Source organism: Gymnogyps californianus, chromosome 1, assembly GCF_018139145.2.
Source record: "Gymnogyps californianus isolate 813 chromosome 1, ASM1813914v2, whole genome shotgun sequence".
NCBI classification, from domain to species: Eukaryota; Metazoa; Chordata; class Aves; order Accipitriformes; family Cathartidae; genus Gymnogyps; species Gymnogyps californianus.
Genome location: NC_059471.1, coordinates 87,406,687 through 87,550,865, shown reverse-complemented (window position 1 = coordinate 87,550,865; position 144,179 = coordinate 87,406,687). Strand labels below are relative to the sequence as shown.

General features: G+C 41.3%; 1 protein-coding gene across 1 annotated transcript; it reads right to left on the bottom strand.

The window, feature by feature from the left end:
- Positions 1 to 23,114: 23,114 nt before the first annotated feature.
- PHEX (phosphate regulating endopeptidase X-linked) lies at positions 23,115 to 136,083 on the bottom strand. The gene is made up of 22 exons (XM_050909927.1): positions 135,972 to 136,083; positions 128,955 to 129,023; positions 125,666 to 125,827; positions 109,105 to 109,191; positions 107,796 to 108,022; positions 104,483 to 104,551; positions 99,947 to 100,063; positions 94,019 to 94,102; positions 93,563 to 93,708; positions 86,331 to 86,424; positions 81,916 to 82,044; positions 78,297 to 78,398; positions 59,853 to 59,930; positions 58,114 to 58,217; positions 48,922 to 48,980; positions 37,318 to 37,372; positions 34,055 to 34,122; positions 32,072 to 32,202; positions 28,974 to 29,039; positions 28,758 to 28,862; positions 26,878 to 26,954; positions 23,115 to 23,254 (listed from the first exon to the last, which is right to left on the bottom strand). Exons 1-22 carry the CDS (start codon positions 136,081 to 136,083, stop codon positions 23,152 to 23,154), a joined length of 2,244 nt encoding a protein of 747 aa, XP_050765884.1. The 3' UTR covers positions 23,115 to 23,151.
- Positions 136,084 to 144,179: the final 8,096 nt, after the last annotated feature.

The following is a 144,179-nucleotide window of genomic DNA, read 5'->3' as shown; positions in this document are numbered from 1 at the left end:
AAAAGCACAAGATTAAAAGCATCAGTAATCTCCCTGACATACAACAGAAATATAATAACCCAGAGCACACTGTTCAAAATCCACCTGAGTCCAGGTGACTACAGTCAGAAGTGCACACTGTGTAAAGAGGTTGTTGTATGTTGCATTTGTTCCTTAGTGTTTTCCCTTTGCTGAGGAATTTTCTCTCATTGATGTGGACAGAGCTCTCACTGCATGCTCAATTTAATCAAGTAAAATCCCTATGATAACAGACTGTAGCAGGATAAATCTTCCTTTGTGCCAGCTGCTTTGTTTACATAGCCCTGTGCTAACATTTCTAGCACTTATGTATTTTATTGGAATGTTTAATTAGAAATGTAACATTGGGTTCAGGAATTACAAATAAAGTAATGGTGCATTAATTATAATTTTTTTTGCCTAAGTTGCATCTGGGCTTCTTAATGATAACCTGACTAAATTGAGAGGGAGACAAGAAAATGTGAATCACCGGAGTCTTATGAGCAGCTGTTAAGGACAGGATTGATGGCTGGGCACTAAGAACAAAGCAGTGGAAGAGCAGACCTGATGCTCCAGATGGTCTGTGTTCCTATCAACCACCATAAAGGGGAAAGCAACCGCATCTCTGCAGCTCCCTGGGAACTGACCCAGAAATACACACACTCGGACCCCATTTTGTGTTGCAGACAGAGTTTTTCCGCCTGGAAAATGGATCTCCCTGAGATTTCCTACTCTCTAAAGCCCATCCATACAAACTCCACTAACAACTGTTGCTCTTCTGAGGACTGAGGGCCAAACCATGGCTGACACCAAAGTTACTGTCAAGACTCTGCTGCTTTTCCTTGGTGCCAGATTTTCCTCCTGTGCTTCTGCTTTTGCCCTCAATGTGCTCATAAGCTGCAGGAGCTGTATCTAGTGTTGATGCCTCACAGCTGACTGACAGCGGGTGGGCACAGTAATGGTCTCTTCTCTTCCCATTTTTACCCAACCTTTACTTTCTCACATTAGCTAGCTACTTTATTTGTGAAATAAAATTAATGGCCCAGGTGCAATCTATTCCAAGTCTTACCCAGACAGCTGGTTTTGGCAGCACTTAATCTGAGCATCAGGGGTCCTGCTAACCAGTTTTCAGCTTCTAGTCCTCACCAGGAGGAGCTGAGCCACTGTTATCTTGTTATACTTATACATTGCTTCCATATTCACTGGCAGCTAGAGACCCCAGTCAGGTAAAAAGGCAGTTCTTCATTTCAGAGAGAAAACAGCTATGGATTCAGCAAAAAAGCACAATTGATAGATGAGACAAATGTGGAGAGGACAAAGACAAGGCAAGGTGACAGCAGAACTCATAATTTCTTCCATTTTCCAAGCAGCTCCGAGAGCTGGCTGTGACCTCTTTGTAGCACTCATCACACTGCAACCAGTGATGTCAGGGGCACCACTTGTATTTAAAATATTATTTAGATGAGAAAGTGTGTCATATTCTTGTCCTAACTTTCCCAGCCAATCTACCTTTTGCAGCAGACATCTATGCTTTCATGAAATTGCTTTTCTTTTTCCTCTCTTACTAGTCATAATTGTACATAAATCTTTATCATAGAAGTTTGCTACTCTAGTGAGACCACTTTCTGCAATTTAAAGAGCTGAGAAGCACATTACATTGTTAGTCAAAAGGGCAGGAGAAAAAAGGTTTGCGATTTCTAACTTAATTGGAGCTATTCTGTGTTTGTGTTGTGCGATAACGTTAAAAGTAAAGTGTGGGCGGACATTGGTTTTATAGTGCATGAGCCTCTTCAGACCCTCTTCCCAACAACACTGCAATAATTCACTTACTTACTGTATGAGCTACCATGCAGAGAATGACGTTATGTTCCAACCCTGTGGAAGAAAACCAAAACATAGTTAATAAGGAAATATGTTTTCTTCTGTGTGTGTCAAGGCTTGAAGGCCAATTGATTTTTCAGAGAAGTCAAAAGTAATATGTATCTCTTCAGCATTTTCAAATCCAGGTCCACTGATACTTCTTCTTTGTAACTGTGGCAAACAGGCTGCTGTCAGGGTTTCCAGGACATTTTTCTCCTGTTGCAAGTCAGGTTGCTTCATTATTTCTAATGGGAAAAAAATGATTTCTGGGGGGCCGGGCAACTGGAGAAAGATCAGATGGTAGCATTTCTCTAAGTAAGTACAACATAAAAAACAGCCTAAGTGTTCACATTTACAGAAGGCTGGATTTTTAGATTAACATGCACATTTGGAGAGGAACACAGTGATCTTGTAGTAGGAGGGTAGTGCAGCTTCTTACAAGGTAACGCAGATGAAGTAGAGACAAAAACTTCATACCAAAGCTCCTCCTCTTCAGATCTAATTTGGATTCCCCATGGTACCTGAGTCTTTCCTTTTTGTAATACACTCTAATGCTTAGGCCAAAGCCATGGTGTCTGGGTCTCTGCTAGGATAAAGCTAATGCAGATTTTCAAGCTAGAATTCCCTGCATGGGCAGTTTGCCATCTGCCTTTGCAGACTGCTGCCATTTTAGATCAGACTGTCAGAAGGGAGTGTGTGTGAATTTTAATTGTAGCTAAACCAGAAAATCACCTACTTGCTCTTTCAGTTGTCGTGTGCATTGGATGAGTGCACTCTGGATTTCAGTGCCTTCTGAAGGAGTGAGAATTCAAGGTTATACTTTGGATTATCCGTTTGTTCTTTAAATCTTTTCCTCTTTTCTAGCTAGGTGGCATGCCAGGGCCCATAAACCTCTTAATATTCTAGCTTTACCCCACAGCTTTTACAAACAAGGTCATACAGAACAGAGGAAAAACATATAATTAATAATTATCAAGACCTACTGCTGTGTGGGCTGCAAGTCCCTGCTCAAAAATTAGAACCAAATTATTTCAGGCTTTAAAAAAGGTAGTTAAAATATCCAGCATACTTAAATTAACTCCTCTGAGAGAGTACCCCAGCTCCATTAGCTCCCTGACTGTATTTTGCTCTGTGCTAATACATACCACGCCTCAAATCACAGCAGCCCAGCTCCTTCCCATTGCGCTTGCCTCACTCCCCACACTCCCTGAAACGTCTTTCCAGTTCCCCATGCCTTGTCTCCTTCCCCTCTCTGTGTTAATGCCAGCTGATCTGGAACAAACACATAGATTATTAGGCAAAGCAAGTCAAAAAAGGGAAAAGGTTTCAGGCAAATAACTGCAAAAATAAGTAGCGCAATCCTAGTTCCTTTAGGAGTTCTCCAGGTTCGTTTCAGTCACTGTTAGAATGAGAGGGAACTACAAAGTAATGTAAACCCTTATCTAGGGTGTTTCTGAATGACTTGATTTAAACAGTATATGGTGGCATTCATTATCAGAACCTGAAAGCTAGCCAGTGAATTGTTAAGGATGTATAGATTTTAAGACTAGGAGGCACCAGTAGGATACCTAATCTGACCTTGTGCAAAATCCTGGATATTGAATTTGTCCCATGTTCCTCTGGAAAATCCAGTAGTTTATTATTCTGTAAGGAATTATTTTCTAGGCAAAAGTGTTTATATAGCAATTTAAGACTCATTAATTTACCAGTCATTTCCAGAAAAAAATTTATTTTGGGTTTGGAAACTTGAAAAATTGAGTATACATTCCCATAAGGGACATTTGGAAGGGGTGGACCAACACACTCCCAGAGAAGCACTCCCTGAGAAGGTCTGTCCTCTTCATGGAAAGGAGCCGCCATGTCTCAGATTTTGTATATTCCCTCATCAAACATCATGCTTGTCCTTTGCCCAGAGACAAGGTCTGTGGTTAGTCAAATAGTACTTCAAAGGCATCTACTTTCTCCTAGTAAAACAATAAATTAGTGACTCTTAAATTGTGATATAAACACTTCCACCTAGAAAATAATTACTTATGTTCTTCTGACAAATAATAAAAGGGAATTAGATTAAGAGCATTTATTCCATAAATAAAAAGTAAGATTGTATCCAAACATCTGTCACCAAACTAAATGTTTCTGCAACCCAAATCCATTTGTTAATTGTGTCCTCTCTGCCTGGAATGCAGCTGTTTAAGTAATTTCTGAAGCAGCATCTCTGTCATTGACAGACATCTGTGCAGGATCAGTGATGTGCGGAAAATATTCTATTTATAGAGTGGCAATCATCCCTTTCTCTTCTTCCCTTCTCCCACCCACAGCTCTTTGCAGTGGTATCAAGGGAGTCCCAATCCTGGTATTAATTTCTTTTCAGCTGAAATGCACCCATAAACTTTAGTCAAGAACAAGTGAGTAAAGGAAAGTGAAGATAATTTTTTTATGCTGAGAAATATTTTTATATGCCAACCACGGAGATTTCCTAATGTTAGAAAATGGCAGGATTTGCTGAAATAGAAAGAACACAAAAATAGCATTTAACAAATAGTATAACATCTATTATTTATCATAGCAGTCTGTAGGTAAAGGCCCAAAGTAAAATATGTGACTTTGAAGATGAAACAAAAAGAGGTGGCAATTATTACAACAACTTTTTGTATTTTCTTTGTGAAAATATTTCATTGAAATATAGCCTTTACCTAAAACAATCTTGCTGAAAAAAATGCTTTAGTTCTTTCCAAATGCTCAGGCTTTTAAAAGAAAAAAAACCCAAACCTGTATAATGTTTCATAGATGAAAAGCATTTTGTGAAGGGACCAGTTCTACTTAATTACCTGTGGCTTTCTATGGAGCTAGGATGCTCCCATTCCACTGCAAGCACACTGCATCATAATCTTATCACACAGCAGTTCTCGTGTTCCAGCTCCAGAATAGCTGGATTTGATTGACTGCTCCTTAGGAAAAGGAATAGGAAAGCTCTTGAGAAACTTTGTAATGAAACATATACTAATTATAGTATTATTTAAGAGTAAAACATTTCAAAGTGTACTTTATTTTACAGTTTGAGGGAGTATTCAAATATTAAAGATCATATATTATTCACTTATGAAGAAAATGAGTTATTACTCTAAAATGGAACATACACAGCAGGGCAGACAACTATGTCATGACATACTTCTTTATTACCTGCTCTCACCCGCAGAAGAATGAGTTGTGAATTTGGAGGTATTTTTGCCAGTAATTGTTCTGTTTCCAAGAAACCTGTGCTGAACAGCAGGTTTTACATAGGGAATGTTTAAGTAAAAAGAACTCCTATGAAATGTCTTTAACACTAAACAAATGACTGCACAGGTCCAATGTGAAGGGAAGTCAAATGGGTTTCTGCTTACCATTGTCGTCAGAATAGTATTTTTGCTTAACTTTCTGCATTGCCTGAAATAAGAAAATCCCATACTCTGGCTTTCACCTCTCTGGTCAGAATAGCAAAGGATCTTTGGATGACTTTGTGGAAATCAGGGTAACTTGGTATAGCACAGGGGTTCTTGTGGCTTTCCTGGGCCTCAGCAAAGGACATTGCACAAAATTAGCCAATAGTTTCACGATTCAACAGTTTAATTTATATCTATCTGTGTTACTATGTGCAAATTTTTCATACGCACAGTCTATGCTAACAGCCACAGCTTCCATTAGAAATATTTCTAAATAATATGAGAAATTTGCAATGATCAAGAGATATAATTGCTATTTGTAAACACCTATTCTACAAAACATCTTAGTTCAGTTCATATCAAGGTTAGTGTTAGCAGTATGCGTAATATAGCCTGCCAATTGAAATGAGTATCCTCTACGATTAGCTGAAGACCTTTCTGCAGCATGGGTGGGGTGATCTGTTGGGTTTTCCTTGCCTAAGAATGATATCACAGCATTTAAAAATACTCTCCATGGAAGCAGCTTGCCATTCAAGCTACACTAAAAGACAATACCACAACCAACTATTCTGTAGCCTCCCTTCTTGTTATTCATGTCAAATGTTTTTGCGTCTCATGCAAACAGTCAAGCTTGGTTCTGCTACTGCTTCTGATCAACAAAACCTTTGAACTAGGCTTGCATTGCTAATTCTACCAAGATGCTACATAAACCCACAAAAGAGAGTGATTCATTTTTGCAATCCTGATAAGCCATCCAGCAGACTGATCTGTTTTCCCCCAAGCTAAAATGTACAAGAGCCCAATGTGACTTCTTGGATGTAATATAGGCTAAGTACCAAACCGTTTAGGCACAGCTTTGCAAAGTCTAAAGAGAAACCCTGACGAGTGCACTGTTCACAACTACTAGTGCTCATGGGAGAGACAAATGGAGAGTCTGACCAGCCACCTACTAATTTAAAAGCCCACATGGCAGAGCACATCACAGAGACAATCCTGAGTCCCGAAGTAGCACTGCCCCAGCAGAAAGAATGCCAGGAAAACATCTAGCAGAGAACAGCTTGAGTCTAAACTCTTTGTTAATTTGCCTCCCTACCTCCATTTTTTCCTTTTACTGAAGGCTTTTACAACCACTGTGTTTGTCAATGCCAGACAGATAAAATGCAAGGCAGTCACAACAGAGATTAGTGGAAAACTGGCCAAGGGTTGCTCCCTAGATTCAGTCAAGTCCTTGCATCTTGGAGCATGACAGCTTAAATTTTTAAAAGCAGTTATGTAAAACTGAGACTGCATTCGTGTCCCCTGCAGCAGCAGGAGACTCTGCCCTCTGCCCTGGCCAGGAAGGTTCATCTTTCTGGCAGGGAGCAGAGAGAACATCATTTAAATGAGCTCCTTGGCTGCCCGTGAAGATCTGCTCCACAGCAGGCTGGGAAGGTGCCACACCACTTCTGAAGACAAGCCCACCTGCTCATGATGAACGACAGAAAGTCCAGTTTAATGCATTGTCCATGTGTGTGGCTCCCTCTGGGCTTCATGTCTTTCCTCCTAAATGATGAGGCCACAGGTATATTTGAAAGCCAGAGGGTAGAGAAATGAATTTGCTGTCTCCTTTTTTTTAAGTTTATGTCAATTTTACTTTATTTTGCCAACAACCCCAAGAAGGATTTTACTAGCTGACCTTTCTTAGATGTGTTGTTACATGTCTGGAAATAAATTACTAGAGTTATCTGTTGTCTTTTTTTTTTTTTCCTGTAGCACTTTGAAATGTGGGGGCTGGAGAGAGATAAGTGATATAGGTTTGCTGGACTGGCACAAATGTAACAGGGTCACAATTTATGACTCAGCTAATTCATGGTAGATTGTATGCTCTTGAGATGCTCGATGATTTATAGCTGATGTAAACTGTCATACTTACTGTGCCATTAGCAAAGCCATTATCTCTGTCGTGAGAACTTAGGATCAATATATGTCTGCAGAGACAGAAACAGTATTGTGAGCTTGCCGATACAAATGGGTTTGTGGAGAAGCATTCTAGGATGCCATTTACACAGCCCTTTGAAAATTTTGAGAATAGCAGTTTTATTAATGAAAATCCCAAAGTCAGATAGGTAGCTATGTCCTTTGCAATTATTAGCTATGTAATAACAGCCAGAGTGCATTAGCACCCTCCCTCAAAAAAGAATTTTGCAAGTTGCAGCAAATCTGTTTACTTAAAAAACTAGCCTGTAACATGATGCTAGCAGCCATTTTCTAGATAGTAACTAAGAATATGTTGAGATATTATTTGTGATCATGAAAATTAGTTCCCAGAATTAATTAATTTTATTCTGCAATTAAAGAAAATGCATTTTGTGGAGAAATGCAGTACTAATTAGAGCCTCCTACCAAAGAAGAGGATCAGCACCATACATTCAGGTCACTGAGCACAGACAGGGTGTCATACTGGATAGCCAAACATCTGAGCTAAAGCTATGGTAAGCAAGCCACTGACTACAGTCAGCTCACAATAAATAGCCACACAAACTATTTATTCAAAGTCAGTTTAAAAATCATTGCACTTCAGCTGACAACTCTAAACATTAACTTCACTAAATAAACCATCTTTTAGGGTTGTTCACCTTGCTATTTTTTCAGGGAAGACTATTCATACAAGAGCACAGCTGAAAGCACCACCTGCCCTTTCTCGAAGGTATTGGTTAGGTCTAGAGTTGAAGTTCTTTCAAAGCTCTGGAGCATTTGATATGGCATTTTAGTCCAGCTCACTCTGGAAACTGTTATCAACCATGAAATGCTGATCTCTCTAACGAAGGGTGCTCAGATTGCTCACTCATATTTTTATGTGCATAGCATTCACAAGCATGTAACTATTCAGGATTCTCCATAAGGCTCTTAATAGCATCACAGTCACTGTGTTTGGCCCCTGCATCAGTTCCTTCCCCTACCTCTTGCAAGACTGGCTCACCTCGTCAAACAAATCCCAAAGTGCTCTTGCGTCTACCCTTGCAACTAAAAAGTTGTCAGCATCCCCATACCTAAATTGACTAACCAAAACAGTTGCTCTGATGGTGGTCTCTAATCCACCATCTTCTAGCTTCACACAGTGTTCCTGTTATAGGACTAACACTGTCAGAGACTCACAGAGTAATTCAGGTTGGAAGAGACCTCTGGCAGTCTCCAGTCCACTTCCCACACAAAGCAGGACCAGCTAGAGCAGGCTGCCTAGTTTGCCTCCAGTCGAGGTTTGAGTATTTCCTAGGATGAAGAGTCCACAACCTCCCTGGGCACTTGTGCCAATGTTTGACCTCCCTCACAGTGAAGAATTTTTTTCCTACTATTTATTTATAATTTTTAGATAGCTATTTCTGTCTGTTGCCTCTTATCAGTGCACCCCTCTGAGCAGAGTTTGGCTCTGTCTTCTCTACACCCTCCCATCAGATAATTGTGGACAGCAATAAGATTTCCCCTTCACCTTGTCTTCTCCAGGCTGAAAAAACCCAGTTCCCACAGTCTTTCCTTTATGTCATGTGCTCCAGCCCCATGACCATCTCGGTGATCGGAGTTTCCAATCACCTTTTCAACATTCAAGCACCTGGACAGGACCTCCAAGAGGACTTGCTCCATAAACTTTGTCATGCCCTTCCAAAGCTGCTATAGAGCAGCCACATGGTGATGTTGGCCCACCCCGTTGGTGCTCCCAGAGACATCCTGGTCCATCTGGCTTGTATATGTCCAACTTACTTGAGTGCTCCCTTACTCTGTCTTCCTCTCCTCTGGGTATTGCTGCACTCCCCCAGACTCTGCAACCTGGTTAAAGGGCCTGAGACATCTGAAGGCAGTCTTCAGTAGCAAAAAAGGCAAAAAGGCACCAACTGCCTCGGCCTTTTCCATGTCCTTTAGTCCCTCGATCTCTAGCTGTACTTAGCAGCAGGCTCACAGTTTCTTTAGTTTTCCTTTTGCAATTCTGTTATAGAAGCCCTGCTTGTTGTCCTTCACATCTCTTGCTAATTTAAACTCCAGCTGCTCTTCCGGTATCTCTATGTTTTCTTATAGTACAGTAAATTAGTTAAATTCATCCCATTGGTAGGAAGAAAAACTCTAAGGAAGAACTCACTGGAGCCATTTACACAAGGGAACTAGCCAAATGCATCTAAATCTTTCAAGACTGGGAAGCAGCACCCAGATGGGAAGGGATAATTTCCAGATGTCAACACTTCATGGAAGATTTCAAATCCTCAAAGAAAACAGCTCATAGAAAATTCATCTTATAAGAGACATCAGAGAGAGAGAAAATGCATTGTTCTGTTTTGTTACCGTGCATCTCAAATCCTTTCCCAAACTCTGACTCTTGCTCTATAGTTTTTATCTCACAATGCACATTAATTACCAATTGTATTTTAACATTCTGCCAGCACATTATATCTATTTTCACTTGGAAAACTTTTGTTTTTTCACCATGGGGCATTAAGATAAGCACTTTATTAATTAAGCTGCCCGGAATTGGATTCAGATGATTGGGAGTGCTACCACTTCTGTCAAGTGTGAAACATCATTGTTTGGAAAGATGAAAGACAGCTCTGGAAAAAAAATAATTAAAAAATCCATGGTTGAGCACACACTCAGGGGACAAAGCACTGTGTCCTTCAAATCCTTGCTCCCTAAGGCCTTCCTAGGAGAATCTTGGTGCAAACAAAATTTTGGAAAACAATAAGGGTTATATTCCCACTTGACTTCACAATGAAAGATGACAGTGTTTCCAACATGTAAATATAAAAACCCTAGGAGAACACAAAATGTGTTCTTGATCTTTCCTTTAAAGAGTCTAGTTTGCTGCCAGGCATTAATCTCCATATTTCATGTGAACTACGCTGTAGCTCATAGAGGGTTCAACACATTCACTATCTCTGCTACCAGAAATTTGTGACATTTTCTCATGAAATACATCAGGTGTGAAAATGGCAGGAAAAGAAAACAGTGACTATCAAAGGAGGTGCTGTCTGGAGTCCTGTCTTTTTTTCAAGTGACTTTCCAATCTGCAGTTGTCACTGTAAAGCTAAGAGAAGAATTGATATCAGCTATCTTGCCAAAATTATCTCCTCTTGCCTTTGATGGCAAATGTCTTATCCCTTTTTCTTTTTAGCTTTTTGCAGTGATGCAAAAGCGAAGAGTTCCAGTTTCGCTTCATTTTCCACTAAAACAAAGCACACACCTAGTCACACATTTACATCTGCTACTTGCTGTATTAACACCCAGAGCAAGCCTGGCTCCTCCTTTAGCCCCTGCCTTCAGGCACACTGCTCTTTCCGTGGTAGAGACCTGAGGCAGCAGGCCTCCAGTTGTATTCCAATGTAAAACGGCAAAATAGTACATTGCTTTGAAGTTGTCCATTTATACATCATCTCTTGCACTGTTGTCTGTTGCCCTTGTGAAATACTCTTCTGGGATGATATGACTGTTATCATCTTGATTTCCTACATGGTGCATGTTTTTTTAGCTCTTGCAGCCTCTTCCCACATCAGCTTGAGAATCACCTTTCTGTTTCTCATTTCATGTGGTATTTTGGCTGATGCCCTCCTGGTTAACGACTGTCTAACCACTTCAGTCAAGGCCTGGGAGCTTTGCCTGGCAAATGAAAAGGCTTTCACCAGGGGTTCATTTTAGATCTTTCTGTATTCTTGCTGGATATTTTGACCCAAATCCCACCCAGGACCTGCTTTCTTAACCCTCTCTCCTTTTGTCCAGCTTGCAAGCACAGTTCTTAAACCCTTGCTTTTAAACATTCATGAGCTCTATCATAGATTCAAATCTCTGTTGTACCACACTTAAAATTCTACGACTTGTGTGTCATCTTGACATGGAGAGCAGGACTCTTCCAGTTCCTGTACTAAATAATCATGGCAAGTTAATTCCTGCCATAAATATCTGAACATTATTTTAAAAATCACATATATCAAAACCGACTATTTTCAGGACTAAATGTTCCTTCTTGTCCTGGTTTCAGCTGGGATAGAGTTAATTTTCTTCTTAGTAGCTGGTATAGTGCTGTGCTTTGGACTTACTGTGAGAATAATGTTGATGATAACACACCGATGTTTTAGTTGCTGCTAAGTGGCGCTTATCCTAAGTTAAAGATTTTTCAGTTTCCCATGCTGTGCCAGCAAGCAGGTGTACAAGAAGCTGGGAGGGAGCACAGCCGGGGCAGCTGACCTGAACTAGCCAAAGGGGTATTCCATACCATGGAACGTCATACTCGGTGTATAAACAGGGGGGAGTTGGCCAGGAGGGGCGTATTGCTGCTCTGGCATCAGTCAGTGGGTGGTGAGCTATTGCATTGTACATCACTTGTCTTTTCTTGGGTTTTATTTCTCCCTCTTTTTTGTTACATTCCCTTTCATTACTATTATTATTATGTTTTATCATTATTATTGTTATTATTATATTTTATTTTACTTTAGTTATTAGACCATTCTTATCTCAACCCACGAGTCTTACTTCTTTTTTCCCGATTCTCCTCCCCATCCCACTGGGAGGGGGAGGAGTGAGCGAGCGGCTGCGTGGTGCTTAGTTGCTGGCTGGGGATAAACCACGACACTTCTAAATAGTAGTATTTGTTGGTGATATCCACCCTCTGCACAAGCAGAACCATGCTTGGTTCTTGGGCACTCTTCAGGTGCCCTCTGAACTCCTGGGAAATTTGACTTTGATGAGGAGACATTCAGTGTTTCCGTTCTTTCATTTGGGGTCTATCCCGCCGTACTCTCAACACCAAGGATATTTCACTCAATCACCCCGAGAGAAGGACCTGGACAGAGACCTGTCACCTTCAATTCCACCCGATCTGCCTTTGTATCCTGAGCTGTTGCCTGATACAACACCGGTCCAACAAACTGATCTGGAAATGCCTTAAAATGAAAGTTTGCCACAGCAGGCATCAACCCCAGATCAGCCATGTCGTAAGCCCCTGTCTTCCTGTGTGAAATCACCTCTCTTCAGCTAAAACATCCCTCGTGCACTCCCCCTGTCCTGCCAGCTGGTTAGCAGATAGTTAGGAGCTTTGGTCCTCCTGCATCTGCTGCCAGTGGCCCGGCTGTGGTACGGGGGTTGGCAGAAGATGAGCCGTAGGCCTGCGGTCTCCATGCTGATGTAGGTCTGCCCCTGCCCAAGTTAAGCCTTCCTCTTTGGGACTCCCCATGCTTTTGGCAACGTAAACTCTTGAATAACATTGCAAATACCAGTCTACTAAAAGCTGGGCTCTGAAAAGTTCTGACACTGGCGGAGGGCTAAAAAAAAGCACCTGGTTTTCTAAAAATACCTGGCTCCAAGTCATTTTGGCGGAAACGTTATTCTCCGTAGGAAAAAGAAAATCTGATTTTTCACAGGCACAGAATTTCATAAACAGAATGATTCCCCAAAGGATAAGAAAAGGCACAACAGGAATTATTCTTTCGTTCATTGATTTTAAGGCCATAAGGGACCATTATGAATATCAAGTCTGAGCATCTGAATAAGGCAGGCCACAGAATTTTCCACATTAATTCCACCATTAAGACCGTACTTTGTAGCTGAACAAAGGAACAGGTTTTAGACTGGCATCCAATCAGATCCATTAGCAAATGCCACTTCTCGCTCCAATTCTCCCTAGCAATTTTTTTTTTTTAATAGATACACTTAAAGTAATTTGAAATCTTTTAAAATGAATGTTCAACTTCCCATCAGAGCGGGACCATTTACACCGCCTAGAAGAGACCATTTGCTGTGAAGAGCACAAGCGCTCAGACTTGGGAAGCAGGTGAGAGAGAGATGAGTCCTGCTGAGGAAAAAAAACCCCTCACTTCCAGCTGAACACAGGGTAACCTAGGAGAGCAGGAAATAAATTAAGGAACCATTATTCTTGGCAGAAAAGACGATGCTAAACTTTGAACTAGAGTTCTCCATCTAAACACAGAGCAGAGCAAAAATGGTGTGTACAGGGACAGCTCTGGACTCCACACAGGAGGCACCAGCTTCTCTGTGTTTATGGTCAATACTCCTACACCTATAAAAGCAGGCAGAGAGCAAGGCTGCACCTGGGCAGCCCGAGGCAGCACATGAAGCCCCACATCTCTCAAGGTTTCTGTCATCCTTTGCTCACAGGGGTGTGCCTGAAGGCTGTTTACTCCTCTGGTGCACCATGGGGATGTCACCCTGTGTTTGCACCGTCGTGACAGGTCCTGCTTGCGAGCTGGCAGTGCTGGCGGGGTAATGCACGACGCAGGGCTGGAGGACAGGAGAGGAGCCAAGCCTCAGACCTCCAGGTGGGATATGCAGAAGGTGGCTGCTGAGGCAGGGACAACGCTGCTGGTGCTTTGCTTTCGGGCCCTGATATGCACGCCGTCAGGGAGAGGGTGTAGGTAGGAGCAGGAAGTTGGACAAAGCCATCTAAAAGCTTTTAGGAGTGACCCCACACACACGCACACACTTCTCTTTTTTAAGGAATGGCGTAGGGTCACCCCCACGTTTCACCAGCCACCAGTTGCTCCCGGTGACGTGGAGAGGTGGCCTTTCACAGCAGTGCAGCTCCACGCTCCTTCCCTTTGCTGGGCCTGTATAGCCCAACGCAAAAGATGGCACTGGAGAGTTGCTTTTGCAGCGGTGACGGCAAGTACGCAAGGAGCAAGACAAGAACATCAGACCCTGAAATTTAGGGGAAGACTGCAGCAGAGCTGCTAATCCCACTTGAAAGGATGGGCTCATGTCCAATTACAGGTTTTTTCCAATCCACTGGGAAAGCCATTACACTGATGGCAATCGGACTGGTGCAACCATGGCAATCTTGAAAGCATTTCGGATATCTTTGATTAAATGATAGAGTGGGCAAAGACTGAAATTGCTTCTCTAGCAAAAACCCAGCATGGATAGTTTTTTAATTAAAAAGAGCTAATGTGGCACTTCTATTTGTAAAATCACATGAAAGGGAGAAAATAAAGCTGAGGGATACGAGAGAGGGAAAACACCCCTTTGTTTTCTCTTCTGGCTGATTATCACCACACTGTTTTAAAAATCCCTTTGCCTCCCTGTGTAATCAGGCTGATTAAAATCCTCTAAAGAAATAAAACAGCTGCACAGACCTCCAAAATCACACTCTTCTCTACTGTGTGTGCATTGTATTCTTTTCAACAGCTTTGTTTTCAAATTATTCTTTTCCCTTCGTTGCCTCTGAAAGCCTATTACTGGATTTATTAAAACAAAGCCGAACAAGCATGCTGAATACAGACACAGTGATTGCCTCAACACATGTTGTTCTTGCAAGGAGTACTGTGCTAGCAGGTCTGAACTGCTGGCTGTTGCTGAACTGACTGCAGAACAAAGGAAAACACAGCTGAAATAATGAAAATGTTCACTAAAGGAAGGCTCCATATTTTGCCCTTCTATCATCACATGCTGAAGAGCTAAAATAATAATTATTAAGCTGGAGTCAGACCATGACATTTTACTTCAACCCAGGCCAGGAGGAGAAATGTTCCTATACTGTCTCTAAAATGACCTGACACCTTTCCACTGTCTCAGGCTGGGACCAGGTAGTGCTGCTACATGCCGCTGCTGCAAGCTTTGCCTTCCAGTGGATTAGCCCGGCTGGGGTGGCTTGGGAAGGGGCCACGCTGCTTCCTTCCCGCTCCTGCTTGTCCTTGTTTTTCAAGCTGCAGGAGGGAGAGGAGATGAGGAGAAGCTGGTGGGCAGGCCGGAGGCAGAGCACACTGCATGTGCATGCTGCAGACTGCATGTACGCACACTGCGCATGTGCACTGCGCATATGCACGCTGCACACATGCACGTTACCTATAGGCATGCTGCACACCCCCTCCCTGTTGGCAGGGCCCGGCTCCAGCGGGGCAGCTGCCACTGCTGCAGGCGAGCTGATGGTGACAACAGGCCAGCAGGGGCCTGGCACCTGGCGGTGAAATGGCGGGGAGGGAGGAGAAACACGTGAACCCTGGCCGCTGGTTCGGTGGCACACCTGTGCTTGCACCAGTCCTCGCACCAGTGCTCATGTGAACCAAGGTGTGCCCAACTGCTAAGACAGATCTCTCTGGGCCAAGCCCCTTCCTCCTCCCCATTTCATTTGTTTTTTCACAGGCAGGCTTCCCTAAGGAAGCAGGAGGTTTAACGAAATGAGGTTAAACTCGACTCTGTGAGGAGGTGCATTGCGCCCGCTGCTGAAGCGGGAACTGGTGCTGGAGCTGCTGGTGACTCCTGTCCGGGCAGCACGGGGAGTGCCCTATTTCTTACAGAGCCCTCCTTCTGTGCCGCTCTCCCCTATGGTGGGGGGTCTTGTTCCTCGCTCAGCCCATCCAGCCTTTTGTGTCGTCTCATAATGAAGGAAAAGACACACCGGCAGGCAGAGGCGGTTCTGCAGATGCCCGTGGCTGTAACACTGCTGGAGCATGCACAAGCAAGACACAGGTGCTTTTATTACTGGCCTCAGTCAGTATGATAGCTCGAGTTTTCCCACCTCTTGGATTTTCACAAGAAATTTACTTTAGTTTCTTGGTCGGGACAATAGCTGTCTTTGTTTTGCTAGGCGGTACCTTTTAAATGTCTTGGATGTAGTGCAAGGTGCACCGGGCAAGCACTCACTGCCTTCTTGCCAAGTGGCTTTTCCGGCCTGTGGTGGACCACCGGCCTCCTCCCTGGCCACCCTGCACCCGGGTGGCACTGTCCCTGCCACAGGCACCGCCGGGTTTCCTTGTCACTCCAGTAACACAAAATTTTCTGTCTCATCATGGAGACAAAAACGCCTCAGTGGCATAAATAAGCCTACACTTAGTTCGACAGGACATACTGTGTTTACTTTAATGGTTAATAGAGCCTTATCTGGGAAAGTCAAGTTGAAAAAACTACTTTGCAATTCTGAAACAGTGATGAAGTAACTCTTAAAGTGTTTAAAAAGATGAAAATGCAATACCTGCTAGATAAGAGTAAACAGTCAGTCCTATGCAAATGGCTGAGGACAGGGCAGCTTTTGAAAATCCCAAAGGCTAGAAATTGTTTTCTGTCTAGAAGAAAACGTGTGTCCCAGTCTATGTGCAGTTATCCAGATGGAGTAAAATGCTGGCCCCACGGATGTTAATCACCCAATGAAGTCAGTGAGGTCAGAGTTTTACCCTGAGACTCTATTTTTTTTTAAATAATTCATATTTCTGACATTTTTATATACACTTACATAGCACAGACTTACAGACTTCCTGTGCTGTGCCCATATATATATTATCTTTTATAGCAGTACTTGTACTAATGCTTTGTAAAATCTTTTAATGATTTACAACACTAAATAAAAGAGTTTCTAATTTCTCTTTATTGTCCTATTTAGAGGTCACTCGGTATGTTGCTCTCCTCTCTCCAGTGCAAACCACTGAAGCCCTGTTCTAGCAGAATGACATGAAAGCATATACGTTAAGTGTCTGATTAAGAGCAGCCCTATTCCACAAAACAGGCGAGTGTTTTTAAGATGCAGTGGCACTGCATTGTTTTGCAGCATGGACCTATGAAGGCACCATTTTTTTTCCTTTAAAATGCCATGATACGGCGATTGGTTGATTCATATGACCGTTATGTGTGCTTGGGGGAAAAGAACAAAAAAGATGCATAAAACTAGAAGTCAGTGACAGAATTGCAGACTCGGCCTCCTTGGGGGCTCTGGACACCCTAGAAAAGGCAGATGGCCCCTCCAGCCCCCTGGCCCATGGGGTGAGCTCAGAGCAGGCACAGTGCTGGGACCCCCACAAAGGACTGAGCTGTAACACCCACACACTCCCCAGCGAGTTACAAAGGCAGATGGGTCTCCTGCGCTCAGGTTTTTCTCCCAGCAGAAATGGTCTGGCAAGTTTGTGAACCATTCCCCTGGCCCAGTTTGGCAACTGTGTCTTCTACAAGACCATTTTTAAAAATTGCATATCATGGCATATATTCATATATTCATGTTTCCCTAATTGTTGTATTTGAGAAGATAATTTTTTTTCCCCTGGTTTTACCCAAATACTTTCCTAGTGTTGAAGTAGGAGGATGTGACATCATATTCTTTCAGATTCCTGTACTGAAATCTCTGCTACTCAAATTTCAGAAGGGGAGTATGTATCATCCATATAAAACAACCAACACTGTCATTGCTCACAGCAGCGCTGGTACGTTGAATAAACTTTGTGGTAGAAAAAGTTTTAAAATCCCTTTTGAAGCCTTTCCCCAAGCTTTGTTAAACAGGTAACTTTTTCACCAGTTCGAACAGTAGATATGGATGTGATAAAATTTTTAGAGACATTTTTAAAAATCTGCATCTAAGTTCACACCTGCAGTTGATATATGCATCTGTGTTTGTGTCTAACCTCGTACGTAAAGCTGTTTCAGCTGTGGTGCTTAGGGATGATTAAAATTATATCATTATATCTCTGTCTTTGATCACAAATTAGTGTAACATTATCTTGATTTTCAGTAACTTCCAACTTTGATGTTATATTTAATAAAACATAGTGCTGTGTTGGAGAATCCCTCAGGAATCTTTAATTTCTTTTCTTTTTTTAATATATATTACATTTTAAATGGGATTAAATTGTCTGATTAGTGAAGCAGGCTCTTGCTGTAGCAGATAAAGCCTGAATTCCTCAGGGCGATCTATAGCCATTGTTAAAGCATCTTTCCAAGACGCAGGCAAGCTCAGCAAACCCCACGAGAGTTAAGCAAAACATTTTCCTCATGCTGAGGCTGGTTTCATGGTCCAACCCCAACCTTTGCTTTGTTCATTCATCTTCCTCCATGCAAACCTTTGCTTTTGCCTGTAGAAATGCCGGTAGACTGCGCTGTAAAGTAGGTGACAGAACTGATGCAGGCTTTCAAAGACAAAATCTCCCTGCCACCCCAAACCCAAGACCTGTGTGGAGAGTTGCCTGCACAAAGCTATGGGCTTTGAGATGCTGTGTCACCACAGAGCATCATTCAAAAGATGCGGCAAGGCCAGCTTCAGCCATCGTCCACACCAGGTACAATTGCTCCTCGCTGCTCACGGGCTTCGTGCTGCCTTGAGGTGGGCCAGCACCGCCGCTTATGGGCACCCAAGCAGTGTCAGGAAACTGGTCAGAGCCGAAGAAATAGGGCACGTAGCCCAGAAGAGCCAAGTTTGTAACGTATAAGGCCTTGGCACGGTCCCTGTGCCCGAACAGCCCTTGAACAAATGCTTGGTCAGGCTCGTGAAGTACCCGGTGAGGAACAGCAGCAAGCTAAGCTACCTGCAGTCACACCACAGCCTGGGAAAGCAGTGAAACTACTCCTTTGTGCTGGCTGGGAAGAGACGTCGCTGAGCTGCAGTTTGAACTCGGGCACGGCGCTAGGTTTATCCTATTAAAAACACTTCTGGAAAATGCTTAAAAGCAATTGAAAAGCAGGTAAGGCAACAAAAGGGTGGCCCAAGACAGGAACGGACTGGGGCAAGAGGAGAAGAGTGAGGCTGACAGGGAGGTGGATCTTCTCCCACTCCTTCTTATGCTCCGGCGGCTTCTGGTTGGGACAGCTCTGCCACCTGCCCTTCTGCAATTTCTGCAGCATCCAGCCCTCATCCACAGTAGCTCATCCTATGTTCATTTTAATTGCCTCTAGCAGATTAGTGGGGGCAAGTGGAGCTTAATGAACTCTGGCTGAAGATGGCTAGACAACTCTCTGAGAGAGGAGGTCCTTCTTAGCCTGTCAAGCAGTAACAGTAGCCTTGAGAACCTGGGGCCGTGTCATTATGCTCTTTATTACGTTTTATAAAGACTATATATTACAGAAGTAACATTGTAGAGTTGGACAGTGACAGGCCAAGCAGCTTTTGCCATACTGCAAGCACAGGAAATTTCTTCATCACTTTGGCTTTTGTTGGCTAACACAATTGTCTTTAAAACAGTCAATCAATGTATTATGCAAGAAGAAAAATTAAAAAGTACAATAGACTGACTAGCAAAATAAAAATCCAGATTAAAAAGACATAAACACAAAAGACCTTTTAACTCACTATAGTTCTGCCTCTGGAGTTGTCAGGCTTTTAATATTTCTCTGGAGACAGATATATATATATATATATATATATATAAAACATTGCTGTGAGTTATGCTTCTAAGCCTGTAATTTGTTGAATAATACTCAATGAAAAGTTATACGTAAAACCACCTGATCATTTTATAAATAATTCAAACATTTAGTGTCATGGTAGCGTTCCTAGCTAAAGAATGCTGAAGTCCCCCTGCACAGGGCATGAGGCAGAGCTTTATAATGCAACTGGGTTTTTTGGTCCTTCAGCATCCAGACCCAGCTTGGACATCATTTACGTACCTAAGCAGTTCACACAGGTGAAAAGCACAGCCGCCTTTTCAGAGAGCTACTCGTGTGTAAAGCTAACTCTTTCACAATGCAATCAGCAGAAATACTCACAGTGTATAAGGTGGTGTTTTAGTATTTTCAGGGTTGGGCCAGAAAAAGAAGGAATAGAACAGAACAGAAAAGAACAGAAAAGAATAGAGCAGAAAAGAACAGAAAAGAAGAGAATAGAAGGTTTACATATTTTCAGGACCCAAAGAAGGGGACGTGGGACAGGAATAGAAGTTGTTTCTTTATGTCTACACAGTAGAAAAATGTCTCTTCAAATTTACACAGGTAAAAATGTTTCGTTCACAGGTGATCCTTCCTATCCTGATCACTGGAAAAGAAGAAGATTACCGAGCCAACAGGAAGAAACATTTCACAGTATTACTGGCAATTAAAAAAAATAACAATGTGAAAGCTCTGGGCGAAGAATATATATGATGAAGGATCTGTTTGCATAGATGTAATAAATGAGCCTGATTGATAGCAACACAGCAAGACATTGCTAGCATAGACCCAGGAGGCACAATGTGAAAACAAAGCAGGGCCAGGGAGTCTGATAAAACAGAGGCAACGGGAAGAGACCTCACAAACCACCACTATGTTTTGGCTATCTTTGGTGACGAAGTTTTAAGAATGCTTTTAATTACTTTCTGCTTTGCTTTCCAACTGGTACCTAAATAGCTGACTCCAAAGTGAACCATAAATTGCATCTTCAGCTGTTTGATTTGAGGTGAAAAGCAGGCAGGTGAGGCAGGCCAGGATCCTTGCATGGGCATATGCAAGACCTAAGTCCAACGCACTGAAAACCTGAGTCAACAGCAAGGATCCCCAAACTGGGATACTACCGATGAATGTGCCAGTCAGCAGCAAGGACTTCTGGCTTTCCTGGCAGCGTGTAGGCCCCCTCTCAACTGCTAAAATCAGGGTACAAAGTCTGGTCATGACCTCTCTTTCTCCCTCCTAGAGCATTGCCCCCAAACCCTCCAGCCCCCCGCTATCCCCCCAGCCCAGGACCTGGTCCCCTGCCTGCTGCAGTAGATGCCCTAGCAAAGATGAAATAGTTTTGCAGTGGTTCCTGTGCTGTTGGGAATACGCATACCACAGTTCAAAAATCCTTGGTATTAAACATGAAAGGAGCCGCAAGAGTGACATTTAAGGCAGCAAACATCAGGCATTTTAGAAGAAATCGCTATCCAATACAGAGAAACAACCCCATAAACCACAAAATGACTGAATCTGTCCCACTGGAACATAGCCATGAGAGAGGAGCCCTTACAAATACATCTCTGATCTGAGAGATAAAATTAGAAAACTTAAAGCTGACTGTTGTGAAACCAGCTTTGCATAGTCCAGTAATTTAGAAAGTTTAGATAAGTGTTTGAGTTGATGTCCTGACTTTTCTGAGGACAATGACTGTATTGGTACTACCTTTAATGGGGCCAGGATGTCACCCCTGAACCCTGCTGTTGATCCAAAGCAGCCAACATCAAGTCATGTCAGTGCTCATATGAGCACAGGAATGAATTCAGTACAGTACTCAATTTGCTAAGGAACTTTCCCCTTAGTAGGCAAACAGTATCACTTTGCTCAAGACCCATACCTGCTTGTTTGAGGAAAGTCTCTATGAAAATACTACCATCACAGTTTATGTGAAAAATATCTCCAGGAGAAAAATTTAGTAGTGGCAATTCAAATGACAAACTGTAATCCATAGAACTCAGGAATAGAGCTGGCTTGAAGGAAGCAAAAGTGCTTTTCCTCCTAAGAAAACTGTGACTTTTTCAGGGAAAAATTGAAAATAGAAAGTCCTGGTCCCAAAACATAATATTTTGTTTCTAAGAAGTGGCAACCGTGCCTTGAGTTCAGGAGTGTCTGTGTCCTTCTCTCTGGAAGGCAGCTTGAGGGCCTGTCTCCATAAATTATGTTTCCATGATGTCCCCCTTCTTTATAAAGAAACATAGGAAACTAATCCCATTTGCTAAAACTTAGCTTCAGTTGAACCTTCCTCCACCTTGACTGTTGGACAATATTTGACTAATCCTTGTAAAAAAAATTATCTTACTAACATTTCTATACTGATAAAATAAAATTTAAGCAAATAGAAGAATTTATATATTTTTTGTATATATATAAAAAAGTATATACACAGAGACATATATAGATTTGCACTAATTAAATCAGTCTAAAGAAACTATCTCTCCATTTGAAACAATTCCACCATGTAAAAATTAATTAATGCACAAGGTATAAATAAATACCAGTTAAATATGTATCTTTCTGTTGGGGAAGAAAGGGCTGTTTTGTTTTTTCCCCCCTTAGTAACAGTTATGCGTTAAAGTTTTTCTGCTGCAATAAAATATGGTTTTTTATGACTATTGTTAGAAATCAAATGAAAAACTCAACTGACCGGCATGTATACTGTATTTAAAAGTCCTCTACTCCTGAATTGCTCTTTTTATCCAGACAAGTCAAATGCTGCTGGCACTCTGTTTTTCAGTCACATATTCTTCGTTCCTTAAAATCACAAGTCACCCTGCCCTGTCCAGAACATGAGGACAAACATGCACACTACTTACATTCCTCTGTAAGACCCAGACACTAAGAAATCCCTAAATTAAAACTGGTATAGTATTTCAGGCTTAAAAATAAATGTAGGTGAAGCTACGTTCAGGACGAGGTAAAAATCACCCCTTGGGAAAGAAACTGCCCACACTGTAAACAGGGATAAGTGCTGTAATACTTCTGAGTATCATGGTGATGGGAATTCCCTCTGCAAGTCTCTGATTTTCACCGTACATTGATTTTTATCATAAGCTGTTCTAAAATTAGAAGAGGCCACGATCTGACAAGTATCCTTTCTGTTTAGTCCTAGCAGATGGAAACCATGAGGTGCTTTCTCAGCTTGAAATTGTTCCAAAACCTGAGGCACTAATCTGACATATTAAACCGAATTTATATAAAGTCTTGTGTCTTTACATCATGCAACATCATTTATGGCATGCTGGGCAGTGACAGTTTAAGTTATGAAAAAGCTGTATCACACAGCAGATCAGAGCTGGCTTTATAGCAGGTCTCATGAATTTCTTCATCCAGAAAGAATAAATTTTATGTGGGAACATTCTGCATAGCACCCCTACAGAGCAATAGATTAAAACTGGATTTTAGCATTTACCTCTTGCTCAACTATAAATCAGGAATTAGAATTGATAATGGCAGTTATCCATCAACAGCAATGCAACTGCAGATGAGCAGGAGTAGTTTTATGGATAAAAAGAGTTCTTTTTTTTTATTATCATTAAAGAAAACCTATCCTCTTCTATTTCGAATGTTTCTAGGCTCTGAATAGAGAGTGATTAGATCCATGCAGGTCATCAGCATGGATAAGGAACATGCATTTGAAGTAACACCTCTCCAGATTGCAGAACGTTATTCTGAAACTCTAGCAGTGGGCTTGAGCTCAGGTGCAGCAGTCCACATTGCAGACCCCTCTTGACAGAAGACCTGGAATAGACGTCTACCACAGCCGGCAGGATTCTGCTCCTCGGTTCATTGTCGTATTTGTTGGGCAATTGAAAGCTTTACGGAACTCTTCAAAGTTGCTCATGGCACCGATAACTCTGCAAAGAGAAAAGAAAAATGATCAACATGCAGGTTGTCTTCTGTTAAACACTACAGGCCTGTAAGTGTTTCAGCGTGTTCACTTCAGATTGAATTTTCAGGCTTTCCATGTCATTTTTCCACAAATAAAACCAAAAAGTTCAGGAGAAGCACTCCCATTTAAAGTTAATGTGAAGACAATCTTGTTTCATTTGGTGCTTTGAGAAGCATCTTTGCTAGAAACTCAACAAAAATAATTGCTTTTTGTGTATACTATATCATTTAGAACAATTTTCTAACCCGACCCTTGGCAGCAAAGGTGGGAGATCAGTGGTAGCTTTGCACTGTGGAATCCTTCTTCCAGCACCTGCCAAACCACTGCAGTCCAGCAGGCAGGAGCATGTAAGCACAAAATGTGGCTGTGCTGGAAGTGGTTTGATTTGGCTCGTGCCAGCCAGATTCTTGTAACAAGACCCTCTGCCCACCCATGTACACAGACACACATGCTGGCTCCCTGGGACTCTGCAGCCTGAACCTGGGCAGGCAGGCAGAGCGTCTCTTGTCGGCCAGCTCAGCCTTAAACCTGTGAGCATCTCAACTCCTCTGATATTTTGGAAATACACTTTCTGAGGCTTCTGCCCTGACCAGCTCCCAGGCTCTCTTGCTTCCACCACAGATCGTGTGATACTGAAAGAGCAGCACATCCCTGCCTCACGCAAGCTAGACAATGCGTCTGCATCCCAGGCTGGCACCTTCAGGCATAGGGGAAGAACTCGCTCTTTGTATGCAGTCATCCTTGGCTCCTGCTTTCATGTCTGTATTATTTCATGCTGTCAGAAATTATTATTTTACCATTGCTAGATTGGGATTGTGTTGCTTGTTGATTTTTCCTATGCTTTTAAGCATCTTGGAATTTACTAACCTGAAATTTGCAATGGTATTAAAGTAAACAGCATCCTGAGTTAAAAGCAGAAAAGTATCTACTGAGATATTAATTGTATGCCCTTCCACCCTCTTTGTTATGCAGTGGGAAGGCATTTTTCTCCATTGAAGACAATCGGCTTCTCAGCGTAGCTCAGCATGGTAGAAAACATTCTTATTACATTGATTAGACTTTCTGTGGGTAAGAAAATTCGCAGTCAGCTGGCACAAAAATGTCTAAAGGTCATTTTTGTAGGGAGAATTACAAAATGAGGTTAGCCTTCAAATAAGATATACAACTTTACTGTAAAAACATTGCAAATACATATTCAGGGACTGGAACAGTATGAGCTGGTCACGCAGAACAGCTGCTGAAGTTGGTGTGAGTTCTGCCTGTCATGCCAGGGATTTCACTCTGAAACTGGCATTCAAAAATAGTGAAGACACACGTTAATACTGAAAATCTGCCAATGAAAAATAAATAAAACCAGAATCTAGCCAGTGAAAGATCTTTATGTGTCCATACACATGACTTTTCTACCCATGGTTTGATATTGCCACACGTTAACTGTGGAATCAGAGTGGGCTGTCTGGATTTCATCCCATTGAACTACAGTAGAGACACCTTCCCCTGAACGGGTCACCCTGGGCTCCCTTGGCAGTCAACAGAAAGATGTACTTGAAGAGTCTAAGTAATCTAAATTTATTACTTACAGAAGGATGAGAGATATATATATAGATATATACACTTTCAAAATGCCTGTTCTTTTTTGACTGTGAAGAGAACCTGGGGTGACTAGCTCAGATGCACACACCTATGCTCACGATATGTGTTGCTCATTTCTATCATCTTTTATAGCTACTTTTTTATAATTACTTTAAAAAGGGTTGTTTGGGCTTTTTGGATAGCAAGAGCTGTCAACATTGAAACTAGCTGTACTGCTGTTATAATGGTCTTGGAACATAAGTGAAACAAAGTTTGGGGAAATAGATAATATAATTTGTTAGCCCAGCTGATATGATTTGCAAGAAGAGACAAGCACCACGGTTTCTCTTCAGGTCTGAAACAGAAGCCTCTGCTGAGTATCTCACCTAAAAACTAAGAAAAAGTTTTGTCTGTATTTTCTAGACCCCAAATTCATCTAATCTTCTCTGGAATTTTCTTTCTTAGCCCAATTCTTTCATGAGTTTTCCTCATGAATGCTTTATGCCCAGGCTTCCCTGTATATTTTGTGATTTGCACCATCTCATGGGAATGTAGCTATGTAATGATTCAGAATATATAAATATACGTATATGTAAATAAATCTGAGGACTTAAAAGGCAAGAGATGGTTATTTTACCAAAATCTTAACAAGGGTAGGAATTATAAAAAAATATCGCTTTATAGGCTGAAGATCATCCTGATACTCCTGTCCTCATTGTCATGATGTATTTTCAATTGTTAAAAGGCATGCAGATTTGCATGTTGCACTAGTTTTACCCTAGCTAGCTGGCGTAACAGGTATTGCAAAGGTACAGTAGTGCAGGTTTCAATGCAGAGTATAGAAGTCTACCAAGACCAAGCATCTGCAATGCTAGCTTATATTAAATTTGTGTCATCATGTTTTCAGTTCCATTATTTCTTAGCCCATTCTGGTTATAAGTAGCCCAAGGTGTGTTATGCATGCCGTGTTTATATCTTCAGCTTTGGCATGGCTGTGTCCAGGGAATATGTCAGCGTACCTGTGAAGCAACCTCACAGCTCCCCTGTGGAGGCGGTATTGCTATTTTTACTTGACCAAGAGAGAACGGAGGCAATGGGGGCTCATATCACCTAAATTTAGCCATGGAGAAGGTGGGATCCCAGCTCCCTCTTTAGTCAACAGAAAGCGGTAGGTATCTCCAGAAGGCAACTAATCCAGTGCATTGGAGACACCTCCGTTATGAATCAGCTTGTGGAGTGAACATCCTTCCCCCAAATACAGAGGTAATATAGCACTTGACTGAGGACAAACACAACTCTTAGTTAAGTAAATGCAACTGACGTGAATCCCAACAGAAACAACTTGCTCTTTGTCACACAAACTCTGTGCAGAAGCAGAGAAATAAACTCTGGCTTCCTAATTCTTATGTAGTATTTAAACCTTCCCCTTTTCCGGCCTCTCCTTCTTGGGGTTCATGGGTATCTGTGGTTAGGGGAGCCTGTGGGAGGCATTTGGGCAAAGACACAGACACTCTGTTATGCTCCTTCAAGCAAAGTGTCTCTTGAAGGCCAGCTGAAGAGTTTAATCTTGAACTGAACTCACAGGGCATGTTTTGCTTTGCATTATCAATATAATTCAAGGTACTCACTTTGAAGCTTTTAATCAACTCAGGCAGATTAAATCAAGGACCCTCCTAATATTCACTGTTTTCTAAACTAGAATTGCATAGGAAAAAAAAAGGTGATAGATGAGACATTTTAGATACTCAGGCCATGATTACAGGACATCACAGGGACCAGAGTGTGTTCTGGTTCAACTGCTTTTGAAGGTAGATGGAAGACCCTCATTTTTACAGAAGAGCATTTGTAATAGCGAAAGATAAGCTAATAAAAACAGTTCAATTTCAATCTAAGCCAAGAGCACAGTCCAATTTTGTGTTTGCTGTTAAACCCCTCTTAACATGCTAAATTTCTGCACTTGTGTGCTGCAGTGATTGATTCTGTATGTATACTGAGTAAATACATTATTTGCACTACCTGAACTGAGGAGGGCTGTGAGCTCCAATATATATTTGCTCTCTCGCAGATTCTGGTCTAAAGGAGTTGCATCTTACCTAATAAAAGATAAAAAGCAGAAATAGGCGTGTTATCTGGGATGACTTTGTAAGTAAAGCAGAACGTAATGTTACTGTTCTTAAGATGCCTATTACTTACAGAATGCACAAAATGGAAAGACACCACAAACTCCTATTTTGTTTCACCTTTGCTAACTTGCAGTTTTCTGTTGGTATATTCTCTTTTTTTTCAAATCCCTTAATGGATCCCGTCTCCACCCACTGTTATTCTCCACCCACTCATTCCCATTATCTAATCATAGCCACTTTACTAGTTCTGTTTTTGAAGTTCACTGTAATGGTAGCTTGCTTTTCAGCTTGTGCTGCACCATCTCACGCCTTAATAATTACCAAGCACACTTCTTGGTCTCAAAGCTATGTAATGTGTATAAAAGGTACACGTAATGATGCTTATCATCTCTAGAATTGCAGCTATATTACCTGACATATTTGTTCCATGTTGGAATGTCAGTTTCTTTTGAAATTACACATTTTTCAAGTTTCCATCAGTGGTCCCCAATTCACTATTCCTGATATGATACTTGACCCAATTGTAACTGAGCACAAAACAGGGTAGAGTGAATATGTGCACAACTGAATAATCCCTCTTATGCTGTATCCATTGCATGAAAAATCTCATTTAAGCAGCCCCTACCTTACCTAAGCCCCTGTGTTGAATGTTTCCTATCGACAAAATCCTTTAAGCCAGACTGCCCATAGGATATGTGGACTTCAGTGCAATTTTGTCTGGCTGAAGACAGCCCTGGGAGTTTGAATGAGTCTGTTGAGTGTCTTGAGCTCTATGGAAATAGGCTGAGCTCAAGGGTACCTGGCATACGCTGCTCTCGCTGTGCATGTGCCTCCCCTCAGAGGGTCCACTGGACATATGATTCCTGCAGCGGTCCTGTAACAACCTCAGATCTTCCCTATGGCTTCAAAGTTTTCTTGGAGAAAAACTGACACAGTGTGAAACTCAACTCAGCACAAACGACCCAAGTGGATTTTTTTCATTGGTCATCATCATCAAACCGAAATGGCCATAGACCCATACACTGCTACACTGACTCTCGGCAGAGAAATGATTTTCAGCCAGGGTTGGTTGCGCTGGTAGCATTGGGTCCTGTTTCTTCAGTTTTAGATGATTCATTCCTTCAACTGGTGGGCAAAGTTTTATAGCCCAACTTTTACTTCTCATATAGGGAGTTTGTCCCAACTCTTTTAACCAAATAAATAATTTCTGATTCTCTCCCTTGTTCTACATGTTTTTCTAAAAAACTCACATCCCCTATCAAAGTTTTGCTACAGCATATTTAGTGTACAGCAAACAAAGATGGGAAAAAATAAAATAAGATTTTCTTCACTGCTGCTTAGTTTCCTTGAACAACATGCTCAGTAACGAATGGTGGTGGTACATTTGCAACAGGAGTCTGTGGTGGAAGCAGACAGAAACTGCTGCATATTGCAAGCACCAGAAATCTGGGAAGCTAAAATGGAAAGAGGATAAGGAGCCAATATGCGCAAGAAGACCCTTGTAGTGGAGGGAAGCAGCAAGAGGAAAGAAAGCTGCTGTGACAACACTGTGCAAAACCAAGAATAATTTCAGCAGTTCTGCCACCATGGATAGATGAGGACAAAGAGAAAAAGAGAAAAGAAATAATAGTCCTGGGAGAAGAAGTCTCTGCTTCTACCCTGAAAAGTCTGGGTTCAGCTGGTGTAGATTGTTGAAACAAAGCAGTCTCATCTCTGCACTGCACATTGTGCAGGTTAATAGATGGGGACTTGAAACACATTTGTACTACTCACATGGGCATAACTCAGAAAGAAAAGCTGGTTGTGTGTGAACTCAAGGCCTGGCAGTAAAGGTTCTTCTTCTCCTCCCCTCTTTTCTGTAATCCATCTCCTGTATGCCTGATAAGAAAGAGATACCAAGTGCCTTTCAGCAACATGGAGCCTAACCACGGCTTGCTTTTTTTTTTTTTTTAAATAATACTATATTTCAGATATTTTTTATCTACTTACCCTGAAAGCCTCTCGCAAACCTCCATTATCTGCAATGTTTTCTGCCAAAGTCCTCTTGCCTTTCACCTGGCAGAATGAAAGAACATCAGTCATTCGACCCGTTTCTGAACTTCCTTCTTGATCAACTTCAAGAAACAAGGGAAAAAGTAAAACAAGGTGAGAATGACCTCAGCCAGTTTCAACCATCATATCTCTGCTTAAGAAAACTGAGTTTCAATGTGAAAACTGTCAGTAAACAATCTTCCTTGATGAGTTATCCTGGCTCTAGTCCTAGATCTCTGTAGCACAAAATGTAGTAGATAAAATGCGCTCAAGAATCCAGTCCCTGATCTTTGATCTGAGCATCTATAATTTTCCCCTGAAGACTGTTTTTATCTGGTTACATGTGAGATCCAGTAGCCCCTTTCTTAAACTTTTATCTAAAAGTTTATATTTGTTTCTCTACATAACTCTTAATATACTACTGGGATGCTAAAATAACTTTTAAGTCATAACATAAACCCGTGTAATTAAAAATAACTGTCAGAGACAGAATTGAAATTGATAGTATATACAGTGCTCTAAAAATATCTGCAAAGGAGATTCATGTTGCTTTTCCCCAGTATTGATTCCAAGAGAAAGAGCAATAGCAACAAGAATATATTGCGAGAAGCAGTGCTATCTAAACCTTGTGAAAAAGCCAGTCTCCTGGTGTCACCAAGTGCAATATCGTTACGAAGAAATCCTCATTTCTGCAAGTGCAGTATTATCTCTGATCACTCAGCCTACTAAGGTCTTAGTGTTACCAAACTGTATTTGTAATTAAGCAGTTTTACTCTCTACTATGCCTCAAATAAGCAAGGTAATTGAGCGCAGTTTTGAGCAGAGCTCTGAAGGTCAACGTTGGCCTGTAGATCCTCCGATGATAGGCTCTCCCATGCCACAGGGATGAGTATAGGGGGGTTGGTGTCAGGACTCACCTTAGTTTCAGGATGGTAAAAGAGGCGAAAAGAGGGGATAAGAGGTAAAAGGACCTAGGGGATACCCAGGTGCATGTGCACAGCCCCACCACTCAGTGCAGATGAGCACCCAGATTGGACTCAAGGCATCTTGCTTGATGCCTTGGGTCCAATGTTACACCCAAGGGTGTAATAAAGGAGAAATGGGAGCACTAGAGGAAAGTGCATCCCCTCCCTGCCAGCCCTCCCTCCCCTCAGGAGGCTGGAGATGGAGGTGGGAGAGAGGCTTTTAAGAGAAAACGTGCTGGGACACCAGGGAACATGCACACACACCCGCTGCCTTTTTTTCTGGCCTACCTACTCACACATTTTTCTTGCAGTTGGCTTGTGAAGTAGACTGATTTAGAGCATAAGATGAGAGTAACCTAGCAGTGGCACTTGGGCCATAGGTCATTTTAATAAGTGGAAGAAGTCTTTCCGCTGATCTCAGGCAGCTCTGGGTCAGGTATCTGAGACTACTCTGTGCAGACAGTTCGTGACAGGGCTCAGGGACCACGATAAGCCCTTTATTTGATCAGATGACTTTATGTGATTACTGCACTCTGAACCTATTTCTATATCCACTTTTTCTTTCATTATGCTTTTTTTCTGGAGACATGTTTATTGTAAACCAGATGAGAAAGAAGAAGAGTAAATAGGTTTCTTGATCCATGAAAAATATTCATAAAGGGGTAAAAAACCTGCAGAATATTGATGTAAATGACAGGCAAAAAAAAGCTCTTTGCATGCATAGCTCTTCATACAGAAGCTATAAAATATGGCAGAAAATATGAAGATTCTTCTTCTATCATCTAAAAAGTGCTTTAGGTTATCCCACGGAAACAGGAGGAAAAAGCCTTGGAGATGACAAGGCTGTGGGTAACAGGATCTCTCTAGTAAGCCCATCCATGGACTTCAAAGGCAGTAGCTACACTGGAGGGGAAATTCAGATCTACCCCATCTCAAGAGACACCGTAGAAGGTAAAGGGGATGGCCAAGCCAATGGCAGGAGCATGGGAAGGGCTCAGTCACATCCTTGGGGAAGGTTTTAATGACCTTCTTTAAGTGGCATTTTTGTATTGACAGTTTTTGTCCTACAGATATTCAGGAATGAGCCTGAATTTTTTTTTATTTGTAAATTAGCTTATATGAAGTACTTCAAGTCTGAGTTGTTGGACTTCAGACTGGACTATAATATGGCTTTGTTATCTCTGAGACTAATACAAACAGCCTGGGGAAAGTGTTAAAATTATTGCTAAGCATTCAATGTGACCTCTCTATTCTTAAAAGCCAAAGATGTAATCATATTTCTGATTCTAAAATGTAAGCAGAGGTGGTAGAATTGAGTAGGCGGTGGGGTATGTGTTGTATCCTGAAAATTAAGATTAAAATCATGTCCCAGACAACATTACTGGAATTTTAGCTATTGATTTCTGAAGGTCTGGGATTTATCTTATTTATACTTCATTTTGGACACTTATATAATGTGCACATTTTCAGGGAAGGGCATAGCTCTGATGATAGACAATGAAACAGAAACCGTTCCTTTGCACTTTCTTTCTCAATCCTTTTCTATGAGCTGCTGCTATCATACTCCCTTCATTTGAGATACAAATTGGGTCTGTGTGCGCACACGGAAGAAATAGCAAGAGTTGAATCTGAAATACAGTAGGGTTTATGCATCCATTTTATAGCTGTAATAAATAACAGGTAGAATTGCTAAAGGAATCTATAAAACATGCTATTATATTCTTCTTTTTAAAAAGAGTGACTGCTCAGTTTTCATTACGGACTTCATCTTCAGAAGACATTTAACATGCTCACAGTAATTAGACCAGCCCTGCTGAGTGGCTTCATCATTTTCATCTGATTCCAAAATGATATCATGGGGAGAAGTGGTTTAGCCTTGTCACCAGGGTGTGGGTAGTAGTATTTGACTGGACTAATCAAATCTGACAGACAATTTTTATCACAATTATTCACTTCAAAAAATGATTTGTTGTGAGAAATGAAGTTGGTAGCCTAATATCCCAATACGTTGGGATTTATAAAAAGATAACTTTAAAAAAACCCCAAAACTCCTAATGCACCACTGCTTTCAATCACTGGTGTTTTACATACATGTAAGCCAGCTCTCTTCCAGTAGTAATTGCTGTATTGATTAATCATGCATTTTGTTTTCTCTTTAAATTTTTCTTCAGAGTCCATTGTCCACCAAGGGTCTAAATTTCCATTTTTGTCATATTTCCGACCTTAAAGAAAGAAAGAGAGAAAACAAATGTTTTTGTAGGAGAAAATCTGATACTTTTCCAGTTTTGGAATCTATCACCTGCACAGAAATGAGAGGTGAATGTACTCATGCAAGTGTGTGTACAAAACGGATAAGATCAGTGAGCAAAATCTTGACCCCACTCAAGTCAGTGGTGAAAAGCTGGCATTCTATTTATTGTCATAATTTCCATTTTCAGAAAAAAATAGTAATGACTAATGAGTTCTATAGTACATTTTATAATTACATTGTGTAAGAGGCATATGAGCTTTCTTGTTAGTATAATTGTGAGTATTTTTCATCCTCAGCCCATATGTCTTTGATTCTGCAAACCTGATGATAACTAATTTATTATTAATTAATTATACGCTTGACCAGAAAAAAATCCATTTCACGGAAACTTCTGAACTGTCCATTTTTTGCCTTGGAGCAAAACCAGAACATTTGAACCCTATTCATGGAAGCAAGGAGAATACATACATCCCGTTCCCCAGGCTGATAGTTACAGCAATGACTTGTGGAAGATTGAGCCTCAGGTCCCTGCTCCATTTGTAGGTTAGTATCTAATCTCCATCATGTCTCTAGCCAGTCAGACACAAGACATGTTAGGACTTTTTTTGAGAGCAGGTTTAGCTGCTGATGTGGATGCAGCCTTGCTCTGTGATTTGGTTCTTCATTACGACTGCAGGAAAGAGAGGTAGAGAGCAACCAGTACACACGATACCGAGTACTGAAGATGTTTTCTTTCATCTTTTTACTTCTTTATTTTTTTCCCTGTGTGTTGTCTTGTTCAAGATGACAAATTCCCTAGAGATGTATTTATTTCTATATTTGGAAGGTAGGAGCCTGGGCAAGAGGTAGTGGTCTGCTTAGGGAATCAAATCTTAGGTTCCTCTCTGACTGGCTGGAGACATGACGGAGATTAGATACTCTCCTATAAATGAGATGGGAGTTTGTGAAGAAACATGTCTCCATTCTGGAGTGTCTGCTGACACAAAACATTGCAGAGCAGTGCCAACAGGATAGAAGGTTTTCCTTTTATTTTTTAAAAGGTATTCAAAGTAACGCACCATAAGCAACCTAACTTCAGTTAGGCAGTGAGTTAGAAGCCTGCTTTTCCTTAAACTCCCTATATTTTCAGTGGAAAGAGGTTTCTCTAGACAGTGAGTCAGAGCGGGATGTCAGTTAGATACTCAGAATTGCTCCCTGGAGGAGGAAGTTTGTGTTTCTCTCTCTCTTCCCTCCCCTGCCTCTCTCTCTCAGGAGCCCAATTTTAAAAAGCACTTTACTGAGATAGCCAGAGTTAGATGGCAGTAATACCCCACTCCACCCAGTTTTTCAGGACAGTTGGTTTGACATTTTCAGACCATTTCTTCTTTCTCTCTCTCTCTTCTTTTTTTAAATATTTTGCAATACGTTTTCTGTTCCATTTTTGTTCCAGTGTTGTATTTCACAATTTGTACATAATTGTCTTTTGAAAAAAGTCAAAATTGAAATGAAAAGTTTTCTTGGAAGTAATTTTTATCAATCAGAAGTTATCCCTTTGTCCTCCCCACTCCCCCTAGCCAGGACTTTCTGAATCTGTTGCTGATTTAGTTTCCATTCCAAATAAACAGAAAGCGTCAAACTTGTAGCATTCCTTACCAAACAAAATCTGGTTCGGACAAGCAAGACTGTATGTAAATAAATTTAAAAATACAACTTTATAATTTTTTTCATACAATTCAGCATTGTTAAAAAACTAAACAATAAAAAAGCTAAAGCATGTACAAGTCAGCTTTCTAATCTGTCAACTCTGTTAAAAAAAAAAGTTACAAACATAGACAAATACTCACCATTGCTATCAAATCCATGAGTAAACTCGTGGCCAACAATTACTCCTATGGCACCATAGCTTAATGACCTGTAACACAAAGAAGCAGTTTCCTCAGAAAGTGTCCACACTCATGAACATTAAAGGACAGAAGACCTCAGGAAAGATCATTATTTATTTAAACTGGGGGAGAATGGGTCTAAAAATCATACCTGCACAATTTTGACTTAAAGTTGTTGAAAGTCTGAATGTTAAACTCGTACTTGTTTAAAAGCAACCTTTAACATAAAACTTTAAAAAGCATTGTGATGGTTCACTCTTCTAACCAAATCCCTTATTAGCATCACATGAGCTCCAAAATGTCTCCTTCAGCTGACTGCATTGTGTATATTCTAACTGAGAACAGGACAAACTTATAGGTGAAATTATTCTCTTAGCATTGTCATGAAAAAAGAATAGATCAAAGGCTGCAATGGGCTTCCGTAATGCCAGCTCCAATCATTCTTCACTGGCATGCAACAAACAGACTTGCAAATGACTAGTTTGTAAAGCATTAAACAGATCTCCCTTCAGTTTTAAAAAGAGAGGTCGTACAATTTCCTTGCACCTGCCCAGGAATAGGACATGATCTACAGTCAGATCTAATGCACTGGAGAAACAGAATAGAAAGAAATATTTTGTATTTCTGATTGACAAATATTTATATTTTCCTTGTTATATCCAAATAAACATGCGTCTGGGAGAAATAGGGATGAAAGAGGGAAAAGTTCAGGCTTCTTTATATCAAATGCAGTGGATATAATGGGGGGAATGTGATCTACTAAATGCATCTTGCATTTGTTAAGTTGTTCTTTCTGATTTTAATTGTTTCAGTTATTGAGATGCCATACTTCAAAGTAGCTTATAGTATTTCTAACACATTGTATTGAAACAGGAGAAAGGCGGAAGGGTTTGAAGTAACATGTTATTACTGGACTTAATGATCCATAGCACACTAATTGCTCATCTCAGTCGTGCCCAAAAAGTATTACATCATTTAATTCCCCCTGCTCCCATGACAATTCTTCACTTTGTTTTTTTCTTTCCTGAAAGGTAATTTGCATGTGATAAAATCTTCCCTATTGTTTTTTTCCCCCCAAGTACTATTGCAAACCTTCACTAAAAAACACTGGTTAAAATTATACATTTCAGCAATGGAAATATCCTTTTGTGTGACAAATTTGTAATCTTGTGTAGCACACAGTGATAATTACCCATACTAAATGCACTATATTAGACTTGTTTTCCACATCTGAAATAAAGTGGTTATATGGGATCTTCTGCAGCTGGAGAAGTATAAAAAGAATGGCACAAAACACATAAAGAGGTCAAGAAGAACCAATAAGCCCTGTTACTAAATACATCTTATTTTTCCTCTAAGGTTCTCAGTCACCACAAGTGGCAGGGACAAAGAACAGGCTGGTGCGCAGGCACTCCTAGGGCTTTCCCCAGCTCCAAAAGATGGGTTGAAGTTTGGGGTGAATTTTGGCCTTTGCTTCTGTGAACCCCCTTCAGCATTTTGTCTAGCTCAACAACGTTTTTGCCGGAAATGCTCCCAGCTCTGTTCATGCTCTTCACTTCTGGGGCACAGCTGGACAGAGATGGAGGGGATTAGGTGCAGCCCAACAGGTACCATATTAAAGGGGAACTTTCTAGGACTGGGGAGGCTCAGAGGACTGTAAGGAAGCTACCAACTCAGGTAGTCTGAAGCCTCTATTTCAATATATCTGGCACTGAAGACTTGTAACTATGAATGATGGCATTTGAATGGTATTTTATTTCATGTACTGAGATGTGAAGTGATAACTTAGCTTCCGTTTCTGCAAATAGATGCAACTGGTTTATAGTGGTTATGCTGGAACTGGACACTAAAATGCCACTAAATGTTAAATATTTGCTAAATCAGTTTTCCAGCAAGAGCTGATGACTTTTTGCTGATTTTTCTGTTCCAGTGCCATGTACTGCTTCTTTTAAGCAGACAGAAAACAGATCCAGAATATTTCAAGGACAAAAGCAATCTGTTGTCTGATATAAAACAGCTACATTTGTTTACTAAATTTCATTTTGATACGTACTCAAGCAAAACCAATTTAAGCTAAGGTAACCTTTAAAGAAGAGAAATGAGCAAAGTATTATTCTTTGAAAGAAGCACAATTTTATCGCTATGGCAGAAGGTCAGGGTACACAGAAATCTCTCCAGAAAGCAAAGCTGGAAACAGGTCTGCAAAAACCACAGCAGAAAATAAGTTCACTTTAACAAGAAAGGACTTTCTTCTATCCCCAATTACCACTTAGAAAGTCACCTGGTTCATAAGAATTCTCTTTGAATGCAAATTCATTTGTTCCTAAATTGAATGTGTGTCTCTACATATATTGCCAAATTTCCTGTTTACAAGGATGCATCCAGATTGGAAGAGGGCAAACCCAAAACGTTTGAAAAGTTTGATTTTTTTTAACAAAGATTTATTAAGGATATGTTACACCAGTAACTGACTTTATATAACTGCAAAATAACTTTCAGAAACTGCCGTCAGAAACTTTTCACGATCTTATCCTGCCCTAAAATAGAAAGTTATTGAACTGCACAGAAGCAGTGATTTTTCAAAATTAAATATATGTGACCTATAATTACTCTTCCTCAGCTACAGCAGCACATGGGCCTGCTCAGGCATTCACTTATGCACATGGTGATATTCTCATGCACCTCAAGAGGCACAGGCAAAGGCCCACTGTTAATCTTAGATATCAGCAGAAAGTGAACAATAGACTGATAATAAATGGCTTCTCAGAGTATTCACTTCTGTTGAGGAAGTGTTAGTTACCTGATTTACAATTCCTTTTAATACCTGCCATGTGCACACTGCTGCATCTGCATGCTATAGCATTGAAATTCTTCCACTCAGGTGCACTTAATTAGCAATTCCTGTGAGAAATCAGTCATCAGTTTAAGACAACAGCAACACATACAGCTCCCAAGGGTAAGAAAAGTTATCGCACAAAGCAGCAGTTTTCAAAGTCTGTTTTTTCAATAGTAAAAGCAGGACACAGCAGGGAAGAACACACAACCCAAGGGCCAAGCCTTCCCTATGGAAGGACAACACAGTATTCCTATGCACTACCTGTTGGTTGTCTTCAGCACTGTAGCCTTCTTCTCCATGCCCTCTTCTTTGTCTGTATGTATTTCCAATACCTTTCCCTGTTATTCCTCATTTCCAGGTGTATGAGGTTCCCTGGTGCAGTACTTACCTAGGATACTCTGTTCCCCAAAAGAAAGGCTTTTGCAGTTCTCCTGCTGGGAATCCTGCAAGAGCAAAACCAATAATAGTGAGGTCCCTGGTTCAATACAGCTGAATAACAGTCACAAGGCCCAAGGGTTTGGATTTTATGACCTTTTTTGTTTAGATTCAGAAGGTTTTGCCAGAGGAGCTTTCCCTCAGGTGGCAGTTTCAGAATGCAGTAGAGAGGGTCTTTGAGAAGAAGGAGAGATCCTCCCTCCTTCAGGACGACAATGGCAACAAGATGCTGCACTGCAAGAACTTTATTTTCTTCCATGGCTACACGCACGTCTGTGTGTATAAGCGCATGTGTTCCTGTGAAAAAACACCTAGTGTTTCCTGTGAAGAAAACTATTGGATTGCCCTCAGATGCGTTGACAGATCAACAGACAACATATAGGTAAAACGCAACAAGAATTCAGAACGTGTTAGCTTAGTGAGGCTTCAGTGCAGCAAGAGACATATGAAAGTGATAAAATGTAAGCCTAATTCTATATAGTCTATGAAAATCAAAGGTAAATGAACGTACTTAGGCACTTTGGTAAGGGAGAGCTGTAGACTCTTAAGTTTGTAGAGTCAGTCTAGCTACAGGAATTACCTGGCTGCTTCTGGTAGACTAACTAGTCGCCAAAAACCTGTCAATGGGGACACTCTAGTGAGTGATGATCTACTGATGTTGCACATAGGAACCAAAATTGTTCCTCGTATTCAAAGTCACAGGTCTATTTCTAATTCCTGGATGACATTTCAGTGCCACGATTCTGAAGACAGTGGAGCTGAATGTGGTAACAGTTTAACAGCCCAAAGAACTGCTAAATAAGACACCTATGGTCAAAGTTTTTATATGCTGGTGAAAAGTGTCATCCTTCCAGGCCCAAATGTGGAATTTGCTGTCTTGTGTCAGGAATTCCCATCTATAAAGCATGGGCATACACCTACTTTGAAGGTTACCCCACATGGACATAGCCTTGTCAAGGAAGAACCAGTTTTCTGAGGTGATTCGTTTGCTCTCCCAGGAACCTCTGCTTCAGCTTATGGGTCTCTCTTCAAGAAATCACCTGGCCACTCAGATCAAAACAAAAACCACATTCACTTGATTCTAAACCTATTCAGTTTTTTTGTTGATAGATAGGACATGGATTTCTTTATATCCGAGATAAATTTTCAGGCAAGATTTTTGTCCTTTCCTTACAAAGTCTTTAAAGACAATATGCTAAGTGTAATTCATGTCAAATGATGTGGCAAGTGGCACGTCCTCCTGGCCTGCCCATCTGCTTTTTTCTGCTGCTCCTCCCTGGCTGCCTTGAATACCTATTTGCAATTAGCTTACAAAAAGTGTGGTTTTTCAAACTTACTTTCTGAGTGTTTTTTTCTCTTACTTCTCCAGATGCTGTTTTGTTTTTTCAAGCATGTTAACATTTGCTTTTCCAGTGCTACAAAACACAATTGTACCAACGTCAAGGACAAAGTTTTCCTGATCTAACTCTCTTTGCTTCGCAGCGCACACAGAAGAGTATTTACTATGTATGTTTTTAAACATCTCACAGCAATGGTATGCCCATGCAACCTGATGAAAATTGCTTGTTAGTACACTAAGTTAAGATCTGGTGTTAAGAGCTGGAAATCTAGTCTGAACTACATTGCCTGGTTCCTTCCAAATATTGAACCTCAGGGAAGGTTTTTGGACATGCCAAAGAGACCATTTAATGAAGGAATCATTAGGGTCTGCTAACCCTGAATGATCCTCTCCCCCCAACAGCAGATGAGAGGAACTGCGGCCAAAATGAACAAATGAGCCCATACTGAAGATGGTATGAACAAAGGTAGCACAGTCACCCCACAAATCATGTTTAGGGATCACACAATCCTGTGTGCCTGTCACTGCACCAAGAAGCTATCAAGATCTTGTAAGGAACTGCAATTATTTTGTCCAGGTATAGACTTGTGTAGTGAATTTGCACTTGTCTGTGCACCAGGTAGAGGTAATATACATTATTTACAGTAATGTGCAAACCTTCACTCAGGCTCATCCATCTAAGAAATACAATCTAAAGGTGTCTTCATAGGACATCACTGAAAAAGTCAGATGTGAGTTAAGCCATGAGATAAAGTTTTCACTGAACAAGTCATGGGAATGAACGGGAAGACGCTCCAATCCTGAATCCATACAACAGGTTGATAATTATTTTACTTAAAGTCAGGATCCATTTTAGGTAAGACGTGCCTGAGCATAGAGCTTGTTGAAGGAGTGATTTCTGCTTCTGGGCAGTTGTGTGAAACACCGTTGTAGTTTGATTGCACTAAAGGAAGCTTAGGAAGTATTTTCAGGACAAAGCAGAGTCAGAAGCCACTAGAATGTAATACACATTTAAGAAAAACTCAGGGAACTGGAATGTATTACAATAGGATTTTTTTTTCCTTTTTAAGAAAAAAAAATTATCTAGTTTTGAAAGTGATTCTTGGGCAGCTAGTAAAGCAAATGTGTCCTGTTCTCCAGAGATTAGTAGCACTAAATGAAGAAGGGTGCTTGTTCACTGTGGCAACACTACAAGGAACAGATTTGGAGTTGACAAGGCAGGGCATCCCTCTGTCTGCAATGTCTCCCTCAGGCAAGCATCAACCAGATCACCCTTGGAGGGAACAAGGATAACAATGTCCTAGACCTAGAATCTTCTTGAAATTGTAGCAGGAGATAGATCACCTGACAGTTTCTTATTTTGTGCTGTTTTGAATCCCTCAATTTAGGCAGTTCCCTTGTGAAGTCTGTTTCTTGCTTACTTGGCATATTGTACCTAAAAGAATTAATGACAAAATTCAGAGAGCTCATAGTAGGCTGTAGAAGCAATAAATACTAATGGGACTATTTATATGCCACTGGAGTTCAAGCAAGTAAAGGTCTGATCTGGAGGAGTAAGTCAGCCAGACTTCAGAGAATTTCACATCTTAAGGTATGGATACAGGCACTGGGAAGGTACTTTAAGCTAACACTTCATCATAAATTTAGCCTGTAGTGCATCTTTTCATGCTTCCTCCCTCTACACAGCCCCAGAAGAGGGATACAGGCTGAAAGCCTCTCCATACACTTTATTGCTAGTGCAGGCTCGGAGCCTGCACTCAAGGCCATTACTCACCAACAGCACACAGAAAGAAAACTGCATTGTCTTATTACAGACCCCCCACAAACCTATCTGCCATATGTAGGACCTGGACTTGCAAAAATCTGACTTGCCTACCTTCTTACTACCTACCTACTTTTGGAGCAATGCCATAGGACTGCAGCATCATTCTGAGATAGGCGCTAGTGTCACATGCCGCAAGAGCACTGAAGGTCTGTGGACAGCTGAGTTCAAGCTGTCACAGAACAGCACTGATACCCTACATCCATGCATCTTACAGGTGGCAAGGTGGGACAGCCAGGCTAGATCATCCTCCAGATGGACTTTGTGCCACTGATCACAACACTTTAGAGCCCAGCAGTTCTGATCACAGCCCTTTAAGCCCAACAGTTCAACCAGTTTTCAGTCCACCTGACTATCCACTTGTCTAGCCCATTCTTCAGCAGTTTGTGTTTGAGAATGTTAGGGGAGACAGTGCTGAAAGTCTTGCTAAAGTCAAGATGAAACACATTCATGGCTCTCCCCTTATCCACCGAGCTAGCCATCTCATCGTAGAAGGCTGGTCAAAGAAACTGTTCCCAGGATTTACTCCATCTTGTACACAGGGACTGATGTGAGGCTGACCAGCTTGTAGTTCCCTGGATCTTCCTTCTTGAAGACAGGAGTGACATTTGCTTTCTTCCAGTTCTCAGGAACCTCCCCCAATCACCACAACCTTTCAAAGATAACCAAGAGTGGCCTCACAACAACATCACCCGGCTCCTTCAGCACTCATAGGTGCACCCTGTCGGAGCCCACAGACTTGTGTCTGCCCAGTCTGTTTAAATATTCCCTAACCTTCTCCTCCGCTGAGGGTAAGTCTCCTTGCTCCAGACTTCCCCTCTGGTCTCAAGGGCCTGGGATTCCTGAAAGCCAGTCTTACCAGTAAAGACTGAGGCAATGAAGGCATTGAGTACCTCGGCCTTCTCCATGTCATTTGTCACAAGGTCCCCTGCCCCCATTCAGCAGTGGGACCACATTTTCCCTAGACTTTCTTCTTCTGCTGCTACACTTGCAGAAACGTTTCTTGTTGCCCTTCACATCCCTCGCCAGATTCATCTCCAGGTAGGCTTTGGCTTTTCTAACCCCTGCGTCTGGACCCTTGTACAGTGACTCTTTGCTGAACTTTCCTCTTACTCACCTTATTGCTCTGGAACACAGGGGCATTTCAAGCAGTGGAGTACATCCCGCTTACTTCAAATTGCACTCTGAATTTATGCTGATCTTGAAGCTCTGACAGCACTCTTTACCTGCACAAGACTACTTTTAACTTAATTGAAGGTTTCTAGCTTCATTTTATCCATTATATCAATTTCAGCCTGTCTCCGCAGCAAGGTGCTATAAAGCTTGTTAGAATGTATTTCAAATTTGAAACAATTTTTTTTTTCTTCCAATTTTACAGGGGCTTTACTGCCATTAATGAATCCATTTACCAGCGAATACCTTCATGGTATTATAATACATATTTTGCAGATGAACGCCCTGTGACTCAGTGTAATATTGTTACTTCACTGAGGAGACACACGCAATCACATTTCATCTGATAGTTCACTGAAACGATGCAGACTAATAATGGATGAAGTAAAATAAAAACACATGAGAAGGCTCACCAAATCATGAGGAAATTTGGAGTTCAAATCTAAATATGAATTCAAATTCTATAGTTCAACTACATTATTCAGTTATATTGTATGATATTTTGAAATGAGCAAGACAAGATCTAGTAAAGCCTTATTCCAAGTTAGTGCATTTACGATTTCCAATAATTAGTTGGTTTGTTTAAAGCAACTTCTGACAGGCTAGTGAATCCAGTATGTAAATAATGGATATGGGAGACAGCTGTGCTAAAGTGTGTGATATACAGGGTACTCTGCTGATAGTTGTACTGGCAATTCTCAGATACGTTTAAAAGCTGTAACTTGTTTTTCCAGTGTCATTGAATGAATTCAGATGGAGAGTTTTAAAGGGGTAAGATATAAACAGAAGACTAACTCCTGGTCGTTAAACAAACGATATCGAATTCACATAAGGAATTAAACATGAAGACAACTAGGGTGTTGGTTAGTTATCTAAAAACAGCGCGAAGGGCAGTATACATTTGTTTAAAATGGTTCCACAGACTTCTGTTTGGACAACTGAATCTCTTCCCAGTGCCTTTTGAGAAGACTTTGCATGTCCTGCTTGGGCTCTAGCTGCCAGTCTCGATGGGCAAGGGTGTCCTGCAAGTTCTCTGTCAGATACACCAGACACGAGGAAAGATATCGGATGCTGTAGAGCATCCCAGACAGCTTTGAGCACCTATATGTAGGTGATTAGGATCAAACTCTCTGTCATAACATGGACCTGAATCCTACACTTAATTTCAAGTTTTGTCCTGTGGACAAAGAGGATAGAAAGCATAAATTGTGTAAGGATAGAAAATATAAATTGTGTAAGGCACAGGAACTGTTCTATGCTATGCATGAACGCAAAGCCCAGCTTTCTGAGGAGCAGTGAATAAATTAATTAACAGATAAAGAGAAGTGATGGTCTCAAAGCAGAGGACTCAGCAGCCTCTGGTTCAATTCTTGGCTCAGTTTCTGCTTCACCTGACAAGAGGCTCTTTGCTGCTCACGAAAAAGAGAGAACCCAGCATTTCCCAACCTCAGTGGGGCAACATGAGGAGAAACGTGAGATGGTTTGTGAGGGGCCAAGGAATACTCTGTGTTAAGGGACTAGGAAACCTGTGAAAACACCTGTTTTTACAAGAAACTTTAATCTTTATTTTCTAAAGGAAAAAACTCACTAGATTCCCCAGGAAAAAAAAAAAAGAAGAACAAAGAAAAAGTTCTCCTGTTTTGTGCATTTATAGATAAGAATTTTAGGAGAAGAAGTAAAGAATGGATGTAAGGATCACGCATCACCTCACCTGTGACCATAATTAAAGAAAAGAGAATACTGGTCATTAGCAAATAGGGAAAATTGAAAATGAGGGCTCACTTAAGAAGACTTAAAGCTTACTTAATAACAGGGCTCAGAAAGTGTTCAGTCCAAATCTGTTATGTTCATTAACCTCCTGGAAACTAATGGCACACTTGAAACTACTTCATCAATAACCTTCCAATTAGTCTAGTTCTTAAGGGAAGAGAAAGTGCCCCTACACACAGTCCCCTCATCCTCCCCTGGCCAGAGCACCGTGTGCTGTTTGCCAGCACTTCCCTGGCTCCTGGCAAGATAAGGGTTCTCCCTTGCAACTCACAGCATCAGCAAGCTGCCAGCATCAATAACTGCATGCCGCTTCTATAAAGATGATACTTATTGGCTAATTTGAGTTCTCATCTGTGGTTTTCTCTATGGATGCTAATTCGAACGTAATTTTAAAATTCTGTTTTAGATTATATCTTCTTCCTGTAACATGTAATGAAGCCACTCTCTAAAGAGGCCTCTTGACTTTCACTAGAGAACTGCTGTACAAGCACAAATGACTTAGAAGGAGCATGGGTATAAACTTACAGAGATAATATCAACAGTAGTTAATTATCCATTCAAGCTTACACCTCATGAGTGTGTTGATTACATTTGCCTCAGTTCACTATAAATCTCCCTTTCATTACTGTTCACAACTCAGAAACGTTACTTTTTTGGATATATTCTAGAGGCATATATATTTACACTTGGAAAGAAAATTAAATACACCAAATGTCTAATAAGCAGTTCCCTTCTATACTTAACATATTCAAGGGCCAATATTTTAGTGCTGTAATGAAATAAAACCTTTTCTTCAACAGAAGTATGCTAGCATACTTCGATCATCACTTGCATCTATTTTCAGCACATATTTGTTGACTGCTCTAGAGCTCATTAAAAGAAACAGAGCCTTTTGGAAAGTGTTTTTCTGTTCCAATGATGATAATTAAAAAGATAGTATTCATACTGCTTAGTTTATATGAATTGTACTTAGATACCTTTTTAGAATCTAAAGGCAATGACATGTACCTGTTGTTTTGTTAAGTACCTATAATTGAGGGGAAATTGATGAGTAAATACAAAGAAAACTGAAAAATGATCCAAACTAGGATTGAAAAATTATTAACAACCATTATAAACATGCATGGGTGTTAATTTAAGACACTTTGAATTATGGAAAAATAGGAAATAAATAAATAGAACTCATGTAAAGATAACATCAGGAGTAAACTTGTATAATTATAAGATAAATTATATGTACCATATTTTTTAACTCTGCTCTGCAGCACATCTTACCTTGATACATCTTCTAATTTCTTCTTTGGAGATATTAACAGAATTGTTGGCCATTCAAGTTATCAATAGCTTAGTAATGAAAATGAAATTAAGCAATAGCAAACATAAGGATGTTTGCACTAAAGTGCAGCAAAATTTCTTACAATCTACTGCACATGCAAGTTTTGCTGTATTCTCCCAAGTCTAATAATTTTCTAAATCATCTAGTTTCTACTCTCTATTGATTTTCACTTTTAGTGAAGAAAGACCTTTTCTTTCAAGTAATTGAGTAGTCAAGCGAAAAACACTAACAACTTGCCTGTGTATGAAGATTGCATGGACTTGTATGGAGATCACAGTAATTTCTTGTTTAATGCTTATGTCAGTGATGCAGACTACAGAGACAGAAGAATTTGTAATTCTTCCATCAGGAGTGTGTCAGAGACCTCCCTGTGCTCTGAGCACAGAAAGCAAAAGCATCTTCCTAAAGTTCAGAAGTGATCAGGACCTCCATGTTCTCCTCCACTTCTGCAGGTACCTGATGATAGCTCCTTTTCAGAATCCATGGTTCAATGCACTGATGTTGCTTTTTCTCTAAACTCTTTTGCGAAGCCTTCAGTGACTAATCAAGTTTGGAGGTTGTGTTGATAACATCACACAGTACATTTCCATTTCCAAACTGAATGGTTTTAATTTTTAGAATCAGCTTTGGAACAAAGTATTTTCCAGTTAATGTAGAAGCTGCTTTCCAGAAACAATTTCTGTTATGCATTTTAAAATTCTCATTTCTCAAATCCTCCTTCTTAGTAAACTCATTTACCAAGAACATAAATAACCTTGAACACACTAAAATCCAGTTTGCTCACTGAAGAACAGGGGCACTCAAGCAGATGAAGAGCCTGTCTGGTTCATTCTCTTATTTCCAGCAGTGATCAGTAGTAAATGTGTAGGGAAAGAGCATCAGGCACCGATCTGTGAGGTAATTCTTCTACTAGTATATCTTTCTACCTTCCAGCAATCAGTAACGGAGGCACCTGTCCTCCTGGACCAAGTTTATATCTGTCCGTTCTTTTGTTCAGAACAGAACAACCTCTTTCAGATCATCTGCTAATACAGTGACCAGCACAGATCCTCATAACACACCCCTCCAACTATTTTGAAAACAAGTAATTTGTTCCTGCATCCTTTTCTTATCTCTAATCAGACATTAACTTATGAAAGGACCTTCTTTCTTGTCCCATGACAATTTCCAGTTAATGGAATTGGGAAAGAACCTCATCAAAAGTGTTCTATGGAAATAAACATAGTATATCAAGCATACTTACTTGCTTTCTGAATTTCAAAAAACTCTAATAGACAAAGAAAGCATGGGTTTTTCTAAAAGAAAAAGCAAAAACCAAGTCACATTGACTCTTCCCCATTATATCATATGCTTATTCATTCTCTCTTATTCCTTCATGTTGTGGTCACGACCAGTTTCCTTCATATAGGGGCTAGAATGACTTTTTATGCAGATCCCTCTGGATTCTCTTTTGAAAAAAAAGGATTTGACACTTGCCACAGCTAGTCTTCCTGTGCTAAGGCCACTGTAAGTGATAAGCTATACATCAAAGCTGGTTGTTTGGCAATTTCTTGTCTAAGTTCCTTTGAAATACTTGGGAGACTATTAGCTGGTCCTTATATTTGTCACAGTTCATTTTACGAATTTCTTCTAAAGTACCTTCTATTGACACTAAATTTGAAACAGTTCCTGTGACTTACCTCCCATAAGAAAAAGCTCCAGGATAAGAACTTTCCAAACTCTTTCAATGCAAAGAATTATCTTATTTTTATGCCTTATAGACTCTCCTCTTTAAGTGTAATTGAAAAAAGGTTTTATTATTAGTTCTTATGCTCTCAGAAAGTTGGTCCTCAAAATCTTTGTGGGCTTGCTATATCACAACTTTACATTTAACTTGCTAGAGTTCATGCTTATTTCTTATTCTCAAATGACTCTCGTTTGTAGAACTTTTTTTCTGTTGTTTAACTAGGCCTCTAAAAAGGCCACAGTTTTTGTAGCGTATCACCAGCCCCTACAGAACTTTGTATGGATTACTACTGAGAACATAGCTGCAAAGCAGTAAGGTAATAACTGCTGGGCATGAGATTTGCCCAACAGATACATCACACAATATGAGTATGCATAGGCTCGCAAACTTCAGTCTCCCACAGTGCAGTTCTTTCCCAGCAGCATTAATGGGAACTCAGTAGTGATGTGTGTCAAATATTTATCAGCAACTTCAGACCTCAGCATGTTCCTCCCCCATTTCCCAGGGCCTCTTCCCCTGCAAATCACACCAGCCAGCAGTGGGAGACTGTTTGTACTGTGCCTTTCTTTGAATCTTCCCGCCTATTGCACATCATTTTTAGGGCATGATTACATTTGTACCTCTCTTTCAGGTAGGAGAGGGTTTTGTTCAGAAAGAGCCACCTAAATCCTTTCCCTCTTAGGAGCAGTCCTAAAAGGACAGTGAGCAGTACTATCTAAACTTCAAGGTCAGATGCCAGCAGTACAAAAAGGTCAGCAGTTATGATAGAAAATACAATTGCCTCTACACCCATGACTGATTGGTTACGTTTGACAGCTCTCTGCTTCGTGACACCGTTAGACACAGCGAGTGTGAAATTTAGCTTCAGTGACTCCAGCCTCTTGTTACAGCCTTCTCTAATGTGCCATGGCAGAGAGGCTGAAAGAGCTGAACGCTGCTGAAACTTGAAAGGACCCAATATTAAAGAAGACATAACAGCGGTGGTTCTCATTTCGCGCTGACTGGGCCTCCTCTCCGTTTACACGATACATCGGAAGCAGCAGTGGTGGCCAGTGCTTAGTTCAGCAGGAACAGCAGCTGTCATGCTTCACAGGTACCTCAGAGCTGTGATCAGCTCAGGGAAGTCTGCCTCAAGTGCTCCCTCAGATGATCAACAAAAACGTGGCTGCTGAATGATGGCAGCCCTCTAATTAAGGTAGAGCGGTCTAGGCCTAGAACTAATTTTAATCAAAAGAACTGCCTAATTATCACACGCACTTTACAAATGAGCTCACTTAGACACAGAAGAATTTAAGTGAGTGGTTTGAAGGCAGAAATTGTTTGCAGAAATTGTTTACAGAAATCAGTAGGAGCAGATACCAGCAGACCCAGATTGCCAGTCTTCTGCTGTAACCTCTTCAGTGTGACATATTCATTTTGTGCCTTTCAAAAACTACTTCTCTCTGCAACAAGAAGACATTCAGGAGAAAAAGGGGGAGTAACTCAGTGATTTTTGACATGCCTGTCCTTGGGGACCGAGACCACAGAGGTTATGGCAGCCACCTTCCAGACCCTGACGGCACAGAACAAGAAAGCCTATTTAACTTGCAAAGCTAATAAGAGCAAAGAGAAGTGTCAGGGTAAAGATAGCACTGTTGTACACAGAAATACTGGTAGAGACTTTTAAAGCTGGTTAGAAATTTTCTATGCAGAGTCCCATTAAAGCAAACGGGAATGAACATCCAAATCCATACGCATCTTTGAAAAACTCAGCTCTTTTACCTCATATGCTTCCAAACCAGGATTTATGCTCTCTAAAAACAAACAGTAACTAAAATTAGCATAAGACAGGTTGCACTGTACATACAAGATAATTTCATAAGACTATACAGGTAAGAATTTTAAGTTAACTACAGATACCACTCCTTGTCCTTGAAGGTATTGAACAAATCCGCTGGACACCACTTCTTAGGTTTTCTGGTCTGTATCACAGTCTCCTCTAGTCACGTTTATTGCTACGTATTTATTAATACTAGAGGACTGAGTTGCTATCACTTAAAGAGTTACTGTATATTTATGGAGGTATGTGTACACACATTTTTGCTACAGAAAACAGAAGACAGAAACATAAAGCTTTAATAAAAGTGATTTAAGCTAACATTTGCAATGGACAGAGTATACACACAAGTGGTCACTGCAACTCAGCTGACACAGGGTACCTCATTAAGCAACAGTAATTCTTGGTTTTCCAGAACTATCCTCTCACTTAAGAGGTCTTGCAGCTGAATTACCAGGTTTGAGCTTTTGATTTTCAGTTACAAACACACAAACTGTACAGATATTATCTGAAGCTTGATATATACATATCCTAAACAGGCACTTTATAAGGAGGCTCAGAAGTCAGATACTCACTGATCTGGTTGGTAGATGCACTATAAAAAGCATTTACAGTAGTTGGGCTTGTAAACCACCTGCAGTAAGAGCAAAAGAAATTGGCTGTCAGTACACTTACACATCTTTATGAATAGAATGAGCAAGGATAAAAAGTGATCTCAGTGGAAGGAAGCAAAAATGTCAAAGACGTAAGATACATTAAAGTTTAAGTATTTGTCCATTTACACACATACTACCTACACTTTCTAGAGCATTGAAATTTATTGTTTAATGGCTTTATGTTAAGTGCATACAGTCAATGAATGTTCAACAGGAGTGATTGTTAAGCTTCCTATTACCTAATCTGTTTTATTTCTATGTGACTGTTGTGCTTGTGAGGTCTGCCAAGCTGACGAACTGAAGTTCACCCAACAGAGGCTGCAACACTGATAGCAGCTGTGAAAACTATCTTAGGTGTCTTTCAACCACGTGTGGAGAAACTCCCTCTTGAAATTAGAGGAGAGCATTTTGAAACGAGTGAAGTGGCTTCAGACGCTTTGCTGAATGACTACTTGAACAATGTGACGGATGCACTCAACCCCCCTCTTAACCAAACCAGCAGCAGTTTGGTACAGGCTGCAAAGGAGGTAAAGGCCTGAGCCGTAGTCGGGCCAAGAACTCCTCTAGGAAACCCACAAAGGAGCAGAGCGACACAGTAAAAGTTGTGGGTACAAGGAGCCTCATGCATACCTCTCCCATTGCATGCAATTTGACTACGAGCCAACCACTTTATCCCATAAATATGAGAGCCTAAGTGAGCCTTCTTTGAGCTCTCCCTGCTAGGCAGCATGGCTGCATGGCAGTGATCTCCAGCAACGAGATCTTTTACCAATGGCAGATTGTGGGATGAGCCCAGTTTGAGTTCTCCCTGGATGGCAACTGGACTGCACGCCAGCCAACTCTCCCCTTGAGCAGGGACACCTCTCAATGTTAAGAGACATTAGTCGTTTAGCTTACATAAGTAAGTTGTAAATAGAATGAATCACTTGAAGTTGTAATGTTGTGTGACTTAGTATGCTGTTTGCTTAGCTTTACTTACTTAGCATGAGTAGCTAGATTTGCTGAAGCCTCAGGCCGCAAGCTGTAAACTTTCACTTAGATTTACTGAACATATACCTACTTAGTCAAAACAGGGGCCTCCAGAGCCAGCGTAAATCAGAAAATAAGGAGGCATCAAGGCTACTACCATCAACAGCACCTGCAACTCAACAAGATAACGAACGGCCTGTCTGGAGACAGTGAAGGAATCCAATAAGGAGTCGGAAGGTGTCAGGCCAGAATCACTATTGGACCAAAGGGCACATGCAAGACATGCGAAGAGAGCGTGAAGAATGCGTGAGGGGTGAGTGAGTAGTCTGTAAGGGTATAATTACCCAGGGATTTGTTTGTTCAGGCCCCTTTTCCTCTTCTTCCTCTCCTTCTCCTCCCCCTTCCCCCTCCAGCGGCACCCAGCTGGAGCTGATCCTGCTGCTGTACCACTCTATTAAATTATTTATTTTTATAAGACTCAATGCCTGAGAGTCTGTTTTGAGAAATCAAGGGCTCGAACTTTGGAGTAAACTAACACTGGATGCCTGGATGGATCGGTAAGTGATTAGTAGCATGCTAAACTTTGAAATCCTAACTAACTGATATAAAAGATTGATTGTGCACATATAATTCCCTTAGCCATAAACCGTTAAACAAGTCTGGGACTAAGATTGGATCCAGCCGCACCTAGACTTCTCTCTGAGAAGGAGTTTAGAAAGCAAGGGCGTCCATTCTGAACCTCGTGACTCAACGGGGCGTTTTACTTACCCTTTGAATCTCTTAGATACAAGCTGTTGACCAGGTCTGAGACTAAGTTTGGACCTAGCTGCACCTAGGCTCCATTAGGAGTTTAGAAAGCAAGGGGGTCCATTTGAACCTTGTGACTCAACAGGAGGGTCTCCCTTACCTTTTTGCATCTCCAATCTCTGTGCAAATCATTCTAAATCGATTGTAACTCAATTTTCCTTTGTACGTTTCTCCCATGTAGTAAGTAATAGAGTGAACCTTGCCATCGAATTCTGTTAAGTTGCACTTTTACAAATTCTTTAAGGTTCCTAAATCACTCATCCACGACAAACAATTAGGATGATGCCAGCAACATGGGCAGGTGCTTTCTGGGAACCTAAATTCAAAATAAACAGCTTCACATTCTGTACCCAACACACTGAACATGGCCATCAGTGTGCTCATAAACAAATGGACTTCTTGCAAGGCAAAAGAAATTTTAAAAGGAATATTAGCATTTCTTTTCATAGTTAGATTTCTCATACATACTGGAGGGAAACCTAGATTTGAATAGCAAATAGGATTTATGAATCTCCTTAGCCTAAGCTCATCTATATTGACAGTGGTTTCACCCATATGAGTGAAAAAATCTCAACTGGCTTCAGCAAGATCCAAATCCCCTCAGATGAAACTCCGAGTTCAGTGAGTCCAAGATTTCACTTTATGATTTTATAAGGAAGAACTGATATAAAAGAAAAGTAATAAAGATGATGAGAATTAGTGGTTAATTCATAATAAATTAGGAGCAACTCTAGTAAATGTCCAAACAGGAACATCCTGATGTCTTTAGCAATGCATTACTTGGAAGTTTTGTAAAGCCAAATGAATGCAATGTATTTACTTTGGAAAATTTCTTTCAAAGATAAGAGATGGGAGCTGCAAAACAAAGAGTAAGACAAAGGAAGATCTATCAGAACAGAAAAGGTGTGATGTCAGTAACATTCACATACACAGTCTGTGCTTTAAAATAGCACCATCAAATGAATGAGTTATCTGCAGATCCTGACTGTTTTTCTAGCAACTGATGTCCTCACGTAAACCATGCAACAAAGGGGAGAGTTTTAGAATGGCAGCATTCTGTCTTTTATCAATAAATTTATCTGCTTCTTTCATCTTCAAAGCTGAGCAGCTTATTTTACGATGCAGCAACTAGAAAAACTAACCAATGAAAGCAAAGGGTGATGTCATGTAAATATCTTAACCATCCATCACATTATAGGCTCTAATTGGCACGGATAACTCTCCCTGTTTTGCTTATTAGGAGATTCTGAAGGGGAGGAGCAGGGGGAGATTGTTTTCTGGTGTGATTTCTGTTTCCTCTGTAACAAAGAGATTAACTGTTAGAGGTAATGTAGTGAGATAATGGAAAATTGAAGAAAGAATGCTTATGGTGAGGGGATAAAGAAAAAATTAGGGCGCTTAATGAACTACATTTCAATTTCATGTTTGTTCACAGCACCAATCAGCTGAACTGTTTTGAAGGAGGCAAGCCAGCCACTTCTCCGGTGGGACCTGCTCTCCAGGCTTAGCAGTAGCTCTGGAGGACTCTGTCTTTTTTTAACAAGGAGAGAACCCTTCTGAAAGGGACCCATCTGAAACACTCAACACTTTAATTTTTATTTTACTGTAGGTTTGAACAAAGACACACAGCGTTGTGACTTCCACCTCACTCTGTTGGTTTGTTCTACTTACAACAGCCTTTCTGATCTCTCAAACAGCAAGTTTTAACCATGAAAAAGGCTTCTGGGACAACAAATCCTCCCTTTTTGCAAATCCTTCTTAGAGCGAGTGTCTTACAGGGCCTCTCATTTCCAGTCACACGATCAAGGGCCTGAGAAAGATAACAGATACTTCAAAAAAGACTAATGTGCTTTGCTCTTCTCCCCATCCTCTTTGCTGCTGCAGCCCCAGAGGCTCACCGCAGCTAGTTCAGGATAGGAACCACCACAAGCAGTGGTTAAAGAGCTCTTCACTGACAAGCAACACCTCTCTAATAGTACAAGTTTGCACCCGTTTTTATTGGGTGAGGAGCTAACCAGTGATGCACGTAGTTGTCACCAGAGGAGCACCTCACTCTGCCCGAGAGCAACTGCAAATTCTGTTGCCATGTGGTCCACAGCTACTGAGGGAGGACATCACACCACTGCTGGCCATGCTTTCATACCTATGAACTCATAGACTCGTAGCTCATAGACTAGCTGCTAAGATTCATTACAACATCCCCATCCTGGGACTGCTTCTTTCTTCACTCTCTACCACCACAATAACAGAGCCCATCCTGGTTCCTGAGCTTAGTATGAGCCAAAGAGCGATAGCAGCCTTGATTTTCTCACTGTAAAAAACTAAGTTCTTTCCAAGTTGCTTTTTCATAACGAGGCCTCAAGAATGACCCCATGTGAAGTTTATTATGTTTTTAAGCAGCTAGGAAGAGGAGACTTAGCAGCCGTATCGAGGAGTCAGGAAGAAAAAGAGTTCTCTAATGACAAGCAGAGTATACTGCTGAATTTCATATTTGATGTTTAGACACTCAGCAAGGAGCATATTTACACTCCAGCATTTTGTTGTACCATTCTGAGCCACTCTCAAAAAGATTTAGGAAGCATTTTCTACAAAAGAGCAAAAATAACTGAGACTGCTTCCATTCAGACTAGCAGAACAACTTCAGCTCTCATCTGTCATCCTCTCTCAGTGAGCTCCTTGGAATGACTGAACCTTCAGTGACAGACCTTAACTAACAACACATCAAATTACTATACAAAGGTCTGTAATAAATAGCTGCCGCTGATAAATTTTAAGGTGAAGCAAATTTAGAAATAGCGCTCTCATTCATGTTTGAAGTGAGGTTGCCTAGGCATTTGCTCTAGGTCTGGTTACAATTTCAGTGCATTTGATCTATTAGCAAAAAGATAGAAAAAAAAGACGGGCATAACAAACTCTAAGCTCTTATTAATTACAAACTAAATAAAAAAAATCTAGAATTGTTTACACTGTTTCCATTTGCTATTAGCACATGAAAAAGCTTTGAATGATGTCCTGTAACATTACCTATCAACTGCTGCAGCAGTCAAAACCTAATGCTGCAGACTTGACACTTGTAAGTTTGAGATTTCTCTTGTAGAAATAAAATCTGAAACTGCACTGAGATAGCAAGTGGGGCAGATACTCTCTTAGGTTTGTGTTTCTTTAGGCTACAATTTTCTCCGCGATATCTTCCTTTCTGAGTTAAGAGGATAGTGTGCCACATTGCCAGTCAGGAAGAGGGGTGACTGGGAACATTTACAATACAGGGAAAAGCTTATTAATTTATTTAATTCTCTGTAAGGAACAAACTGAATTTGCAATTTGTTCTCTCAAGTTTTTGAGTTAGAAGAAATCACTCAGGTGGAGCAGAATTTGGTGTTCAACATCCCAAGTAAGAATTTAAAAAAAAAAAAAAAATCATATAGGTAAAGAAAATGAACTTGTGAATGTGTAACGTACTTAAACTGGTTAGAAGTGAAAGGCTGTACAAAGTTGGTAATGAAGCTGGAATCTGGAAAATCTCTTCCCCAGAAAGGACTATAAAGAAAAACTTCTAAAGGGGAGGCAATCTTCAAGGTGACTTTCAAAAGTGTATTTCCTCTTCTCATTGTTAGTCTGCTTTATACATTTTCCCGTGTAGAAACAGAGGATTAGCCTCCCAGGCCAGGCTGCCATCTGTCTTCCCTGGGGCTGGGCAAGAAACTGGGATGGTAAGGCTGGGCCCAGGCACCAGTGCCACACCACTGTTTAAAATGAGGTTCAAAGTCCAGGAAAAGGCTTCAGGAGGCTCCTTACCAGCCTCTCCTCTCCAGGGCAGGTGCACCCATAGGATTTCTGAGCTCTCCAGCAGCGTCTCTCCAACCGACAACAGCCTGCCCAATGTCTTTGATGGCTGCTTTTCTCTTTTTGCAGGTGGATTTTTTACACTGTCCTTAACGGCATCCAACCCAGCACCTCTCAGAGCTGCCCTCCCCTGCAGCAAACCAAGAGCTAGGCTTTACAGACAATAGTATGTGGTCTAGAAACTGCAATAGGTCCCGGAGGAGACCCAGGAATCTTCTCATAGCACACTTTCTCTGTGTCCTCTTATAGGGATACTAGATGCCTACATCTCCAGCACTGGAAGTTGAGTGAAAAGTGAAGAAAGATTTGGCCAGGTCTAAAAATCTTAGAGGAGATGTCCTGACTTCAAAGGATAAAGATTAATAATAATGAAGTGGTATGCCCAAGAAGTCCTCTGACGCCTTGCTATTTGCAAGTATGATATCAGTGTTAAGAAGGATAGATTCAATCACTGTTAAAAAAGTGCGAGTGTGTATTTATATATACGTACACATGTGTATGTATATTTGTATGTATGAATGTATATGGCTCCATGGATGGATAAGCAAATGCCACTAAAACCCCAATTCTCCTTTATCTCTCCCTTTCACATGGGCATCACTTCCCCACGCACTGCCTTTCACCTTCCTCTGCTCTAGTTGTGTCTCACCTGGGTTATTATAATTCACGCCTCGTCCCTTCCTCCCACACTCCCCCCCTTCCAGCCTCGCCTCCTCCATTCAGCCCTCTCAATCCAACCTGTGCTGTTTCGTGCATCGTATTCCTCAGCTCCTGCCACAAATCCCTTTTGTATGTCTCTCTCCTGATACCTGAGCTCTTTTCCTGTTGTTTGATAGAGCCAGTTGTGAAGATGACAGCCGTCTCCGCAGCCAGCTGTTAGGATCACAGCTGGCATCCAAAGTGGGTGTTGAGGACAGCAAGTTGCATGTCCTGCAGCTGCAGTGCCCATGGGGGAGCCTGGCCGCCGGGACCGGCAGACCAGATGGCTCTGGCACCCCAATGCCTTGTCACAGCTTCTTGGTACCAGTTGGGCCGGGTACATCCCCCCATCCATGCCCTGAGCAATGCCTCGTCTGACTTCCTCCATGCTCCTTTTTCCTGTAAGGCAGACAATGGCTAGGGAGGGAGGGAGCAGAACAGAGGACAAAGAATTTTGATAATTACTCCAGCTTTGGGGGATTTTTTTCCCTTTTTTTAGATTACAAAACTGTTGAATTTCCAGAATAACTTATTTCCGCTTTGATATCCACATTCCCCCTTGCTTTATCAAACTGCTTTGTCTTGTATCTCCCAGCTCCTCTGTCTGTCCCCTGATGGTGTTTCCCTGGTGCTTTGAGTGAACCATCATTTTGATTTTCCATTTAGTTGACTATGCTGAGGAAAGTGAGTCCAGTTTGAAATAATATTGCTGAGAAATCCGGACTGTCTGCTAAATGAATACAGTGTTTTACATTTTGGGGGTAATATTACTTTACTAGCTGGTAACTTAGTTCTTTAAACACTCATTTTCTTATTTATCTTTTTCGGTCTATGACTTGGACCATCTTATAATATCTATCTCTAAATATAAATGTTATGCCAAAAGCTGCTGAACTAGGGAAAAGAAGAAATGAAGCAAACAAACAAAACTCCAAGGGTAATTCTCTATTAACATAGCACCAAGCTTCAGTGTAGACCAAAGATCTGTGGAGTTCTATGAAATATAAAAGCTTAAAAAAACAGAAGAAGAAAAGAAAGAAAGAAAAAAGAGAAGTAAAAGTGTCAGAAAGCAGTAGAGTCCAATAGTTAAAATGTGGCAAGTGCTGGTATTTTTAAGGCCAGATTTGACATCCCTCAGACTGGTGGGTGGGAGTTACTGGATTATTATAATAAATTTAAAAAAAAATTACTGGAGATGGCAATGACTCTCTGTGCCTTGGTACCCCTCAGCAGACACAGCAAAAGCAGACAGTGTGACACCACTTTCAGAGCCCTGTTCTATCACCGAGCAGGTGCAAAGGCAGAATAATCTCCCAGCAGGAATAATTACAACTGAGGGCTCAGGTGGGGATTACCTCCAGCCCTGCAGAAGGCAGAGTATAGAGCTGTGCTGACAAAGGAAAGAGACCAAAAATCAAACTGGGATCCCTCAGGCCAGAATGTGCCCCGTGGGATGACAAGAAAAGCAAGACAAAGGTGATGAGGGGGCTGCTGTTAAGTAGTCCTTGAAATAAGATGGTAAAGGCAAGCATGAGAAAGTGTTCAATCTTGTAGTGGGCAATCGGGTAAAACCTTCATTTTTTTAAGCATACCCATGCGACAGTTCTCAGATTACAGCCCTTGAGGTGTACAGTCAGGGATTACCTGCCAATTAATTTCTGTACAGGGGACATTTCCCACTATGCCAAGAATCTACATGGTCTGCGTTAGTGCTGCCTCAATGCTGTTCATGAGGAGGAGGTTGCTGATCGCCATTGCTATAGAGAGGAAAGTGTTACTTCACTGCCTTTGTGGAAACTGTTGGTCTGAAAAGAATATACTGTCATGATCTAGCCCTGGCATCCAGGGCTGCAGGAAAGCCCATAAAATCATCCCCTGGGATTAACCATTGCAATGTCAGAGAAAGATGTGACGAGAAGGTAAAATTCACAATTAAAATTGAGCTATAAACAACCCCTCAAAAATATGGGGCCAAATTACAACACTCTAACCAGGAATAGCCTGTGCCTGTCCTGCTGACATCCTCTACCTGTCTCACGGACAACACAGAGCCACCCCTAAAACAAGATATGGTTCAGTTTGAGTAGGAATTTCTGGAGCCCTAAGGAAATAACGCCACAGGAGCTAAGCAGCAGCACGGATTTCAAAGTCTCTGTGTAGAAGGAGTCATTTTTAAGTAGCATGATTAGACTGATTAAGTTCTGTTTAGATTTTAATTTGCATTTTAAGGATTTGATTACCCAACAGTAAGAAAAGAGACTGATTCTTTCATGTATTTTATGACAGTATATGTGACACAATCTGCACTCTCATGTTTACAAATAAATAAAAATAACATATTTAAATTAAATTATGTTTTATTTCATATCATTGCTATCAACAGCAGGTAACTAACAACGCTGATTGCTATAACTAATAATAACATTATCTCTTACTAATGGTTCCATTCTTAGAAAATGTATTTCATAAATCCCTGCTGTATCATTCCAAATTCTAACTGTGACCAAGAGACATAATCCATTTTTAATTGAGATTCAATTACCTCTTCTTTCATTAAATTAAGTTTAAGCTGCAAGCATATGACTACTGTGCATCAGAACAGGGGTACCTAGAACTTACCAAAAAATATATCCACAGGAGTTTCTGAATAACTGGGGGGGTTGCCCATAGGCTTTTTGTATCATAATATGTTGCTGTGTATATAATTTTATTAAAATATAAATTGCATAAATTAAATAATATAAATTAAAATATTGTTAGAAGATTATGTAAATTTGCCTTTTGTCTACTCACTCTGTTTTTGGAACTTCTTTTCTAAGCCAGTAGAAATCAGATTGGGCTGCATATTTGCGAGTTTGCAACACATTGCCAAAATAGTCACTTTCTGTAAACTTCAGCTGTATAGATAAAGCACAGACATTTTTAAAGCATGTCCAAGGAAACAAAAGCTGACATAAAACAATCAGAACTTTTATTTTAAACAAGATAATCACCTAATTCTTTAGCCATTATCAAAGCAATCAAAATTTTCAATATTGGTAGGAAGAATAAATATTTTGTGAGCTTAGCTAAAAACCAGTGGCTGAACAGATCTACACAAGGGACTGGAACATTGGAAAAGCTCTCCCCTATGCAGACAGGAGCTGAGGAAGTCGAAAGTACCCAACAATGAATTGCAGACTGCACGTTTCTATGGCTATTATTAAGACAGCATCTTTTCCAGAAGGAAATAGGTCTACTTCTATTTTTAAAAGTGCATTTTAAAACCACTTTCAAAAATGTAACAAAGCCCACTTTTTCAGTTTGTTTTGCATTTTATTACAAACACTTCATACTCTGTGCCCTCTGAGGGTTCTGCCACTGCTTTCTTACTGTTTCTCACATTAAATGTTTACAGACGTAGGGCTCCATGCTTCCATAAGCCTCCAAATCTAATAGCAACTCACACACACACACACACAACTAAACATGCAAGAAAAAGGGATGTTAATAGTTTATAAATCCAGATGTTATCCCTGTCACCAGTTTCAAGCAATCCTAGGACTTGTGAGGAAGTTGCGCTTCAGATGTAAACTATGGTTTTGCAACCATGATTAACAAGTGTTTTTTGCTAGACATTACCACTTATCTGGGCAAATGATTCCATAAGCTGAGCAATAAAGTTAGTTGCATCCTCCATCTCTTTACGCTGCCTTCACAGCACCATCTCGCCCTACTCTTTCCAGGAAGAAGGACTAGGCTGGTAGAGTTGGTTCTTCGAATTTTTCTCAATAAATTATGCCTCTGTTTAGTGTTTGTTCATGTTCTCTGGCAAAGATGACTATCACTCTTGTATTTTACTGGTTCAGGATTGAATTTGTGATTCCACTTTGCCTGTGACTTTCAGTAATACAATTCATCACATGCATGCCACAGTTACGTCTTTGGAAAATGGTAAAATATATTATTCTTCATCATCTGCCTTCCTGCCTTAGTTAGGCTGAACAGATACTGGGTTAGGAAGGAGTCCCCCCACAGTATCCCTGTCCAGCAGCCAGCACAGTAGGCCTATACATTGGTTAGGACCTCTAGGCATGATTATAAGCAACAATCATAAATAAAATTCATAACCTGGAGAGATGAGGAGAGCCTATACAGGGCATCATAAATTGTGATATTCTGAGGAAAAATGCATTAGTATTTTTGAAGACCATTACTTTGAGGAGAAATGCTTTTGTTTTGTTTCATTTTTATAACTAAATGCAATGACAGTGTATGTTTAACCTTTAAAATGCTTAATAGCAGGAAGGTTCTTTGCGCCCAGGCACATTTTACTTCCAGCAGACCCCATGGTCATCTCACTTAGACACACCAGCATTGACAATTTAGACATGAGAGCTAGCATACTTAATTCAATGTCTAAAAATAACCAGGCAAGCAGAACTCCAGATGCGTGCCAAACAAAAGAGGAGCTTTGATTTTAGACAGCAGCGAAACAGAGCAAAGAATGGCTGCAATATGCAAAAGAAGAAAGCTGCAAGTCTGACACTTACTGTTTTGATGTCTTCATTAATATATGTGTCATTCATTATAAACTGAGGGTAACCCACTTTTGCCATAACTGCTTTTGCCTTTGAAAAAGAAAAAAAGAAAAAAAAAGTGTTGGCAGATAAAACCATTTCTCAGCATATGGCTTTTTTTTTCCCCGTTCTATTTCCACTTTGTATTATTATGCTTTCCTGAAGGCATCCTAATTTAACTTCAAACCATCTTGCCTACAAGGTAAACTTGGTGCCGCAAATGAGCTTTGCACCACAACGTGGAGGGTCCAGGTTCTGTTGTCAGATTATCACAGTGGGTCTATTGTTGCCTGCAGAGCTTTTGCAGACTTACAGCAATGTGTTTGAGTGCAAAATCTTAACAGCTGATTTTCCCTACTGGTTTTTGTGTTAATCAGATGGTCAAATGCCTGTTTTTACAATGTTTTCCAAAAGATGACAGGAAATGGCCCGTTTCGCTATGGTGCAGTAGCTGGTACACATCCAACTGTTAAAACAGATTTGGTACACAGATATGGATGAACCTGGGTCCCAGCAAGTGCAGACTGGCATATTTCCATGGAGGGTCACTTCCATTTACACCTGAGGAGGAGTGCACACTTTTCTGAAGAACACTACTTTCCTAAAATGACAGGGCTAATCTTTGTTTCGTTCTCCACTTTCATCCCTCTACTTTGCAGTCTTTGCCCTTTCCCTAATGTCAGTAAAGGTGTTAAAATTAGACACTTCACTTTTCATTAACTTTGGTTTTTTTCCTCTTTCAGTCAGGACTTGTTCCCACTGTTTATGCACAATCTGTAAACACTCTGGTGTGAAGTGATAGTAGCTGTAGATGAGTATTCCCACTTTGTAAATCATGGCCTAAGTATATAAACAGCCTTAGTAATGTCCTCACAAAAACACCAGCAGGCCACCCAGCCACCCAGAATCTCTGTGGAAACAGCACGTTTCCAGAAGAAAAGCAGAAGGATACAAAAGGATAAGGTGACATACCAAAAAGTGAAATATGACAAGTCCGTAGAATAAATTAAAGCCATGGTGGACTAGGGTAGCACAAAGCTTTCACTTTGTATGTTTTCAGAATGCTGAAAGTAATTTCTCCTTAAGTCTTTGGAATTCCCCCCACTCCTCAAAAAATGCTCTTCTGGAAATTTGTTCTTCAAACTCAGATGTCTAAACTCAAATGAATATTGCAAGATATGAAGTGCAATAAGTGGATTGGCCTTTAAACCAGCTGCAGCCATACCAACCCTGCATTCTGCTCTCTGTGAGTAGAGCCTGGACCTCTCTGGAGTCCACTGACTTCTATTTCCCTCTTGCTGCAGGGGGTGACTGTTCAAGGGAAGATTCCCCTTCCTCCACAATGAAGTCTTTGCCCCCTTCTCTCCCTCCACGGTGTCTCAATACAACAGGGCCTCCTATGACAGCAAGAATAAGAAATGTCTGTTCCACGACTGTAAGAAGGAAGCTGATGGAGGACTGCCTCTGTTTAACCAAAATTATTTTGTCTCCTTCTTTATTTTTCAAGAAGAAAGGCCTCTTTGCTTCTTCAAACTCCTCCAATTTCTCAATCTCATTTCCAACTCAAAGTCATAATCCTCCATTTGTGACATCACAATTAATTGTGGTTGAGATAATTAAGATGTCACAAACAGAAGATTACAACTTCAGGTAGGAAATTAGCAGCAGGAGCAGATGATCTCTTAAGCAAGAAAGATCCCATTGTCATGCAAATATCCCTAGTGATAAAAAAATCAATGGAAAACAAATGCTGAACAGGAAATATGAAATGAGCCAAATTAACTCTCAACAGAATGTTTTCTCAGTTTTCCAGAAGGTAGAGCAGCCTTTCAAGATATTTTAAATGCCTGGGGGGGATAAAAAGCGGCAGAGGGGGAGCACAATTCATCTGCAAGTTTGTGTATAATCAAGAGTGTCTATTTTTTTTCCTGGTGGCGTTGTCAGTCCAGCTGACTGAACTTTGCAAGGAACTGGAAAATTTCCTTTTCCATTTCCAGTGTTTTAATCCTAGTTGAAACTAGTCTCAAGAAAGCAGAGAGTAAAACTGATCAGTTTTAGTTTCTACTAAGTCAGCTGCTTCAACAAGTTTGGTGAATCTCGAATGTTCTGCATGTGTTCCAGAGTACCCACCTGAATCACTTACAGTAGCCTCTGTGTTGAATCTACTTAATTGAGCCCCTTAGCATGTTGATGAAACAGATTTAACTTAAAAACTAACTTATATGATGAAGAGTAAACCCTTTAAAAACAATTTATAGTGCCACTTGCAAAAAATCAACAGTGACTTTTAAAGAAAAAGTAAGGATTAACTGTGTCAGTACAATGTCATTTCACTAACGATTTAGGCAGTACAATGTTGATCAAAAATTGTTGAACTTGTTTTGGTCCATAAAAGAACATTTTTGGTTTTGAGCTATATTACATCCTTTAAAAACACTCTTAATTTCTAGACTGTCTTCCAAATAACAGCAAATAAATTCACACCTCACTGTCTGTAAATGCAGAGGACTATGAATCCAGCCTAGACCTGGCAGCGCTTCTTTGCTGAAAGAAGCAGAGATGGGCCCTGCCCTCAAACCCATGGTGCTAGTTGTCTGGTTGTGACCACAATATGTCCATCTCCACTTCACCACAGCGACATTTTGGGCTCTTTGTGGAATATCTGCCACATCCATCTCAGTCTCTTCTTCCACAGCAGCCCACTGAAAGCAGCAGCTTGGAACTGCCAGGTTTTGGCCCTTTTAGACCCCACTCCTTAATCAAACATCTCGAAGGGTGAGGATGATTCCTCCAGGCTCCTTAATAGCAGGTCTGACGTAGGTTGACCTAAATATCATATATAATCACATAATATCATAAATAACCATATAATTAATATTTAACATTAATTTTTTATTTTAGTGACACTTAAACCTTTTACTCTTGTCATGGCCCTGCTGCATTAGGAAAGGAAGATGGGAAGAGTTCTCCCGACCAGACTGCCTCAGGAGAGCTGGGCTCACTTGTCAGGTCACACATACTCTTGCTTTGTGACTTTCACAATTGGTGTTGTGAGATTAAGGTTTCCAAGCACGAGTTAAAAATGGTTGGACACTATTGATATATTTTTTTATAAACGCTACATAAAACCCTAGTAAATAACAGAGTTTGTCTCAAAGAGATTTTTGAAAGTAAACTCAAAAGGTAATGCTGTTCCTAGTACTTTGATGTTTTATCAACGGCTAAAGCTGTCTGTATTTTGTGAGATAGATAGATAGATATAAGGGGAAAATGTTATTTTATTGCATTTGTTACTTAAAAGTTCTTACCATAATATACGTGGTTTAGAAGTCTGAGCAAATAAGACAGACAACTATATACTCTGTAATGACTATAATCTAAGGTAGACCTTACTAGCACTGTAATTCTGATGCCTTCTTAAGTGTTCCACCAGTCACGTAGGATAACAAAAACTCAGAAAAGTACACACATTGTTACTACACCACCAAGTTAATTTGCTATTAGAAAATGTAAGTACATGTTTAAACACCATTACAAAGCTTCTAGACCATCTAAAATCACAAATTAACAACATCCTTTAGGAGCCTTTTTGAGAACATCTAGAGCAAGAGCTGACGGAGAGCAAACTGGTACAAGGTTGTCTCATGCAATCCATGGCTCAGTACACAGGTTCTCCCAGAAAAGCAATGTGTCTCAAATTGGTCCTAATGGTATCTACGATCCAGCCAAAAATTTAGAGGTGTGCCACGCTCCCCTGAGATCCCACTGAGCTAGTGGCCCAGGGCCATCTCATCTCCACTGTGTAGCACATACTGGTGTGGGAGGAAGAGAGGAATAAGCGTGCTTGATCTGAAGGACCAAGAGCATCTCTCTTTTCGAAGGGCTGCCCCCAACATCCTGACTCCAGCCTGGGATGAGGTCCAGGCCCATAGAGCCCATGCAGGCACTTAGGGCAGGCAGCATGGGTGGCAGGCCAGAAGGCTGTGGCACACCAGTAAGTTCCCTGATGCCGACAGTGAAGGACATGTGACTCCTGGTGGAGGGGACTGTTTCCTACAGCCAAAGCCAAATCCATGAGAGGACATAGGAAGCCCTCTGAAGTCCTTGGGAATCCCTCCAACTGGGATTCCTCCCAGGGGCTTTGCATCAGGTCCAAGCCCATTCAGCTGAGCCCAGTACACAGCCCAATGTATTTACACAACAGACAAGTTAGAAAGCAGATTTCTAAATTTGCATGTTGGAAGTCTCTTGCTTCCGTGGCTATCTTTTCCGTTCATTTGAGTAATATTTAACAGCAGTTTGAAGACTCCTTATTCATACAGCACAAGAAAGTGGAAAACTCTTCTACGACTGGCTTGCTCTTTGCTAATGAAGTCAGTATTTTCCCCTTGATAAGATTAAAAGTATGTTTAAGAGACCAGCCTTCCAGGAGGCATGCACACACATACAGGGAAAGCAAATGAAATGTGACAAATGTACAGGAACCAGCCATGTGGTAATTGCACATGAATCCGTGGTAAATGCACCATGCACAACTTTTTATGGTTTAAAAGCTCATTTAATTCCTTTCTCCAATTTGCATATTAAATAACCATGTGTACAGGGAGAAAAGGGGCGATGGGGTATTTCCCCCAGCTATTGTTAAGTACTCAGCCTACCTTAGGCTATTGAGTAAATTAAGAAAACTCATCACCGCAGGCTTCCTCTCTTGCCACTGAAAGCAAGAGGCTCTTGCAGGGGGTGACGCAGAGAAGCAGCATGCTTTAGAGTAAGTCATGATAACTGTTTTCTATCCCAGCAGCCAGAGAGAGCAAGCTCTGAGGCAGAGGACCTGCAGTGGGACTACTCCCTCCGCCGCCGATTACACATGGAAGTTTCCCCACTGACTTCAACACATTTGGGATTTTATCATCAGTGTGTCTTTCTGTCATGATGAGAGCATTGCAAGTCAGTTTACTACAGAGACAAAATAATAAACGACCTTTCACTCTTGACTTAACAACTTGCCAACGTGAGAACACACACGTGTTTCAATGCTACAAAGCATCCCAGTTTCCAGTCTAGTCAAATTCTCACTTGACAGCCAAACTTGGCATGTGAGCTTGCTGAGAGCCTTTTTTGCCCATCAGAGTACGATCTGGATATTTTGTAGGTCTGCTAACAACATCAAGCGCTGACATATTGTACTTACTGTAAAAAAACCAAAACAAAACATATATCTCACCCCCGACAAAGTTTTGACTCTGACACAGATCTTCTGTATATCAACTTGACTCACAATAACTTTGTGAAGATCATTTTCAAGCTTCTAAAAATATAAAAAATTAATACAATTACAGTTCACTGAAAAATTAGCATGAAATACATTCTGAAAGCTAAAATCATTCATGGCAAAGTAATGTTCCATTTAATTACAAAGATTAATTCAGCCTTTATGTACATATCTGGTTTTTTCATTTTTCACTGAAAACAGATGATTCAAGAGCCATCTGGTAAAACTGCCGCATAAATATCGCTGCATCTATCTAGGTTTTACGTATAGAAAAACTAGGAAAATAGAGTGATGGATCTTGGTAAAATAGAACAGTTCCATCACAGGGCTAAAGCCCAATCCTACAGATATCGGTAGGAAGTGACCCACTGACTTGAGTGGGAGATGGACTGGGCCGACCTTAATGATGTATATTATTTCCTATGCAGGGGTCACATGAAATGTCAGGGATTTGTACATTGTCAACTGCAATCAAAAGTGAAGTGGCAACTCAAACACGAACACTTGGCCTGAAATGATAATTTTTAAGAGTACTTGATCTGCAGTGAACTGGCTGTAATCCATACTCCAGAATATAGCTAATCATCAAACTATTTGTTTTTAAACTTTGGCTTTAACTTTCCTCTTATATTTGCCTATCACAACAATACAAACCATGTAGACTTTTCAAGATTTTCAGAGCTAGTATTTCGTTTAATAATTCTTCACATACCACCACCTCACACTGCACCATAACCCTCCCCTCCATATTTCAATAATTGTTTTGAATGTTCTAAATTAATCAATTATGAAGATGGAAAATACAGCTATCATTCCATTCTTGTAATAGCTTGAGGCCACGGGTAAAAAAAAGAAAAAAAAAAAGAAAAATCAAGTGACTTATGTGAATAATCACACCCATCAAGTACACAAAATTGTTTTCAGTTAAATACACACTGTGGTTTCAAAAGTAGCTGAGTCCATTTAACAGCTTTGTGCTGCCAAATGAAAAAAATGTCCCAGTCCTTGCTCTTCTCCCCTGCCCCTCCCATCTCTGTCCATACTTCTGCTCATGCTGCCTGCACCCACAGCCTCCAAAGGCTGCCTCAGCTCCTTGCCACATCTTTCTGGGAGACTGCTTAGCTCACTAACGTAGCAGAAATCTATCCAAGTTTTTCCCCAGCTATTTTTCTGCCAGATCAGTGAGCTGAATCACTCACTACACGGAGAGAGCCAGTAAGTGCTGGAACTAGCACAAGACAAGTGCTGGGAACACATAATGTGGGAAAGCGGAAAAGGAACAGCAAATGGGTTATGTGTTACATTAGTTACCTCTTCCTCTGAATCATCTTTTGAAACCAAAGCCTCACTCAAAGAAAACTTCCTGACAAGAAAATATTACCTAGTACTCTTAAAAATACCATACCATACATTACCATCCCAGGAAACATTTTCATTTTCTAAGCAAACTGTTGGTTGGGATTATATATTGAGTCTTAATATCCACCATCTAGCAAGACACTATTATTATTATTAATCATAAAGTTGCAAGCACCTAAAAGTTTAGTAGGACTGCCATGCACAGAAGAGTCAGAAAAAGCAACAATGTCCATCAGAGTGTCAGTCTTCCCTGTCCTAACTCCCTTTTGCTTCTGGCTCTCTGGAACACAAAGACTCAATCATTGGTTCAAGCACTGTGATGATAATTTCACTGGAATTAAATTTTCAGTTTAAATTAATCCTGCATTAAATTTATTTTTTTTTAGCAATAGAACTGAACTAAATCACAGAAAACGTGAAACAGTTTTACTTATATAAAAATACAAATTCACTGTGATATTTTCACAAGCGTAACTCCTTAGTTCAATGTAGCAGTATAATTAATAGACCGACTCATATTTTCTCCTACCAGCTTGGTTCCAAACTCGTTCTGCTGTCAGCTTCGCTTTAATTTTGCTAAGAAAAAGAATTCCTTTGTCCATTTTATTTTAATTCCATTTTCCATTTGTAACCTCTGTATGACAATTATCATGATTCCATTATTTTATAGATAGGATATTACATACGACAGACATAAATGATGTCTTTCATGAACAGAACCACAGGTCTGTAAATTAAATACATTTCTTCGTGGCACACAGCAAATACCTTCCTCTGTGACTACACAATACATAAATGCACTTATACAGCAGACCAGCACAAATGAGTGCCTGGCAAAAGATGTATTTAACACCTAACCGTTACTGTCCAAAGCTCCTCAGTCAGTTTTCTCCTCAGTCAGTTTTAAGGGTCTCTGGGTTCTCAGTGGAGCTGGGATCATGTCTGCGGACCAGAAGAAAGGACGGTGCACAGATAGGCACACTGACTCAGCCTGCGCTAGGTCCAGCTATGGCATCACGGCACCATGCCAGCAGTGACACGTCCACTCCAGTATGGGGATTTCTGCACTGGATTCCCCTCTACACACTTGTGGATCACTTAGGGCATGACACATGACTACACCGGCATGTGTGCGGACAGCCAAGAGCTCCTCCAGCTGCACTTCAAACAAGCCAGAAGCAAGTGTTGTGGTCTGAAGGCACAGACCATCATTTGTATCATGCTGGTATATATATGTCCCATGGTATATGCTGCTAAGCTGCCTTTGACAGGGCTCTAATAGCTCACACACCTGAGTTAAGCTTGGACACATCCTTAGCACTTTAGAAGTCTGTACCTCCTCATGTCTTTATTTTCAGGCAATGCTCTATGTTTTCCAATACAATTGTCTCTTAAAACAAAAAACAAAACCAAAAAAACCCAAAACAACCAAACACACACCCCCAACTCAAAATTCTCTTTATCTGTCTTTTGAAATTACATTAGATATCCTTACCAAACAAATTTTGCACCAGAATCCTAAGAATTTGCAATGACACAAAGAAAAAGCCACCTTTGACTGGGCTTTGGCACGTTAGTGAGCTGCAGAAATTATTATGTTGCATTTTTTGTAGAAACTCCTTCCAGGACTCATTTCACTGCTCACCACCAGAGCTCCTCATCAGTTGACCTGTACTCCCACTGTCATGCCACCTCTTGCTAGAAACACACCCACCTTGCTGCAAAATCTTTTCTGCTGTTTTTGTTTGAGCTCTGGGAAAACAGCAGGTTTAACAAAAACCACTGCACTGACAAAATAAAAGTCTCCAAGGACCCAAAAAGCCCGGCGTGCTGAAGAGATCTCTGGCACCAAACGCTGAGAGAGGGGCAGCCCCAGGGACCAGGAAAGGGCAAGGAAGCTCTCTCCCCACCACAGCTGTATGGGATATGAGTTACCACAGCTTTTCTTTTGGCAGTTTTATGCAAAACTCTGAATAACCTGTTCCAGAGAGGGACAACTTCTGACCTTAGCCTCTGCTTGCATCAGTTTATATTCATTTAACATTTTCAAGGTTATCTTTCCTTAAGCAAAGGTTGCAAAGCAACTTCTTTTTTTTTTAAATGAATACAATGTGAAAAATTCTCTTTTCATTTCTAGCCACAAGTGAGAATCAGACCCAGTCTAGATACAGCTGAGACCAGACATGGCAGAGACTCATTCTTACACTACCCTAAAACTGAAATAGGGACTGAGGACCTAAACACAAGCATTACTCGGCTCAGGACTTGCAGGTTTTCTCTCTGGGGAGAAACTCATTTGCTTGAACAGGGACCCTGACCAGCAGTGTACCAGTAAGCATGTCACTATCAGTTGTCCATGCCTTATCATACATGGGGGGAAAGCAGATACATACATAGACAATACCAAAGGCTGTAGAATATAGAAAAACCATATGCAAGAAATGCTCTACTTTCTACTCAAGACCAAATCCAGCTCTATTCCAAACCTTTACATATTTTTATTTTAAAATAAATTATATATATGTATTTATTTTCACATTGATGGAACTCACCACCTACCCAGAAAATTCAGCACAAGACACCTCACAGCTCCCTCACAAAGGAGGGCAGCCGAGGAAGCCTTTATTCTTAGGCACAGCGTCCTGGCTTCTGAAAGGCCACTAAAGGAGCAAATTCCTGAGTCTGATGACCTCCTCCCAGCAAGCAGGCAGCTTTCCTCTTGGTGGTGCAGGCGGGCATATACAGGACATGGAGATCACCATAGCCAGGAAATGCACATTCATTGGAAATAGAGAGGGGATGCCAAGTAGATACCTGAGCGTGCCCTCATAGGCTCCTCCATACAGAGAATGGGTCTCCCATGCCTCAGTATCTGTTACTGTTGAGGTGGGGGACTACGACGTCTTTGTAACTGTTCCTTTGCAGAAGGCAGTTTTACTTGGTAAAACAACAAAGATAATGAAAGTTAAAGCTGAAACTGTCTGAGACTTCCAGGGGTGGTGGAGGATTTCCTGCCCTTTGAAGAATTAATCTGTCTTTTAGCATATCAATGCTTTCATGTCGCATTTCTGCCACAAAAGCTTCAGATTCACCCTGGTCCCTGAGCATCTGCAGGTGTGTCCACCCATCTGTCTCCCTCCTTCTATTTCAAGGATGAGATTTGTCACAAGTGTTTTGATGTCACACACCCATTCCCATTATGGAATCATGGCGGAGTCTGAAAAATGACAGCTGCGAGATCAGGGTTAAATAGAATTTCCTCTCCCTTCACCTGTTTTCCACTATCTGTTTGCACGGTGCTCAGGTTATTAATGGAACTGACATCCCTGCACAACTGAGTGAGCAGTAGCAGCAGCCAGATAACAAGGGAGAAGCTGACAGCAGTGATCTAACCCCAGAGATAAGAGATAAGCAAACATGCCACGGCTATTAGTTTCAGCTCTGGCCAATGGAGAAGAACATCTCCTGTGGTTACTGAACAGGAAAGCCCAGTCCTCCTGAGAAGGTTAAATTAAATTCAGGATGTGAGAGAGACTATTCTTTGAGTTCAAAAATTAAAGTTTGTGATGAGAAATAAACATTTGACTTAAAAAAAAAAAAAAGAAAAAGTGTTGTTAATCTTATGGAAAGTGAAGACCTATTTTTATTCAGAGGAAAGCGTGGAACACTTCTACGCTAGAAGGAAAGTACCTTAACATTCTCTGTATCTTCCAGGTGAAAAATGTTACTCTCAACATTGGCATTTTCCAAACAGCTATCTCAGGGATGGTGCGGGAGTGGTAGCCTCAATGTCCTGACCAAATTCCAAACTAGCTAAGTAGAACAAACTTTTCAAATCCCCTACATCATTTCTGAGCTGCTCAGCATCTGCTTCACTCCCTGCTTCCTATCGAGTTGTCCCCTTCTTTTCACATGTCCACACACATGGTAGGATAAAGATGAGCTACCCCATGAAGATAAAGAAGGAAAAGAGTTAAAATGTGACTCTGCCTTTTCTGAACTCCAACCCATATTTCAACTTTATCAGGAGGCTTGGCTCATTGCTCCCTGCAATGCAACTGCTACAATAGAGGCAGGACGTTAAATTTTTGCATCCAGACAGACACTACCCTAATTTCAGAAAGTTCACTTCCACAAAGGAGAAGTGTGGCCAAGGTTCAGTTGGCACTAAGCAGAAGTACGCTTTCCAGTTTAGAAATGATAAGATTGTTTCAAGAAGATCTGAATCAAACTTTCTAGTAAAACCCATAAATTTGGAAGTCAGCAGTCACCCCTCTTGGCTTTTGAACAGGAATGAAGTGCCTATATGCAATTAGAGCCTTTGGAAATTTCTCCTTTTTTTCGTAGTTCTTCTGAAGTAAGTCTGGCAGCTTCTGTTAGTGCTCTGAAGCAGTCTTACACTTTGTGAAGTTCTCTGAGATCCTTGAAACAAAGATATAAAGCCATCTTAAAAGAACCTGTAAAAGGTGTCTTGGGATCTTCGGTTTTGAAACTCCATCCCCCTCTTTTAGCAAGTGTTGTTCTGTCAGCCTTGTGCTGGCCTTCATTCCAGAAAAAGCCCACTTGAGATATAGGAGGCACTGAGACTCAGGGCTGGTTCCTCCATCATATTTTTGCATTATTTTGCATAGGATGAGTCCACAGACCCCACAAGGCACAAAAGGCATTTCTTCTTTTTGCAGAGCACCCAGTGACCACTCTCAAGATTGGATGATTTGTCACCTTTGTGCAAAATTAGTATGCCATTAAGCAAGATTAATTTCAGCTCCTGAAGCTGTGGTGTCTGGCCTTTTTGTCTGGGTATGCCTCAGATCTTAATAAAAAGTTATTTTTCAGAACTGTATCTAGTGCACGCCCTGGACAGTCTATGTGAACAAACACAGAAGGCTCTTTACTCCCTGGATGTATTGCTGTGCCAGGGTTATATGGAAGCAAGAGTGGGCACAAGAAAAAAACAGATAAAGATGATTTTCTGGTTTCCCCACTACAAGAATGTAGGGGGAGAAGCTGACATTGTCCAGACAAGAAAAAGGAGATGGTTCCTCACACAGAGCACAGTGAAGCAGTGGAACTCATTGCCTTGGGAAGTTGCGGATGATAAAGATTGTCATGGGTTCAAAAAGTCATTAGACAAACTCACAGCAGAAAAATATGAATAAATACAAAGACACCACTTCTGGCTCAGGAAGCAACTGAGCTGCAGATTGCCAGAGGCCAGGAGAGGATAGCGGGAATGTATCCCTTTATGCTTGCCCTGTCCTTATGTTCATCTCTAAACATCTGCTACTATTTGGCCACTGTCCGAGCCAAACATTGGACCTCTGGTCTGAGCAGTATGGCTGTCATGTTTGTAGTGAAATCACCCAAATGTGAAGAGAGAGAGACCACGGAGAACTGGGAAAGATGGCAGGGGCTCAGCTACTTGACTGGAGGGCTGGATATAGCCAGTAAGTCCCAGCTGAGAAGCGAATGGCTTTAGTGGGATAACCCATGGACACCTACTTCATTTAAAGTACCTACACTTTGTTAAATTGGGGCTTGTACAGATGGCTCTTGATTTCCTAAGGGCTATTGGCCTAAATTACACTGTGTTATCTAGGGAGGTTTGCTGTTCTGAAGCTGGTCTGAAGCAGCAGAACAAACTCTGTAGGGTAAACAAAGGTACCTAACACTGCCTGAGAGACACCTATAGCTAGGCACTGTCCTTATATTTTCCTGTTTTCCTCTTGCCTCAGTCTTCAGACTCAGAGAGATGCGAAGAAAACAAATGCTGCATATACAACTTCCTTAGAGAGAAATAAAGCCAAGCAGCAGGCAAGTTCAGTAGGCAAAAAATGATTGCACAGTGACCTTGGGATTTGTGCTCCATGACCTAAAGAGGTTAATAATGTTACAGAAAAATCTTATTAGAGGAAAAGCAAGCTTTTTTTGGCTTATCATCCATGCTTTAAAAATAGTATTGCAAAGCAAAAAAATAACTTCCTGCAATACAGGCTATTTTACAGAAGATTTGCAAACTTTCAGAAAACAGGCTTTTGTGTAAAAGTCTCTTTTTCAAGCCTCCAGTTAGACCCAAGCACAAAGAGCATTTCAGGAAGGAAAAATAGTGATTAATAAAATAATGGCTCCTGCCCAGGAAAGGGGATAATTTTACATCTCAGTAGTGACCTTCTACTGAATTATCCTTTGAAGAGCAGCAGCAATAAATTACCATTTTAAAGATGAGAGCCCTGATCACACAAGTCATGTCAATGGAGTTTCAGTTACGGGTTCTCCCTTTTCCCCGTGGCCCACCGTTACAAAATGCAGCTGTCAATACCATTTGGCTGACGTAGCCGGCTGCAATCTGCACCTTCGTTGTAAGGGAAACAAAAGGCTCTCCCCTCTCCGCGCCCCCCTCCCATCTGCCATCCTTCTCAGAGGCTGCAAGGTGGCCCAGAGCTCACCAGGTACCTGGGCAGCTGACGAGGGCTCTTTCTGCACAGCTTCTGTAACTCACAGACCACGTACTTGAAGACTGTTGCCAGACACACCCTTGGAGCTGCACTCATTTGAATAATTTCTCTGTTCTTCAAATGAGGGCAAAATTTAACGACCCTTACAAAAGAGAGAGGCTAAAAGGGTAAGAAGAGGAACCTTTTGCTTTTTTTTTTATCTCAGAGATCTCCATTGAAAATTTGGGAGGTTAACAGGCATAGTTTAAGCAAATTTCAGATGATAGTCAAATACAGAGCAATAAAGCAAGGCTTGCATAGAGCTGAGGAGGAAGGACAGGGCAGAAAACAGAGCATCACAGCACAGAGCCGGATGCTTCTCTCTGACTTGGAGCTCCTTTGGAAGCAGCATGAGCTCCATCCAGAGAGCTAGGTGAGAACTGCACACGAAGACAGACCGAGTCACCTAACTCTGTTAAAAACTTTCTTTGCAAGATTGGTTTTCACATGGTCTGGTTTAAATCCATGTTTTGATCACAGAAAGAGAGGAATGGAGGAAGGATAGAAGGAAATTACTAGATGTTATCTCATTATATTGTTTTGTTACAGAGGGAAAGTCAAACCTTAACTCCAAAGCATACAAGGGCTAAAAGGGTGATTCTCAGAAATCAAGGCTGCAAGACAATTGTTCCCTACGTCACATGGACTAGTTGATTTGATCCTTTTAGTATGGTTTGGGCTCATCAAATCAATAGTGTCCCCTCTGAGTAACTTAAAACAACAGAACAGACACAAAGAGAGTCACAGAAGGAGAAACATTTCCGTGATTAGATGGAGCTGACAGGCTGCCTAAAGCAAAGTTCAAGCATCGATTCTACCAGAGGGCCTTTTGTAAGTCCTTCGGAGGTCGATGGTCCCTTCAATTGCAAAGCATCAGGCTGACAGCAAGGTATACAAGTTTGGCCTCAGCCGAGTGCACAAGAAAGGTGGGCATCAGTCAGAAAACAGGCAGCAGAAAACACGCAAAACAGTGAGTATCCAAATCACAGAGAGGATTTGCAGTTAATTCTCTTTAAAGTCTGCCAAGTCGTTTGCATTACAGTGTTGTCATCTAAAGATACAATCACCATAAGGAACAGAAGTGTAGTCTGAGATGTTTTTCTAGGAAAGCTCTCCATGCTCACAGTCCAGACATCCAGATCCCACATCGACCTTATTCTTCTTTCAGGAAATTAGTAAAAATTTTGTTAATGACTCAAATATGCCTGAAGTTAAAGAAAAGGCTAATGACAAATTAAATGGATCACATGGAGCAGGCCCAGTGAACAAAAATCACCAGGTTTCTACAGTTCCTTTCTTTCTAGAGCATTCAAAGAATTCAAGAATGCAATGAGATTAAAAATACAGAGGAAAAGCAAAATATATGAATCACAGTCATTTCCATGAAGCATATGGTCCTGCCATAGAACTTCAGGCAGGAGGTCTACTCTGCATTGCTACACGGGACAATGTGACAGCTACTGATGAAAACATAAAAGACCCAGACATTCTTTACCTAACTACTAACTTCCTTGCTTTACTTAATTGATAATAAGAATAGAATATAATAGAATATTTCAGCTGTAAGGGATCTAGTCCAACTGCCTGACCACTTCAGGGCTGACCAAAAGTTAAAGCATGTTATTAAGGGCTTTGTCCAAATGCCTCTTGAACACTGACAGGCACGGGGTATTGACCACCTCTCTAGGAAGCCTGTTGCAGGGTTTGACCACCCTCTCGGTAAAGAAATGCTTCCTGCTGTCCAGTCTAAACTTCCCCTGACTGATGCAGCTTTGAATCATTCCCATGCATCCTGTCACTGGATACCAGGGAGCAGAGACCAGCACCTCCCTCTCCACTTCCCCTCCTCAGGAAGCTGTAGAGAGCAATGAGGTCGCCCCTCAGCCTCCTTTCTCCAAACTAGACAAGCCCAAAGTCCTTAGCTGCTCCTCATAGGACATTCCTCCCAGCCCTTTCACCAGCTTTGTTGCCCTCCTCTGGATGCATTCAAGGACCTCCATATCCTTCTTAAATTGTGGGGCCCAGAACTGCACACAGTACTCAAGGTGAGGCCGCACCAATGCTGAATACAGGGGGATAATCACCTCTTTTGACCAGGGCACGCTGCTGACTCATATTGAGCCTGCTGTCCACCAGCAGCCCCAGATCCCTTTCTGCAGGGCTGCTCTCCAGCCACTCCTCTCCCCATTTACACTCGTGCCCGGCCTTACTCCATCCTAGGTGCAGAATCGGGCATTTGGACTTGTTAAATTTCATCCCATTAATCATAGCCCAATGCTCCAATCTATCTAGATCCCTCTGCAAGGCCTCCTGTCCCTCAAGGGAGTCAACAGCACCTCCCAGTTTGGTATCATCAGCAAACTTGCTAATGGTGCATTCAACTCCTGCATCCAGATCGTTGATAGAAATATTGAACAGAACTGGCCCTAGGATTGAGCCCTGAGGAATGCCGCTAGTGACTGGTCACCAGCCAGATATAGCCCCATTCACTACAACCCTTTGAGCCCTGCCATTTGGCCAGTTCTTCACCCAGCGCACTGTGTACCTGCTCATCTCACAGTTGAACAACTTGTCCAGAAGGATGCTGTGAGGGACAGTATCAAAAGCCTTACTAAAATTCAAAAAAACTACATCCACCGTCTTCCCTTCACCCACTAGGCAGGTGACCTTATCGTAGAAGGGTATCAGATTAATAATGAAGCAGGTGTCATCTTTTGTTCTGGAAATAGAAACAAGCAGAAGATGCTCACACAGGACTGAAACTTATTTCCAAGCAGAATATCCTACCCTAATAAAAAAATTGCACAGAGGTGTTAGTAACCACAGCAAACTAGAACAGTTGTTTTGTGTTATTAGGCTCAGCCCAGTAATAATTGGCTAAAATACTACAGTTTGCCTCTACAGAAGATCAAAGCAGAGAGGCCTTTCTAGCCTTCGTCCGAAAGAAGGTACCTTCAGCACCCCACTGCGCTCTGTCATAACACTAGTCTCTATTTTGGTAGTGGTCCTAAATGAAGAGTAAACCTGAGAAGACCCCCAGGATGATACAACTTGCTCTTCAATTCAAGAACAAACTAAGCTCCTTCCCAAATTGTGAAATCCACGGCACTTGCACTATCCTCACAGATGTGGGTGACACTTATTGACAAAGAAATGTCACTTTTGCAGATCTATATAATAAAGTAATAAATTAATACTGTTTTCTTTTAAACAACCAAACAATCCCCACTCCAAAATTCCTGTTGTCTGTACTGCTTTATTAAAGTGTAAGTGTTAAAAAAATGACAGCATAATGTGCTGGGCTCATGAGATTTAATTGGAACAGAGTAACAGATTTTGAAGGTTCTGTTGTATTATAAATCTTAGATTTCCCCAGTGAATTATCTGACCATACACGTAATGAATCTATTTCTTGAATTAAAAACATGCCTATCCAAATGTCCCAGGACAAATCCAGTATCTATCATTAGCAATAAATAGTATTTAATAAACACGCACAAACTCCATGTCTGGAAATCTACCAAAATGTCTCTCTAGACTCTTTCCGTCTAGCCAAGTAGCCGTTTCTGTGAAGCTGAACTTAAGTTTACAGTCCTAAGTCCTACCGCACAATCGTTGCTGCAATTTCTAAGTCATTACGTAACACTTGTGTCTTACAAGCTTGACCTTGTCAGTAAACTATAAAATTGTTCAAGTCAGTGAGAATGGATTTAAACCATTTGCTATTCGTAGTACTATGGCTTGTAGTATTATTTTTATTGTACCACTTGAATTTAGTTTGTCATGCATTGTTCAGCCCAGACTCACCCCATTAACTTCAGAAACTTAAATGAGATGCCTAAATTGGGAGCAAAGTGCCCTAAGCTTCCTAAATGTGTCAACAGAGGGAAACAGGCCTCTATACCTACAAAAGATCTAACCTACCCTCTGAACAAAACTCTCCCTAAATTAGGAAAGGGAGAGCTTTTTAGGGAGTTTATTAGTTTGCAGCAATGCTTGAATTGTTTCTCTGCTGAAAGGCAGGCAGCAAATTTTGAACAAAATCGTTAAGCAGATTGTTTGCTAGAAAAATCAACATCAGACTTGCATGCCTGTAAAGGTATATATCTCCATTAAGGAAATAATTAGAAAATATTCTTGCTCTTCTTTTGCATCAAATTTGTCAAATATCTAAATTACAGATCATTATATTTCTAAGGGTATTTCTAGTAAAAAAACAAGCATAACAGCCAGTAAGAAGTAATAACTGCAGTCCATTTACCATCAGGTTAGCAGGAAACAAATGGCATCTTACTATTGTTCTCTTGCTGTAGAGTTTATTGGTGCATTTATGCAGCTCTATTTCATTTGCACATCTGTGAAGAGCACTGCTGTATAAAATGTAAATGGGCTGTATATGGAATTTAAAACCTTCCAATGATAAAATGTCTCAACAGCCTTTTCATCAGAATTACCAAAAAACTTTGAAGTCTGTGTTTGTTTTTAAATCAAAACACCGCTATTTTTATTCAAGCACAGCGAGCAGGAACAGTTCAGCTGCACTTGCATGTCAGTTTATTCAAAGAAGGTATTTACTAATTCACTGATACCCCATTGCCTCAACAAATAAGGAGACAGTCCTACACATTGCCCTCCACTCTTCTTTGTTTATGCCTCGTCCAACTGCTGCTCTAGGGGCAGAGCTCTGCATTTGGACAAGCTCCCTTTCCATGTATCACATGCTGTAAATGTGGGAATAGAGTGAAAAGGGAGCTTTGAGTACTCCTCCTGCCTTCACCTTTACCTCCTGCATTTTATTGTCACTCCATCCGAAAGTGATCAGGACCAGTAATGCCATCCTTCATCATAACACTTCATAACTGGCATTATTCTATCAGGAGATGAGTGTTCAGCTAGGATGGTCATTGCACTCCTGGAAGATGGCTTTCAAGGTAGGCCTCCCACCATGACACTGGAGAAGGTACAAGACCTGGACTATTCTCATACCCCCTTCTGTGCTGAATCCTCCATCTTCACACCAAACACCCTCAGCTGTCCCAGATGTTTTAGACACAGTTTTCTGTTTGTAGGTTGGTGTGCCCCTGGCATCCCAATGAAGATGAAGACCTTGTCAAGAAAAGCCACTGTACAGGCAAATCTGAAATAAGCTCACAGTCTACATCAGCCAGAGCCACAAACAAAACGACGGGTAAGTAACTGGAACTGCAAGTACAGTCCATGACATTCTGTTCTCACTCAAGTCAAATCTTTACCATAACAGGATTTTACCCATTCAACATTTGTATTTTTTACCTTCTCATAAGCTTTTCTTTTTGTTTGAGAGTCCATCCAGTCATTTTCCTTTTCCAACATGTCAATAAAAGCCCAGCGAATTCCTTCAGTTAACTCCTCCATCTGCAAAACATTTAGCAAACCCCTCCCCAGTAAAATATGTCATGGCAGAATCATTATAAGAAAAGGTTTGGTGCATGCAGGAGCAATGGATTTGATTACACCACAAATTATTCCAAATCAGACAGTATCTGCTGTTCTTTCTTGAAGGCTAATTTCTTCTTTCTCCAGTCCTCAGACACTTCTTCTGAAAATAAGTTTCTTTCCATTTTGTTTTCTTTCAGGTGTACCACACCACCTGTTCATTGCTGATCCTTTCATGTCACAATTGTGAGAATGTCTGTCTTGAAATCATAAAAAATACTGGGAGATTTGCAGTGATTTGGGGAGATTTCTGACACTTTGGTTCCAGATCACTATCCCATGCAGAAGAAGGAGCCAGCTGCAAGGCATTTGCACAAATAAAGCCTTTTCTGCAGTGAAGAGCATCTGTGGCCTTGTTTGGTTTATATCAGACTGAGACACGTCTTATTAATACTGCCAAAGGACTGAATTTGGGCTGACAGTATCATGATCCAAATACAAAGCAGTATCCAAATATTTAGCCTGTATTTAGCTGTATTTGTGAAGTACTCCTACCCTTTACTTACTGCAGGGATAGAGGCCATGGCTCACAACACTGAGCAGCCTTAACTGCTTCTGTGATCTTGAACCACCAGTGACAGCTTGCATCTGCACAAAGCTAGGAAAACCCACAACCATTTTAGCTTGGCTGCTTCTTCAGACACCTATACAAACCCATGAGCATATCACAAGCAAGTAAAAAAAAAATAATAATAGAAGTGTTTAGTGAGTCTGCACACTAAGAAAACCCTGAAATGACAGAAAACAAGAAATCTAATTGCTAAGAGGTGCATTATATCAGTCTAAAGAGCAGAAATGCCCTCATGCCTATGCATCTGTCTGGCAGCACAGACCAGAAAGGTGTATGCAATCAGCTGCTTCTATTTCTATCAACAGATGAACCACATGACAGATAGCCACTGAGAATACTCCGAGAGAGAGGCAACTCGGCGGATCCAGCCGTTGCTTGAGTCCTTTACCACAGACCAAACCAGAGTTGAGATAGCACAAGACATGACAGGTAATCATTACATGAATACTTATTGGATCTTTGTGTTATCAGTTATGTTACATTTAAAAATAATGAAAATGTCAAGTACCAGAGATTTATATAATACTATTCTACAGGTCTAGTAGCTCTGAAATGTCATTAAAAGTAGGGACTAAACCCTGGAAAGTAATGTTACCTTTAGCTAAATTGTCATTTATGTATCAGATGTACATTTTAATCTGGAACTGTTTTTTTATTTGTGGTGGAGCCAGACAAAACATAGCAAAGCTCCTTTGATTATTCATTTTTTCCTATCCTTTTCAAAAAACATTTTCTTATTTTTAGAGACAATATGGGACAACTGGAACCGGTCTAGCATTAAATATGACTAAACAGTCAACATTCACAGTAAACTGCATCCCAGGGAATAGGGTAACTTAAAGATATTGATGACAGAGCACTGACTCAATTAACTTAGTGCACTAATGAGGTGAACTCCCTGTATTTGGAGGTTATAAGTTCAAACTCAAGCTCTGCAGCTGGGCCCTGGTGTATACTTAGGCTTTATGCACCAGCTGTAGCTGCAGGGGGCAGGGTGAGAAACCTATTCCTGCTATCAAAGTTATTACTGAAACTGCTCAGGCATAGCTGTAAGAAACACTGCAGGCACTCTGGGTTAGAAACAGTGCTATATTTAGACACAAATAATGCCTTTCTTGATAAAAGGAGGGAAGTGTCTAAGGTATGAAACATCAGCAACAAAACATGGGGAAAAAAGAATCTATATTATCCATAACTCAGGATTTGCTTATCATAGACAGATATATGCCATGAGCCCGGGAAAAAAAAAAATCTGTACAAATAAGAGAAATAGAACTGAAAACCAGTGAAATGAAAATGATAACACTACAAATGATTAACTTGAAAAGCACACTTTGAAATTGCAACAAATTTCAAAATTTCACTTGTATCTAATTTTATCTCCATGGGCAGTTCACTATAAGTCTGAATCTTGTGATCTACACTATAAATTTTATATGCATTTCTTACTATGGATGCTACTGTGAATTCAAACTTGGTAATTTTTCAAAGATTTTGTCTGAAAGGAATGTACATGCTAAGAAATATTTTATTTAGGTCACATATCAAGAGAAAACCATTCTCTACTCTACCAGCTTCTCATCATTTTCCCTCACATATACGAACATGAAAAAGTATCTGTCCCCTCCATAAAGTGTACATTTCTTATAGTCCTTCTCTTCCCACTTATCCTGCGTAGAGGTCATACTGTGTATCCCTGAAATATTTTTGTCACTAAACTGCCAAATAGCACATTACAAACTTTATCAAGAAGCAGGGGACTGAAAAGCTGGATCTGAGACAAAACTCCAGCTGAAGGCAAGTAGCAAAAGAAATGCAGAACCTGAGAGGGAAACACACGTCATAAACATTTGGACAAGCCAAATCAGAGTGTTGGTCTGTCTAAAATGGAGTCCTTCCTTGAGAAAACAGTCAAACTAGATAAAGTCAAACAGACAAACTCAGGCTATTGAGCCAGGGCAGTGCAGGACTATCACAGAGCTGTCGCTCCCAGCGCAGGATGCTATTTCACATGTTTCCTAAACAGTTATGCCTCTCTTGCACCAAGAGCTAAGTTCGATGACTAAATTAGTTAATTTTAAACTGATTATTTTTGGAAAACCGATGGCTGGAAAAGCAGCTATTGGAAAACCTTACGAGAAAAATATGAACTGAAAATAAGTCATAAATTATTGTGAAGGGTAATTAATCATTTGAGTATGTTATTAAGAGACGTGATAATGTAGCTATGTTTGAAGTTTTAGAATGAGGATGAACGTCCAGCTAAAAGCTATTCTCTGGACTCAGCAGCATGGATGAATATTTTCTTTCACCATTGAGCAAAAAAGATTTGAATCACAAATATAAACTCTCACTGTGTGGCTCTAAGCTTCCTTTAATTTGGACCAGACATCAGTTACACTTTTCTTGCTTAGACTACAGGTGTAGCACAGTCAGCTTTAAAAGGCTCACCCTGAAGCAGAGAGATCTTGACCAGTCTTTTAACTAGTCAGTAAAAACTTTACTATAATGGAGTTACACTAGCTATACTAAACCATTTCTCATCAATACCTCTCACTCTGTTCCTGCACAGCCTAGCTGTTATTATTTATGCAAATTAATGGTGTTCAGCCTGGTTTTGATCTGGCTACATATTTGTCTGAAAGGCTGCAGATGGAAAGAATGGGCAGTGCCTAGATGGACAGAAAGGTGACATTTCTTCAAATTTGTTCCATTTTCTCCCTGTCTTTTTTTTTTTTTTTAAATTCATTTAAACCATTTTTAAGAATCTTGTCTCTTTTTAAACTTTGGTCTAACATCAGAGGCAATTTGTGAGGAGGAAGCTACTAATTAAAAGTTGCTAGACAGAGATCTCAGAGGACTCACCATCTCTTTCTTGTCTTCTTGAAAATGGGCATTCACAAACATCTTACCCACAACATAAGGGAGCGCGCTTTCAACGAGGTCCACACATTTATCCCACTGAGGCAGCAAAGTTGTGGTTCCATGGATCACCTGTTGGCAGGTGCACGTAGTAGGTCATAACATCATACTGTTCAAGAAGAACAAGTCTGCATCCACATACAGTATAGTCTAAAGCATATTTGTCAAATATCTACCAAAAGGAAACAATAATCATACTTTACAGTTATTTCTGTTTTCATCAAGTGCTATGACAAATCTTTTGAACTCCACAAAATAACTGTAAGATTTTAAACTTAGAAACGGTACAATGGTAATGACTTAGAGAGGCTAGGCTTAGAGGGTTAGTTATGGGAAGACATTCCCAAGTGCCAACTTTAGGCTAATCTTGGTAGTCTTTCTGTGTTAAGTGGAGAGACACTGCTCTGCTCTGCTCTGAGATATCTCCTGAAAAAGTTTCTCTCTTTCCACTGACTAGGTGAGAAGACTAGGGAGATCATCCTCATGAAAATGAGGTCAGTCCGTATGAAACACCTCCTGCAGAGACCTCCACTGCCATGAACTTATCTGTGCTAACTAATGATGTCTAACATCGGTAGGTACTTGTCCACACCTTTTTGCCATTTACCTGTCTAGCTACTCTTACCACAGCCTGTGTAAAAAAAATAGCTGCTTTCAGTCCTTTTCCCAAACAGAGTATTTTCAGGAGAAAACAGGTTTGAATCATCAAGAACACTGAATACATGTTTGTCGCCCAAAAACTTCACTCCACGTTGTGGTAGAAAGATGTTGGTAGAAGAGCTTGTGTATTTTACTAAAGGAATGGTGGTTAAATACACACTTCCAGGCTCTGATGATGTCCCTGCACCACCATACATGAGCTTCAAAAGAGACATGGTCAAGAATGGTTAACACACCAATGAACAAGGGAAAATAGAGCTCAAGCATATTGCTGCCTTGGTTTCTGTTTCTCATGGAAAAATGTTGTTACCGTGGATGCTTTACCCAGTTAACATTACGTTTTCTTGTCAAGGTAGAAGTCCATTTAAAAAAAAAGTATACACAACAAAATACAAGATGGGTCCATGTAAGCAATAGCAGTGCTGATTTAAGAAACTTTTGTTGTTTTCAAGGTTCAAAGAGTTCCCTTTCCACTTAAGGAACTTCTTAAGCTTTTCCACAGAGAACAAGCAAAATCCCAGTCCAGCAGTTAACACCCGTCAGCTGTGTAAAAGCAGAGTACAGTCAACACCAGACCGGGTCAGGCAGGATAGGGATTTTGGCCTCTCACAGATTATACAAGCCTCTTCAGCACTGATCTAGCAGTTTCTGAGCCTCTTCTTTTTCCCAGTCTTCTCCTCCTTTGAGCCCAAGGTTAAATTTCTAGCAAAACTGAAGGGTTTGGTTTTGTTGTTTTCCAATAGGAAAAGATTTCATTGGAAAATTCCAGAGTAGCTTAACCCTCAGATATTGAAGGTCAGATATTTTGGTAGTTCAAAGATTGATTTTCTCCATCATATTGTCTGTAATTAAGCTTAATCAATGACTCATACTTAAATACACCAGTGAATTGCATTTTCAAACGCTTTTTATTAATACCCTATGTGCACTAATAGATTTTCAATGACAGAGAGAACACTGCTTCTGTAAGAAAACCACATTAGCCAAACCAATACATAATAAAGTAATAGTTTCCTAAACAGAGCCAAATTTGAAAATAAACTCCTTTTCCGAATTCTTCCACCCTCATATAAAACACAGCACTCAAAAAAAAAAAACACCAAAAACCCCAAAAAAACAGAAAAAAAGAAAGAAGAAAATTTCTCTCCAGAGTCCAAGCAAAACCACAATGGAGCTTTTTCCTGATGCAGTGGAAGAAGGGGAGTCGTGGCATTAGTTATCAGGGCTCGAAATTCCTTCCGAAAGCTCTGACTATGCATCGGCCACAGAAAGAGTCAGGAGACAGAGCTGGCTTTTAGACTGTGACATACTATTATTACAACATAACGATTATCATTATTTTGAGGGAGGCTTGACTGTAAGGAGGACAGAAAGGCAGCACAGGCTGTAAGACCAATAAAAATAGAGCTGAGAAGAATAGATTATCTCTCACAGCTGGTTTATTGATATTTATGTTACAACAGCCAACTAGAACTCCCTCAAAATGGTCCTCCTAATATTAATGTACCACTCTAAAACACAGTACTCCAGGTAGTAACAGTGACTATAAATAACAGGTTTCAAGCCCTCCCAGTCAATTCAGAGCTCCACAACACAATTAACTGATCTCTTCCCCAGGTGCCACTGCACATTTGCTAGGACTCAAAGCGCCACTGCAGAGGAGCTGCTGATAGTTGCTGATGTGGTAAGCAAAGCACTTTCTCTACAGTCAGCAGGTTTGTTCTATTTCTCAAGCTGAAGTTTTTTGAAGTTTCATCATGTCTTTTTCCCTCTCTTTGCAAAGAGTTTAAGTGTCTTGATGCCAAGATTTCTACATGTAAGATGTAAAAGCCACCAACAGAAAATGAAAACCTGGTGAAAAAAATACTACGCTTATGATGGGTGAGGCTGACTGAATTAATGAATGAATGAATAAGAGATATCTTTTGCTTTAAGGGTCACTGATTCATCTCATGGTCATGTCTTTTTAGTAGTCATTCAATGTTTTCTTCACTTACCTGGCAAGAGGTTGGTGGATCCTTTTTATGATCCCAAAGGACCTGTGTGCCTTTAGACCTCTAGCCTCTGACTGGACAAATCTGTTTCAACAAAGCCTTTGCCTTGGACTCCATTTCTCATGTCCTTTCTGCTGACCTGTGAAGTCTGTTCCCCTGAGCTGTTTACTGCGCTTAACTTTAGCTATTAACTATTAGCTATTGCTGTTTACTTCACTTAACTAACTCTCCATCTCCAGATCCCAGGGGCAGATAATGGGAATGAGCTGCTGACTCACTGCCCTTACTGTGCTGTGCTTAAGTTTTCACAACCACTTACATGAAACCCTTGATGACATTGTTAATAAGCATTGAATCAACTTGAACTAGATTTCTCCCAAAGCTTCTGGAGAAGGTACCCAGAGAAGTGACAGCAGCTAGCTACCATATCAAAACACACAGTATCCAAAGCTTAAAGTTTCCTTCCAGGAATTTTTCTGGCCATAATATAACTCAGTATTATGCTGCAGACTGGCTAATGGCCAGCATCAATCTATTTCACCTGGCTAGCAAGGAATGTCCCAGGAGGGGACACACTTACAAACTTATCACCGTGGTTCTGACAGCCAGTTTCTCACATTTTTGCATGAAGAAAATGGCATCTTTAACAAGACTGATTTGAATATGATTTCAGAATTATAAGAGACTGCCTTTCCTGTGTAGTTTCCATCAAGCTCTTGGAGCTTATTTTTAGGTATGCGATCAACTCAGAACTATTCCAGTACTATTAAAGGAAAGATATTACGGGTGCTTCAATTAGCCACCTGCATGCCTCACCACGGAGGACAGAGCACCCACACCTCCTGTACCACATCCCTGGCAGCATCATGCTAGCCTCCTGTAGTCATGATGTCACCAAGCAGCTAATTTTCATAATGACAAGCAAAAAGTTCACTATCTAAACTAAAGTGGCTTGGAAACAACAAGACAAAGCACGTTTCAGTTTCATCCTTGGTTTGCTTAAAGAGCCCTCATGCTGCCCACAGGATTGTCAGGGTGGCTGACAGGGTTCACTTAATCAAACACACGTGTTTTACATAAATGCCCATGTTACTTAATAGATAATTAGCTCTGCTCTCATAGCTCGGGGCAGTGACTAATGTCTTCTGGGGCTTCTGCAACCCCAAGCTGGAAGGCACCTGATCAGCTTCTCTGTGGAAATGGCTGGTGTACGGATGTGCTAGAGCTCATGTAAAGCTGGCACTAGAGCATGAGAGAGGTTTGAGCAAGCTTAGAAAAGCTGAAATCTTAGACTTTTGTTTTACCAGAGCTATATTCATGCATGTGTAAACAGTAGGGGTTTTTTCAAAAGCTTAGATTTTGGCCAAACAGGTTTGGCCTGCAGGAAAAGCACAGGTCACAGCCCTAGTACGTAACTCAAAAACTTTGCAGCTTTCGAGTTTCTGCATAGGAAGACTAAGGTTTTTAAAGGGGAGGCCTCAAAAACTCCTTAACATAATCTAAAAGACATTTTTCCTAAGTGTCATATACAAGAATATGTATGTCTTAATTGTTTTCGAGGGAGTCTTCAACAAAAAAAAGTTTATTCAAGAAATTTATCCAGCATGGAAAACATTTTATGTTTTGCAAAGGTATAGCAACTATAAGGGAAACCAATAGTGTCAATACTAGTACATTGTAAATGCTATAAAAACTCTAACTTACCCGAGAAAATTCCAGCCACCGGTACTGAAAACGTCTACTGAGGTTAAATAACCTTGAATAAACCATCCTCCACACCAGATAGTTGGCAAGAGTCCTGTTAAAGCAGATATATTTTTATCAGACATTTAAACGCGTATGATGTACCACAAAGCACTCACAGAAATATCTCTACAAACATTTCAACTGAACGGTGGAAATTTCACCTTGAAAATTAATGAGTGATGACCAAATTGATAAATCCCTATTACACAGAAGAATCTGTGTGATTGCAGCCAGTTAATATGTAATTGCACCATGATAACCATCTTCTAGGGGATATTTATGAGTCCATCTTGTAGTATGTCATTTTTAGGTAATGTTTTTTTCAAAAGGCAGTTTTCAGTTTCCACAGAAGTGGCAAGAACTGTGTCATAATAATAGTTTCATAAAAGTTCTATCCAGAGATAAGAAAATAACCAATTTTTCTTTTGTAAATCAAAGTGAATGTTATCTCTCCTCATTAGTAGGGCACACAAATCATAACAATGAAACAGAATAGATAACAGTCCATCCCATATATACTGTCATTATCTCATATTTCTATCTTTCATTAGAAGTTATCAATATGCTTTTAAAAGTTCTTACTACCCACAGAGTTATTAAAGTATTACCACTCTTATTTTGTAGATGGATAATTGAAATACCAAAAAAAAGTCGTCTCAGTAACGAGAATCTCGTAAGAACTGAGGCTGAGAGATCCAGGAAGAACTTGTTTAAAATTCCCAGGAGACCTGACATCCATGCCCCTTTTCTAAAACTTCAACCACTTGATTGGAGGATTTATCTAGTCTAGACTGAGCTCTCTCCACACTCAGCAGTGGCTGTATGAGTTAAAGGTGCACTGTGAAATACACAATTCAACAGTCTCAAAACAAGTCCAATAATGGCCTACAAGTATTATTGTCATCTTGTCTTATAGATAACATATTTTTCAAGGACAGTTATTGCTCTAAAGCTATGAATATCCAAATGTTGTTTGCTCTACACTGGGATATACATAACATTTTGGGCAGGCCATAGACTTCTCCATAGGGAGGAAAATTGCTTCTTTGCAACCAAAGATGCTGTTATGGACCACCTGAACAACTCCCCCATCTCTAAAAATCCCATTTCTGCAATCTCCTGTTGCCATAGGTGTGGAGCAGCGTAGCTGTTGCTATAGTGTCACTCCACTAGCTTCATTCATGGACACATCCCATACTGTCCCCTCCTCTGAATCATAACAGGTCACAAACATACTTTGCGGGCGTGTTGTCTTCACAGCAGCATTCACCTGAGCCGTAACTTGAGTTTTGCCTCTAACCGAGCACCAGTCCACCCACACAAAGCCTCCAGCTTGAGACATGTTGTTGCTGGAAGCTTGCACTCTCCATCACTCAGCTGGGGAGGTGATAAAGAGGCGAAAATGGAGAGGCTTAAGGCAAGCTATAGCTACATACTGTCTATTAGTGACTGAGCACATGATGACCCAGTAACTCCAGCGGCGTGCACGCATCTGAGCAGGACGCTACAGCAAGAGCGGATGGGTGGCTGTGCACTCTCCGCGGGCTGGCTGAGACGTGCACTGGGGACCAGTCTGGTCAGGCACAGCGGTCAGTGGCCGGGGAAGGCAGGCGCTCTGCAGTGCCGCTGGATTCGGCTGTCCCTGCAGGCCACTCCAGCTGAACTGAAGCTAGCACAAGTGTGCATACTCAGTGAACCTGCATGGCAGTTGTGCATCCGTGGCAGCCGGGGCAAAGCCTGTTTTACTCATCAGTTAAGTCTGCATATGCTTATAGGTCGGAAATATGGTCAACTCATTTCACACAGGAAAACTTGAAGGTGCGATCTCAAGCCAACTGTCACCTCAAAGGCCTGATACTCACTAGTCTTCTCATCTCTCACACTGGGCATATTCCCTCTTTTAGTATACAGATATGTAGTATCCCCACAATAATCGTAAAACATATCTGAAAAAGCTTTTTAGCATGAATAATGTACATTTGTAACACAGTACATGTTCCAAAAGCCAAAACAGTTAGCTCTGCTTAGATGATCAAACCATTTTGAGATAATGCTTAGGGTCATTAAAAATTCATTCCAACCTATGAAATACCAGAAAGTATAGATTTTCCCCTTAACACATTTCTGACAATGTGGAATTTCCTCACTCAGTGGCAACTGAAGCACCCTAAAAGTGCTCAGCTCTCATTGGTTTTGTAAATGAATCCAACTCCACAAGACTCACAACTATCTGCCTCAGGTATTTCAGCAGAGCTGAATAGCATCCATGCTCCTGCAGTAACTACCCTGTGGATCTAAAACAGTATTTATGCAAGTCCTACGGATTAAAAGGTTTAAAGATTTAATTTCGATCAAAAGTCTTCAGTAAAAAACCTCAGCTAAATAGATCGCTATCATAAACCAATTATGTGTTACAATTCAGTACTTAATTGCTACCAAAAAATCAATTCTCCCTTCTGTGTGCTTCTTGTTCTCATCTGGTGGTGTTTGTCCTTACATTTGAATTGAGGAACCTCTGTCAAATTGGTAGTGAATGAAAGACTGAAATTTGTAAAGGATGAGTCTCAAAAAGGTGACTTATTCAAAGACACTAATATCAACAGGAATTCAAAAACTTTTGTATCAGGCGTAAGTAATGAAGGCAGCTGTCAGTTTCAGAAAATATCCCACAGTTAATTGAGGTTTGTTTTAATTTGGGAAGGAAAAGAAGGCTCAGACGTCCTAAAACCAAGCTGTCTGATGAGATTGTAATAATTCCTGATTGTAATCACACTAGAATCCACTGATGTATACGATGCATAAAACAACAGGAAGGTTTCACCTCAAAGCCCAGAGGTATGTTTATTTGCTGGGGGGCGGGCAACAGGGGGAGAGGTTGAGGGGTTTTGTTGTTGTTGTTGTTTGTTTGAGGGGCAGTGTTCTTTATTTTGTTTTTCAAAACAAAATCACATTTTATCTGAATTTGTTTACCTATTTTGGGGATGATCATTTTACCTTTTTGGCTAACTATACAAACTTAAAATCAATTGGTCATCTTCATTTGGTTTAAAAACTGACACTTTTTGGTTATGAAATGCCTCCAGTGCATATCTTGGGGTGATTTTCATCCCAATTTCACAAATAAGTTCACCAAGGCTCAGAGAAGTTAACCTCTTCACATGGGGCAAAATCCAATGCACAAATAAAATATACAAATCCTCTCTGCTCTTTCGATGAGACCAGAGCATTTGTTGTTGTAACCTTTCAGAAGAGTACAGTACGTAGTCCCCTATTTTAACTTCAAAATGACTGTTACAGAAAGAAGTGTAGGCTTGCTCTTAACCAATATGACCATTATTGTGATACACACTCCCAAAGGAAGTGGTAGAGAGCTTGTTTGCTGGGACAGTTAAAATTATACCAGTGCTTATGAATATCTACTAAGGAACTCTCTACCCTGTCTGGGAATAAAGTAGGTTGCTCATGTAAAATTCTGTGAGTTTGTAATATTTTAATCAACACACACACGGTGGCAATTAAAGACGATAGATTTAGTATGAGATAGATGGACAAATTAATTGACATTTTAACAAAAAGATCCCTTTCACAAATTTTGAGATCTATTTGAAAATTGTATTCAGAATTGAGTCATGAATCAAATTATAAGTACTGAAAAACTTCTGCCTCTATTGCTAGAGGCACTAGTTCAAGTCAAATTATTGTAACTTCTCTCTCTAATTTTTCAGAGGCAGGCTAAGACCAGAAAGGAGATCTAGTGCCCCCATCCCTCTCTAAAGAAAATTCCTCTTATGCTGCAGGAGTTACAGAGTACTTCTCTATTAATTGTGCTATACTGCAAAGATGGGGTAAGGTAAGGCAAAGGAAACCAGTAATTCATTCTGACATCCATGAGAACGATAAAGCTGCTTCCTTCAACAGCTGCAAATGTCTCCAACAAGGACACAATTTACTGTATCCTATTTATAGCTCACACATAAAGCACCAGTACACAGGTAACAGGGAAGGGATATAAGGGGCTCCTAACTAGTGCCAGCACAGTCCCGTCTCCCCTCTCACATGGCACACCTGTATTGGAGCTCTGCCATTATCTCATTTACACCACAGCTACGTCTAGCTTTTCAACATACAACTCTTCTTCCTGTAATAGACATAAACTCCATTAAAAATTAGTCGGTACACTAAAAAACTGAAGGAATCCCTGAAGACTTCTTAGGAAGAAGGTGTGACTTACTTCAGCACTGAACACCTGACTTCACTTAGGCTAGCTAGCCCAGGGCTGATGGAAACTCCTGCAGGCTAGTTACTCAGCTTCTTGGGCAGCTTGCTACAGAGAGCCATGATCCTGGGCTGGACTCACAGCAATGCCCTGGCTTGGGAGTTTCAGACAGACCTCTGAACCACACCGCTGCACATATTTCAAGATCCACACAGTAACTTGATTATATGCAGCAGGGTTGTCAAGTAAATAACAGCCTTACTCTACTAAATTCACTCTACATCCTGCCAATGTGCCATTTTCTAGTAACATTGCCATGTGACTGATTTCACAATTCAAGATTGTTCAGCAGATTCTCCAAGGCAGCAATTTTTAATATGATGATTGTGAGTCCATACGACTTTTCACCTCCATCACTGAGAACTGCTTCTGTACCCAGACTTAATTTTTGCTCCATTCTTCCCTTCACCTGAAACAAACTTCACAGAGTACTTTGCCAGATCACTGGGGCATGAACCACCTTTTTGTGCCATTTTGAATAGTAGCCATGCCAGCAGGGTGCTCATCTGGGAAGGGGACACACAAGGCATTGGAATAAAAGTATAATTTAGGGATAGAAGGTTTGTAACTGAAAAGAATATGAACTTGGTGAAAGTACCTGCTTCTCCTAATGACACTGTGTCTCCTGAAATGATGAAAAGTTAATTCACGTTCTAATCACTGAAGCATATTTAAAGTTTTTGAATGCTTTACTAGGAATTTGATTGGTCTAGATATTTACTGTAACAAACCAAATTCATGTTGTTGCATTAATTTAACATTTAAAATATCATATGGAGAATGATAAATGAGATTACCTAAAAGAAATTATCCTTGTTAAGCTTTCAGAGTTCACCCTACAGGGAAATGTTAAGACCTCATTGTTAGGAGTTCATATAAAGATGATTTCCTAATTTTCTCAGGCCAGATAACAAGGTTACTTCTGGAGCAGGCTATGACATTTTAAGTAATGAACATTATCATCTAATAGATAAACATGATCTTTGTTATCATGCAGTGACTGCTTGGATGGATTTTACGTACAAGTATTTGAAGATTGCTTGGGTTGAGTTTAGCACTATTTGCCATTTCTAACATTTTATGATGCAAATTTCTTAGGGTAAGACTGAGCAGAAAATGCCTAAACCGTTATTTGCTATAACATATGCAGCACGAATATACTGGAAATCGGACACTGCTTTTGCCCACCCCCCGACCTGTGGGGGTCAGGAAGCTGGTCTCGAGCTTTGCTGAAGACGGGCTTTCCCATTCTTTCTGGTCATTATTCCAGCCTCCCTCTGCCATGACACACAGGCTGGCTTAACTCCTCTTGAATACTCAGATTTTCCCTGAATAAGACTGTCCTGGTTTCAGCTAGGACAGAGTTAATTTTCTTCCTAGTAGCTGGTATAGTGCTGTGTTTTGGATTTAGTAGGAAAATAATGTTGATAACACACTGATGTTTTCAGTTGTAGCTAAGTAGTGTTTATACTAAATCAAGGATTTTTCAGCTTCTCGTGCCCAGCCAGCAAGAAGGCTGGAGGGGCACAAGAAGCTGGGAGGGGACACAGCCAGGACAGCTGACCCAAACTGGCCAAAGGAATATTCCATACCATATGACATCATGCCCAGTATATAAACTGGGGGAGCTGGCTGGGAGGGGTGGATCGCGGCTCGGGAACTAACTGGGCATCGGTCAACGAGTGGTGAGCAATTGCATTGTGCACCACTTGCTTTGTATAGTTTAATTCTTTTAGTATTACTATTGTCATATTATTATTATCATTATCATTGTTTTTCATTCCTTTCTGTCCTATTAAACTGTCTTTATCTCAACTCACGAGTTTTTTTTCCTGATTCTCTCCCCCATCCCAGAGGTGGGGGGCAGTGAGCGAGCGGCTGCGTGGTGCTTAGCTGCCGGCTGGGGTTAAACCACGACAAAGACCCTAATTGAAAAAGTCTCCAGGTATTTATTCTGTAGTTACAGAATATTTTTGCATGTAAGTGTATTTGTACACAGGGAATAATTAATTCTCTGTTGTCTTGCTACATGTGCATCCTCTAAATCACTACTTTATCCCCACTGATGTAACTAACTTTGAGATACAAAGCATGGACAGCCCAAACCATTTAGAAGACTTTCTTCAGTAGATTAAGATTGGTGGCACACCAATGATATTTGCTGAATTTTATAAAGAAAGGATGTTTGATGATCTCTAGGTAGATCAATCATTTTTATTTTTCTTATTGTTTGATCTGTGAGTTATTTTTACAGGTACTATGAATTAATGTAAGCATTCTGTCACTGGAGACATAGAGCAACAATATAAGAATAATGCTTCTGAATTAGTCTTTTTTTCTGAAATGTAAATTCAGTTGTGGCCCGTACAATCAGCAAAGAATGATTATTGGAGACAACAGCCTAACAATATTTTTTTAAAAGTTCAGCAACACGCCTCAGTAGAGAGTAAATTATCACAGAAATCACTTAGTTGTCATCGATAATGATGTTTCAAAATGGGATGTCACCTTCACATACGCTTTTTCCTCACACTGCCCAAAGCTGTCTTGCTTCCCTGTGCAAAGCACATCTACTATGTTTACTCTGAGCTACGTGCATTTTACAACTATATTCTACAGGTGTCAATGATTTCACAAGATGCAAGACCCTATACAAGTAAGAGATGCTGAATGCGTCTGGAAAGAGCAGCTTTACTGCAACCTGTGTTTTCCGTAAAAAAAGAAAGGTGTTGAAACTGCAAATTCTCCTGCTACACACAAGCTAATATCTATATCCTCATTCAGACAGAACCAAACAGACCTTTTGCCTAGAGACTCGATTCCAAGAATATCTGAAACACCTGGAAAAAACAGGAAAAGCCCAGCATCTCATGTCCCCTCATAACTGTGGGTGAAACCATCATAGGATCCTTACTTTTTCCTTTCATTTTCTAATATCCTGAATAAATCTTTGAAGTACTGAGGAACACGGACAATCACATTTTCTGAAGGACCTATATCTTTGAGCTCAGGATAGAGTCTGGTGTCAATCACCTTCTTGATGTATCCCAGCCAGTCAAACTGCAATGACAAAGAGAAGGCTGGTTAAAGCAGATTATGAAGAGAGATGATTTATTAACTAAGTTGCACCCTTGAGACTAATGGTTTCAAAGCTTTACTTATTAAAAATTTAGAAACTATTGCACTTTGTCATTACACATGTTTTCAAACCTCAGGAAAGTCGTAACTGTATTTAAAAGAACATATATTGTAATTGAGTACACACATTCCTAATGATATTCCTTTAACATGCTGCTCTGCGCACTAAAGGCAATTTTAATTATATAGGTCAGACGTTAAAAGAATAATTTTGCAATTATCCCCAACCAACCTGCGGAATCATGGCACTAAGCTCCGATATGTTCATTTTATTGTACATCACCTCACTTGTTCGATTTTCATATGGAATCATGATCTGGGGGGAAAAAAAAAACAAACCAAAACATCAAAACAAGGATTATCTTGCAGGGACGTGCTCTTATATCATTACTGTCCATCATAATCCCAGTGCAGAAATACCTCACCACCTGTTTTCCATGCATTCATGGCACTAACTTCCCTTTCTGAGGATGGCATTTAACTAGGAGAAATGGAACACAGTTCCTTGTCAGTTTAACTCATTACTGGGGAATTTAATGAGCTGCATGTCTTCTTTGAACATATTAGACCAATTTTAGCTCTGATTATACTAAGGAAATGCATGTTGATTCATAAGACATAAAAGCACACCTAGACCATTAATACTTATTCATCCCGTCATGTCAGGTAGAAGCCACCTCCAAACTATATGGTTTAAAAGGTCAAATCTGAGATAGGTACGCTGGAAGCACATCTCATCTCTTGGATTTGAACATGTTCTTGCTATGCCCTGACTCCATCTGAGGGAAGAGCCAGACACACACAAGTTTCTCCTCATTTTACCCTAGCATCCTGATTTCCATAGCAGGAAACCTGGGTATATAGGCCAGACATGAATTAAAGCATTCTCCAACCAGGTCTCTCGTCTGGGTGACCAGAGGAGCCGGACCTCAGGATCCTCTGTAGTGTCAAAGTCCAAGGACGTAGCAAAAGAAATCCTAAACATAAAGCAAGTCCTTTTATAACTAAAAAGGGACTTTCAGTTTCCAAGATGGCAGTATGGTTCATAATAGAAAAACAAACCAAGTACAAGATATAGCTCAAAATTTTCTCAGTTTCCAAGAGAAACAAGAATTCCTGATGGCAATTCCAGCCCCACTCTAAGGTAAATCCTATACAACAGGCTGTACACTGTGCAGTTTAAAGAGGACAGAGATTGACGCCAGACTAACCAGACAGCTGGCAGTTCTCCAACCAAAATTCTCCAGTAAGTGTCTGCGGTTTTACTATTGCTCAAGCCACACAGAAAAAAAATTACTTTCTTCTCCCTTTTTGCAAATTTCATTTATCTGACAAATCTTTAAACTCTTCTTGAACCCATTTGCTCCCTTCCCCTCAAAACTTTCCCTCTTCCTCCAGTAATTCAAACCTAACTGAAATCTTCCTTGTACACAACAAGCTCTCTCGAAGCATGCCACTCCTTCCTATATCCAAAGTATCCTCCCTTTATTCTTGCTGTCTCTTCCTGAGCACATAAGTTCTCCATTATATACGTTCACTTAAAATGAATGCAGAGGAACACAGGACACCGTAAAAGCCTAAGTAACAAACAGGACTATCTCCTTTGAAATCACGGTAAGATGTTTATATAAACCATTGTGCTCATTAAGGATTACGCAACAGTCCATGTCCCTGGACTCATGCCTAATATCTGGATATATTTTAGGAGGATTATTCATACTAAAGGGAAATTAGGTAACCATGAGCTTGTTGCATAGTGGGTATGCATTACTGATCCTGAGGGCTGTTACATGATCCATGTCATCTTGTATGGCAACTTCACCTATATACTTTGTGGATTAAAGCTCTAAGACATTCGTTACGTAAAGCATTATAGCTACCAGAGGTAGTGATGCATCTTCTTATCACATCACCAATAAACAGAAGAAACATTTTCTGTTTTTCAAGTCCGCTGGGTCACAATGAAGTATCTGCTCATTAGTCCATCCACGCTAGGTAACTGAAGCTGAATACTGGGCTTTATTTAGAGGTTTGACAAAATTTCATCTCTTTCAGCAGAGAGATCAAAACACTGATTTACTGCTGTTGTGGATGGTCCTCAATTCTGCACATACACACCATTAAGAAGCATCACTGCCCTTCCTCCTGTAGACTGCAACAGCAGAACCCAGGGAAAAGTCATCTGCTGCATCACCTGTCCTGTGCAACAGGTTTCTCTGTTAACAGGAGACCCAGCATTTCACAGGGGATAGCTTCTTTCCTTGGCGATATGAAGAAATACTCAGCTCAGCTCGTAGTTCTGCAAATCAGTGTCAAGTTTGCAGCCCTAACTTTTGCTGGTTTCCCAACATTGAGGCTAATTCTTCTCTCTAGCTGTAGAAGTGGAAACGATAATGGACTTGCAGCTCCCAGGAGCAGGATTCCTGCAGTAGCCATACTGAAATGGGGATACGGGGAAGCAGAAACGCTCCTTCAGCCGGCAACAGTCCTAATGCATAAATTAAACTCCACCAGGGGGCAAAAACATCACCAAGTAAATCGGTCAGAACCGAGTACCAGATTTAAATCTACTTAGCTTTACTAAATTCAGTTGGTCCTCTAAATTGAAACTCATGGAGTTTCCTGTCCCCACTTCCAGGGTGCCCCATGAAAGCAGCGCAGGAGCTATCTGTGGTGTTATTGTAACTACCATCCTCACACTACCAAGTGCCAATATAACACCTCAGTCTTGCACTGCTTTTAGACTGTTCCTCAGAGAATCAGTCTGGTCTGCTTCTTGAATACATGGTAATGTATTCTCAACATAACTGCACAGCAGGGACTCAAATTCTGCCCGACCTCAAAATTACAGAATCATAGTATCATTTAGAATGGAAAAGACCTTTAAGATCATTGAGTCCAACCATAAACTTAACACTGCCAAGTCCACCACTAAACCATGTCCCTAAGCACCACATCTTTTAAATACCTCCAAAGATGGTGACTCAAACCACTTCCCTGGGCAGCCTGTTCCAATGCTTGACAACCCTTTCAGTGAAGAAATTTTCCTTAATATCCAATCTAAACCTCCCCTGGTGCAACTTGAGGCTGTTTCCTCTCATCCTATCACTTGTTACCTGGGAAAAGAGACTGACATCCACCTCACTACAACCTTCTTTCAGGTAGTTGCAGAGAGCGATAAGGTCTCCCCTCAGCCTCCTTTTCTCCAGGCTAGACAACCCCAGTTCCCTCAGCTGCTCTTCATAAGACTTGTGCTCTAGACCGTTCACCAGCTTCGTTGCCCTTCTTTGGACCCACTCCAGCACCTCAATGTCTTTCTTGTAGTGAGGGGCCCAAAACTGAACACAGTATTCAAGGTGCGGCCTCACCAGTGCCAAGTACAGGGGGACGATTTTTTCCCTAGTCCTGCTGGCCACACTGTTTCTGATACAAGCTAGAATGCTGTTGGCCACCTTCTTGGCCACCTGGGCGCACTGCCGGTTCATATTCAGCCGGCTGTCGACCAACTCCCCCAGGTCCTTTTCTACGGGGCAGCTTTCCAGCTACTCTTCCCCAAGCCTGTAGCATTGCATGAGGTGGTTGTGACCCAAGTGCAGGACCTGGCACCTTGCCTTGTTGAACCTCATACAATTGGTCTCAGCCCATCGATCCAGCCTGTCCAGATTCTTCTGTAGAGCCTTCCTTCCCTCAAACAGATCAACACTCCTGCCCAACTTGGTGTCGTCTGCAAACTTCCTGAGGGTGCACTCGATCCCTCATCCAGATCATTGACAAAGATATTAAACAGAACTGGCCCCAATACAGAGCCCTGGGGAACACCACTTGTGATTGGCTGCCAACTGGATTTAACTCCATTCCCCACAACTCTTTGGGCTCAGTCATCCAGTCAGTTTTTTACCCAGCAAAGAGTACACCTGTGCAAGCCATGAGCAGCCATGAGCAGCCAGTTTCTCCAGGAGAATGCTGTTGGAAATGGTGTCAAGGGCTTTATTAAAGTCTAGGTAGACAACATCCACAGCCTTTCCTTCATCCACTAAGCGGGTCACCTTGTCCTAGAAGGAGATCAGGTTAGTCAAGCAGGACCTACCTTTCATAAACCCATGCTGACTGGGCCTGATTGCCTGGTTGTTCTGGAGGTGCCACGTGATGGCGCTCAAGATGATCTGCTCTATAACCTTCCCTGGCACTGAGGTCAGACTGACATGCTTGTAGTTCCCTGGATCTTTCTTCTGGCCCTTCTTGTAGATGGGTGTCACATTTGCTAACCTCCAGTCAACTGGGACCTCCCTGGTTAGCCAGGACTGCTGATAAATGATGGAAAGTGGCTTGGTGAGCACATCCACCAGCTTCCTCGGTACCTTTGGGTGGATCCCATCTGGTCCCATAGACTTGTGTGTGTCCCAGTGGTGTAGGAGGTCGCTAACCATTTCTCCTTGGATTATGGGGGCTTCATTCTGCTCCCCATCCCTGTCTTCCAGCTCAGGGGGCCGGGTACCTGGAGAACAACTGGTCTTACTATTAAAGTCTGAGGCAAAGAAGGCATTAAGTACCTCAGCCTTTTCCTCATCCTTTGTCACTATCCACATCCAATATGTGGATATCCACTATCCACTATCCCCCACATCCAATAAAGGATGGAGATTCTCCTTAGCCCTCTTTTTGTTGCTAATGTATTTATAGAAACATTTTTTATTGTCTCTTCGGCTTTGGCCCTTCTAATTTTCTCCCTGCATAACCTCACGGCATCCTTGTAGTCCTCCTGAGTGGTCTGCCCCTTCTTCCAAAGGTCACAAACTCTCCTTTTTTTCTCCCGAGTTCCAGCCAAAGCTCTGTTCAGCCAGGCCGGTCTTCTTCCCCACCAGCTTGTCTTTCAGCACATAGGGATGGCCTGCTCCTGCGCCTTGAAGATTTCCTTCTTGAAGAATGTCCAGCCTTCCTAGACTCCTTTGCCCTTCAGGACTGCCTCCCAAGGGACACTGTCAACCAGGCTCCTAAACAGGCCAAAGTCTGCCCTCTGGAAGTCCAAGGTAGCAGTTCTGCTGACCCCCCTCCTTACTTCTCCAAGAATCGAAAACTCTATCATTTCATGATTACTATGCCCAAGACAGCCTCCAACCACCACATCACCCACAAGTCCTTCTCTGTTCGCAAACAACAGGTCCAGCGGGGCACCTTCCCTAATTGGCTCACTCACCAACTGTGTCATAAAGTTATCACCTTCCACATACTCCAGGAACCTCTTAGACCTTTTCCTCTCTGCTGTATTGTATTTCCAGCAGACATCTGGTAAGTTGAAGTCCCCCACAAGAACAAGGGCTAGCGATCATGAGACTTCTCCCAGCTGCTTATAGAATATTTCATTTGCCTCTTCATCCTGGTTGGGTGGTCTATAACAGACTCTCACAATGATATTTGCCTTGTTGGCCTTCCCCCTGATTCTTACACATAAACACTCAACCCTATCGTCACCGTCATCAAGCTCTAGACAGTCAAAACACTCCCTAACCTACAGGGCTACCCCACCGCCTCTCCTTCCTTGCCTATCCCTTCTGAAGAGTTTATAGCCATCCATTGCAGCACTCCAGTTGTGTGAGTCATCCCATCATGCTTCTGCGATTGTAACTATATCATAGTTTTCCAGGTGCACAATGGCTTCCAGTGCATTGGTGTAGATGCACTTCAGTTGGGCTATTGATCCTGCCACCTTTTTGGGAGAAACCCTAATTCCTACATGACCATTCTCAGGCACTTCTATGGTTTCTAACACATCAATAACCCTTGCGTCTTTGTTACCGCATGGATCTCCATCCCCTACCTCCACTGAGATGGCAGACCAAAGGACCTCGCTAGCACACCATCCCTCAAACATTGGCACGCCGCCCGCAGTCTTATCTCTGGTGAGTCTGGTTGACATAGTAACAATTTAAAGGACCAAGAGTATTTCGCTAAGGTTTTTTTTCCCTAAGAATAAAATAATCAGTTTAACAATTAATTAAGGGAGGAATATTGTTCACCCTTTCTTCATCAGGTTCTGCTCCTTTCCTTCTACTTCTAAAAAACGCTATCGCTAAGGCTGTTGATATAATGGCTTTCCATTTTAAAAAATAATTACACTTTTTTTTTGTAAAAGCTAGCTTCAATCCCACATTAGATTACCAACCTCAGCGATTTTAACTTCCAGTCTTAGAACCGACTTCATATCAGATTCGGCTCGTGAAGCGTTTGCGCCCAGAAGCACTGCTGTATCAACCATGAACTGCAAAAAGGCATCTCGGTACTGTAAAGAAACAAAAAGAGTAAAATGACCACTGGATTTGCTCTTGAGCACAGCTGTAGCAGTAGACCAGAAATGCCCAGCTATAGCAAGGAGTATAATGCTTTGTACTTTCATGCCCTAGCAACCGAAGTTGTGCTTTCCTTACCTTGAATGCCTGCTGTCATCAAGGAAAAAAAGAGAAATAACACTGTAAACGTACTGTGTGTGACAGACAGAGATACCTGCTGTGGTTCACAGAGTATAAATCTCAGGAAATGCAAATGACACTTCTGGATTAGACTGACAACACTTACAGCTCTTACAATGGGATTAGACAACGTGTATGAGTGTACACCAATATTTTATGCCAGCTCATACAGTAATCAGCATAGGACTGAAGAAGTACTCGTATATAAATGCAAGCTTAGCGGCTGAGAAGATAGGGAGATAAAGGGACGCTCCACTGAGCTGCCTCCTCTACTCCTGCCACAGCACTGCAACACCTGTACCTGCTACAGTGCTCTGCTCCACTCTCCCCAGGCTATCTTAATAAAGCACATTTTAGTCTCAGTGTGTATACACAAATGTTAGCAAAATACACTGTATGTAATGGTACTGTAGAGATTTCTGTGCTGCCTCCCGCCCAGCATAATCTTTCAGAGATCTTGGAGGGATCAGATTGCTCCTCATCAACTCCTAGCGGCCCACAGTCCAACAAAAGCAAAAACATATCCCAACGCATTTCCACCTTTAATGTTTTAGTCGATATAATTCTTTGCATCCTGGCATCATCTAGTCTGATAGATGTGGCTAAAAAACTTACTAACCTCTCAGGGAACTCAAAAGGGAAGCAAAACTGTAAAAACTAAATCAGTAGCAATGACTTGTCCCCCATCACAACCCAAAGTGTTGTTTTCTTTGAGCTCTGGGCTGCATGTGCTGGATACTGCCCACAGGCCTTCATCAAGTGAGGGGGAAAAAGGTGCTGCCATAGTCAAATATTGATACATTAAAGCCTTTGACAAACATTGTTGGTTCACGACTGCTGTCCATAGAAAAGCAGCAAGAAACTAAGCTGTAGCAGAGAATTCATAAAGGGTGGGGGAGGGGAGGAGAGGAACGGAATACTTGAAATCTGTTGAGGAACTCTTGTTCCCTTCATTAAATGAATTCAGGTTCACTTGATGATAACAACCTGCAGTGGCTCTTGAAATGTGCTCAGCCTTCTGGCCTAATTGAGCCCAAAAGGCAGGCCTGGACGGCAGCTCACCAAGGCAGCCCGCAGTCACAGCACCTTCTGGGCTCCACTTCGTTGAGATGTTCTTGAGCTTCTGGGCACTTTGTCCATGATCTGGGAACTCCTGAGTCTGCCTCAAGGGACATGAGGGCTCCCGCTGCCACCAGGTCAGGTAAAAGCTAAGGCGAGGGTAGCTCCAGCAGCTGCTAACTCTGGCAGCTGTGCTTGATCAAAGAGTGGCCACAGCCTTTCTTCTAGCTGACTCCTGATCAGGGAGGGTTGAGCACCCTTTGAGCCCGTGCCAGAGAGAGGCCTGCATAAGAGCCAGGTCCAGAGCACAGCTCCCAGAGGCTGACAACAGATGCAGTAGTTCATAAAGAGAAGTCCAGCAAACTTTTTCTGGCATACCCATCCTTAGCTATGGTGGTCACATGCTGTGGGACATGATCCCCAGCCACCACTGGTGTAACTGTCTCTTTGTTATTGGACTCTTGGACCCAGATGGTGCTTCATAAGGAAGGACGCAGCACTGCAAGTCTTGGGCTGCAGGGAGTGCCTGAGGCCTCTCACTAAGGCTGGGGCTCATGGTCCTCTAGCATGCAGGAGGTGTGCAGTTGCTGAGGAGCTGCACTGCCAAGTCAAAGAGCTGTGAGAGGTCAGCAGATCACACAGTCTCAGAGGAGATGAGAAAGATCAACCAGACCTCCCCTGAGACCCTGCAACTTCAAAAGCCTGGACCTTCAGCTGTGGCAGAAGAGCAGGAGGAGCCTGTGCCTATGAAGCTGGAAAGTGGAAACTCCCATCACAATGAAGGCTCGAAATCCACTGCTCTTGTAGCTGATGAGGACCCAGGAGCGCTATCAATTGGAGTGCTGTGGCTGAGCCTGAGCCCCTCAGGACCACTAGAAGGAAGAAGGAAGCGACTGTGGTAAGAGACTCACTACCGCAGGGCATGAAGGCCCCCATCTGCCAACTTGATTTGTCATCTAGGTAGGTTTGCTGTTTGCTGGGGGTCTTGCATTCAGGATGTTGTGAAGAGGCTACCAAGGCTTATCCAGCCCTCTGACTACAATTCCATGCTGCTCTTCCTGATAGGCACCAATGCTATTGCCAGGGGTGACCTGGGAAGTATCAAGCATGACTACAGGGCTATGGGGACAGAGGTCAAGGGCATGGGGCCTAGGTGGTGTTCTTGATCCTGCTGGTGAGGGGCAAGGGCCTGAGGAGGACATGACGGATCTTGAGGGTTAACATCTGGTCGCGCAGCTGGCATCAGCAGCAGAGATTTGGTTTCTATGATCATGGGACCCTCTTTGAGAATTCACAGCTGCTTGGAAGGGACAGGATCCATTTGACTAAACAGGGCAAGAGTATCTTTGCCAACAGGCTGGCCAACGCGGTAAGGAGAACTTTAAACTAGAAACAATGGGGGAGGGAGCAATTCCTCAAGAAACAACTAAGGAAGGTGCAGATAGGGTAAGCAAGCCCAGGGCGCAGGGTGATGGGAAGAGAGGGGACATAATCAACAAAACAGCAGAAATGGAACCACTTTGAGGGTAGGTATGTAAAGAAGGAAGTGCCTGCAGGACAGCCTTATAAAGAAAGCTCTCAAGGCCATACTGAATAATCAGCATGACTGGGTATCCCTTGGAAATAGCTTTACACTAATGCACACAGCATGGGGAACAAACAGAAGGAGTTAGAAGTCTGTGTGGAGTTACAGGGCTATGACCTCACTGGGATCACAGCAACATAGTGGGATAACTTGCATAACTGGAGTGCTGCAATGGATGGATACAGGATTTTTAGGAAGGACAGGCTGGGAAGGTGAGGAGGGGGAGTTTTCCTTTATGTGAGAGAACAGTGCAAATGCATGAAGCTCTACCGGAGCTCCTCCAAGCTCAAGAAAGGCCTATTCTGACAAGCAGGAAATCAAGCAAAGGTGGTAGGAGGTCTGCATGGGTTTACAAGGAGCTCCTAACTAAACTCAAACATAAGAAGGAAGTGTATAAGAGGTAGAAGCACAGACAGGTGACCCAGGAGTATAAAGTTGCTGACAAATCTTGCAGAGATATGGTTAGGAAAGCCAAGGCCAGCCTGAAGTTGAATCTGGTGAGGGATGTGAATGCCAATGAGAAAAGACTCTGCAAGTACATAACAACAAAAGGAAGACTAGGGAGAACATGGATCTGCTGCTAAATGGAGCAGGGTGACAAAAGACACTGAAAAGGCCAAGACACTCAATGCCAACTTTGCTCCAGTCTTTACTGGTAAGACTGGCCTTCAGGAATCCCAGGCCCCTGAGACCAGAGGGGAAGTCTGGAGCAAGGAGGCCTATCCTCAGTGGAAGAGGACCAGTTTAGGGAGCAAAATGGATGTAAGTAAATCCAGGGGGTCTGAGAGGTTGCACTCATGAGTGCTGAGGGAGCTGGCTGATACTATTGCAAGTCTACTCTGGATAATATTTGGAAGGTCATAGCTATTGGGAGAGGTTCCTAAAGGCTGGAAGAGACCAAGTATCACCTCTATCTTCAAGGAACGCAAGAAGGAAGATCCAGGGAACTACAAGCTGGTCAGCCTCATATCAATCCCTGGGAAGGTGATGGAGAAAATCCTCCCGGAAACTATTTCCAAACACATGAAGGACAAGGTGATCAGGAGTAGTGAGCATGGATTTATGAAGGGGAAATCATACTTAACCAGCCTGATAACCTTCTACAATTACATTAATATCTTGGTGGATGAGGGGAGAGCAGTTGTGGTTTTTCACCAAGTTGAAAAAGTACAGGTTAGAGAAGTGCACAGTGAGGTGGATTGAAAATGAGGTGAGTGACCAGGTCCTGAGGGTTGTGATCAGCAGCACAAAGTCCAGTTGGAGGCCAGTCACTAGTAGTATACTCCAGAGGTCAACCCCGCTTGAGCAGAGGGGTTGGACAAGACAAACTCCAGAGGCCCCTTCCAAGGGGGAAGAAAAGCAGGGGGACCTCAAATCTTACAAAAATCTTCATTTGAGAAATTTTGCAAGAGTGTTTCTGGTAGTGGTGCTTGTAGTGGTGGTGTTTCCTGATAGCAGATATCCTGAAAAATGCAAATCCAAACAAACCACATCCCTTTCTCAGTTTGGAGCTCAACAAAACAAAAGCAACAATGAAAAAAACTGAGGGGAAAAATGGTCACTCTGATTTCCAGTTAATAATACTTACAGATTTGGCTTCTGTGGTGTTTTCTAGGTAATCCTCTCGAGATGCAAGAGAGAGGCTTGCTTGGTCGAGCTGTTAAAAATAACAAGCAGCAGCATTTAATAGGTAAATTCATCAGAATTCAAAGGTAGCCCTATAAGCAACCTTGGAAGAGTTCATGTTTTTCTGGCAATTATGGTAGAGGTGTGTAAATATCTAATACATAATATACTGCACCAGCCTGAGTTCCACAGGATTTCAAAACAACAGAAAAATGCCATGCTGTGCTGACAGACATTACCTAAATCACATTACTGTGATCTGGGGACCCTCAGATGCCCCCTGCAATATCTGAGCCACCTACTACAGCACAGAATCACCTACATGATTTATGTGTTTATGGCTCCATTAGCGAGTAGGTAATGCAATAGGACTGGGTCTACAGGATCAAACAGTTGGTGCTGACGACTATTCATCCTATACATATTTCAGGGGCACAAGAGTCAGCTGAGACAAACACTAGTCTCATGTATGGACCAAATGCCCACTAGGTGCTGGAGCATGTTAGCTGCTGTGTATCTGGAACGCATTGTTAGCCGCCTTTGACTGAAATTGAGGTTACACTTTTGACCTTCACCCTAGACCAGCACTGAGCACTGTATTTGGCTTTTTGAACAAATGTACTGAAACAGCTGGATACCAGCCACAGAAATGATTGCATGCATGCACAGGAAATTTATGCCTCCGGTACATTAGCTGAAGATGTCTGGTAGGTCCAGGTGGATCTTGGACCTTCACTTATCTCTTTCATCTAAACATGGATCAAATTTGTTGGTGTGCAGTCACCTTAATATTGGAAGAAGGTCCTCAAGGTAATTTCTAAACCAGTCCTGAAAGTTCATTGAGATCTGCACTTAGTCTTTTGAGTGAAAAGACTACATGGGAGTATTTGCATATTGTTTCAAGTTCCTAACCAGGCAAAACTCACAGCACAACATATATCTTAAAATTACTACCAGAAACTGAGTTTTCCCAAAACACTTCAATGCGTTGAGGTTAGGTTAGGGTACAGAAGCCGAAGCTGAAAACATGATTCAAACAGCTTCCAAACTCTGAATAAGATACTGATTGCAGCAGAAACAAGTTTTGACATTCTAAAATTATTATTTTGATGCTGTATTTGTTTTTAAAATATAAGTCTAGTGAAGAGAGATTGTATTTATTCATACAATTTCACATAAGTATTTTTTAATCTAAATCCTACACCTTTTATATTTCACATTTTCTACATTTATAAAATGACCTAAATAAATACAACTTAGAATCTAAAACGAATGAATAAATGTAATCTTTTCCTCTACTGGCTGATGTTCTCAACCTTTAAAATATACCATAAACAGATAAAACAAATCATCCATTGAAAGGAGAGTAGCTGTGATGCTCAGTGCAACTCTGATTCTTTGAAAAACAGTATCACCTTCTTTTTTCAGCATATTGAAGCAAAAACAATATACTCTTATGCTTTGTGTATGTGCGTCCTGGTAATAGTTAACTTCAGATGATTTGGTCTATTTCAACTATGTGACTGTTGCATGAATTGCTCATCCAAATTTTTCTGGCTTAAGAGTTAGATTTGACAACCCATTGAAACCAAGAAAGCACAAATATGAGAAATAAACAAAAAAGTTAACCAACTTCTTCAGCCCTCAAGAAAAAAAGATCATGTTGAATGCTGAACAAAGTTTTATTTGGAGTTTCTACTTTTTCCTGATCCATTCATGATTTTGCAATGCTGAACAAAAAGAATTTTGCAATAGAGCCGTTTTCACAAGCAGATTGAAATACTCCATGGCATATCTGCACCCCTGGGAATTTGTTAAAACACAGACAAAGTAGAATACTGGCTGATGCACTCTGCAGAACAAGTTCTTAATCAAATGAACAACAACAGAATACCCTACAGAATAATATGTTATTCATAGCATGTAGTGCTTCAGTTATTTAGATACCTAATTCTTAGGTGCCACTAAGCATACTGAGTGAAGATACGGCTAGGTATAATTCATTTCCAAGAGACCAGCAATAAGGATATAACTGCCCAGCCCTTCACTGACAGGTGACTTGGACTGAAATATTATGACAGGAGATACCTAAATATCAGTCCTGATTCTACTGTTTTGGTTTTTTTAAACAAATCTCCAGCCGAAGCAATCCTGACAGGATCTGAATAGCATCTTAGCAGAATGACATCTTTAATACAGCGAACTGTTGATCTGTTGTTGACTTGACTATTCAGGAAAATGTCCTAGAGATGGGGAAAAGTTATCCTTCAATTTTATACCAGTTAAATGCCTCCGTCAAAAGACATGTTAAAGAACTGACTCAGAATCAACATCCACTCCAGTACCACCACAGTTAACTGTTGTTTGAGCCCCAAATGTATTCTTGGCTACGTTCCTACAGCTAGCCAAGATGCTAGCAATGTAAGGATCATAGATCCTATTTTGCTGTGATGAATGGCATCATAACTTCCTTCTTTGTCCCTTCTCTCTTGCCTTGATAAACTATTTTCTTGTAGCAGCGGAGGGCTGGTCTACTCTGGCTACTTGTCTCTACTTCTTAAGCAGCAATGCATTTGGCCCAGACACTCAGTCTTGCCATGGTGACATCTCACAGTAATATGATTCTCTCTGGAGTTTTGTCAGACTACAGTGAGGCAAGATTTCTTGGGTCTTTTTCTCACTAATCTAAACTGTTGTGTAATGCCATGCACTGTTAACAAACTGGTAACTCTTTGGTCCAAAAGCAATAGCATTTCAGTAAAAAGGTAAATTCTGTATTGCAGGTTTAGAAGTGTTTGGGATACATCTGTGTTGTAAGGTGTTGTATAAGCACAAGATAATGTGTTTCCATTTCAAGAAAAATAGCTCACGTTCAAAATATCTGCTACTGATGCACCGTTCTTCATCTCTACAGACAAAAAACATTCTTCATGCAACTGATGAGTCATAAGCAGCACCTAGAACACCCCCAGGACTAGAGATCCACCTCTCTCATTTTCATAAACATAGACCCTGGACATTGGTCCACTGGGAACATATTTTACCTTTTTTTGCCATTTGAAAGGAGAAAGTATCCTGTACAGAAATATTTGTCAATAGCATGTGGTTCCTAGTGGCTTCTACATTCCCATAAATTGGCACCTATGCACATCTGTAAGTCAGTAGATAATAGCAACAATAATCAAGTGTAAACATTTGGCATGTAAACATGTTTTTTAAAAACTGAGACCACAAAATACCATGCAAAGTAACTAATTAGATATGCTATATTGTACCTTCATGATATACCGATTGGAGATTTTGTCATCAGCAGCCACATATAAACGGATGAAGACAGAGTTACTGTATTGACCACGAAGAGTTGCCAAGGCTTGGACTAAGCTAAACCTCCTTTCTGACCACAGCCCTTCAGGTCCAATGTTGGATTCCAGCACAGGCCAGCGGAAAGGTGAATGCCTCAGTATACTTAACAGGGGTTTCACATCAGCTTTTTCAATTTTATCTGAAATGTCAAAGTGTGACAACAATTACATTGCAGACAATTAAAATCCAGCAGCAGCCACACGAGACGCAAAGATTTTTCAGCATGGATCAATTTCTAGGCAAGACAAAACACAATAGCTGAAACCCAAAGCCTCTGAGCACAGAAGCGCGGGAGTCCAACCCAGTTTATCTGCATCAAGAATAAGAGAGGCAAATCAGTGCCTTTCAAAAAAGGCAAGGGCTGGAACTCAGTCAATTAAAAAAACATTTCTCACTTAGGAATTAGCATAGAAACTTCACTGTTTCTGAGAGGGGGTTATTGTACATAATCAAAGCTAGAGGGGTCAGCATCTCGGCACCGAGGCTGCAGGGCAGGCTGTCTCAATTGCTGACAGTCAGTCTCAGGCCATGCTGGAAGAAAACTGTGCAGGACAAAGTCTGAAAGAGTCAGAAGGACAAAGGGCACTTTGAAGGACAAAGTCCACTCCCTCCCAACTCATCTTTCACCCGTGCAGCTACATAAAGGTAGTGATGTGTCCCAACCCAGTGTACATCACCTTACAGCAACATTTACAAGATCAGGAAAAAAAGCACTCCACAAATGTGGCTATAGGGTTCCCCATCCAAACTTATTTGACATGCAGATAACTTGAAGCTAAAGAGTCCAGGGCTGTCTATACCCAGCCCTGTGGAAGTGTTTTGATTAAATGAATTTAGAGAAAGGTAGAAGGTGCTGAGCTCCTTCTTACAGGCTCTTGAAAGTGTAAGTATAAGAATTTCATCAGAGGGCTCCTCTGCTTTACCAGGCACTACCACTCCCCCAGGGCATGGTTTGGGCATCCTTTTGCACAGATAAATATCCCTTCACAGTTCCCTGACAAGCAGAGGTCTCTCTAAAACTGACTACTTGTGCCTTGGTGTACCTCAGTCTCAATAACCAGCTTCAGAAATGTGTAGAAGACCCTCTGCATTCAGTTGAATCCAAATCAGCGAAATCTGTGTGTCTGCACAAAGCTTCACAGAGCTCCACAGAGAGCAAAAAAGCCTGCCTTTATAAACACAGGTAACGCATATGTGTCCCTCTCAAATCAGGCCACTTACTCTCATTCATGCAGGATGTGTAAAGGATCTTGGCCTTCTGTACAGCTTCACTGTCTCGTCTTTTGCTGATGGGTTTCTCAAGCAATGCTGAAAAAAAAAAAGAAAGTTTTTTCAATACATCAGAAAATGTAGGAACTGTTCGCCTGTCTCAGCATTTGCTTTAATCGTAGCCTTTGTTTAATTAAGGATGAGGTTCCACATGTATTTTCTTAAGCCGTAACACAGACATAATTGCACTTTTTTCAGTCCCCAACAGAGAAGGATTTTTTATTTATTTATTTTTAAGAGGACTGATTTAAAGCCAGTTGACAGATACTGCTTATTACTTGTGCTCACAAACAGCCACCCTCAGCAAACTGAGGGGACAGGGAATCGTGGGGCATGAGTGGGAACCAGCACACAGGGCAGGGAGTCAGGAATTCTTTCAAGTGGCTCAGCCTCTGGTGCTGGTACGTTATGAAATCGGGGTCTAATGGAGAAGGTGACAGGATGCCAGGAGCAAGACTGCTGGCATTCACTTTTGCCAGCTCTGCTGCTGCGGAAAGAAAGCAGCAGAGAACTGCCCCGTTGTCTGTCAAACGCACACAACCTCAGTCTTGTAAATGACACAGAAGGCCAAGTGTCCAACTACTATTTGAAAAGCTGCACTATATAGCTCCTTCACACTATAGGTGTCAGCCTCCTTGGTGCCTGAAAGCCAAACTAGCTTTTCTAAGCTATCTCCCTACATTCCTTGCATTCCTCACATTATGTTATGGAAGTGAAATAGCATGAAAAGTGCATCTGAATCTCAGCAGTCCACTCTCAGCTGCCTTGAGCCATTTTATCCAAGTTGTAAATCAGCTGTGATACAGCTGCAGATACACATACTGTGGCTAAATGCAGAGGCAGTTTAGCTTCAGCGAGATCTATCAGCTCAGGTGCAGCACAGCATGAGCACTTCCATGGCCAAGAGAAGCAGGGTAGTACTTTGCACAGCACAGAAACAGGGCTAGCAAACACTGTCAGACCTGACCTGGTTTTGTAAGACCCAAACAGGTCCTGCACAGCATTACCTTATAGTTACTGGGACCACTGGAGAGAGTGGCTTTGCTGGAACCATCCCAAGTCCCTCCTGTTGTATGCTCAGCCAGAGCTAAAAAGCCTTGAAAAATTCAAGAGTGCCTTCTCTATACCATACTCGCCAGTGCTCTGGGTTTCAAATGAGCAAAGGCATAGTGCGGATTGGCCCTGTGTGGTGCTGTGCCTGAGCTAAGAAGCATGCCTCACTCAAAAGGGGGAACAAAGTGCAACGCGAGAGTCCACTGGGACTTCATAACACCAGCAATGGCAAAACGAAACTGCTTCCACATGGAGCTTAATCAGGTGTCAATGCAACGTTCTTCTCTGCCAGTACGGGCTGGAGTGATGCAAAGTACTGAAGAGGTGGTGGTGCTGCCATCCAAAAGCAACCCCCTCCTGCAAACGGGCAGCAGCTGCTCACTCTCCAGCCCCTACCTTTTCCAGCAGCTCACCAGAGTCCTCCCTCCAATGTCGCCTCTCATGGGAGGCAAAAGTCCAGCTGGGTGGTACCACTAGATTCTGTAGCTGAGAATGGTCTGGGTTTGCACTGCTCCACTCAGTATTAGGAGCTCACTGCTGGAGGTAGGATTTGAAGACACTTATTTCCCAGGATTTCCCTAGCACCTTGAAGAACCTGCCATGCCGTACGTCTCAGATATTCCCCACCTGTGCTCATGTGAGCACTCAGGGGACCATACTGCTGACCTCAAACTGTTTATTAGTCAAAGAATACCCTAGTGATGAACAAATGCCACTTGTTCTCTCCCTCCAATCCCTTTTCTCCTTAAAAAAAACCCAAATCAAACCAAAACAAAACCCAACACAACTCGTTTGCTTGGATCTTGAGAGATGTAATGAGATCATTCCCTTTTAGTTATGGATAAGATTTTCCCTAAAAATACTGCTGGACGGGATTCCCAATAGCTTTGGTTTCAAATCCTCAAATTGTTAATATTTCTCAGCTTGTTAAATACAATATAATGCCAATCATTGACACATATCTTCAGTGTGCACAGTTCCTAGCAGAATAATCAAACCTGTTCATGTTTTAAGAATGGCATTTTAAAAGAAACTATAAATGAAATGTCCATAAAATTAAGGATGAAAAAATACACTCCTATTAAAGCCATTGCAATAACTTCTGTTCCTTGCCAGTGAGCTGCACAGCCATGAAATTTTGAAGCTAATAAAATTCAATGGCTGAAGCCCAGCTAAAGCTCAGGAGAGATACAGAGGATGAGATCCAATAAAATAAAATCAACTCTAGAAATACACCTGCATAAAATCCTACTAAAATCAGACCTGGTGTTTTCCCATCAAACCATCTCATTATGCAACAGAACAAACCTGTAACACTCCCTCCACTATTGCAAAGAATGAGGTGGGGTAGATGCTGCCAATTTGCTCGGAATTCATTTATGAAGAAAATTCTTGGTTCTGATGACGTAAAATTCAGTGATCAAACATGAAAGCCTTAATAAGATGGTTGAATCCTGTGGACACTGAAAGAGGGGATCTGATCCATGAGTGCTCTTTAGACTACAGAGGTTCCTTAGCCTTAGCCTCCAGCTTTCAGAAAGATTTAGAAGCTCAAACCTGGAGCACTGGTCACATCCACTTGATTTCTGCATTAGCTAGTGTAAAATCCAAATAGAAGGTTTAGAAATTCGCTTCTTCTTTAACTCAAATACATGCGGATTTTACATGTCCTTGAATATTTAAATTCTTCTTAAAGGAGAGCAGCAAGAAAAGGCAAGAAGCAATGCATACTAATCAAAAATATGGGTAATCAATTAGTCTATTTACAGGTTGCTGTATCCACGGAAAGAAAGTCACTACTGTGATTGAAATCAGTGTAGACACATCAAGCTAGCTTTAAATTAGCAATGTCAGGTACTGTGAGTAGTCTGGCCATCGTAGCAGGCTGCGACAGCCCCCCTCCTGCACTGAGCATATCTAATTGTGTGGGTCAGTGCACGCTGAGCTCTGCAGTGCAGCATTTTGAAGGGCTGCAGCTCAGAGTCTCTGCTCTCTGAGGACCTCAGCAAGTTGAACAGACCTGTCTCAGGGCTATCCTGCACTCTCACCAGCATGGAGAGGCGCTCTCTGAACAGTGCTCCATCTCTTGACGTGCGACGTGGCATGTCAGGCTCTCATCTACACTAAGGGACATGCCAACCAGTGACCCACTGAGAGAAAATCCAGCCCCTCTGAAAAAATTCAACTCTTAACTATAGCTGGCTGGGATGACTGTCTTTCCGCCTTGAAAAATTTTAATGGCTTCAGATATTTTCTGTTTGGACACCAGAACGAAAGCAAAACCTATAAGGTCTTCCAAGGGACAGGAAGAGAAAAATCACCATGGATCAGTTAATGTTCAGCCTCATGAGATACCCACAGACCTGCTGTTTAGTTCCCTACTCTGCCTTTCCAAGCAGCTGCTCTATCCCCTCACTAGGGGATTGTGTGTATTTGTACAAATCCACTGAGAAGTTCAGTCTAGTAGGCTTTTCTTAAGTCCGGCAGCTGGAAATAAAAACTGTGGCCAAGTTAGGGAGGTGAGGGTTACCAGCATTTTGACTAAAGCAGCTCACTCAGCGCTGAGAAGGACATTGAGTTTGTTCTTCTTGCAGCTTTCTTCTTTTTTTTTTCACTCAGTTTTCTTGTTTCAGAATGAAAAGCTCCAATTCTCTAAAGCAATCTTCCATTTTAGGACTCCAAACCTTAACTGAATGCAACTTGAATCTATAGACAGTTTCAACAGACCAAAAAAATATATCCTTCACCAGATTCACTGACTGTGTCCAGCTTCAATCAACATCTTTTTGCTTCTTCTTTAAATAACAATTTTTAGGAACAAATGGCTTTGACCAGACTAGGAAACACACAGCACTCCAAGGATATTAAAAAAACCCCCTTGAAATAATGGTTCATTTGTTAGCTCCCAGCTAAATGTTATAGTGCTAGAGATGGAATAGCAATCCAGCTGCAGAGATTAAAAAAACCCCACAATCTAAGCTGATTTACAACCCTCTGAAAGAGCACGGAATCATTATTAACAGCAACCACAATTTAACAACTTATTGCTGCTACTGACTTACAACACTAGCCTGCCACAAATGTAAAGTGGAATATCATAGCCAAAAAGCACCAAGACAAGCAAAGTGAACCAGCATAGCTTAAGCCACCTTGAATATAAAGTCTGCGATCATGGTTCCCTAGCCAAATATAAAGTACACATTTGATGGCTGTTCTAGCAAAGTAGCTCTTCTTCAGTCATGTCTTTTACTTCCTTCACTTTCAAATTAATTCCAAAGTCATTCTCTTCAGGATAAAAGGGATCTTGGCCTGCACTACTGATCTCAGCACCTCATTGTCCGTGTTTCCGTATGCACAGGATGCTCAGATGCAAGATTTATGTTTCCCTTCACATAAAACTTAGTTATGGCAAGTGTCAAAACCTATTGGTAATTCTGCGCTGCAGCACTGAAATAACGTAACTCATCTCATTAAGCAACTACCACTTGCACAGTCAGAAACCGGCTAAAGGTGTTCATGATATCCTAAGCTCTCTGAGGCTGCAAATCGCTTCATCATTCATTTTCTTCTACCAAGGGGCTGAGGGCAGGGAGGTTCCCATTGCAAATCAAAGTTCTTGTACTTCTGGCAGTCCAGGTCAGGTGGGTTTGCATCATTGCTCTCCCTGGCTCTTGTACAAAACACAAAGGCTCGGCATTGCCAACAAAAAAACACTCCATAGCTGGGAATGATCCTCAGTTGTCTGAATTGTAGATGCTCAGATAGACAGTCAAGGAAAAAAAGGCACAGCTGGGGGAGGTGGGGAGATGGGGTTGGGAAAGGAAGGAAGTAAGTTTATATTAAGTTGCCTTCAGATAGTTCTTTTCCAGGGCAAGAGGGCTAAAAAAGGCCAGCTTCCTGTGGTTCACTACCCTACAGTAAATAGCAATCATCTGCTGTTAAAAGTGAGAGCAAGGCACTTTGCAAAGTAAGCTTTGCTTGTGTGTGTGTGTGTGTGTTTATTTAACTGCGTACTATTCTGAAGCTGCTAAGGATAGTCTTGTGGCTAAGTGCTACCTTTAATCTTACTTTCCATTTCTAGCCCTTGTTGATTTTCCAGCCTACTGTCTTACACAGCTTCACTTAGGTTTTCAACCACCATATTTTATTTATGTCACTGAGAAATCCTGCACCTTTCCCTCTTCTGACTTGGAGTGCATGAAAAAGGGATTGTACAGCCAGATTTGCAGGGAAAAGAAACATGCATACCATTTATTCAGATTAGGAATATTGATTCAATTTATCAGTGTCCTGATCTGCAGATTGTATATATTCTGTATGCTATCAGACAGTTTTCTATGTACACAGTTGAGTTGCATTCCTGAGAGACGCTATGTGATTTGCTAAGCTTATTTCTTATTCTAGAGAGAAAAATGTAAGTTTTCTCTGCACTTTCCAACCCTAGATATGGAGAATACATTGTGCTAGTAAAGACAGCACTTTTTTCTCCATTCTTTTTTGTCCTTATCCTTTTACAAACATTTGCTGTATGTGGAAAATGCAAACTGAAGTGTTTGCACGGTGATATATGACGATGACCTAAAATATATTATAATGCTTTGTATCTTGAAGAAAAACAACTGCATGTGCAAATATCCCAGTGGGAATATGCTTGGACTTTAAACAAAAAAAAGCTACACAAGGACCCCAAGGGGACATTCCATTTCCTGGAAAGTTGTAACCCTGGAGGAGTGAAAAGCTAGAAGCAGACAAGTCGTTCAGCATGAACTCCCAGGACAATGCAAACAGCGGTCTTGAACTACAAAAACAGAGATTTATCAAAGTGGGGAGATGATCTTATTGTTGTACACAGGCTGGTGAGACAGACTGGAACACTACCTGCCCTTCAGCTGTCCGTATTTTAAAAACAATGTTGGATAGCTGGACAAGGTGCAGAAAAACATCACAACCATTTGGTTTTTTCTTTGGGTGGAGTGGCTTGAGAAATAGAAGGGAGGAAAAAAAGCCATGCAGTGAGGGAGCATGATTTGTCTCACAAGAGATGGTGGAAGGGTGATGGGATTACAGTATGAAAGTATTTCACTGTTAGAAAATGCTTGGTGCCAAAGAGGTCTTGAGTCTATTGAAAAAAGGCACAAAGCAAGCCAACAGTTGGCAGATGAAGACAAATTCAGCAGTGACAGTGATTAACCACTGGAGCCAAGGAACCAGAGGAGATACTGGCTTCTCTGCCCCTTAACATCTTCAAGACTTGATGCTTTTTTGGAAGATAAGCTTTAGCCCAATGTGAATTATGTTTTATCCCAGTGGAAGCTATTGAGCTGCATTACATGGGTAATGTAATTGTCTGTGATACAAGAAAGGTTGTAGGAGATAATCTAATGGTTACTCCTGGCATTGCACTCTATACATTTAGGATAAGGATCTCAAAGCACTCTTAGACATGTGGGACCACGGAGATACAGCCATTATCCATTGTTGCAGATAAAGAAAGTGAGCCACAGAGGATTAATTCCTCCTTATCTAACTCACGTCAGTCCTACTGATTGGAACAGTGCTCCTTTATAAGCATAAAGCTTGCTGAACTTGATCCAAACACTCAAAGAGCTTGATCCTTTGGAGATGGTGAATGCCCCTCAGTCCCTTTAATGTCAGTGACAGCGGGAGTTGCTCAGCATTGCCCAGATGATGCTCAGTACTACAACTAAAAGCAATTTGTAATGCACTGTTTTCAGGAGCAGATCCAGAAAGCAGCACAAGGGCTTCTCAGAAACCCATGCCTATTCATTCACTGGGCCAAAGGCAGAAGATGCGCTCTTGTCAACTATGTCCACAGTAAGGACCTATCAAAGTCTCACGCAACAGCATGCTCTCCCTTTGGTTTGGGTCGCAGTAGCTAGCAACCAGATATTTGTTCCATATTGCATGTTTACGAGCTTCAGTTTCTTAGACCAAAATGCAGGAACTCTGCTTGTGGAAGGGGAGTTTCTTTGCAAATACCTGATGACAGAGAAGGTGGATTTCTCTTTCAATTCTTGAGCAATAAAGACTCTGTTCTTCACCCTCCCCTCTATGCTGCTCTACAAATATAGGGGTCAGGTTTCTAAACTGATGAGAAGAATAATTAAAAGAGCTGTTCACCCATCTACAGCTATCAGTCACAAGCTTTGTTTCCTTCCCAGGTTAGCACTATTATGTGCTACCTCTATGAAGAGGCAAAACCCAAGTTATCTTTTGGAAATTTGCAGGACATCCTCTGATGCCGCCAGCAGGATGTTTTAAGGATCTCCTGTGAGGAATGTCAGCTTAAAAGCAGAGAGAAACCTACTCAAACCTTGGTTTGAGTTTGGCAGTCAAACCAAACACACAACACTTGTGTGCAGAATGTCATTCCCTGAGGTGCCTGAGCCATAAGATAATTACGGTTAATCTAGTTCTCATTAAGAATGTCTAACCCTTAAATGCCATATTTTCTTCACACTAAAGAGCTATGGCAAAAGAGTTCCTGAAAAGCAACCTCTAAAACCCAAGTAGCCAACTGCACTTATGCCACTAAGGGTATCTAAGGACTCCAACTATGTCATGAAGGCACTGCCCTTTCTTCAAACTCCCAGTGCACTGGATTTAAGAAGTCAAGTTCAGCACAGTTCATGGAGCAATGATTTGGCCAGGATGCCAAAGGGCACACAAAAAAACTTCAGAACCACGCTGCTGTTACGGAAATCACAGCCAGACAAACGTACAGTCTTAATTACAGTAATATGAGCTTACATGTTCCAAGAGTGATTATTTCAGAATGGTTTGGAGTCAGCTGATGTTCATTTAGAGTATCTGGTTTCCAATTCCTTCTTTTCAGAGCCCGAAGTTAAGCGGAGGAGAGCTGGCAGTGGTAAGTTTTATGGATGAAGGCCTACGAGGGGCACAATGTTCAACCTCAAAATAAAAGCACTGGCCACAGCATCTAAAATTATACACAAGCCTGTTGTGATCACTTGACCAATGGTAACTTCCCTGTCTTGCTACGTGAAAATATGAGTTTAATAGATTGCAACAAAAACAGTCCAGGTTACGAGACTGTCAAAGAAGAAAATCTGATACATATATTTTTATTCTCATCAGTTCGGAAACCTGACCCCTATAGCTGGAGAGGGTGAAGAACATATATATATCTGTATGTTCTAAAAGGAAGTGACAGACTTAACTGACATATTTCAAAGCTGTACATATTTCTTGGGAACAAGACAAGTATAGTCAAGCCAATATTATTCTTAGAGTTAAATCTGTTCTCTCTGAGCACTCTCCTGAAAAAGACATGGCTATCTCCTGCTGTAGGACTCAACATTTAATGTTTCAGTACAACTTTATCCCTCTTAGCAGGTTTATGAGCACAGGTCAAACTCCCACACTAATGCACCTGCCCAGCTTCCGTTTCAGAGCTGCTTTGCATCTGGAAGCCTCAGGAGAAGAGCAGAGCAAGTTCTCTCCTGCCTGGAAAACACCGCAGAGACAAACCTCAGTGGAGGGTGCAGAAGCCTGCTTACAGTTCTCTTCTGACACCAGTGTAACCCAACTTCAAATACATAATTTCAAGGCCCGATTAAATTCCTTTATGTCTTTAAACCACAAGTTCTTCTGAGAATTTCTCCTGCTATGCAACTTCAGTGTACAGTACAACCCGTTTCCTCTATTAACAATTGATAATAATATTTGGTTTTTGAGGCTTCCCCAAAATATGAACTAACCTAAATTTATTTATTTTTGTAAACTACCAGTTCTGCTAATCATTCTGCAGTGCTTCTTGCTAGTTCAGGTGTCTTGTGCACAGTCCAACATGTGCAGTCTGGAGTCCTCATCCCCACCAGACTCTTTACAAGAAGTGAGCTGCAAATGATTGGTTTTTAAATAAAAGTTTGTTTCCAGGATTCCAAAATAAGAAAATACACTGTTTAAAGATGTAATTTTCACTCCCTCACAACTAAAAAGACAAACAATGAAAACTTTTCTCACCACTGTAGTTAAATAATTTTTAAAAATACCAGCACCTTACTGACATTAAGGCTCTTTTTCCTTTTTTTTTCTTGGTGGCTGTAAACATTGCTCAGTTTCAGAGGACTGGAAGGAAAGCAGTCAGAGCCTAATGCACTACAAAAATTATTTAAATGCATTTTATAAACACCTATTTTGAATTTCTAATGCATTATGGTCCAGATTTCTCTACTGTTTGCTAAATATATAAAAAACAAACTAGCATCAAAGGCTTGCAAAGATCTTTTTCTGTATGCTTAAAACTATCCTTGCCTAAATAAAGCTTTTCCCTTTGAGTCTAAAATAAAATAAAATAGCAAGTCAATAGACTTTTCTGGTGCTTATAATGTAGCTTTTAAGTTTTACCAAAGCATGTATTATTTCCACTTTCACATATTTTGTGTTCCCTCCTTAATCAGCCTTCTACTACTTTCTTACTTATTTTCTCTCAGTTCCCCATTGTAAATAATCAGGTCACTAGAATCATCTTACAGGAGTACATAAGCACTCGCAATAATCACTCCAAACAACTTTCATAAAGCCCAAGTCCTTGTTCACGCAGGAATATGAAATAATGCAGAGTACTAGACACAACTCAGATTGTCCTACCACCTGCCATATTGTATATTCCCACCTCTTTGGAAAGCAGAAGCTTCCACGATGCCAATGAATGGGTCTATTGGTCCCTTTTGGAAGGCCTTGTGTTGGCTTACACAGCCTCAGATATGCCTTAAATATAACAGTTTCCATATTTTCAAACCATTAACTTTTTTTTTTTTTTTTTTTTTAATAAAAACTAGCAGTGTATTCTGCAGCTCCAGGAGCTCATTCCTCAGAATTGTCTTTGTGGAGCTGATGCCTTAATCTAGGCCTGCCTTGTTTTGATAAACTGCGTCTCGCCCACCCCTTGTTTTATTTAGTGGGTTTGGGGGGAGAGGGTTGGTTGTTTGTTTTGTCGGGTTTTTTTAAAAGGCATTTAATGATGATCAACACACCATTAATCAATTCAGGCAAGCGTGTTTCGTATTTGATACAATTAATGTCCATCAGCCTATTTCTTGATGGCAGCGTCCATCTCACCATGGTTAGGCTAGTCACTCTTGAAAATAACCAGCCCATCATTATTAATTCCTCTGACATTCTGATAGAACATTTAATCGTTATGAATTAATTTTGCATTAATGATGATATAATTAATGTGTATTTCCACAGGAATTCATGAAGATTTAGTAATTAATCAATTCATATAGGTTCTAATTCCCAAGGAACATAAATTAAGTAAATCAAACAAATGTTCCCAAACGCCAATTTCTTGAAAGGATGCTGTATTTACACAAATAAACCCAGCTAATATACTGACATTTTAGGGTTTCCCCTCACCCCTTCCCTCACCCCTTGAGAACAAATTCCCCAATCCTTTTCTTGAACATCCATTTTGGCAATATGGAAGTTCTCATGGAAATGGCATTCAAACAGCTGTGCTTACATAAACGCTTCCTAATGCTGCTCAGTGCCCTAATATGCAGCACATTTCCTAAATGACAATGCTGTTTGTTTCCAGTTTCAGCATTTTGTAAATTCTCTGAGTTTGTATATGAAAAGATAAGCACATCATGTTAGTTCCTCCAAAAGTCAACGAACATAACTGTACACAAACTGTAACAAAACCAAAAATCATCTTATGGGGATGTGAGAGCCTCTGTTCATAAATCTAATTTCAATAATAAATCTTAATTTTTTGAGCAATATTCCCCCCTACCCTACCCTACCCTGCCCCTCTAGCCTCCCAGTATTATGCTGTAAGGGATAACACATGTCATTATAATATTAGGCACAAGAGTTTAAACTGCATTTAAAGCAGAAGATTGCAAGATTCCCAGTTGTTACAATATAGGTGGAGCTCTGTACTAAATGGCAGCATTAAGATTTACTTCATTATATTAGTACTTTCAACATGTACCTGCATACTTTTTTTTGTTAGTCAGAAAATGGGAAATCAGATGTCATGGATTGCTATGCCTTCCAAGGTATGAATTCTCTTTCTGCAAAATGACCAGTCCAAAGTACAGTCATATAGTAATTTTGAAATTCAATATCTACAGATATGAACATATCATCCTTCCACAAGCAACAGCCAAAACAGAGGTTCACTGTAAATCCAGAGGGAATATTGTGCCACATGTGGAACAGCAGCGTGCCATAAGCCCCACGCCCGTTCCAGTGCAGGGCTCGCAGGAGGATGCCGCTCTGGTGTCCTGACCAGGGAGATGCTGTGGGAATCCTGTGGCTCAATTACTGCGCTGCCTTAAAACCTCATTTAGGAACGAAAATTATCTCCTTTCTGTATTCATGGTTTCCCAAAATCACCCATTACAAATACAACTTTCATTTCGAGCAGCCACAAAGCCTGGAAAAAGTCCTGGCTTCTCCACCTTTGACTCAGGTACTTCATTTTACCGAAAAGCTATTAACTTGTTGCCCGGAGAGATTTACCTGACTTGTGCCACTTATGGTTTTTCTTACATTTAGATGAATAAGCCATTATAGGAAAGATCTGGACCACTGAAAAAAAATGTCTGCACTGTTGAAAAGAGATCCATTTGTAGCAGAAAAGACCAAGCAAAACAGCACTAAGCCCTGTTGCCGTTTGCTGCTATCTTGTGATTCGGAAGCAGCTATCCAACACGAAGATATTGGAGGCAATAACATAAATACCCTCTGAGGTTTTTTATTTTAATTACTGCTGGTATTCTCCCTCTTACTTGGGACAGCTCTCAACCAGCTACCTCTGAAGAAAGAAGTCACAAAAGATGGGTCAGCTAATACAGAAGCCTAGGGATGAGTGTCAGCAGCTACATTACAGATTTCATGGGCCACATCCAAGCCATCCCAGTGGTCCCAACTGAGCACCTGTTGAAGGCTGGGAGAAGAGAAACCAGCCCTAAAGAGCCCTGTGGCACAGGGTCCTCTGTGCAGGACAGCAGTCACTCAACACCACCAGCAGCTGCTCAACACCAGCTTCATGGATTTGTCCAAAAGGACTATCCTATGGTCAAATAGTACAAATTTCCATACTAAGATATTTTTACCTTACTGGTTTTACTTAAAAAAGAATTTATTTTCTAAAGAAAACCATTGCAGATTTTCTTGGGAAAAGTTGCCTACACTGCCAAGTTATTTTGTTTGCTGTCTGTCTCATGTTCTTTAAAAACCCACATACCATATCCTCCTAAAAGGCCTCCATTTCTTTCTCTTTGCCACACTGGAAATTCCTCACTTTAAATTGACTGGCATTCAGAAAATAGCCACACTAGAAATCTTAGCGCAGCAAATTAGTCTGAAGTAGGTGTCTCACTGGGTGAGGATCAGTATGGAGACTTAATCTGTAAACTGGCTTCCACAGACATAAATTAAATTTAAAAGGCCTGGAAGACATGTTCACAAATGATTCTCGTAATTTAAATCACTCCTTTGCAGTGCTGAGATTTAGGAATGTTTGCATAGTTTTGTGTTGGGTTTTTTTTTCCTAATTTATTGCTTCCTGCATGGTCACTTAAAAAAAAAAAAAAAAGCCAGCTGTATATCATTGTTCTGCAGACTTCAGAGAAAGGAAAAGAAACCACTTGGTTCACAATTAATATTCACCACAGGTCATAGGCACTGATTTACTTGCCTCAGACTTCCAGTTCTGAATTATTCACAAAAAGCCACTTGCATTTCAATGGTAAGACAATAGTGCTCCTAAACTCTTAATTAAGGTCACCAATCAAAATGGAAAAATTCAGCAGGAACACAAATAGCTTTGCAGGAAATTTTATGGTAAGTGAAAAACATTTATTAACTCACAGAGACATTGCAATCTTGACCTGACATAAGGCTGAAACAGTTGCAGTTTGAGATAGCTTTTGTTCATACAACAGGTGCCACAGTCAAACCATTTTTTCCATTTTGAAGGACTCCAAGAGCTTCCTCAGAGGCCCATCGACACTAAAAGTGTTTGTTCTTAACCAATGAGAGGCACTTTTTAACATGCCTGCAAGTGTATCTGCAAATGAAAGGCTGGCTTCAAGTCAGGGACAGTCTGGTCCAGCCAGAAATAGTTAACTGGAAGTAGGAGTACCTCAGTCCTCCCCAGGACAGTTCTATAAAGAACCAAGAAATTTTAACCTAAATATTAAATGTCCGTTACCTGGATCTGGGTCATAACCAAAACCACAAGTCTCTGCTTTTGACATATCTTTGGCTATCTATAATTGTCTTCTGTACATTCCTCCACAACGTATGAAATCCTGCTGTTGCTGACGTCCAAGGAAAGACCTACCACTGCTTTCACCAGGCTAGGATTTTATCCATTTTCTATAGCCAGGAGATCAAAGCAAGTTACACATGTGGTTTGTGGATTCCTCTCAGACCAGAAAAAGAAATGCAAGTGACCCTCAAACAAAGGACGGAAAAGAAATTAAAGGGGAAATGATGATATAATTTTAGTTTGAATCTGTCCTAAGACAGCTAGAGAAAGCCACGGGAGCATTAGATACATATACACACACATGTATATATTCCTACCCCATTATAAACCCAAATCTTGCAAAAAATAGGATTTTTAACTATCACATTAAGTTTTGCAAATCTAGAAAAACCCTGAAATGAACATTTCTTGTCCTGTTCCTTCAATCAACCAGAGACATGAAGGCAAAAAATCTACCACCCAGTAGTTCTCAGCTATTTTCCATTGACCCTTTGCCATTCCTGTCTTTGGAATTCCCCATTAAAGTACCAAAAACGTTCACCAATACAGAAGATGTTCTACCCTTTCTTGAAGCTGACACCTGCAAAGTCGTATGCTCTTGTGTGTCTGCCATCTCAAAAAAGAGAAAAAGGAGAAAAAAACCCAACTTTTGCTCTCAAACCTGGTAATACTTAACTTAATGCAGGGTTCAGTACATTATACAGCTACACCTACCACTTTTTGGTAAGGCAAAACTAATTCTTATGCTTGCTACCCATTATCAACTGGAAGAGCTTCTTCCGTAGCAATTGCCCCTGAACAAAAAATGAAGCTTCCAGAAGATTGAAGATACCCTTGTGTAACCAAGGCCATACACAGATCTTTGCACAAATACCCAAACTCCCTTTCTGCCTAGGGCTCAGGAACATTCAGGGGCCAGAAAACAGATTAGATGTTCAAATAATTTATTTTAAGTAACATCTTTTTTTAATATATTGCCTGAATAAATACTTCCGTCTATATCACACCATCAAAAAATATCAACTATGAAAAATGTGGCTTTCTGGCCAAGCCATGTTATCACTTTAAGATTAATAGTTTTCTTTAATATGATAAATATTTCAGAACATAGAACTTGCGTAATAACCAGCTCTTTAAAGACTGGGGCTTTTTTAATCTACTGAGTGTCAAACGGACATTTACAATGAAGTAAAAAGTTCCACAAAGAGTTCTTTAGGAAGAGAGATTAAATTGGCTTCCAAGGTGTGGTCAGCCATATATATGTTTCTCTATGCAAGAGTTCTTCATGTTGCTAAAACTTTTGATAGCAAGGTTGTGGTCATCCACAAATGAGTAACTCAGTGTCAAGCTAATTTATTGAAGTAGCTCAAGTTAAAACACAAACATACATAGAGGCTGAAGTCAGGCCTTGTTATCTGAGCTACCAACACTGACATCCAACATTTTTTCTTTTCTTTTCCTTTTTTAATTACCAAGAATATATTTTGGAAAGTTTATTAAGTAAAAAGTTAAGGAGGAGATGACAAACGTTATATTAAATCAACTCCTCCACACCACCCACCATTTCACATCTTTGTCCCTGTACCATGCCAAGGAGCAGTTTAGGCCTCCTATTAAAGTAGTTATCAGGCACTTCATTACACCCCTTTTTTGATATGGAGTTTCCACTAAGCAAATACTTCTCACTTAGATGTTTCTTTCTTTGTCTTGTATTTTCCTAGCTATGGATTAGCAACTTCTAAAGGGACTGCAGTAAGAAAACCATATAAAAATGTGGCTTAGCATGATGTCCTTGATTCGGCTCTGTAAAAAGAGGAAATTAAGGATGACAGTCACAGCTTGCTACTCTATATTCAATTAGGACTGGCTTCTTTGTGGCTGTGGTTTATGCAGGATGTGCAGTTATCTAATACAGTCTGATTCTGGCAGCAGAACAATTAGAATGCAAAGCATAACTTAAAACAGGCTCTGGCAATATTTTTTTCCTTTGGTTGTGACATCTTCAGCAGACTTAAAACATCAGTCATCAGATCGTATCCTATGCTGAAATTCCAAACTCATATTCTGCAACCGAATGCAGCTTTTAAAATACTTAATGATGCGAAAGTTCAATACGATATGACTGAAGAAAGCAAGTGGAGAAGGGCTTTGATGCCTACACACGCACATATGTACAAAATCTAAGAGAAAAATAAATGCTATATTTAAGCACAACATCCTAAAACTGACCTCTATTCTGTGGTGAGCTCAAAGCAGGCTCTTATGTCCACTAATAGGTCAATAACGTTCTCAAGGTGTGCAATGCTCAAGCACACCAACAACAATGATAAATCTTGCACATCTGCCTTCTTTTGCATGACTCACTTTTAGTGAAGATTATAAGAATCTGGCAGGGTTTTCCACCTAACAATAATTATCACCCTTTCTCCCCAGTTGGTCTGCACAGCTTCCTGATGAGGTGGCCTTGCTGCAGAGTTTAGCACAAAGTCAAGTCACACGCAGATTAAAATACCTCTCTTCCTACACGTTTCCACCCTGGGGCTATTTTTTCCTCCAGACACACATTCTTAAGCAGCTTTCTGTTTCACTGATGATAGCTCAGGTACTTCAATGGCAGCTTGAACAGCAACATGAAGGAAACACAAAACCCAAACAACCTCCATCTCCGGAAGTCTGTAAATTGCCTTCTGCCAAGAGCTAGGTAAGTATACTGGAAAATATCACTCTGGTTTTGCCTTCTTATATTCTTTTCCTGGTATTGGCCACTGTTAGAGACAGAGTGCTGCTCCAGACTGATGTTTGTCTGGATCTGGGACATTCTTAAATGCACATGCCGTGCTCCTGCACTCTGGCCTACCCGTCTACTGCAAGGGGGAAAGAGTTCAAATCTCCTCGGTTTTTCCTTTGGTATTAGGACTATCCTTTTGTCCCTCCATCTTAACTGGCAGAGTTTCCGGCAGTTGTATTCTTCCTCCCAAATTCTGTTTCTGTTATAATTCACTATCTCTCAATGTTATTTTCAATAAAAAACAACAAAAATATACTTAAAAGTGAACATCAAGTTGGGCTGTTGGATATTATCCAATGATCAGAAAGAAGCATGGAGCCTTTATTCATTTCAAAACCAGCCAATTAACAAGCTACAGTGACAAGCCAACCAAACACCTTCAGAAATTACATACTTACCCTTTAGTTTGAGATCCACATTGTGTCGCAGCCAAGGATAAACACCATAGTTTGACATGTCTTCAGGAATAGGGTGATTATATATCCAGCCATCACATGCAAATCGATAAAAGTTCTCACACGGATCTACGGATTGATTTATCTTGCTTAGGATGCCAGCAGCTGTAAAAAAGACACCACATAGATTTTGTGGAACACTTTTTCCTAAACAGAGAATTACACATGGCCGCAGTCCAGAAACGATGATTAACATTTACTAGTCTCTGCAACATGATGCTGACCTCAATTGCAAGCTAAGCCTTGCTGTTCTAGGACTGATGTGTGCCCCGATCTCTGCCATTTTTTAAAGAACAGCAAGAATACCACCCAGCTTCTCTAGCATCTAACAGTGCCTACATGACAAGCAAAAAACAAAAGACAAAATATCTGCAGTGAATGTTCCTGAGTGCCACACAGCAATGAACACTGAACCTAGCGCTACAGGAACGTGAACTGCTGGAGCCAGACACCTAAAGACAGGCTCTCCATTGTTGCCATGATAGAATTAATTGCCTGAGGAATTTAGTAGCAATACATATCAAGCAGATGATTGTAATTAGCATTCCAGAAATTATGCACTGTTTACCTTTAGCTGAATAGCTGCACAAGAAAACAAATCAAGTTCTGATCTACCATTCATTGGAAAAAATAATTGTAGTATTTTCAGCTCCATTTTGTGACTGCATCCCTGCCAGTTGCTATTGCAGGTGAGACTGGTGTCCTGGTTTCAGCTGGGATAGAGTTAATTTTCTTCTTAGTAGCTGGTACAGTGCTGTGTTTTGGATTTACTGTGAGAATGATGTTGATAACATGCTGATGTTTTAGTTGTTGCTAAGTAGCGCTTATCTTAAGGATTTTTCAGTTTCCCATGCTCTGCCAGCAAGCAGGTGTGCAAGAAGCTGGGAGGGAGCATAGTCAGGACAGCTGACCCGAACCAGCCAAAGGGATATTCCATACCATGGAATGGCATGCCCAGTATATAAACTGAGGGTAGTTGCCCAGGAGGGGCGGATCGCTGCTCGGGCATCGGTCAGCGGGTGGTGAGCAATTGCATTGTGCATCACTTGTCTTTTCTTGGGTCTAATTTCTCTCTTTTTTTTTGTTATATTCCTTTTCATTACAATTATTATTATTGTTATTATATTTTATTATTATTATTGTTATTGTTATATTTTATTTTACTTCAGTTATTAGACCGTTCTTATCTCAACCCACAAGTTTTACTTTTTTTTCCGATTCTCCTCCCCATCCCACTGGGAGGGGGAAGGAGTGAGCAAGCAGCTGCGTGGTGCTTAGTTGCTGGCTGGGGTTAAACCACGACAGACTGGTAAGAGACATCACTCTGACAAGCCAGAAAGTTAATAGCTTTTGAGTATCTAATCATAGAATCATAGAATGGTTTGGGTTGGAAGGGACCTTTAAAGGTCATCTAGTCCAACCCCCCTGCAATGAGCAGGGACATCTTCAACTAGATCAGGTTGCTCAGAGCCCCGTCCAACCTGACCCTGAATGTTTGCAGGGATGGGGCATCTACCACCTCTCTGGGCAACCGGTTCCAGTGTGTCACCACCCTCATTGTAAAAAATTTCTTCCTTATATCTAGTCTAAATCTACCCTCTTTTAGTTTAAAACCATTACCCATTTCATGTATTATAGTGATTGTGGCATAAATCTACATGGGCCAAGTAACATAGAATATGTAGATGCTGGACATTTTTTGGCTAAATGGCCATGTGTTTTGAGGCTTATCCCAATAACCAATTAAAAATCCTAGCAGGAAATCCGATAACTTTTACAGACTTTATGGTACCATTTCTAGCATCCAGTAACTCTTCTTCATCCACTTAGAGTAACTCTTCCTACGATATTTCTATGTCTCAGCTGTAATTCTCTCTCTCACATTAGAAACTCTCAAAGTGACTACATTGAAGACATTTTGGTCCTTGGCAATTTTCTATCACTCCTGAAAAGCTGTTCAGCAAGGCAGGGCTCAGGTCTCGAGACACTATGCAGTCAGTACACAGAGCACTCTAAGCTAAAACAGTCAGCTCATGCAGGTGTCCAAGTCTGCCTTAGTGCAAAATCCCAGCTTCTGCTGAGCTTAGCTTACCAAAAAATCCATGTTATTTTGTGTGCACGTGAGAAGAAGAAAGCCAATTCAGATTCAAACTTCTTAAGTGACATTTTTTTGTTCTGAAGCTCAAGATGAAGCCCCGACACTTTTTTTTTTTTGTTGTTGGGGTTTTGGGGGTGGTGGTGTTTTGATTAGTCATCCCACCTTACTTAGATATTTGCACTCATTCAAGAATCAGCTCCAGAGGGTGGTGCCTAGGATGGCCAAGAGCACAGTCAGTGCAGCGCAGAGCAGAAGCAGGATGGCAAGAAAAGTCCTCGTAATGTTGAGATCTGCAAATTTTTCAATTTATGGAGCCCCATAGAATTTGTCAGGATTTCAAACACAAGCCAAACACCTCACAGTATCAGCTTGATATGGTTCAGAATGGAAATAAATACTCTTAAAAATTCACACAATGTCCACTTTGTTTCCAATAAAACAGGTCTAGGGGCAGATTTCCAGATGTGGTAACTATTGTTTGATCTTTGCTCTTGTTACACTCAATGATAAAACTCTCATTGATTTAGTGCGAGCAAAACTCTGTCAAAACTGACCAGTGCAAAATGGGTGTCTCTCAGGTCCTACCAAACTCAGTCCCTTTAGCTCGCATTTAATACTAATAGATGTCCCAGCTCTATAAGGGTTACCACATGTATCTCTGCGTTGGGAACAGAGCCTGTCAATATGGAAGTAGTTGCAGATTTTGAGTTGTAGTCATCACATTATAATTGTGCAAGTCTGTGCAAGATCTGGCCCTAAAGCATCTCTGTGCTTAACGATTCACTTGCTAGTTTTCTGACTACTGGGAAGGAAACAACAAAATACACCTGAAGGTCAAGTCACCCAACATTTTGTTTCTTATTAAATAAATAAATAAACCATATGGGAAACTTTGAGTTAACCTGGGTAGAATAGAGTTAAAACAATTTAAAACATGAATTTTAATTGTAGAAAATAAACAGATCTGCAGCAACTTAAACAGTGACTTTTTAAAAAGTTTGGGGGTTTTTTTTCCCCTCATTATTAATGAAGCTTTCTGAGTAAAAGGTATCATGGAAAAAATTTAAACAGTATAAACATCTCATTAACATGTGACAATCATGATATAGTAGAGACAATAAAATTGTTGCTTACCAGCTTCAATACATTCTGAGGTCAAACAGTACTGTTGCTGTGGATGGAACTTTATAAGACCTTGGCTAACTGCAAAATGGAAAACCATAATGAGATCATTTGTAATGAATTTTGACCATTGCAGCCAAATGTTGTGTACTTGATCGTTCAAATGTCAGTGCAAGCTCTGGCCCTAATGCATCTCTGACTACATTGATTTAAAACAGTTAGAATGTATATTAAGTACATACTGCAGCTCGTAACAAATAATTTTCCCCTCCTGTGCCTACTTTCTCCTTCCTCTGTCTTTGCTCGTAGGCAGCATGGAGCAAGGGCTGTCTCTCAGTGTATGTTTGCACAGTGCCTGGAATAACAACACTTCAGCCTTACTCACTGACAGAGAGCACCACCATGATACAAAACAATTAATCGTTCTTGCTATCATCCTCCAGGGATGCACCTTTCACAGCTAGCAATGCAACATGGAGCTATCTAGCCACCTTCTGCAGGGTTTCCACAGCTCCTCCCAAGCTGCGGGGCTCGCGCTGCCCTGCTGCACCTCCTCCTGCAGCAGCACTGCACTGCCCGGCCCCACTGGCACAACCCAGGACCAGCGGGACACTTTCAGGGTCCCCTTATTCCAGCCTGGAATAAAACAGATAGCAATGGGCACAGGGATAGCTGTGGTTTATAAGGCACAGCATAGTTTCTGTCTGAACTGGCTCCCAAAAGTACTATAATTGTATTTGTTTCCAAAAACCTTGCTGACAAGAACCATGAAGCTGTCAGTTACTTTTGCTCATCTTTTAAAAATGTGTGTTACATCTGCCACTGAAACTTAAGCACAGGAATTGCTAATTTCAGACACCGCTGTCAGGCAGCAAATATGCAGATAATTGATACTTGGGATATGGATGGGAGAGTCCCAAGGGGTAGATGAAATAAGACTCAGTAGGTGTGCTCAGTAGATATAAAGAAATGTCTCGTTATATCCATTATCTTAATAACTGAGTCCATGGCAAAAATAAAAAAGCAAAAAGAAAAACAACCAAAAAACCCAACAATGGAATACATTAAGGTATCGTAGCTTTACCAGTGCTGATAGTTATAAAGCAATTTCTCCTGTAGTTATAGAATCATAGAATGTTTTGGATTGGAAGGGACCTTAAAGATCATCTAGTTCCAACCCCCCTGCCAGGGGCATGGATACTTTCCACTAGACCAGGTTGCTCAAAGCCCCATCCAACCTGGCCTTGAACACTTCCAGAGATGGGGCATCCACAACTTCTCTGGGCAGCCTGTTCCAGTGCCTCACCAGCCTCACAGCAAAGAATTTCTTCCTTCCATCTAATCTAAATCTACCCTCTTTCCGTTTAAAGCCATTACCCCTTGTCCTGTCACTATGTGCCCTTGTACAAAGTCCCTCTCCAGCTTTCTTGTAGGCCCCCTTTAGGTATTGGAAGGCTGCTATAAGGTCTCCCTGGAGCCTTCTTTTCTCCAGGCTGAACAACCCCAACTCTCTCAGCCTTTCCTCATAGGAGAGGTGCTCCAGCCCTCTGACCGTCTTCGTGGCCCTCCTCTGGACTCGCTCCAACAGGTCCATGTCCTTCTTATGCTGGGGGCCCCAGAGCTGAACGCAGTACTCCAGGTGGAGTCTCACGAGAGCAGAGTAGAAGGGAAGAATCACCTCCCTCAACCTACTGGCCATGTTTCTTTTGATGCAGCCCAGGATGTGGTTGGCTTTCTGGGCTACAAATGCATATTGCTGGGTTATGTTGAGCTTCTCATCAACCAAAACCCCCAAGTCCTTCTCCTCAGAGCTGCCCTCAACCCATTCTCCACCCAGCCTGTATCTGTGCTTGGGATTGCCCCAACCCACGTGCAGGACCTTGCACTTGGCCTTGTTGAACTCCATGAGGTTTGCATGGGCCCATCTCCCAAGCCTGTCAAAGTCCCCCTGGATGGCATCCCTTCCCTCCAGCGTGTCGACCACACCACATCGCTTGGTGTCATCGGCAAACTTGCTGAGGGTGCACTCAATCCCACTGTCCATGTTGCCAACAAAGATGTTAAACAGTGCTGGTCCCAATACTGACCCCTGAGGAACGCCACTCGTCACTGCTTTCCACTGGGACATCAAGCTGCTGACTGCAACTCTTTAAGTGAGACCATCCAGCCAATTCCTTATCCACCAAGTGGTCCATCCATCAAATCCATGTGTCTCCAATTTAGAGACAAGGATGTCATGCGGGACAGTGTCAAATGCTTTGCACAAGTCCAGCTAGATGATGTCAGTTGCTCTTCCTTTAACCACCAATACTGCAACCCCATCATAGAAGGCCACCAAATTTGTCAGGCACGATTTGTCCTTAGTGAAGCCATGTTGGCTGTCACCAATCACCTCCTTATTTTCCATGTGCCTTAGCATAGTTTCCAGCAGGATCCGCTCCATGATCTTGCTGGGCACAGAAGTAAGACTGACTGGCCTGTAGTTCTCTGGGTCTTCCTTTTTAAAAATGGGGGTTATGTTTCTCCTTTTCCAGTCAGTGGGAACTTCCCCAGACTGCCACGACTTCTCAAGTATGATGGATAGTGGCTTAACCACTTCATCCGCCAGTTCCCTCAGGACCTGTGGATGCATCTCATCAGGTCCCATGGACTTGTGCACCTTCAGGTTCCTTAGATGGTCTTGAACCTGATCTTCTCCTACAGTGGGCAGTTCTTCATTCTCCCAGGCCCTGCCTTTGCCTTCTGCGACTTGGGCATTGTGGCTGCAGCACTTGCCAGTGAAGACTGAGGCAAAAAAGTTATTGAGTACCTCAGCCTTCTCCATATCCCGGGTAACCAGATCTCTTGTTTCCTTCTGGAGAGGGCCCACATTTTCCCCAGTCTTCCTTTTATCACCAATGTACCTATAGAAGCTTTTCTTGTTGCCCTTGATGTCCCTGGTCAGATTTAATTCTATCAGGGCTTTGGCTTTCCTAACCTGATCCCTGGCTGCTAGGACAATTTCTCTGTATTCCTCCCAGGCTACCTGTCCTTGCTTCCACCCTCTGTAGGCTTCTCTTTTGTGTTTGAGTTTGTCCAGGAGCTCCTTGTTCATCCACGCAGGCCTCCTGGTGTTTTTGCCTGACTTCCTCTTTGTTGGGATGCATCGCTCCTGAGCTTGGAGGAGGTGATCCTTGAATATTAACTAGCTTTCTTGGGCCCCTCTTCCCTCCAGGGCTGTATGCCATGGTAGTCTACCAAGCAGATCCCTGAAGAGGCCAAAGTCTGCTCTCCTGAAGTTCAGGGTAGCAAGCTTGGTGTGCGCCCTCCTCACTGCCCTAAGGATCTTGAACTCCACCATTTCATGGTCACTGCAGCCAAGGCTGCCCTTGAGCTTCACATTCCCCACCAGCCCCGCCTTGTTGGTGAGAACAAGGTCCAGCATGGCACCTGTCCTCGTTGGCTCCTCTGTCACTTGGAGAAGGAAGTTATCATCAGTGCATTCCAGGAACCTCCTGGATTGCTTATGCCCTGCTGTCCCTCCAACAGATATCGGGGTGGTTGAAGTCCCCCATGAGGACCAGGGCTTGTGAATGTGAGGCTGCTGCTGTCTGTCTGTAGAGGGCCTCATCTGCTCGGTCTTCCTGGTCGTGTGGCCTGCAGCAGACCCCCACTATAATGTCACCTGTCCCTGCCCTCCCTTTAATCCTGACCCATAAGCTCTTGTTCAGCTCCTCATCCATCCCCAGGCGGAGCTCCATGCACTCCAGCTGGTCGTTGACATAGAGGATGACACCCCCTCCTTGTCTCCCCTGCCTGTCCTTCCTAAAGAGCCTGTATCCTTCCATTCCAATACTCCAGTCATAGGATATTGTTCAAATTATTTCAAAAATTTCAAAAAATATATTGTTCAAAAGGGGTAGGAAAATGTGAAATGGTATTTCAGCACAGGAAAAATTTGCTATAAAAAAATCTAAAGCTAGAATTGAATATAAAGCTGTTTCATCTCTTCCAACCTTATAGCTTTAATGACAATTAATGACAGAAATGGCTGGATTTCAAATTTTCTTAGAAACTGAGAATGTAAAACTATTGCTGGACAACTTTACCAAAGCTTGCACTGACTCAGTGAAACACAACACCTGAACAACCTTTGTAAATCAGCCAAGAAATACACAGATTTTGAGGCATATAAAGATTGTAATTGGAATATTGAAGAACAGTAGAAAATAGAGAAGTGGAGGTCTCCAGAACACAATTTTGAGCCACCTGAAATACAAATAATGGACAATGTGTCTATTAATTAAGCATTGCACTTTAAAGTTAGCCTTTTAGAACCTGTCCAGGTCTTGAAAGTTTGCTAGATTTTTTTTCTTAACAAAGCAAAGAAAGAAGGGAAAATCCCAGGCACCATTCAGTTCTTTTGCACTTGATGGAAAATGAGTGAAAACAAAAAAGAATCAGTAAAGAATCTGAAATAGCCCTCGTGGTTTTGATACATATAAACAAAAGCAAAATACCATTTCAACTGGTTTTGCTCCATTTACAACTTCATCTTTAGAGCAAATTTTAAAAAATTATTTGGCAGTAACATTTCCCTTTTAATTAACAGCTAATTTTGGTTGAAAAACTTTGCCTGGTTTTGTTCTCTTGCCTTTTTGTTGTTGTTGCTGTTAAGAGAACTAACCATTACATTATTACCTACAGTTGTGGTTATAACACTCAGTGTCCCAGCTTCTTCCTTTATAAGCCTGTTTCCAGATTCTTAAGCAAATATACACCGTAATTAAGTTCCCCCCAAAAATATGAAAGGGGAAAAGGCATACAAATATGCAGACGCAAATAATGTGGATGTTTCTATAATCTGAGAAGTCCAAAGGGCTACCAAGTCAGGAGGAGAGACTACCAAATTGAGGTTCAAAGCTGCCTGACTTTTTGCCCAAGGGAACTAGAGAGCGATCTGCTTCCTTTTGCTCTGGCCCCGGCTCCCAAGGAGGAGCCTGGCTCCTGTCCTGCCACAGCCCACACCACCGTCCAGAGAGCCGCAGGCAGGACCCCGCATGATGCTAAGTGTAGCTTGTACTCCTGGTAGCTCCCCACTGAAGTCACGGTATGGCTACAGCCAGTACAAGCAAGTAACAGTAAATAAAAATACATGATTCTCCCAGATTCCTCTTAGAGTCGTAGGAACTCCGAGAAGACGAAACAACAGAAGCAGGAGAAGGCTATGTTTCACTCCTCAGGCTGGAAAATTGAAGGGATATTGTTTCAGGTGTACCAGAAACAGCAAGTTTTGCAGATTAAATGAAAACTGAAGAAAAAAGGTCATCTTGAGGTGCCTGAAATGTTTCACATGACCAGAAATAATGGTCTCCTTTTCTACAGTTTAACACCACTAAAAAAGAGTTAAACTCAAACTTAAAAACAAAACACAGTATCACAATGAGACATGGAAACATTGCATTGACAAAATGTTGAAACAAAACAATTTAACTTTTTTCCTTTATTCTTTTGGTTGAAAACCTCAGACAATTTCCAAACAAATCCTAAAAACTTTTTGGTTGACCTAAGGCCAGCATTTTTATTTTCTTAGCAGTTATGCCAATGAAAATTTTGACATTGAATCCCTGGCTACGGAATAGGCCTCAGCACACTTAGAAAACTAGCTCTAAGAATATATATATATATATTTGCTTGAATTTTCACATCTGGTCTATGGATAAAGCACTTCTATCTCTGACAAGCTATGGTGGTAAACATCTATTGCTTTTTTACAAGCAATAAACAAACAATCTAGCGCTAAAAAAAAGAAATAACGTCTCTCCATTACTCCCTGGTGTTTGATACTACATTCTTTAAGTGAAAAACATTATTTTTCATCTAGAAACAATATTTTGCACTAACAAATTGAAGATTCAATCCTGCTCACCTTTATAAAGAGTTTTGTTTAATTCAGTGGGATTACTCACATACACAAAAGTTACTTGACTGCAAATGTTTGTAGAATTTGCTCTAGAGCAGAAAAACACTAACCGAGTGCGAGCCTTGGGCTTTAAATATTCTATAGAAAACCTGGCATAATTTTCTCTGTTGTGATTATAAATGAAGCAGACCTTTCAAACAAGATCACAAGATCATAAAGGATCAGAGGGAAGCAAAAGATGCTTAGAGGCTAAGTTCCCTCCAGTCCAGGGAAATCTGTGTTGATCTAAAGAAATGAAAACTTGGGCTGAATTATTCTACAAGAGGATCTGTCTCTGCAAGTTCTTACAGGATACAACACTGCTTTCTCTTCTCTGCTTGGTGGTTCTGGGTACATTTATACTTCTTCACATCATTTTATAGGTGTAGGCACATGCTTCCATGTGATATTCCAACAAAACCAGTCTACAGATTATTCCAAATCCCTGAGAGGAAAAATTAATTCCTTCTCTGTTGTGTCTAGTTACAGCTTATAAATCTGATCAAAACATTTTTATTTCATCCTGGATGCACTCTTAATGATTTTTGCAAAGACAGCTTTGCAATTCATCATAGAAGAACAGAAAGATCTAAAAAATGTGCAAGCATATGCATTATTGAAGCCTTCTACAGGAATTTTAGTCAAGCTCTAAATGAAAACCAAATGAAGGAAAACCCAAAAGATTCCATAAAATGTGTGCACCACAGATTTTCAGGAAACAGAATATTAGTCCACATCACTCACAATCTGTGAGTTCATAATCAGCATTACTGATATGCATAATCTCAACCATTTCTCCCCGTTCTGTGAAAGAACCCAGTTCTGGCTAGAACACATTCAACTGAGCATCCAAATTTAAATTCAGCATTCAGAAAGTTACAGGAGCTCACACTGAATCTTCCAGCTCTACTGTTCCCACAACAAACCGCTTTTCTGACACATTTCCATTTCAGGATAAATATAAAATGGGGGGAAAAGAAGAGGAGACTGAGATTTTCACCAAAACACGTCATGGAGCACAAACACTGGCACCAAGCAGACAGGCTGGGGAGGGTTGCGTTCAGGTTAGCCTCAACCTTTTCACTTACCCAAGAAAAGCGTGATGCCAAGCACAACGGTGCCACTCACAAAGATGCCGAGGGCGATCCGTGTGGCTTTGCTGGCTGCTCTCCTGGCCTCGGGTACCGTCTCTCCTTCCATCGGGATGGCTTGGGACGTGCTCGCTCTTGCAGAAGTCTGGTTTTCCTCTGCTGCTGTGGTATCAGTATTTCAACTGTTCACAAACTGCACCCATGAGCTCTCCTCCTCCTCCTCTCTCCTATTTACAACTCCAGGTTTCTGTCATGAACCATTTCCTAGGCACTTCCTGCTCTATCCCTCTCAAAGGAAAATCATGCGTAAATTAGTAGCTGTCTCCTACGTTTTCCTCTGACCAGGAGGAGGAAAGGCAGGCGGTGACCACTGTATGTACAGCCCTTGCTGCCCGTAGAGCCTCTATGAGCCAATCGCTCAGCAGTCCCCCTTATCAGGGGTTCCGAACACGAGGATTTCACAATGTTGCTGAACAGATGTTTTAGCTATTCAAATATATAGCTGTAAACTCTGTACAATCAAAGCAGGATTGCTGACAACTTTTACAAACACGAGACTGATGGAAGGTTTTCTTTTTTCTCCTTGCGCTTATTTAAAAAGACTAATTATCTGCTGGCTAAAGTTTCCTCCTCTTAAACCATTCCTGCTGCATCATGTGGCTTCACCAGAAGAGATACCCACTCAGTGGACAAATCCCTTTTTAAAGCTTCCTAAGAGCTCTTAGAATATCATGTAGCATTTTATTTTGGGAATTTGGTATGTGACACTCTGTGCCAAAAATCACAGTCATGCAGCACAAAGCAATAATCAGCACAACCTACAGAATAGTGCTGCTTTAAAAGCTAGATTTTTTTTTTTTCCAGGCAAGATATTTCAGTCCTTGCTGATACGCAATGAATCTTAGGAGATGATCCTATGCTTCCAAGTCAAGTACTACTATGAGCTTAGTGGAAAGTATCTATTTGGCACTTCAAGTTGGTGGGGAATAAAAAAAAGATAAAAAAGCCTTATTTATATGGATTTCTCAGTTTCTGGCTTAGACTTGATAATCCTCTCTCCAGGTGGCAAGGTTTCCCCATTCATCAAGTAACAAAATTCATCATTTCAGGGTGAATTCTCTGAGTTGACTGTGACATTCAGCTCTCTGAGGAGCTCTTGCTTCTTCCAGGGCTGGACTCTCATGCAAAACATAAGGATGCAGGTAAAGGCAGCGCCATGCTCATGCTCCCAACAACAGTTTATGTGTCTGACTTACTTCTATGTGGATTTATGAGTTCTTATCTCAGCCCCGACCCATCCTGATAAAAAACTGCGCAAGTAGAGAGAAGAGAGGCATATGTTGTAAGAAGTGTGTGATGGCAAAGTTACCAGTTTGGAGACTGAATGTTTTTCCCCTGTGAGCACCTGCACACAAGTTGTCCTGGATGCCAGATGGGCATAAAGGGAAAACCCACTCCATCCAGAAGAAGACTTAGAGTTTGAAGGTCCTGAAACCCTCACTCCCCAATCCCCTCTACAGCCTGGCTGGGGTCCTGCAAAAAAAATGCCCTCATTTCTTATTCTCGTCCCTCTTCGCCAGCAAGCTCCAGGAGGGCATTCTCATCTCTGCTTGGCACAGAACAGGAAAAAAGCATTTGTATCTTTTCACCTGCCTACTTGTCCCACATTTAACCTATGTTTTTTGACATCCATCAGCTGAGGAAGAAGAGGGAAATGATGCCATGGAACCAGGAGGACCACGTACCTCCCAGTACAACAGTTCCCATTCATGCATGAATGACTCCATGGGTGTGAGCAGATCCCTGGTTATAAACAATCCCCAGCACAAGTCTGTTACCCACGCAGGTTTGAGAAGGTATTTAAACAACGTTGGTGCTATTGAATCTTCATATCAGGAACCATTAGGAGTCTCAAAGGGGCTGCCAAAAGGGCAGGGTGTTGACACAGAAAACGCATGGACATGCTGTGATCTCAACACTTCATCAACTTTGGCCATGATCCGAACGCTGAGTAAATCTCAAAAGGACCCTTTGACAAGCATCTGCAATTGGTTGCCTGATGGTTTTCCTTCTACGTCAGTATTGAACCACTGACAGTACAAACGCTGAACAGTTATTAGACCTATGCATACTGTCCATCAGCTTTATATCCAAAACCAGAGTCACACAGGTGTCGCTGAATGTCTGGAACAACAAAACAGTCTGAGATCAGCCCACATTCAGCCCAAGCTTGCTGAAAGACCTGCTGGCAATGCGTCTGAGCACTGTAAAACATTTTGTCTTTCTTGCATTCAGGTAACTTCAAAACGTATTAAAACAATTACTGATACTTTTAATGCAGACAGAAAAAACAGTTTACTCTTAAGCGTAAAAACCAAAATAATGCATGTAAAACATATGGGGTCACACCAATACATTAGTTACAGAAGACATTTCCTCAGAAGACGCTGTCCTCATGGCGCACATTAAAGACTTGCCCTATCTGGGAGGCAACTGACAGGTTACCTTAGGGGAATTAGTTAAGCTTGACAGAAGCAGTTCACAATCAAAGCGTCACAGCTTTGATGATGTCCTATCGAGCATTTTTAGCTCATGGAAAAAGGAAGAATATAGCCGCTACCACACTGTTGAAGGCACAGCCACCAGATACAGCTCGAGTGGCTTCAGCAGAAAAGCAGAGGTATATGCTGGCTTCATTGAAAGAGATTAATTAGCACGGGTCAGAGTAAAGGCTGTATTCCATTTCACTTCAAGCGTTCCACTATGAGGCCTTGAACTGTTTTTTCAAACTATGCAGCTGTTGTAGCCAGAATTGGCCAACTGGGCTTTACGTACACACAATGTACTTGAGAAAAACCCAACATGTTGCATTTGAAGACAGCTTGACCATTTGTCCTCAGATCTCTGAATCTTATAAAAGACACTCTCTTGGCTACAAACCCCCCCAAATTTCTGTGCTGCAGTCAACAGCAACCACACTCTGGCACAAATTCATGTCCTTTATTCATGTGACAGATACAGCTGGAAATAAATAACTCCATTGTTTTCCACTGGTACAGCCACATCACAGAAGGTCTCAGTGCAGCTGTGAGAATGTGGGTCGATTACTTAAGAGCCAATACAGAGCCAACAGGCCTTGCAGGGCTCTGAATGTTGCTGGTGGCAAGCTTTTCCACTAGCTGTAACCTCAACTGTGGACAGAATACTCTGCGAAGCAGAAAACTTTGTCCTCCAACACTTAATTCCCCAAATCAATTTTTTTTCTTTTTTAATTCCAAGTAGGCTAAGCTATTCTCATTACTCCAAGAAAAACTTGCCTCTGCTGCAGGAAACATTGCATTCTCTGACCAGAAGGTGCCTATATCTAACCCAAACAGCAACTCACTATGAAAGCCACCATCTGGGATGATTAAACCACTCAAGTTTGCAAGCTTTTTTAGAGCTGCTTTTGAAAAAGCACTTTAATGAAACAATGCATATGTTCTCGAGCAGAAAGAACTGCTTTAGGTCTTCCGGCAATTTTTCTTCAAGCAGCAGATTAAATTACAGCTAAACAAAACAATACTTCTCCTAAAGGCCACATTCACACTATAACAAGAGTGTGTTTACACATAGCCATCACATGTACATACTCCTCATCTGTCATCCCACTGTATAGATTAAACCTGGACTCCATGTCCAGTGTACATGCTGACATGGACTGTAGAAAGGCATGTTAGTTGGGGATTAAGAAATATATAAAATACTCTGGAGTAACTCAGAGCAAATTTTTTGCTTTTTTCATAGGACCTAACTGTGAACATAAGCTGAAAAGGCACTGAAAAATACATTGCTGGGAAATGTGACATTTCCAATGGCCACAGCAGTAGGTGCAGGGGTGTCAACAGGTGTCCTGGTTTCGGCTGGGACAGAGTTAACTTTCTTTTTAGTAGCTGGTACAGTGCTGTGTTTTGGATTTAGTGTGAGAATGATGTTGATAACACTCTGATGTTTTAGTTGTTGCTAAGTGGCACTTATCTTAAGCCAAGGACTTTTCAGTTTCCCATGCTCTGCCAGCAAGCAGGTGTGCAAGGAGCTGGGAGGGAGCAGAGCCGGGGCAGCTGACCTGAACTAGCCAAAGAGGTATTCCATACCATGGAACGTCATGCCCAGTATATAAACAGGGGGGAGCTGGCCGGGAGGCGCGGATCGCGGTTCGGGAACTAACTGAGCATCGGTCAGCGGGTTGTGAGCAATTGCATTGTGCATCACTGGTTTTTTTTTTTTCCTTCCCCCCCCCCCCCTTTTTGTTGCATTCCTTTTCATTACTATTATTATTATATTTCATTATTACTATTGTTAGTATTATATTTTACTTTAGTTATTAAACTGTTCTTATCTCAACCCACCAGTTTTACTTTTTTTCCTTTGCTTTCCTCCTCCTCACCCCACTGGGAGGGGGAAGCAGCTGCGTGGTGCTGAGTTGCTGGCTGGGGTTAAACCACGACAACAGGACACAACTATCTGTTGTTTCTTTAAAATATTGCATCAGGGCCACCAGAGCTTTACCCACTTATTTTGCTCTGTCCAGATGTTCGCTCACATCTGTCAGACTTTTTATATGAACAGTGGAAGCAAGGAAGCTTGGTTTCCAATGACTTTGTGTCTCATGGATGAATTTTCAGGTGTGTAATGAGATATATTTGCTGACATTTGAAATCAAAAGAGGAGGAGAGCCACCAGACCCTCATGTGGCTGCTTTCAGCATCTACCAACGAGATCCCCCTGCTGTGCCCTCCTGTCTCTCAGGGAAGCACAACTGCCTCTGCAAAAGCAATGGCTCCTGCCTACTCTCACACTTGGATCTCCAGCAGCACAAATCTATCTTCAGAAGCAGCAGAGCTCAGAGACAGCTGAAGCCAGGAGCAGAGCAACTGCTCCACAAAGGTGCCACTGAACAGGTAACTGGGGGCACCCTGTCACTGCAAGAGGGTATCTACTCCATTGCTTGTGCTAACTTTTGTAGAAAACCTGAAAAAGCGGACCAAAAACTCCTCCAAGTGCTTTACTAGCCAAGGGCTTGACTACCCAAGGCAGTAGAGCTCAGCAGTCCCGTAAGGTACCAGCTCTAGTGAAAGTGTCTTCTTGCATGAGGGCTGTTCAGTCACATCCCTCTGCATGACAAATTTTCCTGTGCCTACCAAGGGCTATACTCACACTGAAGCCTTTGTAGCAGAAACAAGAGACCTTTTCACCCAGGCAAAAATTTGTCAGAATTTAATATCTTTGAGCCCAAATCCCCTCTGTCAAATTTGGTTGAAGTTGGCTGACAAGGTCCAGTGTTACTGAGCAAGGCTGGGCGGAAGGGAGCGGGGACAGAGCAAGGGAAAGCACAACTGCATAACCTCTGTTTTCAGAGGAAAACAATCTGGCCAAAAAAAAAAAAAAACCAACAAACCCCACCCTGCTCTCCCAGGCTATTGCTACAACCAGCTTGGGATCTTCCTGAAGTTAGTTTTATTTTAATGCATTTTACTCAAGTGGATTTTTTTTCTTCTCCCTCATCTCAAAATGAGCTTACAATTAACTTTGCACACAGCTAAAAGCCAGAAAAATCCCACGTTAAATACGATGTCCTAAATAAAATGCCCCATGACACCACGAGATTTTGTATGTCTCATTCAGTGGAGGTATTTCTATCGTCTGTTCTTGTCCCAGTCTTGGTGCTACTCCAGTGATTATGTCCATGTCTAATAATGACGTACAGCAGCCCCTCGGGAGGGTTTAAATGCATTCGGTCATCAAGTTATCGGGAAAGGGGAGGCCAGAGTCAGATTAGGTTGAAACCACAGCACGAGGCTCCATAGGACAGGATCGCCAAGACCAAACATTTGCTTTCCTGAAGTCACAGAAATCCTCAAGAAACACACAGTTAGGCACTAAATATCATTATCTTTACAAATATCATTATCTTTACAAACCAAATTGCTACGTCTCTGACAGCCCTTCCCTGAAGTTTCCAACATCTCTATTTAAAATAAAGGTTTGTTGGTTCTTTTTCCTATTGACACAAGGCTATAAAACATACACAAATTTGTCACTGCCTTACATTTTTACGGATTTATAACCAAACCTGATAAAAAACAAAACAAAAGTTTGAGTAAAACCTGTGGACACTCGCATGGACTATTTGCTGTACTTGTATATATTTCTCAAAGTCAGTGCTTCAGATTTTCACTAAATTTGAAATGAAGAGCGTAGTAGCTTCAAGTTTATTCCAATGCTTGGGTAGAGGATTTATCTAGGACCAAAGGAAAACATGTAGCAATTTTCTTCTTTTGTGACTTATCTGCATACACTGGAGTAAGAAAGTAGGTGTTCTGGATTACTCGGTTTCAATTTCTACTATCACAAAAAATTTGCATGAGGAGAGCACACATCTGAAAGGGGCTTAAGCAAAAATGTCAAACATTGTTTCTGCTCTGAGCAGAATAATTGAACAACACCACTCATACCTCTGTAAAAGGCAAAAAAGGAATAGAAACTTAGCAGTAAAATTAAAATAGCATTACAAAAGGTGGTTGCAGCTTGTAAGGGGATCCAAAGACTCAGGGATGGTACAGTGGTAAAGACATCCACAACTTTGCCTTCTTAGCCATCACAGGCCAAAAAGAATAATAAATGGAATAATGAAAATTTGAAGGGAAGCTCTGATAAAGAAAGTCTGCAGCTGCTGAGAGGCTACAGGATGAAAAAGTCAGTGGCAATACACTGTCACTGTCTATCTACCCCCGAGGAAAAAGTGAAAGGCAAAACGAACATCAGAATGAGGATTTTGGTACAGAGCTGTGTGTCAAATGCACCCAAACTACTTGTTAGATATCAAAAGCTGGATCATTATGTGGTATTGCTCCCAATAAATTTTCACTAGAACCTGAGAACAAGTAGCTGGACTAGGGACCCTCTGATGAAAGTGCCCCAGTATGGCTCTGACTAGCTACTTTTAGATATTTAAATAACTGTGCAAAGAAATTAGCAATACTGTTAGCGAAGCTAGTAACGATGACAAAAATAGTCATGATCAAGCATGCTTACAGGGAAGGAAAATCATGTTGACCAAAGCTAAATCCTTTTCTAAAGCTTGCAGAAAGGATCACACTCTTCTGAAAAAGTTTCCGTAGCTTCTTCAATACGCACTTCTCAAGCAAATGACAGAATCTTAGTCCGCTAAAAGACGCTGATGAATTCAAAGATCTTTAACAATTTGATGCTATTTCTGCTCATAGTTCTTTGAAATTACTGCAAACATGATCAGCCTCTTCCTTGGTTAAACTGGTTGACTGAAATGGGAGATTCATTACCCAATTTTACAACAATACTCAAGTCGAACTTTCATGAAGATTGTGCTTTTAATAAAAAGTGATAGTCGTGATAAGTATCTTGCAATTTCGAGTATGAACAGAAATAAGATTGGCCAGAACATACTCATAGCATCTGCTTTACCTAGGCAAAACTCTACAGCCAGGCAATAAGTTTCCAAAAATGAACTAGGAGTATCATGGCCTTTGAAGCAGCAATTAATGAGAGAAAATAAGAGCCTGTAGGGGCATATTCCATCTCCCCAACCCAGAGGGAAAGCACTTGCACCCAGACTACATCTGGACTAAGGCACACAAAAGAGTTTCCTGCTGGCTTCCCAAACGTGACTTGACCTGGGCACAACCCGCACCCACATTCAGGGCAGCCAGGGACTGAACAACGCTGATACAAGACCTTGATGAGAATTGCAGCGTGTTAGGGGCAACAGAGAGATCAGGATCCCAGGCTGTGCTGTAGCCAGCCAGGATGTCGTCATGTAGCCCAGGCTATCAACTACTTTAAGTGAAAGACCTCCATTTCCTCGCAGGTCTGTCTTATACCTCCTAGAGCCTAAGACCCAGTCCCCTTACACAGGCACTTCCTAACTTTATCTGGTACCAAATCTTACTCTGGAAAAGTAGTCTGAGAAAATGCAGTGCCAAGTTCCAGCTTTCCACCGAGCTGCTGACTTTTGCTAGAGTTAATTCGTTCCCTTGCAGTCACTACTCATGCCTTTCAGAGCACCAGAACAGGTTATCAGGAATGACGCAAACACAGCTCATTTCATTCTGGGTCAATCAGATAAACTCACAGTCCTGTCCAAGCTTTCACACTGTGATGCCGTGACTGCATTTTCTTAGGGGATTG

Excerpts from the sequence above, each read along its gene's own strand:
- PHEX (XM_050909927.1), bottom strand. The coding sequence starts at position 136,083 with ATGGAAGGAGAGACGGTACCCGAGGCCAGGAGAGCAGCCAGCAAAGCC. Across the intron at positions 104,552-107,795 it reads CCAATCGGTATATCATGAAG|CTCGACCAAGCAAGCCTCTC; the intron begins GTACAATATAGC and ends TATTTTTAACAG. Across the intron at positions 32,203-34,054 it reads TCATGGATTTGATAGCAATG|GTCGGAAATATGACAAAAAT; the intron begins GTGAGTATTTGT and ends TCTTTCTTTAAG.